Source organism: Colossoma macropomum, unplaced genomic scaffold (genome assembly GCF_904425465.1).
Source record: "Colossoma macropomum unplaced genomic scaffold, Colossoma_macropomum, whole genome shotgun sequence".
NCBI lineage: Eukaryota > Metazoa > Chordata > Actinopteri > Characiformes > Serrasalmidae > Colossoma > Colossoma macropomum.
In genome coordinates, this window is record NW_023494802.1 from 23,129,409 (window position 1) to 23,273,587 (window position 144,179).

At 38.8% G+C, this 144,179-nt stretch overlaps 7 protein-coding genes across 14 annotated transcripts in view; 3 read left to right on the forward strand and 4 right to left on the reverse strand.

Moving 5' to 3' along the window:
- Positions 1–9,083: 9,083 nt before the first annotated feature.
- baz2a (bromodomain adjacent to zinc finger domain, 2A) lies at positions 9,084–33,528 on the reverse strand. Of its 4 annotated transcripts, XM_036591070.1 has the most exons (30): positions 33,354–33,528; positions 31,289–31,415; positions 30,264–31,142; positions 28,251–29,987; positions 27,490–27,714; positions 26,973–27,356; positions 26,814–26,874; positions 26,527–26,635; positions 26,150–26,257; positions 24,915–25,143; positions 24,690–24,751; positions 24,441–24,506; positions 23,900–24,271; positions 21,017–21,271; positions 20,129–20,343; positions 19,507–19,581; positions 19,233–19,404; positions 18,676–18,738; positions 18,256–18,400; positions 16,646–17,331; positions 16,064–16,259; positions 15,568–15,723; positions 15,061–15,215; positions 14,513–14,578; positions 12,251–12,537; positions 11,761–11,896; positions 11,086–11,232; positions 10,698–10,924; positions 9,848–9,991; positions 9,382–9,541 (listed from the first exon to the last, which is right to left on the reverse strand). In XM_036591070.1, exons 2-30 carry the CDS (start codon positions 31,413–31,415, stop codon positions 9,382–9,384), a joined length of 7,644 nt encoding a protein of 2,547 aa, XP_036446963.1. In that variant the 5' UTR covers positions 33,354–33,528. The 4 variants fall into 4 exon arrangements, with proteins under 4 accessions (XP_036446964.1, XP_036446963.1, XP_036446967.1 ...); XM_036591071.1 differs by lacking the exon at positions 33,354–33,528 and having other exon boundaries at positions 9,084–9,541; XM_036591074.1 differs by lacking the exon at positions 31,289–31,415.
- Positions 33,529–34,970: 1,442 nt separating this feature from the next.
- Positions 34,971–48,779, reverse strand: ptges3b (prostaglandin E synthase 3b (cytosolic)). Its single transcript, XM_036591676.1, has 8 exons — positions 48,576–48,779; positions 41,600–41,713; positions 40,732–40,801; positions 40,521–40,619; positions 39,426–39,509; positions 39,204–39,260; positions 35,672–35,696; positions 34,971–35,482 (listed from the first exon to the last, which is right to left on the reverse strand). Coding segments are annotated over exons 1-8 (471 nt in total). The 5' UTR covers positions 48,578–48,779; the 3' UTR covers positions 34,971–35,462.
- A 1,443-nt stretch (positions 48,780–50,222) lies between these two features.
- zgc:158254 (uncharacterized protein LOC791209 homolog) lies at positions 50,223–68,935 on the forward strand. Of its 4 annotated transcripts, none has more exons than XM_036592203.1 (10): positions 50,224–51,186; positions 51,573–51,654; positions 57,017–57,195; positions 58,583–58,673; positions 59,361–59,393; positions 60,313–60,478; positions 60,682–60,867; positions 60,982–61,072; positions 62,469–62,559; positions 66,962–67,066. In XM_036592203.1, exons 1-9 carry the CDS (start codon positions 50,818–50,820, stop codon positions 62,535–62,537), a joined length of 1,266 nt encoding a protein of 421 aa, XP_036448096.1. In that variant the 5' UTR covers positions 50,224–50,817; the 3' UTR covers positions 62,538–62,559; positions 66,962–67,066. The 4 variants fall into 4 exon arrangements, 3 of the variants coding, with proteins under 3 accessions (XP_036448096.1, XP_036448094.1, XP_036448095.1); XM_036592201.1 differs by lacking the exon at positions 60,982–61,072 and adding an exon at positions 68,217–68,935 and having other exon boundaries at positions 50,241–51,186; positions 66,962–67,067; XR_005008484.1 differs by having other exon boundaries at positions 50,223–51,186; positions 60,982–62,559; positions 66,962–66,994.
- Positions 68,936–71,277: 2,342 nt separating this feature from the next.
- Positions 71,278–94,920, forward strand: si:ch211-117c9.5 (sodium- and chloride-dependent creatine transporter 1). The gene is made up of 14 exons (XM_036592200.1): positions 71,278–71,714; positions 72,569–72,847; positions 80,097–80,228; positions 83,589–83,886; positions 84,561–84,693; positions 86,011–86,145; positions 87,480–87,583; positions 88,716–88,840; positions 90,645–90,757; positions 91,025–91,165; positions 91,414–91,516; positions 91,853–91,953; positions 92,324–92,494; positions 94,228–94,920. Exons 1-14 carry the CDS (start codon positions 71,684–71,686, stop codon positions 94,357–94,359), a joined length of 1,998 nt encoding a protein of 665 aa, XP_036448093.1. The 5' UTR covers positions 71,278–71,683; the 3' UTR covers positions 94,360–94,920.
- Positions 94,921–95,012: 92 nt separating this feature from the next.
- Positions 95,013–115,361, reverse strand: si:ch211-117c9.2 (solute carrier family 26 member 6). Its single transcript, XM_036592199.1, has 19 exons — positions 114,228–115,361; positions 111,494–111,633; positions 111,145–111,255; positions 110,503–110,672; positions 109,955–110,119; positions 107,716–107,868; positions 107,228–107,310; positions 106,893–107,040; positions 105,554–105,667; positions 102,612–102,689; positions 102,262–102,357; positions 102,050–102,156; positions 101,590–101,659; positions 101,417–101,509; positions 101,170–101,280; positions 99,488–99,694; positions 97,801–97,855; positions 96,396–96,538; positions 95,013–95,741 (listed from the first exon to the last, which is right to left on the reverse strand). Exons 1-19 carry the CDS (start codon positions 114,365–114,367, stop codon positions 95,715–95,717), a joined length of 2,211 nt encoding a protein of 736 aa, XP_036448092.1. The 5' UTR covers positions 114,368–115,361; the 3' UTR covers positions 95,013–95,714.
- A 12,062-nt stretch (positions 115,362–127,423) lies between these two features.
- Positions 127,424–138,982, forward strand: LOC118822367 (NUAK family SNF1-like kinase 1). Its single transcript, XM_036591382.1, has 7 exons — positions 127,424–127,829; positions 131,584–131,704; positions 133,239–133,390; positions 134,623–134,688; positions 135,237–135,356; positions 136,331–136,463; positions 138,306–138,982. Exons 1-7 carry the CDS (start codon positions 127,581–127,583, stop codon positions 138,980–138,982), a joined length of 1,518 nt encoding a protein of 505 aa, XP_036447275.1. The 5' UTR covers positions 127,424–127,580.
- Positions 138,983–140,749: 1,767 nt separating this feature from the next.
- The window catches only part of edem2 (ER degradation enhancer, mannosidase alpha-like 2), a 7,331-nt gene continuing 3,901 nt past the window's right edge, over positions 140,750–144,179 (reverse strand). For both annotated transcript variants that reach the window (XM_036590818.1, XM_036590817.1), the window contains exons 6-11: positions 144,141–144,179; positions 143,148–143,289; positions 142,832–142,956; positions 142,194–142,338; positions 141,610–141,731; positions 140,750–141,318 (exon numbers count right to left, since the gene is read on the reverse strand). The exon at positions 144,141–144,179 is cut by the window's right edge. In XM_036590818.1, coding sequence (XP_036446711.1) covers positions 140,848–141,318; positions 141,610–141,731; positions 142,194–142,338; positions 142,832–142,956; positions 143,148–143,289; positions 144,141–144,179 — 1,044 coding nt within the window. In that variant the 3' untranslated portion in view covers positions 140,750–140,847. The remainder of the gene's footprint in view (positions 141,319–141,609; positions 141,732–142,193; positions 142,339–142,831; positions 142,957–143,147; positions 143,290–144,140) is intronic.

The following is a 144,179-nucleotide window of genomic DNA, read 5'->3' on the forward strand; positions in this document are numbered from 1 at the left end:
CTCAAATATTTAGGCTTTTATGTCCATAATTGCACTGTTCCCTGCCCAGGGATGGATCATAGTTTTGCAAGGCCCCCAACCTTACACAAATGAACAAATACATAAATAAAGAATAAAAAATAAAATACTGTTGTATTAATGTGCACTATGTGGAACATACATTTGATTATTTCTTGTTTTAAATCACTGTACATTAATAAATTAGCTTTATTAATGTGCAGTATTCTATTGTGGCTACATCACAATAGACTCTGTTTTGGAGACTTGTTGACCCCAGGTAACCTTCTTCTTCAAATGTCCTACTGTTTGCATGTTTAGAGGAAGACTCTTCAAAGTGTGTGTCGCCTTATATTTATATCTCAGTGAAACAGGAAGACGTAAATGAGTCCGTAAAGACTGAAGTTTGTAAAAAGTTACTATATGAATGGGAATGTATGCAAATTTTTCATATGAATGCTAGGTGTGTTTTATATGGATTAAAGAATTTGTTAAGAGTTTTACTTCACTGAAAGGTTCTCTGTCATATTTCAGTGTTCTAGTCCAGTCTAGTTAAGCAGCGTATCATGTCCAAAAATTTTTGCTCCCCCAAAACCAAACCAGAATTTTGCATAAATTCAATTAAGCACTAAGTTTGAATATTGTATTTGAGCGTTATACCTGTCTTACCCCTACTTATATGGATCATTCTACTGAACTGGTTCGAAACCCATTTCGGCCTTTTAACTGACTTCGGGGCATCGGGGCATCCAATCTTATCCACAAAGGGCCGGTGTGGTTTTCACTGCAAACAAGCTGGAGCACATCTGATTCCACTTGTTTAATCAGTCAGTCTAAGTCTTCAAACATTTCATCAGGCGACCTCCTGCTTTGTTGGAGTGAAAACCTGCAGCCACACCGGCCCTTTGCAGATGAGATTGGACACCCCTGATTTAGACTAAAATCGTTTTGTTTTGAATGACACTATGCCTTCATTAAGTTTATTTTATTAAAACAAATGACTGAACATTCTATTTTGTCACTACCAAAACAATCAGAACATTACTAAAACGTTACCAAACATTTTTAGCTAATTTTGAGCATAACCCAAAAATGCTAGTCAGTACATGGGAAGCAAACACGGCTTTTAACAGTTGTACCCAGATAAATTAATATTTTCACTAAGACACAAAAAAGCTGCTTAGTTACAGAAAGTATGTATTTCGTTAGTAACAATTCTTAATGTTACACATTGTGCTGGACTCTGGCCAGTGGCATAACAAGTCATCCTGAAGACCATATGGCAGTGCTGCCCAATCTTTTCTGCAAAGGGCCGGTGTGACTGCAGCTTTTCATTCCAAATGAGCAGGATCACACCTGATTCCACTTGTCTAATGAATTGCTCAGTCTTCAAACAAATGATCATGTGAGCTTCTGCTTTGTTGGAAAAGCCATAGCCACACCGGTCCTTTGCAGATAAGATTGGACAGCACTGCCATATGCAAAGCTTTTGGACTGGGCACCCATAAACCAAGACAAAAACAAGTGCAAGGCAAATCCTGTCAGTGGTGTTATGATGTAATGGTAGAAAACAAAAAAGCTGCATAAACAACTTTTGCATAGGTGTCTTTGTGGAATGGGAACTGGTCATTTAACATAAGTAGAAGCAAATGTAATTTATGGGCCAATATGCAAGTGCATACCTACATTCTACACCACTGACTTGGGCACTTCAGGGTCAAAACTGAAAGACCCTACATTAAATCTTCATGAAAACAGCAACGTCACCTTACTTTGATTCATTTTTCTCACATTGCATATGGCACTAAATGACCAAATCACATTTTACACATTCATAAAAATACCAAAATTATAAACTACAGTTAAAGTGTACAAGTCTGTACACCCCTGAAAGTATATAACAATAGATCAATATGATAACAGTTGTCCCAGACAAAAGCAAAATGATTTACACGTGTTGAATTGTTTTTGCTCATTTGTAATTAGATTTAAACTAAGTGAACATCACCAAGGTTCATTTGAGAGTGAATTTAATGAACTTGTTGAGCTGATTTATGTAACTCCAAGGGAATGATCTCGGAGCCTACTCTCTTTTGAGTAACTGTGTAGAGACTCAGGAGAACGTTTCTCAGAACAAAGCCATAGTGAATGTCAATATTATCTTGTTAAAGTAATAGCTACTTAAACCCAGAATAAATTCCAAAATATGGATGTTATGGCATAAAACAGTATTGTGCAATTATTTGATCTAAAAAAGGTGCTTCTGCCCTTCCTTCCACTGTAAAAAGACAATTCCATTTGCTTCCCAAGACCCCAGACTTCAACATTATTGAATGTGTTTGGGATTTCTTGGATGATGAGAGGTAGTAGACGCAACCACTTATATAACTAAACTTTAAAGGTGTATATCTCTGCAGATTTTCCTGAAAAAAACTGAAAGCAAGCAAGCAAGCCTCCTGAAAATAATGCAAGCTCAGAAAGCTGATATGATATTTAGTTGTGTAGGCTTCTGTGTATTTTTCTGTTTTGATTGGGAATTAAATAAATAAATGATGTGGTCTCTGACTTGTGCGCAGTACTGTATATATTGGTGTGATTTATTACACAGGTATATTTGTAGGCCCTGAGGTGAGCGATTAGGAAGCCGTCTATCAGAAAGGTTGATAGATGTTACCCTTGCATGCTGGTCTGTGTGGAACTTTACCATTTTCCCCCTCCAGGAAAGCTGATTAATTCTTACTGAGTGTAAATGGCACTATTCATCTAGAGTTAAGTGAGCTGTAAGGGAGTAAAGGAGTGGGAGTGTGTCCCAGTGTGGGGTGGATTACTCTGTTTGCTGGCAATTTGTGGAGCAGTGATCCTCTCTTTTGTAGGGTAAAGCCCTGTGTGGATGTACTGAGGGCTGGGGGGCTTGGCAGGCTGAAAACTTGCTGGCGTGGGGAAGTTTTTTTTTTCAGAGGGTCATTTCACAGATAGAATGCTGACACCCACACTACACATGCGCGTACACATACTTACACACACAGCAGCCAGAACCACACAATGAGCATCACAATCACAATCACGCAAACCAAACTGCCAGCTAAGGGATACCAGAGAGAACAGGGAGGGGCGGGTTGAACATGAGAGAGAGAGAGAGAGAGAGAGAGAGAGAGAGAGAGAGAGAGAGAGAGAGAGAGAGAGAGAGAGAGAGAGAGAGAGAGAGAGAGAGAGAGAGAGAGAGAGAGAGAGAGAGAGAGAGAGAGAGAGAGAGAGAGAGAGAGAGAGATTTATATGTTTATGTTTTTCACACTGCTGGCCTGTGCAACCATGAAGTAAAAGGATCTATAAAAATACAACAAACTATAAAGCACTATCTTCAGTGAGATGTAGAGCAGCTCCAGCTGAAACAGACAGCTGTACCTATTTTGCACCATGTGCTGCAGACATGGCACTCCAGGGAGCAGAAAGCTCCACAAAGCACAATAGGCTCTCTGCTGCTCAGAGCCCCCGCCAGGTGCTGAATGATAAATGGGCATCTGTGGCTTGGATGTGGATTCACGTGTCTACATGAGTAATCATAATTTAATATGTATCTACTAAAGGTGACAATTTCAAAACAGTACTGAAAAAATGTCATAAAAAATAAATAAATAAAACAAAAAAAAATACATCTGGATGCATGCTATTAAAGTGCAAGGGGAGAGAGGGGGGCTTATGCTATGCACATTAACATGTTAGATTAACAAATATTTCTCACAATTTGAGAAACTGCACATAAGGGAAGTATACTTTCAAATAGCTGATTTAGATGAAACAAGGTGACAGACTAGCTTTTGATTTGTTTTTATACATAGCTTCAGTCTGACAACACTGACAATCCCAGCATGCCATTCCTTACCGTCCCTTACCATTATTAGTCATATAGCTATAGGGACATTTTAGTTCATTACAATAACCACCAGGAACACATGGCGATGATATTTGCACACACATAGTTCACTACTGGGAGAATGCCAGTATATTTGCTTATAAGACTGGAATTTTACAAGATTGAGGTTTGTTTGTTAAAGGTTGCAGTAAAAACTTTAGCTTTATTCATTACCTTAAGCTAGACTGACATAGCATTTTTGTAACAACCATTAAATAAAAACAAGCCATACCCCATAAATCCTTTACTATACTAGGTTACTAGGGTTTGTTGATGCAGTTTTTTATTTATTTATTTTTTTTTTGGTAAAAATTCTTTCCTGATTAAAGTCAGGTGATACACTTGTAATTCACGCCCTAACATGAGTTTGGTGAGCAATGTTGTGCTAATAGTTTACCATGTTGTTTCCAGTACAAAAACACACTAAATGGCTTAAGTGCTCATTTTTAACCAAACAATATTTTTTTAAACAATAAAAATGCACCCAAGAATATTGTAGAATAATAATTAGAACAAAAAAAAAAAAACACTTTGTCACCATTTCTTAAACATTTAAAATGTAATCAGTTGTACATATGGATACACTATATGGACAAAGGTATTGGGACACACCTCTTAATCAATGAATTCAGGTGTTTCATTCAGTCCTATTGCCACAGGTGTATAAAATCAAGCACCTAGCCATGCAGTCTGCTTTTACAAACATTTGTGAAAGAATGGGTCGCTCTAAAGAGCTTTGAGCATGGTACTGTAATAGGGAGCCACTGTTGTAACAAGTCAGAATTCCTTCCCTTCTAGATATTCCACAATCACCTGTGAATGGTATTATTGAAAAGCGGAAGCTTTTAGGAACCACAGTAACTCAGCCATGAAGTGTCAGATCACGTAAAATTACAGAACGGGTCACTAAGTGCTAAGGAGCATAGTGCATAAAAGTCCCCAACGCTCTGCTGACTCTGCAGATTTCCAAACCTCCTCTGGCATTAACGTTAGCACAAAACTGTGCACTGGGCACTTCATTGCATGGGTTTCCATGGCCAAGCAGCTACATGCAGACCTTATATCACCAAGCACATTGCCAAGCATCGGATGGAGTGGTGTGCCACTACTGGTCTCACCCCTAGACCCCTTAGTTCCAGTAAAGGGAAATCTTAATGCTTCAGCATATCAAGACATTTTGGACAATCATATGCATTCAACTTTGTGGGAACAGTTTGGGGAAGACCCTTTTCTGTCCCAGTATGACTGTGTCTCAGTGCACAAAGTATGGTCCAAAAGAGGCATGGCTCGGTAAGTTTGGTAAGAACTTGACTGGCCCGCACAGAGCCCTGACTTTAACCGCATCAAACACCTTGGGATGCTAGGACAGAGAACAGAACAGAGACTGTGAGACAGACCCTCTTGTCCAACATCAGTGTCTGACTTCACAAATGCTGTTCTGGATGAATGGACAAACGTTCCCACAGACACTCCAAAATCTTGTAGAAAGCTTCTCAGAAGAATGGAAGCTGTTATAGCTGCAAAGAGAAGACCAACTCCATACTAATGCCTATGTATTTAAAATGGAATGTAATAAAAGGTGTAGGTGTAATGTGTATGTGCCTCGATACTTTTGTCCACATAGTGTATGTAGCTGTCTCCCATCTCCATTGAGTAACAGATACATTATGTGTGTATATATAAATATATATATATATACATGCATACATATACATACATACACAGACACACACATATGTACATACATATATACAGTAGTGTTAAAAAAAATTGCATTATCATTATACATCATTATAATAACTGGAAATACTAAACATTCAATTCCAAGTCAAAACATTAACTAAATTTATCCAGTTTGTGTTAATCCTTTACAGAAAGTAAAGAAAAAGGAATATTAGGCTGTTCAAAAAAATAGCAGTGCCAGCATTTTTCTTTAAAAACTCAAAAATGTTTGAGATTTCACTTTACTTTGAATTACTGAACTAATATTTAGTGGCTTAACCATTGTTTCTGTGAACTTGACATCTATGTGGCATGGAGTCTACCAACTTCTGGCACCTCTGAACAGGTATTCCAGTCCAGGACGATTGGACTACATTCCACAGTTCTTCTGTGTTTTTGGGTTTTGTCTCAAAAACGCATTTTTGATGTCAGCCCACAAGTTCTTTATGGGATTGAGGTCAGGGGACTGGGCTGGCCACTCAATTACCTCAATCCTGTTTGTCTGTAACCAAGATGTTGTTCGCTTACTGGTGAGTTTTGGGTCAGTAGTGTTAAAACCGGGGCTTGAATTCAGTGCTTGGGGGTCATCTGCGTACTGTCTGCGGCCACTAGACCCAAAAAGAACAATTTTGCTTTCATCAGTCCACAAAATATTGTGCCATTTCTATTTGGGCCAGTCAATGTGTTCCTTGGCAAATTTGAACCTATTCAGGACATGTCTTCTATTCAACAATGGGACTTTGCAAGGAGTTCTTGCTGGTAACTTGGCCTCACTTAATCGTCTTCTGATTGAGGCAGTACTCACTGGTAACTTCAGATCTTCTTTGATCTTTCTGGAGGTGATCATTGGCTGAGCCTTTGCTATTTTGGCTATTCTTCGATCAATTCGAACAGTAGTTCCCAGCTTCCTTCCGTGTCTTTCAGGTTTTGGTTGCCACTTCAAGGCATTTGAGATCATTTTAGCTGAGCAGCCTATAATTTGCTGCACTTCTCTATTTGTTTTTCCCTCTCCAATCAACTTTTTAATCAAAGTATGTTATTCATCAGGACAATGTCTGGAGCGACCCATTTTCCCCAGTATTTCAGAAGGAAGTGCACTTTAACAAAAATGTGCAACATTTGCCACCTTCCTACCTTCAATAAGGGCCAAAATTGACACCTGTTGTTCCACAGAATAAATGACATCAATTGAACTCCCCACTGCTATTATTTTTAACAAGGCCATTTCAATTAATGATTCAATTACTCAGAATGAGCAGCATGCATGTCCTAATTGTTGAGTCTGTTTTTTTTCTATTACTCAACCACACTTACAAGTAAATTATTTGCTATGTGTAAATATCACTTCTACCAAAAACAGTAATTTGTCAGGCTAATGATGTTGGCCTAGGTTTTTTACCACGACTGTATACAAACACACCCAACGAAACATTTTAAAATGTTCCATATTTTTATTCAAGGTATTCTTTTTCTTTTTAGGATAGAAAAATGTAGATGTCCCAACCTTAAACATTATACTTACTGTGTGAACAAACATAGTATTGTAACAGCCATAATGTTTATAATGTCACCACACATGCATTTCCAGCTACAGGTGGGTAAAACACAGTTTTTCCATTCTTATTTGTTTGTCACACACACCCACCCCCAAAAAATGAAATGAAGCACAGCAATTCTCTCTACTGATGTGGTTTTATTTCTGCTTACAGTACATTCTACAGATGCACGTGTGTTACATCACCTTGAAACAACATGGTACTTTAATGCCGCCTCTTAAAAACGATATTGGTCCTAAAAATATAGAAAGGAACAAATTTAAAGTCACAAAAACTGTACATTATTAAAAATTCACTAAACACCACATTTGCTTGTACATTTTAGTACTTTCTTTTCTTCCCACTCTTAGAAAAAAAAAAAAACATCCCTTTTGTGTTGCCATGAACACTGTGAAATATGCACGTTCTGGTATAGGACAAGTTCAGTGTAAGAAACTACATTAACACAAAGAAGTCTACTCTTGCCATCTCATGTTTTCTTAAGAAGAAACCATGCTGCTATAGCCTCAGTGCTGTATTAACCGCTGTCTAGTTACAGTCAACAGAAAACCTTCATTGAATTGTGAAAAAAGTAATACAACCATTTCCATTAGACTAGCTTTATCTAGAATCTTTTACTGTTAGGTCTTCAGGCATATGGAAAGCAAACAATGGCTAACAATTAAAAACCTAGCCGTCAATACATGTTAGCCATATTAAAAAGCTGAATGCTGAGGTGTGAACACTTGTTTTTTCTCTGCTAGTAACAGTAATAATGAGACCAGAAAGGGGCCAATGTCCTAAGGTACAAGAAATTAATCTTTCAGAGAATGAGTCTTGAAGATCCAGGTTTTAAAACACACCCAGGTCCACACTTCGTAACACAGTCATCAAATATCCTACTCATATCCACGGATGTTGAGGTGATTAAAAATGTCAGAAAATGTTCTGATCCACTTCTTTCAATGAAGAACGAGTGTCTGTAAATACGTTATCTATAGTCTGCGCTCCAAATGCATACACATAACCTTTGCACTTACAACAATAATCAGTCTGTCTAGTACTTTTCCCATACACTATTCATACAGAGGCAAAAAGGTCTTAAAACTGCTACACCAAGCTAGCGGAGGTTCCAAAAACAGAAAAACAATTTATGAAGGGGGGAAAAAAAAAACAAAAAAAAAACAAAAGGCGGCCATTGTCTTTCAGGGCTGTCAAAACATGTTCTGCTGTTGTTGCCAAGACACCTTGTTTTTTTTCCTGACAAAAAGAATGGGATAAACTGATTAAAAGGTAAAAAGGGGAGGGGGGTTGAAAATGGTACAACTCATCCAGGAGGCAAGACCAAAGCTTTACAACAAGCAAGGAGAGAGGTTGGGAAAGTACAGGATATAGAATATCATAGAGAATAAATGTTCCTTGACTTTTACTGGCCTTTTCATGAGTCATCTACACATCTCTAAGATGTGATCTGTACACTTTCACTACAGGCTATTGCTATTAAATAATCCCAGCTATTCAGTTTTTTTTTTTTAGGTGTTTTTAGTATATAGGAGTATATAATAAAATATATTGAGAGAAAAAAAAAAACATTTTTCTAGACCTGATAAAACACTACATTAATATGGTCAACCAAGCGGACATAGCCTGCAAGATGAAAATGAAGCATGACGCTTTGTGGGAAAACTTGCTATGCTCATGTTCCGATAGATGTCCAAGCAGGCCCTGTCAGTAGCATTACATTTACTATGGCTGAACCAACAAATGATAAAAAGTTTGAATCACTTCACATGAGTATATCAAGCAAAAGTCCCACCTCCTTAAGAAAGGGGACCAACAACTGGTATGATGTGAAACTGTTAACTGCTGAAATTAATAACTAAAAAAAAAAAAACACACACACACACACACACACACACACACACACACACACACACACACACACACACACACACACACACAAAACACCTGGATTTAAAAAATAGGAACTTGTGTTTTACGCCCAAGCAACAATATTGGAAAAAAAATATAACAGGAGAGGGCGAAAGAAAAAGGACAGACTGGACTCAAAATGAACAGAACAAATCTATACATGTATCTACACATATGTATACAGAGGACTGGAGAAGTCTTCAGAATCAGTCCTGGTAGTCATGAGCAACAAGGGGTAGGGTGTGGCATTCATATCCTTTCCAATATCAGCCCCACAGCAGGACCCTATTTGTCACTGTTCGAATAAAACTCTGCCCAGCGGCTCTCGAAAAAGCGCCTCATGGAATGCCCGGCCTTGCCCACCTCTGATGAATCCTCATTAAAGAGCTCACAATTGTTGAAGACCAGTTGGGCATCTGCAGCAAACTCCTCACAACTACAATACCTGCAGCACAAGACAAATGTGTTTATTAAGCAGGTGCTCATAGCAAAAATAATACATTCCTAACAGACACTAAGCATCAGGACAGGTAATCAGCACATATATCATGGTATAATATACAACATCAGTAAGATACATATTACAACACAGATCTGATCAGTTTGAGTGCAGCACCAAGAAAGGTTTAAAAAAATAAAAAATAAAAAAATAACAGCATTAGAGCACTCAAAGATACAATTCAAAATCTTTAAAGTTTTTTCAATTCTAATCTAATGGACATTGTTAAGCGCACATACAAAACACTCTTACCCTCCTTGTAAAAGCCTTTCACGCATTGTTAGAAAGTCCATAGGGTTTTTAATAATCCGTCGGTATCCAGGCACAAGTCGGGGGTTGACCGGCTCCAGGAAGGGCCAGGCATCTGCATGGGCCTCCATCTCCATTAGAATGATCCTGAAAAATCACAGAAACCTTTATCACCAAGTGGTTTAAAGAATTCAGATTAAATTGGAGAAATTCAATTGCCAATATTAGTTAATGGATATTCTCTATCCATATGCAAATGTTCTGATATCAGTCTTAAAGACACAGTAAGAAAAACAGCCAGTTTAATTCCAGGGAAAGTAGTGTAGTGTAACAGTGTAATGCATGACACTTTAAATTCTCATAATCACATTACAGTTGCTGACTTAAGAATTGCACTGCTTGCATTATTTATATCTAATAAAGTATCACGTGATATTACAAAGTTACAAAAATTTCTCTACATATTAATTCTCCATGTCTGACCTTATCCATTTTTAATCATAAAGAGCTCTGCAAGCTTTTTGAACTTAATCTACTGGCTAGTTTCTGCGTTTTCAAACAGCATTAGGCATTTATATACTTTATCGAGCATAACTGGCTATGTCTTACTCAGAAAGAAGGCAGAGAAAGGGACATGCCTTTTAAATGTTTCCTGCGGTTGTCTACAGTTTGAGAGAAGTAATTAATTATTTTTTAAATATTACTTTGAGTAACTACCCCAAAACTCAAATTCTAAGAAAAAAAATGTTAGAAAATGCTCATGTGAAAAAGAGGTACAACTGTTCTCACTATAGAAAAATGGACCAGAAAATGTAGAATAGGGGCCTTTTAAAATGTAAGAGCTCAAACACACTCGCAGTATGTGAGGTCAGGCTGGTTCCTTGTAGCCATGCGTCTGCGTTTAGCGAGTGATTGACTTGTCCCACTAGAGGGAGTTTGGACATCTTTCTGTCGGGTACTCATGCTCCGCTTATGCCCATCCTCATCATCAGAACTTTCCGCTCCATAAGCAAAGCGTCGTTTTCGTGCCTTTGACCTCTGCCTCGCTGATCGCTGTGGCCGCGAACCTTCACCAATTCCCTGAAAAGCCACATGTGCAAATACGCAAATTGCATGAATAAAAATACTACAAGTGCACCAAGCCCAAATAAATAAATAAAATAAAAAGAATTGAAGCAAAGACACTGTGAAACATAGCGTTATTTAGAAAAGGGTTTGAGTTTCATGCCAGTCAGCCTGACCTTAGAAATGCAGGTGGGACAGAACCAGTCTCCATCCGGCACCTCAGTAACCTTTGGCCTCAGGCAGAACATGTGCCATCCGCGATCACAGCCGTCACACAGCAGCAGACACTCATCATTATCACCTTTCCGACACATCTGGCATGTCTGTAGACACACACAGCCCTCAGTACACAATACACTCAGAACCTCACAAAAAAACTCAAAAATAATTCAGCACCATATAAAAACAGTTTACTAGTCTGAGACACTGTTTGGGACTCTGAGATAATTGCTTGGTCAAAATAAAGTTCAAGCACTTTTGAAAATTTTAAATGTAATAACCAAAGGGAAAAAAACTTGATTTTATTGTCTACTTCATTTGCATATTCAGGTGTTATAAATCTGAATCACATCAAAATAATAAATAATAATAATAAAAAATAATAAATTTGAGACTTGTTTTGATTAATCATTTCTTCAAGAATCATGTTTCAGTGGAATTACTAGGTCAGAGATTTATACCTCTTGACTATGAACCCAAAAATGCTAAATCTAACCAAAACACAAAAAGGTTTTGACTCAGCTGGACTCCTCCCATGTCCCACATAGTTAAAGAAAGTAGTGCTTGGTTAATGAGTAAACTGCTGCCAACAGATTACTGAAAGTAATCCCCCCAGGACAATGTGTTCTCACCACTTTGACAATGGATTTCTCCCAGGCAATTGCCCTCTCCAGCTGCAGTAGACACAGGGCGAGCTGAGATGCACTACGGCAGCGGTCCAGGGCTTGCCTCCATGTCCTCAGCCGAGGCGTGATCTCACTCTCCAGGCTACAAGCGCACACACACACACATTAATTAATTTATAGAAGAACTTGCAAGCATCACCACTTGACATATACACAGGTCTAAACTCCTCAGTAACAATACATTTGGGAACTCAAGTTGTCTAAAAATTGCAGGTGGTGGTTGGCATTATTGCCAAAGTTGTAGTTTTGTTCAGTTTTGCAGCTTTTGCAAAGAAAAAAGCCCATATCTAAATAGCTTTCTAGCTAACGTTCTTGCAAATCAACTTACTCACTTATAACTATTTTGAAAATCGACGTGTCCTCAAATGTTTAACGAGCAGTGGTTCAAATAAAAACTCCCAAAATACGTGGAGCTTTATGCATGAATTTGACTGACCTGACTGCATCCACTGGCATCTCCTCTCCGCCGGGTGGAGGTGTAAGTGGGGCCAAGCGCACCACCTCAGACAGGTTCCACAGTGGATCCTTGAGGTAGCGGCGCTCAATGTTCCTTTCCAGGTTGGTCAGCCGCAGAACAGCTAAGTCCAGTGGATTGGAGGGCACACGTAGCAGGTCTGACCATTCCTTCTTGATTTTCACTATCCAGTCGTCCCTAGGGTCTACCTCATGCTCATAATACTGCAGATCGTCTCGAGTGGAGTCTGGCTCTGGCGGGGTGTACATCTATCCCAAGGAAGAAGAGAAGGAAAAAGGAAAAAGGAGATAAAGAATAATTTATATGACTCCTAGCTAAAAGCATGGATGCACAATGTTACCAATAAAATGTGCAAATTACTTATAAAAGAAATTAATTACTAATGACCAACCACACTACTTTAAGTAGACTGACCAAACACAGGTGCACTTTGTATGTTTGGAACACTTACTGTAGTGCTTAACTGACTTTTTGGTGTACCACTCTCAGCTTAGTCTAAATATCAACATGGTAGTGGCATGTTCAGGAGTGTATCAGGCACAGGAGTGCTTCTGGGGTTTTTAAACACTGTATACTTATATGGCACTTAAGACTATTGCCCATCGTTTTCCCTTCACAGTTTATGATAGCCATGCTTTAGCTCTTCATCAGTGGTTATTTTCTGACCACAGGAGCACTCTTGACTGGATGTTTTTGGTTGGTGAAATATTCTCAACTCAACAGTGACCATAAGGTGTGTAAAAAAACTCAGTAACACTGCTGTGTCTGATAGACTTGATCTAATGCAACACATACTAACATGCCACTACCGTTTCTGACGTAAGAATGGTCCACCACCTAAATAATATCTGGTGGTCCTGTAGTGCTGCCTTTGTATCAATGTATATGGTAGAGGTTGGCTTACAAATTATGCAGCAACAAATACGTTTCAGTCAGTAACTATATTTACAAAGCACACCAGTGTGGTATCCAAGCACAGTTCTGTGCAAAAGTCAGTGACCACCCTTCCATAATTTCATCTCAAAACAGCCATTAAGTATAAAATACTCATTTTTCCAAGAGACATTTGAGAAAATTAAATCCAACAACTCATCTGCATAGAGAAGGACAAAAACAAAGGAAAATAAGTAAAAAAAAAAAAAACAGCAGTTTCCAAAATCTGGGCCCAAAAAAGGCAAAAAGAACAGGGACTTCAAACAACCACTCAAGACTTGGTAGGTCTGTCCTTTTACTGTGAGAAGACAATTCAACACTATGGGTCTAAAAGGATGTGAAGCTGTCAAGCTGTTGTTACTGAGAAAAGGAAAGAGACAAAAGAAAATTTCCAAACCAAACAAAGAAACTGCTAGCGCTCTCAAAACAATGAACTAGAAACCAGACTTCAACACTACTGAACGCGTTTGGGATTACTCGGTTTATGAGAAGCAGAAAATGCAAAAGCAACTTTTAGGACTGAACTTTGGAGGAGTGGAAAAATATCCTTGCAGAATTCTTTGAAAAACTAAAAGCAAGTCTCCTGAAAAGAAAATAATTCTGTTTCAACTAGTTATTGAGGCTTCTGTGTAATTTTCTGTTAAACATGCTTTCTGCTTTTTTATGGCTCTGGAAAATAAATAACTTGTACTTAGCGGCAGTTTTGACTAGAAATTGAATGGTGGTCTCAATGTAAATATACCTAATATACAAACATGGCAAGCATATTTTTATGTATCGTTACAGGTGCCCCCTTATTGAAGCCGTAATATTTAAGACTGCAAAAGGAACAGAGAGGACCCCTGAATAAAATAAATAATCCTAAAAAGAATGGCGCCAAAGGTGCAACTGGTGGAGTTCTGAGTGGTTTGTTTTTAAGTTAGAAAAAGATGAAGAGGAATGGGTTAGGAGGGGAGCAAGTCTGTACTACAGGAGTTGAACACCGGGTTAAAGAAAGAGGAAATGTGTTTCCTGTATAAGCACCTTATGGGAGGTTAGAACCGAGACTCAACCAGCATGGCAGTTTGAATGTTCTATTTAAAAGAAAGTTTGCCACTACCAGTCAATTTTCCCCAATACAATCCTGATGCATTCATAAAAATTCTATGATGTCCAAGCAATTATCACATAATCTTGGTGATTCTCTGGTAGAATTGCTGAGCAACTTCAAGTTTGGTAAAGGAGCTTATCTGTCATGATGGTTAGAGCCTCGCATGAACCCCTCCTGCCCAGACTGCCATGTTGCCATACCTGAAATCCTGCAGCTGATGATTCGGCGGCACTCTCAGTGTCGCTCAGTCCACTTGGGGTAGCCATCTTTGAATATAAAGTGTGGACATTATGATGCAATGGCTATGCTTAAAGGACCCCCAGCCTGTACATGCAGCCAGACTGCTTGCACAGAGCTCCCCCTGTTGTTCATTCAGCTTAGAATTGGCCATGAATGATTCAATGCATTAAGACCACAACAGGCCCATTTTATATTTATTTTATATAACAGAAATCAATCAAATGGGGAGGGGAAATTATAAATAAAAATAAATAAATCAAAGCATGTACTACAGTGGAAAAAACAAATCACTGACAGAGATGTTTTTATTAAAGGGGTCTGGGGAAAATGTCCTCGCATGTACTAGCAATTTGCAGTAAGGCTTGCACAGTCCAGCTTATTATTCATTGAGTGAAACAAAGTAAGCAACAGCGTGAACAAAAATGGAGCCCATGTTAATATTTAATATAAGTTTGATGAGCAAAGGTCTCATCAAACTCTCTTTAAATTCAATCCTGTTCTATCTCACCTTGAGCTGCAGATCAGCACCCAGCACCCTTTGCTCCAGGTCCTCCACCCACTGTAGAACACTGATGTCAATCTGCATTGCCAGCTCCTGTGCCACCCATGGCTTCTGTGTTGCCTCCAGCAAGCCTCCATCCTCCTTCTGCTGGAATATGGGGTCTGACAGAGGCAGAAACAGGAGGGGAAAAAAATAGTGTGAGAATATGGTAAACAAAAAACAAACTATTAAAAACAGGGTCATTTACTTGTATGTAACTTTAACATCACAAAATTCAAAAGTTTAGTACTTCCACTTTGATATGAAAATTGGGTGACCAATGCAGATTTTGAGGAGCTAAAAATTCTGCTAACCGATTAGATTTGCAACAGAAGATGGATGAATAATTAAACAAAACAAACTGAAATTAAACAGCAACTAATCAATATTTGCCAATACTGTTGGCCAGCTAACATATCAGTCAGGTCCTACTCGATACATAACCTAGTGCTTGGCTTTTTAGGGATGACTCACCAGTCAGTGGCCGTGTACAGAACTCCACCAAGAACTCCATATGCTTGGTGAGGTGTTTGTGGAGAACCTTCTCTCTGATACCGCGGGGATGGAGAGCGCTCAAAATGGCCGTCAGCTCCTCAGGCTCTCTGATCCACCACCAGCCTTTCACCATCGCTAGAGAAGGTAAGAGAATGTGTTAACGCCTAGAATTCATGTTCTGGAAGATCATCAATTGCAGCATGATGGTAGTTTAATTAGCAAGAAAATGGGACAAGACAACACACTTCCTATTAAGCACTATTTATTTAGCCATCTACTCATCTGGATGATACAAGCCAAGCCACATTTGCACATTGTGTAACTGACTTTTCCTGAATCCTGTCTCATGGGTCAAAGGTATGCAGGTTATAGATCTATTATCTATGCATCATCTGATTAGTACAAAACACCAATCTCACACACAATTTTTCCAGTGCAAAGTCTGTCATTGACAAATAAATAAAAACAGACTGACCAAGTGGAATGGGCTTGACCACAAGCTGAGTGAAGTACTTCTGTTCCATCTCCTGGAAGAGAGAGGATGGTGGCCTGCCCCTGCGCTTCGCTGCCCCAGACCGAGAGTGCCCCCGGCCAGCACCACTGCCCCTCCTGCGCCTCCTCCCAGGCCTGGGAGCTGGAGTGGAGCACACCTGAGGAGGCGGAATCACAGCCTGCAACAACACCAAGTTCACAGTAAACAATATGAAATAATTACAACATACAAGACATACAAATAATTGCATTATTTCTGGACATCTGGTTTCTGTCTGGTTACCATTTACAATACGGCTCAAGGTCTTTCGGCGTAACATCAAGAGAAGGAGAACAGAAGGAATCTCTAATCAAAACAAGCTATGTCAAGTTCATAAGACATTCTTTTAGAATAAACTAAGTGTACTTACAATTGACAGAGCCATTAGCTGCATCAGAAACACGTTTTAATAAACTTCAATAAGCATTTGTTTTACCTTAATCAGAATGAAACCTAACTTGCCTGTTTCATGTATTTCAATTATAAATTCCATTATTACTGTTAGGTAGACCTTTTGGAACTGACCTGTAGGAGTGGTCCAAAGAGGGGTGCGGCACTCAGGGGAAGAGGTGCAGTAATCAGGGGAATGGGTGTGTCTTTAGTGGGAGACACAGAGGTAGATAAGGGTGCACATGGCTGGGACAGAGATGCCTCGTCACATGGCTCCTTGGGCAACAGGTTGAACCACTGCCCTCTCTTCTCTGCCAGCTCTTTCATACCATCCTCTGGTTGGCTGCCATCCTCGCCCTGCCCAGCCCCAGATGGTAAGACTGATGTGTCAGCTGTCATGGAGCCCTGGGACTGGCTGAGCCACGTCTGGAAGGCTGACTGGGTCAGATCCTGCACTGTGGCATCAGGCCGTATCCCAATTACTGAATCTTCACCACCTGATCTGCTGCTGCGCCGGCGCCTGCGGTTCTTAGCAGCACGTAGATGGAGCTCTACTTCTGGTTTAATTTTGCGGGGTCGGCCGCGCCCTCGGGGGCTGCTCATTAGGGAAGCCTCACCTGGAAGAGGGTCCACCTCTGGGGAGAGACTAGAAGAAGAGGGAGGTAATGGATGGGAAAGAGGGGAAGATGGGAGGGGGATTTTGGTCACGTTGGGCACAGGAGATACAGGCGGCTCCTCTTTGACCTCCGTCTTCACAGGGGAGACAAATTCTTTCTTTACTGCTGTTACTGGCACATCCTTCACCAGAACATCATCTGATGCTGCAAAGAAAATAGGAGAGAATGAGTCCAAACAAACATGTCACTTACTCATGAAGACATTTATACACTGAAAATGCCAACACTGAGAAATGTATTTTCCTGCATAAGATCTCTTGCAAATATCACTGTTTGCACGTTTAGGGTAGTTGTACAAGCAAAATACACATAGTACATAGCGATTAGTGATTGCCGTTCCCTGGTATAAGCAGTACTAGCACCAAGATGATTTTTAAATTTGAATACAAAAATGAGATGCTGTTCAATTTATCTGTATCAATGAGTATGTCACTATATAAATGGGGTGCATACACCATAAACAAATGTCATAGGTTTTAAAAAGACAAATCCGCTGATAATATGTTTGAGTTATGAGGGGAAAACAAGCAACAAACTACAAAAGTAATAAGCACACAAAAAGAAAAAGCAAACAAACAAACAAACAAACAAACAAGAAACACACTATATATTTGCCAATATAAATACCAAAACTGATTATGCTGTCTCAGGATACAGATTTGAACATATCGCTAAGATTTTGATAAGGCCAAAAGGAGAACACCAAACAGCACTGCCCCAGGACAGCAGAGCCATTTTTTGTAATGGTCAACACATCAACAGTAATTAATGTGTGTCACACGCACACACTTATTTTATTTAACTTTATGAATAGTGGAACATGTTGCATATTGTGATGTAGATTTCTGTTTATACTGCCCAGACTTCTGGTCCACGCAGCCCCACCATGTGGTGTCCCTCTGTTCAAGAACATTTATGGTATCAGCCAAGATCAACAGTCTGTCTGCTTTTAAAGATCATTATCTTCCAAATTTTGCTCTCAATGACTCCTACCTAAGGGCTTGCTTCAGCCACTCATAAAAACACCCAAGTTAAGAGTGACTAGAATATTAGAAACAGGAGACTCACCCAAGATCTCTTCCGGCCCTTCAACCAGCAAACCGCCAATATGAGGCAACAGCCAGTATCTGCGCCGGTAACGATCCTGCCCCAGAGACATTGCCCGCATGCAATGCGATGACTGCAACAGCTTCTTACGGAAAAACACCTGGCGCTGCAAAACAGGATTATTACATGGAATCTCAATCATGCTTCTTTCTTTAATTGAAGTCTTTAATTTAAATAAGCCATTAATTTTATTGAGAATCCAGTACGTATTTTTGTTCTGTTTCAGCTGAACATCTGTAGCCAGACAATCAAGAGCTCCTCCCATTGCTGATGGCTGGGTTATGGTATGTTATTCTCAAAGAATGAGTTGAAGACACACCCTAGTCCAAACCGTTTTATTTCTTGCAAATGGAAATGAAAGTATTTGTGTGGAAGTCTTACCTTGGTTAGCTTATCAATCTGTCGCTCCAGTTCAGGAATACTTGCACTGTTTGGACTTTCAGCCTGTAAGGAATTATAAAATAGTCTTAATCACAAACATTGTACTACTGCACCAGATTCTTTACTGCTTGTGGGAAATTACAAGGAGAGCAATTAGGCTGAAACCTGGCAGTGCACTTATAACACTTATAATCACCACATCCAGTGATGACAGTGACTGCATAAACTCCCATTTAAGTTTGCATCGGTGTAGGTTTTGATAAAATGACACAAACGAGTAATTAAATATTCTGGAACGGGTATCCATATTGTGGTCCACAGTAGACTGTGGAGACACCTGATTAACTTTTTAGTCTACCAGCTGACATTTAATTAGAAAAAAAAAAAATTATCACTTGTATTTTGTTCTATTTCAGCATGCTGGCTCAAAACATCTAAACATACCTGGATAACAAATCCTTCCCTTTGTGTTCACTACAAAAATACCCCTTAACCTTACAATGCATAAGGAGAATCAGAAACTAAGGCTAAAAAGTCTAAGAAACATCATCCTATACCTCGCTGAGTTTTGGCTCTTCTTTGGGCCGGCGTCGGCTGCCCCTTTCCAGCAGGCTATTCTCCTCCAGACTCTCCTCTTCAGCCACTCCAACACGGGCACTGCGCCTCCGCTCCTCAAAACATAGCTCCTCTTCAGAGCGGCCTGTCTTCCGCGCTAAAGCAGCCTTCAGTCTGACACACAGAAACATTCAAGTGTGTATTGGAGCAGACATGTTGAGATTTGACTCTCAGGAGAAAAACTCATCTGACAAGCAGCTTTGATTAATGTCTTACTTGCGCAGCTTGCCCTCAATAATCCACTTGTTCTTCCTGTAGGTAGTCATGTTCTCCAGTGTGTTGTCAATCTCCCTGAACATTCAAAACAAGGCAATTAATTACAAATATCGCCCAATTAATTCTAGTGAAGCAACTGTTCTGCCTTTCTAACTGTATCAGTCATTACTTTTCTACCGTAATTTTTGCTGCAACTATTAATACTAAATGGTTGAAACTAGGGTTACATGATATGGACAAAATACCATATAGTGATTACATAGCTACATATTATTGCAATATACCATACAACATAATGAAAAGCACTGGTGAGCCCTTTACATGACATGGTTAGAGACTGTCCTGCAGCATTTTTAACAAAAATTACTTTGATTTGTTGGATCATGTGAGTGCCTTAATTCATCAAAACACCCATATCCAAAACATCTGAAGTTGGTACTTTACATAACAATTTTAAAACATAATAATACTGATCTCTTAGAGGGTTATTTGCATACTACAGTTTTGTGGAAATATATATAAAATACTGTAAAAAAAAATAACTGTGACAAACTAAATATTACACATCACTAGTGCTAACAAACCTGCCAGCCTAAAGCCTGTGAACAGGAAATATAATTACCTGATGACTATGTTGCTAGCGTTAAGCTCCTCCACAAGAAAGGCCAGGATAGCAGCTTTGACATCAGGGCACAGAGTCTGGAAGCTTTTAGTGCGGAGGATGTTGCACACCTCCAGCTCAAAGCCACGAGATTCCAGAAAGATCCGGAGCACCTCAGAAACCGTGCTGTGGCTCAACTCCAGATCCACCAGCTTTTCACCCAGGATTTTTACCGACTAGAAAACAAGAGAGGAAGGGAGGGGAAAAGAGGGCGGAAGCCAGAATAACATACATTATCAAAATAGCCATTAACCATAGCAACATAAAGCACTATCAAATACCTACTATGAGAGGCAAAAAGTAACTATCAAAATGAAAAAAGTGAAACTTCCAGCTCATTTTAGCAGTGTGTTCCCAAAAGATCACTAAGCCTACAAGATTCACACAGTAAATTTCACCTGGAATGCCCCTTTTTACTGTTGATGTATAAACAAACTCCCTCCATTGCACTCAGTACACAATCATCTCTTACTAAGAGTAATCTACTCAAGTCTATATGTTGACAAAATTGAAAGCTTGTCTCCAAAATCTACTTCAGGTTTCTGTTAGTGTAATCCAACTGATATTTACCAAGACAAATCTAGGATAGATTACTCATAATTCACAAAAAAAAGCTGCATTGCCTTAACAGTTCATGAGTAATATAAGATTAGTACTTTTTGTTTCTGCATACACCAATTACAATAAAGTATGTTGCAGTGATAAAAAGATAAGGACACCTCACACTAACAAGCTCATTCACGTAAGAAAAGTTTTTATATTCCGTGCCTGAATCTAATAGAAGAAACCAAAAATGCATCACCCTTCGATACACTCCACAAACAATGTTATGGAAAACATCAGACTCACCTGGTAGTATGATGGCAGTCCGGGATCAATCAATGCAGCCTCCACCAGTTTTACTAACAGATCCAGGACTTCAGTCTGGCTATTGTCAATGCCCAAAAGACCCTCCTGCAGGGTGGCCAGGCTGGGGATGTCCTTAGGCACTTGGAGACCCAACACCTTGCCATAGCTATGCAGAAACTCCACGACTGTGATACAGTGGGAAAAGGCCACACCTGACAGCACGAGTCCAGGGATACAAGACAACTCTGGTAGAGGCTTTAGAAACAAGAGAACAGAAAATAGTGATCTGAAAGCACAATTCAAATAAATACATGACAAATCTTGTAACAAATTACTCTCATCCCCAATATTTTAAGATATTTTTTCAATGTGCAATAAGCATCACAATGTTTTGAGGTTTCTTAGGCTTGATAACAATGCATTGGTAGGGTGAACTTCATGAATCTTGAATTCATGATCTCCTGGTAACAGGACTAAACCTCAGACAGCCATGCCACGTAGAAGCTTCTCCTTAGAGCTGGGCGATATGGCCAAAAATGTTATCACGATAAACAAAATTCATATCGTTCGATATCGATACATACCGCGATAAATGTTAAATCATTATTCCTTTCAAGTTTGAAGGCTGATTTTTGCTCCTGGGTGGTTAATTGCTGTTTTAAACTATCCTTTATAGTCGGAACACGACAAACACTCGCCAAACAGTGGAACATTTCACAAATCTGTCATGGGAGAGTGGGAGAAAGTGTCTGGTGAGCTGTTTTTACCAGCTGGAAAAGCATGGCTATTTTGTAAGAGTCATAATTTAAGAAAGAAAACTTTTTTTTTTTATTTTTAGCTCGTGACGAGTGCTCGGCTACCCCGTTACAAATGACATTGTAGTAGTTTAAGTGGTGAACCGCAAAATGTCTAACACCAGACAAACAGAGTCCTCTTGTTAGGTACGTTTAAACAGAAAGCAGTGCTTTTGTTTTGTGTTTGATCCACAGTATCATCAATTCTCCGTGTTGTGGAGTGACGGAGCGCTGCTTCAAGTTAGCCAGCTGCTAAAAGCAGCTAGCCCGGAAAGACAGCGCTCTCCCGCTCTCCAATGCTGCACAGTTTCCCCAGTTTAAATCAGGGCTGTAATTTACATGAGCCCACTTCTTTCTTTCACTTTTGTTGCTTGGGAATGCACTAATACTTAAATATGACTGTTCGAGCGCTGTAACAGCGCTTTAGTTGCGAGGATTGTGATTTAACGCTGCTAAAGCTGGTTAGGATGTTAGGAAAGAGGTGAGTTCCCTGTAGGACAGTATAGTTACACCACTGACCTCGTCACTCACACTCGGTCACAGAAGAACAGATCGCCGGTCGCTCCACTCAAACAGAGAGAGAATGTATAACTCCGTGTTTCAGCCGTTGCTTAAGACTCATCTTACTCGTGGCCCCCTCCCTCTCTAATCATGTAGAAAAACTCGGAGGTGCGCCCTCTCCTGGCCACAGCAGAGTAGTGTTGCTTTCCTTGCAGTAGAAAACGCCACCAAGGCTTTCGCTGAACGTGGAAGTGTGAGAATGGTGTATTATATCGAACATTTATCGAAAATGTCTATCGCTCTATCAAGGAAAAGTTATATCGCAATAATCGTCATTGTTTTATCGCCCAGCCCTACTTCTCCTAAACAACTTTTTAATTAAACATGCAGTTGGTCAGGTCTTTAAGTGCTGACAAAACTCAGAAAAGCTTATGGCTGCATATCTTAACCTATACCTATATTAATTTGTCACATTGTCCACCCTACTCTGAAACATGGTGTTGTAGCTCAACTATAGCTCATGGAAATTTGCATACAGAATAACGTTGTAAATGCTCTCTTATGCAACAGTGGTTCTTTTTACAGTCCCATACCCCTTCAGACATTAAAACCCCCAACTGCATAGCCCCGCTCACTCCTTATGCATACACGTGCACATATTACCATGATGCATATTTAAAATGGTCTTACAAAATCAGGTCACCCTGAAAAGACCAAACATGTTTATGATGTGATGACATTTTACACCAGATATACTGGATAAATTCTGTTATTCACAAGTGCACAGTGGTCTATATGAGGGCACATTATGCACACATGAGAAAGTCTGTGGCTGTAAAAAGAGCACCAACAAAAATGTTCACTAATGTGCATCAAATCACATTCAGCATAGTAACAGCATCCGTTTAGTACTGACAGCTCAAAAATCAGCTCTAGGAACACACACACAGCATCTGCAAACTAACACCTCACTAGATCCACGAGGCAAACCATGTCTGTGAAAGTGAAACTGAAACTAAAACTAAATCGAGTACACAATTAACAAGGAGTATATGGGTCTTAACAACAGTTAGTAAATGATTCTTTCTTCACCTCAACAACAGCACAGATAAAAGTTAGCTTCTGCAGAGGCCACTGTATGCATAAGAAACTGAAAACCTAATAACAGCAAAATACCTATTAGAGCACAAGTGTGTCACATGCTGAATGTTATAAATATTGTAAGCACTCATCACTCACGCATATATGCCAGAGCCGCTATCTAAAAAAAGTCGACACTGGCTTTAGATTAAACTTAAATGTTCAAAATTCAGCTTGTAGCAGTCTCAGTGAGATTCTCTTGTTCAGCAGCCGGTGATCGAATTGTTGTGTCTGTATCGAGAAAGGACCTGTGTAATTGCCTGGCTGGCTAAATGAATGAAATGAAGAAGTGTGAAGTGTAAACGTCAACAGTTTACCAGTTTTAGAACAAAACTTCAACCTGGTAAATAGGTTGCACAGTAACCTATTTAAACACAGTGTTCTGACATCTTAGTATACTCACAATACACACTGTGACAAGCTAACATATTTCAGGTCGTCCACTTACTGTGTGGTCAGTGAGGCACATGTCCTCAGCGGGTTTCTTCAGCTCCTCTAGGATCAACTGCTGCCTCTTCCTCTCCTCCAACCGTTTTTGCGCCTGTGCCCGCCTCTCTGCTTGCCTCTTAGCTGCCAGCACAGCCTGTGCTTGGGCCTCCATTTCAGCCTGAGCCTTAGCAAGAGCCTTGGCTTTACAGCGGGCCCTCGCTGCCCTCTTCACAGGGCTGGCCTTCTCCAGGTCCTCCTCTACAGGCGCTGGGGCTGGAGCTTTCCTCCTGCGGCCACGCTTCTTTGGTTCTGAAGCTGGCTGGGGCATCTCTGTGTCTGGAAACTGGCCCTGAGCTTGCTCCTCTGACATGGGCTCTTTGGCATTCTCCAGCTATTCATATATATTAGCGCAGGATTAGATATTGGATATTGGATTTAAATGCCTTATAGAATGAGGCTCAAGAGATGATTTTAACTGTCTACAATTTTAAAATCTACGCATCACATCAGAGTGTAATTTTATTTTTGCTACTTTTTAAATAATTTCTGGACCGCATTACCTTAGCTTTTAGTTTTTCCTGTTTCATCTTTTTGATCTTGGCTTCTTCCCTCCTCTTCAGTCTTGCCTAAGTAAAAAAATTGCAATTTCAGTTACACAGGGACACATCTGTTGGATAAAATATGGGGTCAACTTGAAATCTCTCTTAAACACACCAAGCAAAATCAGAAACAGAAATATTCCACAAATAGGACTTTAGGGCAGACATTGAACATGTGAGACTACCATTTATAGAGCAGTAGAACCTAACCTTTTTCTTCATTTTCTTCTTTATCTTAATTAGTTTCTCTTTCTCCTCTTCTGTCAGCTCCTCTGTCAAATGAAGAGAAAATATAGACATCTGCTCTTGGACTGTAATACATTTCCATCTTAGAATATATACATTTTCAGTTTTAACCTAAGTGTTCTCCTGTGTTCTCTATTTACACACACCTTCAGATGTCTTTACATCCACCCTAAAAGCATTTATACTTACCCTTTGCCTCCAGTCTCTTCAACAGCCTGGCATCTATTTTGCTTAGGAGGTCTATCATTTTGGCCTTTGGAGGTCTGCCCGGTCGCCTAGCAGGTGTCCCTTTGGGCCGACGGCCTCGAGATCGAGGCCTGCCTTCTTTGTCGGGATTTGGGGGGCGACCTCGTCTGCCAGTTATTGACATAATCATTGAGGGAACCTCCTCGTTGGCCAGAAGGAACCATTTCTTTCCCTGCAATTGTGAACATAATATTGTGGCATATCAATTTCACAAATAAAAAACGTCAGAGAAATGAATAAAAAGGTATTTTAAAACTTTGTAACAAGTCATAAGATCTCAAGTAGTCATTTAGACAAAACGTTTTCAATAATTATATTATTTGCATATTCCTTTTAAATGCTCAACAATGACATGGTAAAGTAATTTTTGTTGTCTAGGTTAGAATGCTTGCCTGCACTGGTTCACCAAAGCAAAAAGTAGCCAGTTAATCACATATCATCATCCAGTATCTACACATGTAAGCCATTTACATACTTATGAGAGTTATAAGCAAGGATCACTGTGTCAAACTATGCTTACATTTACCTTAAAGAAACTGAAAACTCTGTATGTAGCCCTAGTAAGGGCGTTTTCACATGTTTAAATGGCATAAATGGCCCTAAAAACAAACTGAACCCAAACTACCTCAAGAGGTCATTTTTCCAATTGTGCACAATGCACTTTGGCCAATTTGGCCAATAGGAGAGCAGCAGGTGTGTCTGGTAGTTCCTCTCACTACCCAAAAGGTTAGTTTTATCAGAGAACACTGCCCCCTTCATAAGCACTGCACACACTGTGAATGGAGTGAAAGGGGTCCAAGTTCCAACAGAGTTGTGGTCTGAACAAGAAGGGGTCTTAGACCTCAACAATGCAAAAAAAAGACCAGAAAGAAAACTGAAAACACCCTGACACTGAAGTAGCTATGTTCACTAAACAGAATGCAAATTCTCAAACCAGAAAAACCACATCAAGAAACGCAATGAATCACACACAGGAACATGTCCCTTAGCAAACCTCTCACATTTCTTCCACACCTAATAAAATGTACTGTGAGGCCGGTTACAGTGACCTGCCAGCCTAACCTTGTATTACACAACAACAATAATAATAACAATAATAATAATAAACAATAACGATAATAAAAATAATAATAATAATAATTAATAACAACAATAATAGATGTTTTCAGTGCACAGACCTCAGGTGTGTCTCGTTCCTCATAGAAGTCCCCCACTGGGATGCGGGGGCTAAAACTGAAGTGCTCCCTTGTCACTCCATTCAAATTATTCTGGTGTTTCTTCAGATACTAAAATGCAAAAAAAGGTGTCAAAATCTAGATTTAAAAAAATGATAAGCAAAGGCAATAAAACAAAATAACAACCATAATATCAGACAGATAGGAAGGTAAGGCAACAATATCTCAGCACTGATTATTCTGAAGAGTCTAGAGTCTTTTGGTTGATTATCAGTTTGGACAAAATGAAAACAAAAAATTAATTGGAATTTCCACAGTGGAGCTATGACTGTATGACTGGTTCATATCTATGAAAAGGGAATATAGGAGCGATGGCTCACCTTAATGACCTCAGGGAACTGTTTCATTCTCCTCCCACAGGGGCTGTAGTACCACGTCTCCCCTTTCATTCGGTCTTCAAGTGTACGCACACGAATCTCTCGCCTCCAGCTTAAGTGTTCAAAAAGAATTGGCATAAATTATAACTTTGCCTAAACAAATAAAAGAGCAGCAAGTTGAAGAAATTGAAAAGGAAAACAACTTTTTGGATAAGAGCAATTTCTGAAAGGGGTATGGATTTTTTAAGTGATTAGAGAACTGACCAACAGTTTGCTTTTACACTACTTACCCATGAAGAAGAGGGAAGTTCACTTGCTCTTCAGTAGCTATTCTTCGTCTTGGGGTTTCTCCTGGGGCAAGAAAAACAGGAGAATTTAGCAGGTGAAACTCAACCATCAGGACCATGTCTGCACAATAATAAGGTAGACAGTACATGTGTGACACACACCTGCTGTGGAGCTGTTGTCTTCATCACCTTCATTAGTCTTTGCTTCCACAGCAGCTTCATTTTTGGGTGGTTTGAGAGACTGCCCTGTCATTTCTTTTATTTTGAGTTTCCTGAACTTCTTAGGTTTAAGAACAGAGACTTCATTATTATTGGGCAAGTTGGGGTCATCGATGATGCTTCCTGACACTGCAAGCAGAAGAGGAGGTGCTCCATCAGAAAGTGGACCATCAGAGACAAGTGCCAGTTCTGTTGCCTCTTTGGAGGTTTTCCTCTTCTTTGTTTCAGATGGTGACTTCTCTTCATTTGTTTTCTTCCATTCCACATTTTCCTCTTTTGGAACTTTAGGTGTTGACCTTCGTCTCTTTTTCTTAGCATCTGGTGAACCTGACAAACATGAAATGTGCTTAAAATGATTAGAACAACAACAAAGTAAAAGCCAACAATTAGTAATAGTATTTTGTCCTACTAGTTTCTTCACCTTCTATTTCAACAATAGAGCACAAAAATGATGCCTTACTTTGATCAGGAGGAGCCGAAGCCTTTGGTGTCTTTGGTTTGCGAGGCTTCTTCACTGCCATGGCACATGGGGCTGCTGACAGCGGAAGATTAGTGCCTCCACCCAAGTCTATTACATCACTACCTCCTTGTACTCTAGTGTCTGACAGTGCAGGAATGATGTGGTTAACACTGCCAACTAATTCTGGAGCATCATGTCCTTTCTCTTTAGCTTCTGCCTCATTGGCTATTGGGAAAAAAAAGGAAAAAAAGGAGAATGAGAAGACTTTGGAATTCTGATTTTTTTTTCTTCCAAGCATTTTTTTTCAAAGATTAAAAGATTTCTGTCTTTTGATGCAATAAAATTTGTCCTTTGGCGGCATTTTCCTAAAGAAGCAGTTAGGGCATTCAAAAGCTGGAAAGTTTTAACTAGTGTCAGCAAACTATGTTTGTGAATGGGCTCATGCACTAACAGTCAATGAAATACTGAAACTGTGATACATATTAAAAACACTGGTTTAGCACTAGCAGTGGTATCTGTTCAACATTGTTAAAGAACAACAAATGTATTGGAAAACATTTCAAACAAGCATGTTAACGACCAGTAATACATGCATTCAAGAATCATGTAAAGGACATCAGGTCTTTTGACAGCAAGTCCTAAACCACAATGTAAAATCTTCTGAAAAATAATTTACAATTACAAAAGAATTTACAATTACTAATAGAATGAATGGGTGTAGCCCTACATTTATTTCCCGAATAAAGCTTTAAAAACCTCACCTTTAGAAGAGTGAATGGAAAATTCATATACAGACAGCTGAGAGGTATCATTCTGTGAAGTGTCATTTAAGGAGTAATCTATCTGCAAATTACGCTGGAGTGAGGTATCATCACTGGAGCTCCCGGTGGCCATTGTCTCATCTTCACAAGAGGTGTCTTCTCTATGGCTTCCTTCAGGCAACCAGTCCTTGGACTCTTCAGTGGTCGCTCCATCTGTAAACATGGAGGAACCTTCAGCCTGGGAAGCGTTGTTGAGGGAAACGTCATAACTATCCTCCATGGATCCAATGTCCTCTGTTCTAGATGCATCGGTGTAGGTTGACTCATCCAAAGATGGGTAATTCATAGATGTCTCGGTGTCTAAGGTATCATTCAGAGTGTTAACTCCTGCTTGATCTCCTGGAGTGGCTTGGTCTTTGCTGGTGCCAGGATCCTTTTCAACTAAAGGTACATTGCCCCTCTCCAGCTCTTTCGAACCTGGGGTGTTCAAGGATGTTTCATAGCTTTTATCAAGAGATACAGATTGGTGATCTGTGTGACATTCCTGTTTGGATACTGAACCTGTCAGAATAGCTTTATCACATGGATGACTAACATTGGGTTCACTGCTGGTTTTTTGAGCAATATATTGTTTGCCAAAGGCCTGCTGTTCTGCTTTAAGAGAAATCATATGTCCTAGGCTCTGAGGAGATGAGGAGACGACCTTTGTGTTGGCATCCCCAAGAGGTGTTACGCTTCCTGCAGAAGAAACTGATGCCTTAGGAGCAGTGGATCCAGGAGGAGGTGATGGGGAAGCCTGAGGTGTAGCACTTACAGCAGGGGGAGGTGCCGAAAACTTCTGAGGAGATGAACCCATCTGAGAAATGACAGAAGCAGATGGAGGAGTAGAGATAACAGAAAGAGTTGTAGTATCTACAGGGAGAGAATAATTCTCAACAGTTGAATGAGCCAAGGAAGCAGCAGTAGGTGTAGAGCTTGGGGTTATCAGAGGAGACATCAGGGCCCTTTGGGGAGGGGCTAGCACAGAGGAAGGAGTGGATATTACTGGATGAGGTGTATCTTGACATGTAAGTGGCTGAGGAACCTGTGGACCCATAGACCCTGTGCACTTTACTGGAGGTGTAACAGCCACAGGCTGACTGCAAGATATAACTGGAGGTGGTGTAGACACAGCAGGAGAAGGTACTTTGGAGCTTTGGCCCATCTGAGGTGTAGAAGATTTTGAAGCAGAAGTTGAAAGTGCTGCTGGCACAGCAACAGACGCTAAAGGTACAGAGACGGCACCATGTCTTAGGCCTTGAACCATTAATGGAGGAGTGGTGAGCAATTGAGGAGGTACAGCCATACATGATGAGGTGTTCACTCCAGGTTTCGGTACAACTGAAGCATGTGTAGAAACTCCTTGAGGAGATTCTAAAACTGCTGTGGAATATGAGGACTGTGTAGTAGTGGGCCCCGAGACTGTTTGAGGAAGTGCAGTTGACATCTGACATGATGGAGAAGCCACTGGAGGACTCAACTCCTTGAGCATGGTTCCCATGTCACGGTGCTGTTTTGCAGGCTCAGCATCCACGACTGCCTGCTGCATTTGTGATATGTAGTCATTAGCGGGCACTAAGGGAGTTACTGGAGGCTTCACAGGGAAACCCTCACTGACAGACAGCCGCTGGGGGACAGACGCCATTTGAATGCCATTGTAACCTTGATCAACTTCTTTGTAGGACTCATTCATATGCACTGGAGACCACAAGAAAACAAAGAGATCAGTTGAAAAAAATTTAAATCAGTTTTCAACACTATTATACCTGTTCTCACAAAAACTGTTAAATGTTTGTTTTATATAAACACTCACATGTATAAATTACTTAAAAAGGCAGTCGAAAGTGTGACTGCCTGCTGAGATTTTTGAGAAAGAAAAACAACATACTGGGAAAAAAAAAACAAAAACTATAATAAACTCAACATATCCACTGCATATAATTTGCCCGTGTTCAGTAAATGACAAATACTCACCTTGAATTCCAGTGGAATGAGCCACACTGCCTCTACCAGGACTCTCCTTTCTTTGAGGTGAACCACTGTCAGACTTGGAAGAGGGGGACATTCTTGGTACTTGCATTGGCAGGGGGCTACTGGTACCCCCATGGCTGATGTGAGGGTGCTGTGGACTTCCCCGTGGTGGGGTAAAGTTCTGTGTGGTAGGCATCATTGGAGTTGGGGGTTGTGACTGGGCTTGGGTTTGAGGCTGCTGAGAAGACAGAGGCGCATGCTGAGCTTGGTGTTGATAAAAGGGCATCCCATTAGGCACCATGCTATAATGCTGCTGCTGCTGCTGCTGTTGTTGTTGTTGTTGTGGATGCTGAGGTTGGTGGTGCTGTGGGTGGTGATGAAGCGCTGTTGCAGATTGATGCTGAATGGGTGGAGGCTGCTGGTGATGTGATGTTTGTGGGATGCCAGTGTGCACCTGGTTTGGGTAACCACCATACATGCCATGAGAACTGTATCCCATTGACAGTGACGATCCCTCTTGCTGTTGGCCAGGATTTCCTCGGCCCCAGTATTGCGCCCCTGCTACTGGGGGTTGCCGAGAACCCCCCATGCTCCCGTTGACTTGGTACTGTCCATGTCCCTGAAAGTGGTGCTGAGGCTGCTGCTGTTGCATCACTCCTTGTGAGCCTGGTTTCTGGTGCATTCCGTGACCAGAGCCAGAACTGGTGCCAGAACTCAGAGCAGGATTATACGGAGACTGGCCCCACAAGTAGTCATAGCCCATGCTGCCCTGCCGGTGGTGATTGCTCATATGAGGGTAAGAGGAAGAAGGAGGGTGAGGTCCAGATTGGCTGGCCCCGTCTGCAGTAGTGATGCCATTCACATTCATGTCGCCGTTCAGATCTGCACGAGTCAAATAAAAAAAAACATCTTTCACATACCCCATAAATCTCAAATGACACATTGGTTAGACATCTGATTTAAAGTTACAGAGTGTACGGACTGTGTATTAGAACTAATATAAAATAACAGTGCAAATAGATGCTCACTTTTCCCTTGCTGGGGGAAGCTCATGGAGGACCCGTTAGTAAAAAGAGACTCCCCTGAGGAATGCTTCAGTCCTGAGTTAGTCGGCACAGGGTGAGGCCCATAATTAAAATGGTTATTTGTTTCCATCTACAAAGAAGAAATTATAAACATCACAGAAATCTGGAATTAAAATTCATATAAAAAATTTAATGCCTACAATAACCAGGCTGGATAAAATTACCAGTAACTTAAAAAAAAAGTTCCAGATGACATCTCATGTCTTAAACATAAACAAAATCCCTTTTCCTTTCAAAACTGTCTCCCAGTTGCCTGCAAACTGAAACTATGGTGAAAGCTCTTCAGATTAGAAAGACTGCCTATTTCTCCTCATATCGATACTTAATTCCTTATTATTCTATTACGTTTTCCGTAGTCTGAATAACAACAATAAATCACCTTTCCTGTTAGCCATAACGTGATTGTACAGTTTGTTGTAAAAACAGCAGTTACATTCAATTACTGCATGCAAATGAATACTGAGTGTGATGACATGCTGTGGCCGACATCACAAACATTGCACTGCTCAACTCTCCCTAAAATGTCGCAGATAAGCGGACGAGATGCTCGAGCTTTCGTGTTGATACTCACTGAGATGCTGTTTCACGCTGCCGACCATTTAAACAGGCACTGATGTGCGTGCAAAATAGTTACACCAGGTACAAATTAACCGATTTAAGCAGAATCGGGTCTATCGACTCAAATAATGTGACTGGCCAGCTAAAATGCAACACAAATAACGTGAAATGGTATAGCTAATGTTACACATCTTTAGCCATTATGCTAGCGTAAACATTTCATTCGGTGCTAAAATCCAGAACAGGAGATAATCACAATGAAAACACTCCACAATTGAAACAAATCTAAACGGTTATCACGGCTATTCTAAAGAGGATGGTTTATCAACTGCATCATAATTAGTCCGAAAGACACGAAAATAGCTAATACAGAAGCTAGTCGCGACACGTGACCATGCGCTCTGAATGAACCAACTCGCTAATGTTAGCTCCGTAACAACCTTGCTAGATGGTTAGCAAGCTAGCTAACTTCTCACATCCTTATGTTGCTACCAGCCTTGTTCAGCCGTGCTCTTCAAAACAATGGTTTGCTACCTAATAAAGTCTCTGGCAATACTGTACACAGACGATCAACAGAACAGCTTACTGCATATTTGTTTTAGCAATTTATTAGATTTACCTACCACTATCCATTCATTGCGAAGTTATCCCCATAAAAGAAATGGAAAGCGTTGGGCTGCTACTTACATAGCCACATTTAATCGCAAACAAACACCCCAAACACAAAACAAAAAGGAGTTTGCCGCTAGCTAACGTTAGGTTTCCAGCTCTAGCTAGTGTTTATAAACGTTCCGTTCAAAACGAACAGATAAGTAGAGTAACTTTAGGTTGTCAGTGCCGGTGCTTTCCTCATACACTGCGAACAGACTTAAAATATTTTTTTGTAACTTTCATTTAGCTCGGAAGATCTCGAGGGTAGATTAGCGGGTTAATGCCGTTTTAATAACGTCATTCGAATTGGGCCTGTACACCACTGCCTGGTATGATAATGTTTCAGACACTCGGAAATTTCTTCAGCTGCTCGAAAAAAACGGAGTTGAAATATGTGCACGGGTAATTCTGTTCATGAATACACGTATGAATATATATCTAAAAGGATAACGACCGGGCTTCTTCGCGAACGACGTCAACTCCAAGGTTATTTAAATAATTAAAGAAGTTAAAACCTAGCTAGCTACAGATACACAGCTAACGTTTGTGTACAGCCGACGGTCAAATATGTAGGCACACCGAAAATTCAGAGTTCACCGACTGAATCACAACATGTAAAATAAAATCTTAAGGAGTCAGCCATTACATCCGTTTGCCACGCTGATTATTTTAGACGCTTGTCTTTTGTTGATTAACTCACATTCTTTGTCGTGGCAGCTACGGTGAAGAAAATTGTTAAGACCGCATCACCCACACACACTCAAAAGTTTTCAATAAAGGATAGTAAAAAAGCTCTAACCTTACTGTCTTCGGATGAAAAAAACAACTTTGCCTTTGGGCCCCAGGATGACGACTTAAATGAATGAAAACGGTGTAGACGATGTAAATAATAAACAGGTATTCGCTAACCTTTAGGTTTCAAATTAGCAAACATGGCTGGTATGTTTGAGCGCAGCCATGATCACAGACGAGAGAAAGAGATCGAGCCGAAGGAGGAAGTGAATGGTGCATTACACACTACGGGGTGTCCACACAACCCAAGGTCTTAGTGCCCACCGTCCCTAGGCGAGTCTGTAAAATGTTACTAGCCTGTGAAAACTTTTGTTTTCAATGTAAATACTTTACGATTTATTCACGTACTCCGTTTACATGGATTAATAATGTAAATATGGCAGTCAATTTAGCGAGGTATTTTAATCATATGACAATGTCCTATTAATTAGGTGTATCATATCATAATGAGCAGACACGGACAATCAAATGCGCTGTCTTTGTAAAATAAATGCAGCCTAACTTGTGTGGTAAACGCAAATTCCCTGGTTCTAACACAATCAAGCCTACTTATCAGGGACTGACGAGTTTTACATTTGACTTGTTGCCATTAAAACTGATATAAATTAAAATCATTTATCTACACGAACTGCTTAAACATGATGTTAATAAAAGCGGTAAAGCGAAGAGCGGGCTCTAGGACCTCACGCTACGGCCACAGGGCGCTAATACTGATTAGCAAGAACGCGGGTTTAGAAGATGCTCCAATGTTAAGCGGCTGTACAAATACAAATAAAAATCTACAGAGACCGGGGTACTTAATATATTATTCGTCAAAACACAAGATGCATTCTAAGGGTCATCGGAGACCTTGGAATATCAAATGCATGAGTGGCAGGAAAAATCCTTTCATTGTATGGAATTTGTCTTCTTTAGGCATCACTGCACACTATATCGATTGACTGATCGATAGATAGAGAAAACCTGCTAGAGTAGTTTTATATAACTGCCCTACGTTTAGTTAAAAAATTTGCACAGCAGGTAAATTCTAAATAATCACCATTAGGGTCCTTATGCAATTACATAGTAAAGGGGAATTATGCCATTATTATTTACATATCGAACCCCAGTTACTCATCACAAAGTGCAAAACTGAACTGTCTTTGCTACTTAACTGAAGAAAATGAAAAGTGAACATTAAGCAGTTTATTAAAAAGACTGAACAATTTTAAAAGTCTCCTTAAAAAAATATATAACAAGGACCAGCAACCAGCAATACCCAGATATATAGTATTTGGTCCATGTTTGTAGGAAAATGATGGCTAAACTTAAACTGGTCAAAATTTGTGTGTTTAAATCTGACAGCAGCCATTCAACATCTTTTAACATCAATATATAATGGTCATCAAATTATTCTATTGCCAGAGTTGCCCATAGTGATAAGGGCAACATAGTTGGAAATGTACTAAAAGACAAACTCCACAAAAATCAGATACTAACCACCATTTTCCGCAATTTGTTCTAAATTATTTTCATCTATAAATATTACAGAAAGTGGGAGACAAGTGTTCAACACAGCAATCTAAACTACCATGACAAAGTCCTTGTGGACAAATACCTGGGAATAATATGAGAGGTTCTGAAATTCTTTATCATTCTCAATTTTAATCACAGGGTTGCCATCTATGCTGATTCCACTAAACACACAAATCTTGGGAAGGGTGTGAATGTGTGTGGAGAAGTATTTAAAACATGGTCTTCCTTTGCCTTTTAATTACAATGTATTTTGCTCACCATTTTATCAATTATATTGCTTTTCTGTTGAAAAATACATGTACAGTGCAGTTCCTGAAAGCAAATTATGGATATATTGAGGTTCAGATCAAAACACAAATCAAGGCTGCTCACTGGCGCTGACAGTATGCATATTAACCTTCAATGGAGGCTGTGTCTACAATGGTGGAAGAACAGCCCCTGCATGGACAACAAGATGTTAAATATAACTGTCCGTTCATTTGGCTTTCATTCAGCTCCTCTTCTCCTTTTGAGTTGTTATGTACAGTTGATGTGATATTTCTCCTTTTTGGTTGCCTTTCGTTTCATTCTTCCACCTTGCGTCTGCAATCGACAAGCAGCTCTATTCTAGATCAGGCATTTCTACAGGGGTAGAAACAATAAACTGAGTGCTGCTTTTGTGTATTTGAAGACTTTCAGAAATATTACACAATGCATAATGAAATTCAGTAGTTTCAGGTGAAAGCACTTCAGAATAAATGAAACAACATGCTCATTAATTTTCTTTTAATATAAAGAAAATTTTAAATATTTAACTTTTATTGAACTTACTTTCATCATCACTGTCTGCAGACTCCTGAAAACATTAACAAAGCATTAAAAAGAAGAAATTAGAAATCATCAAAGCTGAATAGATCGGTGGCAGCTCTGGAGATGAATTCTCCAGAATATTTTAAAAAACTTCAGTTAAGGTTATTGAGAGAATATCAAAATACAGCTGCAAGCAGCAATCACAGTGGTCCAAGCACCATCAGTCTGTCATACTGTTTCCAAGTTTCCATTGCCATCATTTTTTGATTATGATTAATATTTAGTGTCTTACAAGGCTCTCAAGATACAAACTTCACATTGCATCAAGTTGTCCTTTGCTTTGGCAAGGACAGCTCAGGCAGGACTTAAACCGAGCAACTTCTAACTGGAAGGGAGATGTTTTCAAGGTGAGCCACAAGCGGCACATGGCAACAATGCATTTTTTGAGACAATTTATTGGTAGGTAGCATTAAGGAAACAAGCACCATTTTAGGAACAAGTTCCCAACTTTCAATTTTTGATTATTTAGTAATATTAAAACATTGTTCTAAAACCAATTTTGGGGTGATTTGATAAAACCTCAAGAAGAAGACAGAAGAAAGAAAAAAGAAAAAAAGAGTTGTATTTGCAAAATTGTCAGGCTCGGTGGAATACATAAAATCTAGAAGCTTTCTGTGCCACGAGATAAATTTTGTAAAGCCTACAACTGTATATATGTTTGAAGTAGGAATTTGCATTTAATGCTGACACTCCCTCTGGTGGCCGAAGAATATGTTGCCATTCCTGATTCTGTGGCCAAGATGTGTTTGTCAAATTTCCATATTTCCTCTGCTATTTTGGGACACACATATAATTGCAAAGTTTTAGACATTAATTGGATGTGCAGTTTGAAACCTTCATTTCAATCATAGAAAGATATAATAACATTTAAGTAAATTTGCATTTGGTTAAGCACTGTAGAGGCCCATGGGGACCAATTTAAACAACACTTCGCATGCCTCCTCAGGTGACTGTTTTGTACAATACTGCCAAATCTGGCTGTAATCAGAGAAAGCCTGATGTATTCTTAGCCCATTAAGAAAAAGCAAAGCTGAACAGAGTAGCTGATGTCTCAAGGCCATTCTTTGCAATAAAGTCATTTTTTTTTTAATGATTTACCTACAGACTCCACAGATTGTGTAGAGAAAATCTGATTAAAATTCAGAGACTAGTTCAAAAAGTCAATTTTTCAAATTTTGAACAACTGCAGAAAAACTTGAAAGCATTTTAAAAGACAATGCCTGTTGAAAGCTTATTGGCCAATGGTGGCCATATTTATCCAATGACAGAGTTGTTCTTAACAACTTACTTCTAAAGTGGACCACTGATGCAACACGCAGAGTTTCAGCTCAATTGGCCAAGCGATTGCTGAGAAACAGATGTTTTGTTGTTAGGGGTGGGAATCTCTAGGCACCTCACGATTCGATTCAATTACGATTCAGAGGGCTGCGATGCGTTTATTAAATGATTATCGATGCATCTCAATCTTTTTTTTTCTATATAGCAATTATATTTTCTCACGGCGTGAGCTCAAGTTTCGAGTTCAAGTTTATTTGTCACTTGCACAACATGTCAGGACATTTATGCATTGAAATGAAATGCTTGTGGTGAGGCTCAGCTAAATCACTCTACAGAAAGTAAATAAGTGAAAATAATACAACAAAAACCCACTGAAATATATTAAACATACACAAAATATACACAGAATATAGAGACAATATACATTTTAAAGTGACTAAGTGACTCGGTGTTATTGTTATTTAAAGTGACTTGGTACTTTTAAAGCAAAGTATTTGTAATGATCCATAATGAATTTACTTCCAATATCTTTTATTAATAAAACAAATGGAAGTGATGTGGCAAGTGAACTAGAAGGCTCTCATTCAGTGCTCTTGTTTGGAGCACGAGAAGCTGCTGCTACTCATCAGCGATAAAATGCACAGTTACGGTGAAATAAGATCCAGTGGTTATGGATGTCTTCGGATAACTTCGGTTTCGGTCTCGTTGTAGAGACGAGGGGGAATCGCTGTGTAAGTAAAGTATTCATGAGACAGGACGTGTGCAACATTGCGTGAAAGCCCTGTTTCGCAATGACTGAGAACCGGCATGCAGACTGCAGGTCACATAGCAGCGATGCGTTATTCGCATTTATAAGCACTGCAGTTGGTTTCCTGGTACGTTAAATCTGCAACAAGAGACTGTCACACACTAAAAAGTGGCGAAGATGAAGTCGCTTCTCTTTCGAATTTTCCCGTTCCACCTTAAATGGTGCCGCATTTACGTTCGGCACCTCAGTCAGAATTTAAGGTGGAACGGGTAAATTTGAACAAGAAGCTGGAGAATAAGAAGCAACTTCAGCCTCGTAAAACAGTCGTTGAGAGACATTTAACTGATCTACTTCTGAGGAAAAGTTTTCTGGCGGAGATGGGAGGAAAGTGGCTATAGCTGAGCTAAAGCTTAAAGCAGAGCGAAGTAAATCTGCGTTTTCGTTTAAATTGTTTAGCCTATACTAGGACATTATCACATACTGAGGCATACTGGACATTAAATGTTGCGGCTCCCAAGGTGGTTTGATTTTTGTTGAAAGGACAAAATGTTAATATTTGTGTTGTGACTCCTGACCTAACCTGGCTTTAATGCAGAGGGAGCCGGTCGGTTTTTGCTATGTGCCGCCACAGACTGTCTGGGCGCTACACTTACGCACTTCCAAGTTCCGCCTTTTGCATTCCGTCAACATTACGGTATAAATTAAATATTTAGAAAATCGATTTTTGACATTTGTGAATCGATTCAGAATCGTTCACGTCCGCACTGCGATGCATCTAAGAATCGATTTTTTCCCGCACCCCTATTTGTTGTTATAGCTCCCCCTATTGAACTTTTGATATCAAACTTAAGCATCCACAGAATCATGTGGGGTATGGGCCTCTTAAGTTTCATGACAATTGGCCAAGGCAATCCAAATCTGTAGCCACTTACGTGAAATAAGCTGAACCCAAGTGGGCTTAATTGGCATGCGGCGGCCATACTGTTTAAAAATATCCCAATTTTCCTGACCAGCAGACTCCTCTGAACATTTTGAGACCAATATTGTGTGGATATCTTAAAAAATCTTAGACTAGTAGAAAAATGTAGAGGTCACATATATTGCCAAGCCAGTGGGATGTTTATGTGTAATAAACCAAGGATTACACAGAAGCAAGAATTTGGAGTGTAGGCCTCATTGCTTAGAAGACATAGACCAACACATAAAATGTTGCTCTATAGCATCACAATCAGGCCAACAAGGGTCATTCCACCTGCCTGAGTAGTGGGAGAGATACTACACCTACCCTCCAAGTTTGGTGTTAGGATGACTTAGTGTCGTCTCCCCAATCAGTTTTGGGGAAGAAAAAGAATAAGAAAAAAAACCCTAGCAAAAGCAATAGGATGCCATGCACCTACGGTGCTTGGATTCCTAATTAGATAAAACAGAGCAACTGCTGGATTAATATGAATAAATGCTGGTTCTTACATCATCTGCTCCATCCAAATCTGGTAATTCATCCTCTCCTCCCATGCTGTTCATCATCTACAAACAACAAAAGCAGCACAGCCATGTAAAGACACCCATCAGTTTCAGTCATATACATCCTAACCTCATCCTTCTGCAACATTTGTGCCTTGTTGCATTCTTTCATTTAACACAATCAGAAATTCCCTGAAGTCTTTGTTAACTGGTTGGAAAAAAACTAACCTCTGAAAAACGGTCAAAGTTCTCCTCGTCAGAATCATCTTCCCAGTCCTTCCAGTTGTTGAAGTCAACGCTTAACCAGTTGAGCTGCATTAGAAATGTACATCATTACGACATGCTTCAACCATTTCTTTAGTGCACTATTTGAAGTAATACAGAAAAATGAAATGACAAAATAAAAAATATTGATCAGAGAGCATTTTATTAGCCCACCAATCCTCTACTCATTCATTTAACAATTATTTCATTATTATTGAGTTGTGTCACCACTAAGGTCTTTATGCAGTATGGGCACACTGTGTTGATTCAACATTTGCCAATCCAGGAGGTACAGACTGTACTGTGAACCAGGGATAGACAAAAAATCTTTTTTGTTGATCAAATTTTGTGATAATATATACTGCTTTCAAAATGAGTTTACTACATTTAAAAGTCCTTTCTTTATGCAGTCAAATCTATATCTATTCACCATTCTTTGATTTCTCTATAGGCTTAGAAAACAATACATTACTTTCGTAAAATCCTACAAAGTAATGTTACGTTTTTCAATATGTGCAAGTCCTAAATAAATGAATTAATAGTTTATGTAGGTAAGAAGAGTGTCTGCTCAACTGCTTTTCAAAGTTGTAGTAATTTGTAAGAGTGTCTATCACACCCATCTGATACCATCTGAGACCTTTTACAACAGCAAAGGGGCAATCTTTGCCCTCACTGACTGAAATTCAGGGGCATTTCACATATAAATGAGCCACTTTGCATGACATGCAAAACACAGCTAACAAACATCAAATTAATACGTCAAGGTAAATGACTTAAAATGCAGTTTTTTTTTTTTTTTTACACTTACATCATTTTAGGGACATTTTTTATCTATGTATTTATGTTTCATTATGACAAAAAAGTTGAATATTGGGGCATGTCTCCCTTTATTTACCCCAGTTAATTCTAACACTGTGCAACACTGACAACTCTCAGCAACCCTTCAAAAAGTGTCAAATTTATGGGAAGAAAACGATTTAAGTAATGTTTGTAATGCAACATGGCAGGCAAGACTTTTCTACTGAAATTAAACAATTTGCCAAAAACGGCATTACTGACCTTTGCTTTTTCTTTTGTTAACCTTGGCCATGCTTTCCCCGATTCTGCTTTCCGTAAACAACACAACACTGACCGATCTGTGCGTCTGTGTTTTGACTCCTATTAGAAGGACAAAGAAGTATTACTTATGTGCGGAATTAGAGAAAAGCTATATTATTCAAATACACTAACTGATTTAATGTATAATTTAATTAGAATCTGGAGAACTCACATTTTGATCAATGGCTTCAAAGAGGTCAATTTCATTTGAGTGCTTGACATTGTCAGTTCCACCAAGACAACTTTCAAAAACAAAAAAAAAAAGAAGGAAAGAAAGAAAGGAGTTACGCTCAGATTCACTGTATATATTCTGGAAGCACATACAAAGCCCAAAAAGAAAAGAAGAATTACTTTCAACTATATGAAGTGCTACTAGCTTTGCAAACCAAAGGCACATTTGTGCCTTCCAAACATTTAATTTATATAACTGAATATCTAGTCTTAACTACCATTTTCAACTAACATCTAAACAGCCAAAGCTTTGTGTTGATTCTCTGTAAAAAGACTCAAATATTGTAAACTGATGTTGCAAAAGTCACAATGTGCCAAACTAAATACTAACAGAACACAAAACAGTACTTTATTAAAGACTGCCTACACTTTGGTTTTGACTGATGTAACATTTGTTTTGTTCATAAAGCACAATGAAGATGAATAAAACACTTTTTGTCTTCTGTCTCATTTCATTTGTACTAGATTACATTACGTTATGGTAAAGCTCTTGTCTTTTGGCTGTGAATTCCTGGAGATTCTCCAAGCAGTTTTTCAGACTTCACTTAACTTGCATTTTTTCACAGTAATATTGTTACCTGTTGCTTTTTTCCGCTGTGCTCAGGGTTTTTGATGGCAACTTTATTTGTTATGCCCCATTTTTAGTCTTTTATGTTTTGCATCTACGCCTGTAGATATTAAAGCTGTAGTTAGCTAATAGCCAATTTTAGCATTTCCTCACATTAAAGATGTATTAAACTGACGACTGAACAAATAAGACGCAAAGGGAGTATTTGGTGTGCTTCCACCGCATTAACTGTACCACAAACCTGAAACCAAATTTGGACTTCTCAAAGTTTACTTCCACATCTTTGCTGTCCTCCACACAGAACTCAATGAAAACGTAGTCCCTCCTGTCGTACCACTTTGCAGTTGCTGGATGCCTGATAATGAGACATATGCATATGCAGGTGAGCAAACTCAGATCTACATATACATGCACAGTACTCGTTTTCTTCACATTTCTTCATTTTCTATAACTCAGAAGTGTTTAAAAAGCACACTCAAAGTGAATAACATTAATATGCATCATGCCTATTCAGTACACATACTGAGGTAAAGACTGGCACCTTGGCCAAATGCACTACTCAGAATCAGTCTTCTATATAATTACTGTTAAGAATATGGGAAGCCACTAATTTCAGATGTCACGTGTACTTGTTTATCAAAACAATGGCTGGGTAAACTAATGTTAGCTAGCTAGCTAGCTAAGAGAATGTAATATTAGCGTAATTTTACACAGTGCTCAGTCACCTATGATTCTGCAAAGGCGAAGCAGCCGCAATATTTTTACATTTCTTTATATTTTTTGACCAAAAAATAAACAAATAAAATAACATTAGTATACCACAATGTTATGATATATCAAGGTTTTTCACCCCCAAGAACACTCTGGTAGAGTTTAAACCACAGCTATACATGCACATATATTTTCACAACCCATTCAATGGGGCACCCCGGTCAAATTTTATATTTTGTTGATTTTATGAAAATAAAATTTATGAGAAGTGAAAATAAGGTAACACATCCTCTACAGCAGGGGTGCATAACTCCAGTCCTGGAGGGCTTGGTGTCCAGCATAGTTTAGTGATTTACCTGCTCAAACACACCCGAGTTAACTCATCTGTTAACTGGCAGGTTTAGTGGGTGTGTTTGGGGAGGTAAACTACCAAACTCCAGGACCTGTGCACCACTGCTTTACAGAGAACATACTCTGCACAATTACTGTTCATTTTGCTATTGCACAATTAGTGTTCATTTAATGTGCCCACCCTTCGCAGCTGTGTGTGTATATACATATACATACACACACACACACATATATATATATATATATATAAATAAAATTAGGGGTGGGAATCTCTAGGCACCTCACGATTCGATTACGATTACGATTCACAGGGCTGCGATGCGATTCTAAAACGATGCATCTTGATGCATCTTTTTTTCTATACAGGATTTCTATTTTCTTGCGGTGGCAAGACTTGGTACGTTTAAAGCAAAGTATTTGTAATAATCTATAATGAATTTACTTTACAACATCTTTTATTAATAAATCAAATGGAAGGGATGTGATAAGTGAACTAGAAGGCTCGCATTCACTGCTCTTGTTTGGAGCACATGAGACGCTGCTGCCACTCATCAGCGATAAAATGCGCAGTTAGGGTGACATAAGATCATGTGGCAATAGATGTCCACGCAGCACGTTACAGCCGTCCTACACGTTTAATTCAGTGATTTTATAACTTCAGTTCTGGTCTCATTCGTGTGCAGCATAGCACGAAAGCCCTGTTTCGCAACAACTGAGAACTGGCAGACTGCAGGTCACCTAGCAATGATGCGTTATTCGCATTTATAAGCAGCGCAGTTGATTCCTGGCAAGTTAAATCTGCAACGAGAGACTGTAAAACACAAAAGTTGTGAAGATGACGTCATTGTCCCGTTCCACCTTAAATGGTGCCGCATTTACATTCGGCACCTCAGTCAGAATTTAAGGTGGAACGGGAAAATTTGAACAAGAAGCTGGAGAATGAAAAGCGACTTCAGCCTCGGAAAACAGTTGAACGTTGAAGGACATTTTACGAGAAACTGATCTACTTCTGAAGAAAAGATTTCTGCCGGAGATGGGAGGAAAGCAGCTATAGCTAAAGCTTAAAGCAGAGCAAAGTAAATCCGCGTTTTCGTTTATATTTTTTAACCTAGGACATTCGCACATACTGAAACATACTGGACATTAAATGTTGCGGCTCCCAAGGTGATTTGATTTTTCGTTAAAAGGACAAAATGGCTCTTCTTATCATTTGGGTTGTGACTCCTGACCTAACCTGGCTTTTAATGCAGAGGGTGCCGGTCGGATTTCTCACTCATCCAGTCGTGTTTTTGCTATGTGCCGCCACAGACTGTCTGGGCGCTGCACTTACGCACTTCCAAGTTCCGCCTTTTGCGTTCCGCCAACATTACTTTATAAATTAAATTTTTAGAAAATTGATTTTTGACATTTGTAAATCGATTCAGAATCGTTCACGTCCGCATCGCGATGCATCTAAGAATCTATTTTTTCCCGCATCCCTGATACACACACACACACACACACACACACACACACACACACACACACACACCCTATATTGCCAAAAGTATTTGCTCATCTGCCTTCACACACATATGAACTTGGGTGACACCCCATTCCTAATCCATAGGGTTTAATGTGCCCACCCTTTGCAGCTGTAACAGTTGTTTATGGAGTGTGTTTATGGGAGTTTCTGACCATTCCTCCAGAAGCGCATTTGTGAGGTCAGGCACTGATGTTGAACAAGAAGGCCTGGCTCGCAGTCTCCGCTCTAATTCATCCCAAACGTGTTCTGTCAGGTTGAGGTCAGGACTCTGTGCAGGCCAGTCAAGTTCTTCCACACCTCATCCATGTCTTTATGGACCTTGCTTTGTGCACTGGTGCGCAGTCATGTTGGAACAGGAAGGGGCCATCCCCAAACTGTTCCCACAAAGTTGGGAGCATGAAATTGTCCAAAATCTCTTGGTATGCTGAAGCATTAAGAGTTCCTTTCGCTGGAACTAAGGGGCCGAGCTCAACTCCTGAAAAACAACCCCACACCGTAACCCCCCCCCCTCCACCAAACTTTACACTGGGCAAAATACAGTCAGACAAGTACTGTTCTCCTGGCAACCACCAAACCCAGACTCATCCATCAGATTGCCAAATGGAGAAGCATGATTCGTCACGCCAGAGAACACGGCTCCACTGCTCTAGAGTCTAGAGTGTGCTTTACACCACTGCATTTGACACTTTGCATTGCACTTAGTGATGTAAGGCTTGGATGCAGCTGCTTAGCCATGGAAACCCATTCCATGAAGCTCTCTACGAACTGTTCTTGAGCTAATCTGAAGGCCACATGAAGTTTGGAGGTCTGTAGCAATTGACTCTGCAGAAAGTTGGCAACCTCGGCACACAATGCGCCTCAGCATCCACTGACCCTGCTCTGTCATTTTACGTGGCCTACCACTTCGTGGCTGAGTTGCTGTCGTTCCCATTCGCTTCCACTTTGTTATAATACCACTGACAGTTGACTGTGGAATATTTAGTAGCGAGGAAATTTCAGTACTGGACTTGTTGCACAGGTGGCATCCTATCACGGTACCACACTGGAATTCACTGAGCTCCTGAGAGTGACCCATTCTTTCACAAATGTTTGTAGAAGCAGTCTGCATGGCTAGGGGCTTGGTTTTATACACCTGTGGTCATGGAAGTGATTGGAACACCTGAATTCAATGATTTGGATGGGTGAGTGAATACTTTTGGCAATATAGTGTGTGTATGTATATGTATATATATATATATATATATATATATATATATATATATATATATATATATACACACACACACACACACACACACACACACACGTACATCTGTACGTTTCTCGCACTTCATCTGCCTTGCCATTGTTTTAACACAATCATAGCACTTATGAGACTACAATGCTGATTACTTATAAGCCTACATCATAAAAAATCCTAAAAGAATCTCCACTGTGGCTGGATTAATGGCTTGTTGCTGTTATTTAACACTATCAACTCAGTTGAGGCTACTAAACTAGTGTAATGCTGTGACAGCAATGAATCCTGGACACTATACGTATGTGCACGTATATTACCTTACCAAGGCAAATCAAATTAAATTTTGGGTTCCATGTCTTTTTAATTTAAAAATAAGCGAAATATTTGCTCATTTTTACAAAAATGAAAATCAATGAAATAAACTTTAAGCATGTACGTCATGGTTCATTTGATTTTTTTTTTTAATAAACAGCATTCTTTGTAAAGTGAAGAAAAACAAAATGAAATTGTGATCTTAAAATCAAAAGTCATTACATAAAATTAAAGAATGCACAGAAGATAAATTAGACGTTGCACTGGAAATAGCACTAAACCCCTTCCATTCTGTTTAAAAAAAAAAATTATATATATACATACATACATACATACATACACACACACACACACACACATATTATACATAACCTGTAGCCAAATTAAATTAGTCCCAAAAAAAAAAAAAAGGTAGTCCAAAACTCTTCCACAGCGATGTAAAAAAAGACACTTCACAAGTTATCGCAAATGGTTGATTGCAGCTGTTACGGCCAAGGGTGGCACATCCAGTTATTAGGTTTGGGGGTAATTACTTTTTCACACCGGTTTTGAATAAATCTTTATCTTCAATAAATGGAATGATCATTCAAAAGATGCATTTTGTGTTTACTCGTGTTGTCTATCTTATATTAAAAATTTTTGAATATCAAACATTTAAATGTGACAAATTAGTAAAAAATAAAAGAAATTAGGTTAAGGGCAAATACTCTTTCACAGCTTTGTAAATAAATAAAAATAAATAAATAAAGATAAAAAGCAGTACAGCGTATTGCCTTGACAAAAGATAGAGATAATGACAGGTTGGAAAATGGTCATGTACAAATGAACTGCAATCATTTTTGGTAGGTTACTTAATACTACACAAACGTGGTTTATAAAACAAAAGTGGACTATAGTAAGCGTTCTATTCTAGGCATTGTGCATGTGTTGTGCGGGAAAGACTTAAAAGGAGGGGCTGTATGGTTGTTTAGTTTCAACACCAATAGCTTCACCAACATCAGCCAACCTGTCAAATTCACCCACACATTTAAAAGACTGACATCCTGGTGTAAAGCTGTTTCCATACAGTTAACGTAGAGATGTGTGTTTGCATCCTACCTTTTCATATAGCCATCGCACTGACTACTGAAATCTGTAATTTCCTTTCAAGCTGCTGTTACAGGTAGTCAAGCAGTTTTTTTTTTCTTTTAGATATTCCTATATTGAAACAATGGTGTCTACTGGGAGATAAACAACGTATAATAAAGACTGTCATTTACGTTCATTAAGTATTTGAAAGCTATATGCCATTGTTCTGTTTGTTCTGATAATGTGGTGGAGTGTAGCCTACTATGTGGAAATGTTTGCATCCCAAGACTACCCAATCAACAATTACTGCTTTTCAACTGACCTCTTAAGTCAACCTGATCTCTCTTCTTAACTGACCAGCTTAAGACACAAATACTACAGGCTAATACAGCTTTAATAGAAGTTTATTGAATTGTTGGCCTGTATATTTTCTCCCTTACTTTCTGTGACAAAACAAATGATACCTCAATAGCAGTTCCAGTTTTCCAAACCTGCCACCCGGAACAGTTAACTGAGTACTCGAGTACCTGTACACATCCCTACTGATTACAAACTATCACATATGGTTTTTTTAAAGGGGAAGTGATACCTAATTTTTTCATTTTTCAAACCTATTCTTAAAGTGACAGTGTTTGCAATTATTGTTTTCATTACACTTTTAATGTGTGCCTTTTGAGTAATCAGTGGAGTGAATGAAGGGATAAGAAACGAACAGATGAAAGCAATAGGCACATAAACATTATGAAAAGGTGAAAAACAATTAACTGCTGAAAACATAAAAGATATTAGACGTTAGCATTGGTGTAGTACAAATTTTTGGCATTAACCTCCGTGAAGTAGGTCGCATTTCTGCAGTATCGACCTCACTCAAATTTTGATCCTTGCTTATTAACTCTGGTTGCTTTATAAAAAAATATTAATATTAAATTAATTATTATAAATAACATCAATAATATTAATTTAACACATCTGCAATTTTAGCACTCTAGTTATTTCCCAAAATGGCACGCATTTAATTACAATTCAATACGGGTATTAAATCAGTCATATCGCTAGACAACTAACATTATTTCACACAGCCAATAAGCTGTAGCAAGAATAAAAAGCAATATAATAAGCTAATTCACTTCCTATTGCTTATTAATGTGTCAAAAACCAACATAAGAAACGCAGGATTTTTTAAAGAAGTAATGGTGAAATTTTCCAAAACATAGACCAGTCTACAAGAAATTTCTTCAGTTACAGCATGCTCGGCCATGGCTCCTTGCAAACCGGCCAGAGTTCACGTGTAGCTAACATGCTATCTGGTATGTAGCTACGATGTACGATGATAAGCGACCGCTACGCATATGTTATTGATGTGAGATAAAACTACAGGAGATGTCGTTCACATGTTGTAGTCGTGTGCTTGCACTGACATGTTTGCCTCACAATCAGAGTCTTCCGTTGTCAACAGAAATGACAATGCACAACCATGCGGTTGTCAGAACCGCCAAGAACCTAGGTTAACATATGAAACCAGCAGGCTAGCTAAGCAGGTTAGCAAAATGATCCACAGTGGTTTAGAGTCACTTGGCAAGCTAACTTCACACAGCTATCAAAATCGATGCAAAATCCCACATCACAAACCAGTTAGCTAGCTAAGTTAATCAGCTAATGTCAGCCTACAGCTTTAAGGGATAGCTAGCTAGTTAGCCATGCTAGCCAAGTTATCGATTTATACAAGTCACTTTTCCACCAATAAATATTTTCTAACTTAATTAAAGCGGTATGTCTAAAGTTGAACGGAAGAAAAATAAGTGTTCATTTGCGAAACACAATAGCCAGCTGAATAGTTTCTTATTCATAACTCATTGCCTTGCTACAAGTAACAGTTGCTAAGCTAGCAAGATAAAATTAGCCTAGCTTTTCATTCCCACTTAGGGTAAGCAACGTTAGTTACTGTTCTGTTCAAACATGAAATCGAGACACGTGGATTTATTAACTAATTTTAGTTAATAGTAAACTTACATTGCTTTGGCGTATACCACTTTCGCGGTTATTCTGAATGCAAACTCCTCTTTACTGTGTCGTCCTCCTGGGGATCTCGTCTCAATGAACCCGAGATAGGAAGGAACTTCACTGGGGAGCTCCTAGCCCAGCCTGTAGACGTTTCCAGAGCTTTTCGCAAAGACCGCCGCTTTCTGCTGTCAACTTCCACCACCCTCCTCGCGAAATTTCTTCTCGTAGGAAGGGGGAGCTTATTAATATTCATTAAGCTCCGCACAGAACGCCGTCTGATTGGCTGAGCAAAACGCTGTTTTTTTCCTTTTGTTTTTTTTTCCCCCCACTGTGAATCCTGTAGTAAATATCTTCTATGAAATGTATTCCTCCGTCTAAAAATGGGAAAAATGTAAATAATCTACAAGAATTATCAGGAATAGTAGCTGATAAAGAGGCTAGTCCATTTAAAGGATAATATTTATTATCTGCTTTCTAGGCTAACGGCATTTTTTACAGAAGGTATAGCACGTCTGATTCAACTAATTAACTACAAGCTTCATATGTGCTGGGTCAAGTGTGTTAAAGTAGGGAAAACACAAAAATGTGCAGAGCATGGCATCCCCATGGCTCTGGAAACTCCTGGTTTGCAGTCTCCAAAGCTGATGCATATGTGGGTACCCTTAAATGCCAGATGAACATTTATCCAGCCTTTGAGGGCTCGTTATTTAAACTTTTGACTACTGGATATAGAATTATTACTCCACTATTATTAGCTTATCTGCAGTTTAGGGTTTAACATGGTCTTAAACCTGAATGAGTCATGTGGGTTCTCCATTAATGTTTATTACTTGCATTCCATTGCTGACAGTTTAAACTAAACACAATTGCTGTATCATTTCGAAATCACATCAGTTATAATAATCAGATATTGATTCACTCATATCTCTTGATGAAACTTCAACAGATACAACAGCATTGTAGAGAAACCTACTGACTCACATTTCTTTACAATAGTGGTGATAGGAACCAGGAGTCACAATGTCTACAACACAAATATAGCCATTCAACTCACTATCTAAAACCACCAGTGAGCCTACTTATAAAATTATTATATTAAAGTCATGGTAAATCAGAAAAAAATATGTATTTTAGGGGTAATGTTTTGCATGTACCTCTCCATCATAACTGTATGTTTCTTTACAAGGGAACATCAAACCACTCAGAATAATGTTTACATTTTCACAATTGAATTTTACAGGAATTCTCCTTTAACTAGTAACCTTTAGCACAGACACCTATTAACAGTTACATACTTTAGCTAACATTTATCGTAAATGTTATCGTTTCAACTGATCAGTCTGTCGATGCCCAATGTAAAAGTTACGGTTGGCTTTTGAAATGTATATTAAATTGTTTATACAAAGATCCAGAGATGCAAACTAGCATGCACGGGAAAGTATTTAAACCTGTTTTTTACGTTACCCTTTTCGAATGAACATTTCTGAACCAAATTAGGGGAAGATACTGTGAATTCAGTTTAATCTTGCTTTTGAAATATCAGAAAAGAAGAAGAATTGGTCTACGTGTTCAATTTCCATACAATATGATACACATATATCATACAAAAGCAGAAAAGAAGAAAATGTTAAATTATTTTAGAATTCGAAATAATAATAATATGTGAGGAATCAGTGCTTGACAAATTTAGTCATGGAACACGACTTGGAGCTTTTATTTTGAAGACCTATCCGAGAAGCCAATGACATGTTACTGTAGTCGTTGACTTCACAATTCCAAGGACGTTTGACAGCGGTATCTCCGAATCTGTGACTGTTGTGCTTATTTATTGAATAACTATGGTCACTAGATACTAGAAGTAATTAACATTTGAGGAAAACTGAATGAGTCATTCGATATAGGTTACGTTAAGTCTTTGAAATACGTTGAGACCTGGATTAGCGCGTCAGGTAAATTAGCTAGCCAGCTGGTTAACGGTAGCTGTGTTTCTGAGAGAAACCGAAGCACAGAAAAGGTGGGTTACCAGCAGAGCGGTAAACCACCACGCCAGTAAGTAATACCTAAAAGGCAGTGTGCGTGAATGAGTTTTTTCCCGATATCCCTTAAGGAGCCGAGTGGCAGCGTTAACGTTTCTGGCGATGCCATTTATCAACATAATCGTTTGTGCTACAGAATGAGACGATAAGCTAGATTACTACATGAAAGAAAGAACGAACGAACGTAAAGGGGTTTGCAGAGCCGTACTGTCGAAATGGTAGAATACCAGGAGAATTTCCAGAGTACCGAAAGTTGCTCAGATGGACCACCGACACCTTTCCAGTCACCTTCGCCTCCTCCGTCTGCCCGGGACTGTCTTCGTCTCCAGAGAAGCAGCGTCTGCTCCCGTGCATACTTCGTGGTAGTGATGGTCTTCTTTCACCTCTACATAATAAATATAATAGCTTTGCTATTGTATGTGCACTATAACACTGGATCCGGGGACGATTCAAAGAACGAACACAACCTCGCTGACAGAAGCTCGAGTGTAACGTTAGCTCCTCCGGCATCCAGCGAGCTCCACACTGCATCTTCAGGCTCGTCAGGACCCATATTTCATCTCCCACGCTTGGAGGGTATACGGGTACGGAGATTGTCATACGCCAGTAACTGTCCTACTGTAACTTAAAGGAATGGTCTGGCAATAAATAAAATGTAGAGGATTTTCCCCTTCCCGTAAATGTAGTTGAACAGCCAAGACATGTTTTGTGTCCAAAGTTTGCTTTAGTAATGGAAGTAGTAATGCAAGTAATACACATACTAGGGTACATTACATTTGAGGTACATTAGCCTCGCAGTTTTAGTATAAAACCAAGGAAGCAAACTTTAGACACCAAACATGTCTCGACCGAAAAGGACTGCATTTTGAGTAAAGGGAAAAATATGACTTTTTTCCAAACCACACTTTTAGCTGTCTACTAAATAGGCATTCTGTTCAGTGGCTAAATTTGTTGTCTGTTTTCTGTTCAGGTTGGCCACATGCAAACAGTGTCCCTAACTCCTGACCGTACTCATAAGTTGCGGACCCTCAGCCTGAAGCCACTGTTGTTTGGTGAGCTATTTAATGTTAACTTTGTTAACTCAAACAGTAATGATATGCATTGTGTTTTGTCTTGTGTTAAAACGTCTATTTACTATATATATATATATATATATATATATATATATATATATATATATATATACACACACACACACATATATATGTATATATATGTATATGTATATATAGGCACTATCTGGTCCAGTTTCCAGTTTTTAAATGCCTTCCATTTTGCAGTGGCATGGGGAGTTTTTTTTAGTTCCCCCTTCTGTTCAGTTTTTTCACTTTCTCCCTCTCTTCGTTGACCCTCTACCCTCTACACCGATGACGTTTCCATTTCCGTGCAGCCTGGCTGAGTTGTCGTTGGTGTTTGTTCCAGCTGAAAGCCTTGTTGACCAGTAGCCTCTCGCCTGTCACAGTGCCCGTCAGAAGGAAGGTGGCGCCCTGAGGATGATGGCGGCTCAGGTTGCCCACACAGGTGGCGTCCCGCTCCAGCCACAAGGCCAGCCTGCCCCTCATTTCCCCTCCCAGCAGTGGCCCGTGCTTAAAAACCTCCAGCCGAGAACCCAGGGAGAACTTAGCCAGAGCTGAGCTGCTGGAGTTGGATGGTTCTAAGCGTACTTTAACCACTGAAAGAGAGGCAGAGAGGAGAGTAAGAAGAATGTGTTAGGCTGTGAGGAGAATAGATGGAGACTATTGAAAGGCCAAGAGTAGGGTTTGGCAATATTAACTTTTCAAAATTGATGATATACCTTTTTTTTTTTTTAAACACCCCATTTAGATAGGGCACAATACCAGTTTTTCATTCGTGATACCGAAGTTGAAACCTTGATTATTGGTTGAGTCTGATATTTTTATTTTATTTTTCTGAATTTTTTTGACACTGTGTCAATAATATTGTCCCTCACCCAAGCCTAGTCAAGAGAAAACGGGGATAGTTGGGCTTAAATGAATGAGAATGTCAGTAACCTTTGCAAAGACTGTGTTCATTAAAATGACTGAGTGAGCACTCACCAAAATCACTCTTGCAGAACAATTCTAGCAGCTCTTTGGCTGATGTGGTCTCCTCTAACTCACAGTCTGTGCAGCTGGCTTGTGGCACCGCTGAAACGAACAAAAGGATCACATCAGTTAGGAACTAATAGAAAACTATTTGTCAAACAGACTAACGCTGTCCTTCATCATTATTATTGTCAAGTCCACACAGAGAGAGTAGAGTTTGTGAGCTTACCTCTGCGGCCATTGCTGGTGCTGTTTGGCATGTGTGTGACTGAGGAGATACACATGAGGTGGTCTTTGGGGAACTGGTCACAATGCAGGATTCTGGGCCAGGGGTAGCCGTAGCAGTTCATGATGGGAGCACAGCTGTCCTGTACAGACTCACACAAACTCCGACACGGAGAAATGATCCTGAGGAAAAGGTAGTAAAAGAGAATGCAAAGATGAAAGAATTGATAGGAATGAGAAAGTAAGGGGGGGTCAGTAGGGGTGAAAAAAGAGCGAGGAAATGACCACAGGGACAAGGAGTGATGCTTGATGTCAGTGACACTCTATGCCCTTGTTTATCCTCAATAATATAAACTATTTTCTTTTTGGAATTTGTTAAAATGGGAGGCAATGGAAACTGCATAATGTTACAGTCAGGCAAATATACTTTGGTGGCAATATACTGGGGAGGGGACGCTATGGTTAAGTCTTTTTGTGGAAAAAACTGCCAGACAACATACATTTCAAAGTTTTTTTTAAGGAGTGTTGTGTGTGCACTAGGTCTTCACTACTATAATGATCTGTTGAGATTTATTGAGGTTGCAGGCTCTTGTAGCTGTGTAGTTTCAGATTAGTTACCCAAAGCAATTGAATTTGCAGCAAAGAATAGTTCAAAGTTATTCATGGGCACAATACAAGTGAAAATTACTTGCATGCAATGGGGAGAGAGTGTGTAGATGGCCTGTATGTGCAAGGACATTGGTTTCTGAAAGGAACCAAACAGTCCACAACCTAAGCAACTCTTTTGTTTCAAAGCAGGCACAAACAAACTGATTTCCATAATCTTCTCTCACCATTTAGGGCAACTGTGGGCAGCATTCCTGACTTGACTGTCTGTCCATACATCTTAAAGCAATAGCTCTGTGAAAAATCCAATTTACACAATTTCTCCTAACCCCAAATGTAGTCAGCCAAGACACATTTGCCTCTTAAGTTTTTCTATTTAATTTTGCTTTCATTACTTATTAGCTGCATTAGCCTTGTAACTCCACTGCAGACTTTGGACACTTTTTTTGCAGAACTGTTCCATTAATTCTTCACTGGTTGGCCTGAAACATGCAAACCTCCCAAATTACAAATATATTCTTGTACCTGCCCCAAATATCTCAACCAAGTGGATGGCTTCTCTTACCTTTCGAGACACACAGGGGCGAAGAGTGAGCAGAGGAAGATCCGGGCATGCGGGTGGCATTCGCGGGCAAGCAGAGGCAGCCAGCTGGTGCTCTGCTGGACAGCCTCGGCAGGCGACTCGTGGCCCAGCAGGTTGGGGATACGCATAGTGTTGTAGCCCAGCCCCTGGCACAAAGCCATGCTGAAAGGGATGGGGATGCAACGTGATGAGCCCTGTGGCTCCCAGTGCCCATCAGGCATGGCCCATGAGCTCCAGCCTACCAGGAATAGCAGCAAAGCGGACACAAGCAGAGTCATAGTCCTGATGGAAGCGTTAGCAAAGCAGGTTTCTTTCAGCCAGTAGTTCAGGGAAGTGTCAGAACAGGGCAGTGATAGGTGTATTTATACATCACCGTTGGAGGCCCTTTGGGTGAAGGCGGGTCTTGTGATGCTTGAGATTTGGAGGGTGTGTGTGTGTGTGCGCACTGATTCTTCCGTTTCCCTGCTGGAGATGATGAATGGTAGGATTTCCATCACGCACTTCTATTTTTTTTCCATTTTTTAATTTTTTTAATTTTGCATTTGTTACCTGTATTTTTAGTAAATTAAACAGACGGGAATGGTGGCAGATAAGTCTCAGACTCAAAATGGTTGAGGAAGTATAGGCACACTCCAAAGATGTGCGTATCTTGTGTCGCTACACTACAACAAAATAAAAAAAAAAGTAAATTGAGTAGGTGAAAGGAAACATAGAGAGCAAAACAAGAAGAATTGATAGTGTTCTGAACTGTAGTATTTACCCTTACACTACTGCTAATCACTGCAATAGTTTCAAAGTTGTGGCTTCTTTGCAGTTTATGTAGCAATTGTCTGCATTTGATAACTCTATTGTTCAGTATAACTTCTAAAATGCAAGTGTGAAAGCCAGTATAGTAGTGGCTGCTTATCTGCTTCTGGGGGTTGTGGAGTTGCTCTTCACCTGCTGGGTGCACAATGCTGTTTCTACCCCAAATGTGGCCCACACTTCCTCTGCTTGCACTTCCCAGGAAGCCCTCCCTCCTCTAACCTTCATGCCATCAAATAAGGAAGCAGAGAGGAAGCATGTCACCCCCTGTATGTTTAGGCCAGCCATGCGGAAAACATCTTGTAAAATTTTGTGTGTGTGTACACGCTGCTGCAGAAATTGTCTGCACTGAAACATAACAATGGCTGTGGAAAATGAAACTCAATCCTTTATAAGCAATTTGACACTAGCTGCTCTCTATTCTAGAGGGACAATGGCCCCCACCGGAAACCATTAATGCCCCAGTCTCATTAACACTGTCAATGGCAGCACCACAAGCAGTCCCAGAAGACGGGTGGGGGTAGGGAGGGGGAATTCATTATCCCCATATCCAAAATCACTTAATGGCCTCTGTTCACACTTATATGCTGTTGATGTGTAGAGTGAGGATCAATCATGTAAAACATATAGTGTGAAATACGGTCCAGTTTATACAGCTTTTCTTTATTACAGTTCTCAAAATATGTACAATTCAGTTAAAATGCCAGCATCAACTAATATCAACATTGATATAATTTTAAATTAATCCAGGACCTCTGTGTCAGTGCTCAGTATTTTCATTCATAGGCACAATCTCATTTGAGAATTGATTACGTTAACACTCATTTGCATGGGGGGCTAGTTGTGAGAGACCCTATAGGTTAATGCTACAGAGTGTGAATGTGATCCTTTAATCTCAGATTAAAATCTCTCAGTGCCCTCTTTCACACCAATGTTCAGTAACTATTCCAAACAAACTGTGCTTAGAAAGAACTCCTCTGAAAAAATAAATCACCACCACTTTGTTAGGCAGACACAGCTAATTCAAGAACTGAAGCCAAATTTCCATATTAACAGTCATTCAGAGTGCTTTGATGCAAAATGATTTATTGCAGAGAAACTCACTCATTGTTTCAATGGGTGGTGACAGGAATATAGGATATCACTAAATAGCATTTTCTTTACTATCCAAAATGACTAGTGAACGTACACAAGTTTTTTTATTTATACATAATGTTGCTAATGGTAAAACAGTGAAAAAATTTAGCTAAAACATATTAAAATAAGTTTACTTTGGGGACGGTTTTGCTTTCCAATGTCCTGCTTGGCTTTAAAAAATATGTTTAAATCAAAAGCAGCATATTCATGCAAGGTAGTTTTTAAAGGCCAGACACCTGGTTCCTATCATTACCACTGTGAATAGTTCTGACTTTGTAAGTTTCTCTAGAAAATAGCATTTCACATCAAACCAATGGCTTTGTGCATGACTTTGTTCACATTTTAACAATTTAATTACAGATATTTTGAAAAATCACTGGAATTCCCCTTTAGCTGAACTTTAGATTGAGGTAAACTCAAAAGTATTATTTTCAGTGAGCTGTTGTTAAATTGTTGATAAATTGCGCAGCAACAGATGAGGTACAGTCGCAGTGCACTTGTATGGAAGGTGTTCCTGCTAAAATGTCCAGTGAGTGTAGCTACAAAGACTGAATGGGATTTTAGTTGATTCTTAGTTAATTTTTGTTTAATTTCATTTTATGTTCAGATTTGATGGTTTTGTTTGTTTTAGTTGCTTGTTATTTTGGTCTGTTTTGGTCTGTTTATTTTTGTATTGTTTTTTTATTTTTTTACTTTTATTTCTTTTTTGTTCTTATTTTATACTTAGTAATTTTCATTTTAACATGATTTTGATAGTATTACTGGCTTTAATTGATTACATTTCATTTTACACATATTCATCACAATGTTTTTTTTAATAACTGCATAACCTGTATTGTCATGCTCTGTTTATTGCAAATGACAGTCACCTTGAATGTACTATCAATCTATCAAGCTTTATTTAGGCTTATTGCAAATGTCACTTCCAATGTACTCTAAATAAAAGCCTAAATAAAGCTTGATAGATTGATAGTTTGATAACTTCTCTTTTTTGTGTGCCATTCTGCAACTTAGAGATTCCAGGGTTTCTGAGCCCAGAGGAGTGTGCGGTTGTAATGCAGCTGGCGCAGTTAAAGGGCCTCACTGCCAGCCCAAGGCCAGCTCCCGTGGACAGTCTAGAGGAGCAGCTGACCCAGGATGAGCTCTTCAGTCTGCTGGATCTCAACCAGGACGGTTTGCTGCAGAGAGAGGAGGTCAGTCTCACACAGCCACTATCAGCCTCTATGGCAGTTGTGTGCATTGCAGAAATGAAGACTCAGGGATCAAATTGGAATTTGACAGGTGAGGGAGCACTGCTTCTTTCATGAGTGTCAGCAGTGTAGGGGCAATGTCATCCAGTTTGTTCAAAATATCCTACTCAGTCTTCAGCGTTGAAATAATAGAAATGAGACTAAAATAGTTTATATGCATACAGCCTCTATATCTAGGCTAGCTACCTATGTGGTAGAATGCTTAATTATTTGAATGTAACACTACAGTAGGAGAAAACAGCAATACTTTAATGTAATGATTTATTGAGGCACTATGAACTAATTTATGTGAGGTGTTGATGCTGTGTTGATGCTTGAGGCTTCTTTACAAACACTGCAGTTCCAGCTAAGGTCTGTGATTAGGCTGATAAATCAATGTGATGGGCTAGTTATTAATTTTATCGCTACTGAGCTCTGCAAAAGCCTGAGTAGACTGATAAACGAAGGTGATCAGCCAGTTATTAATCTCAGCATTACTAAACTCGGCATTATTAGGGATGATGGAACTGAGCAGTCTCCTTGGTGGTGGACAGTTGTAAGCTAGCATTGGTGTTATTCTGGATTTATGTTGCATTTTGTGGCATGTTACATACAATTCATTAACTGAAAATCACATAGCTACCCACTTTATTGCAAAATGTGTAAGAATTTGTTACTGGGATACATTAATACATTTATGACCGCATTTTCAGTATTCAGCCATCCCTCCTTTTCAAGTATTCTGGTCAACCAGGCTTGTTAGATTTTCTTTTTGGATGGACAGAGGTTATGAACACTTTCTGTATCTTTCCATGATTTCAGTACATTTTTTATACTTAATTTTGGATTTTTCCTGCATTTCTTAAGGGTATTTTATGAAGAGATAGTATTTTTGACAGATTAATTCAGCCCAGTATTGAAGTTTACTAAAGCAATATCTTTCAGAAAATTAATGGCATTTTGAGTCAAGCATGTTGGATGAGGATTTTCAGAAGAGCACTGGAGATCTCTGGTTTAATCATGATGTGTGCATTTGGATTAGTGTCTCAACGTGTTCTGTTTTTTGTTTTTGAAGGGGTAAATTGAAAGTTTTTTAGCTTATTATTGTTCAGCTGGACCCATAGCTGAAATTATGTACTTTTGTTCATAGTGAAGCACAATTTGAACTGCAATCATGTAATACATTTAAATAATAATAAAAACAAACAATTCTAAAACCCAAATGATGATATCCAAGACTACTTTTAAGCACTGTAGGATGAATTTGTGAGAGGGATGATAGGGGGATGGAAGAGCAGAGGAAACAGCAGACCCTGTGATAAAAGATATTTTTTGTTTTGTTTTGTCACAGATTTTGAGTCTGTCACTCTCAAATGATGGATCCTGGCTGAGCTCATACAGCTTGCGGGAAATTCACATGGGTCTTGAAAGAAGCCCTGCTGGTAAATAGAGTGAGTGTGTGTATGTGTATGAGTGTGTGTGTGTGTGTGTGTGTCAGTAAGTGTTTGGTCCAAAGCGACAACATAACACCCACCATTTTTTTCAAAAGCTTCCGGATAGATCCTATCATCACTCATTAAAATCTCATTATTATGAGGGGTTACACTGGATCCCCCAACCCACCCACACATCCGCTCCACCCCCACCCCCAAACATACACACGCACAAAGGTACTGCCCCTCTTCTGTTGTCTGGCCAGTGTCCTGCTGTGGTTCGGTTCCGGAGGGGAAAGAGTGAACACATTCACTGACCCAGAACTAACACAAATAAAAGGGAGAGATTGTATTGCTACTCTCTGTTCATTTAATGCCATCATTGCTGCTATCACTCTGTTGTTACTTTAAATCAATTACAATACTCCAACAACTATGTTTAAAACAGTCATGCCAATGAAGGTATATAATGAAAGTTTTTATTTATTTTAATTTGAACTGAGCAGTGAAAAAAGGAAAGTTATCACTGAAAGTGCAGATGATTTTAGAGTTAGGAACTGATGTACTTAGTCACAAGGTATTCAGTTTCAGTCAAGGCAAGGGCAAACATTAGGCCCCATTCACACCTGGTCACTTCATGTGACTAGTATCTGGATTGTGTACTATCAGGATCATCTTCTTTTATCTTCTTTGCAGACATGGATCGTGTGCCCAGTGAAGTACTGCATGGTGAGCAGGTTTAGTTGTACTTGGAGGGGTTTTGGTTGTAAAATGTGTCTTGGAGAGATGGATGCCTTTGCACTGCTATAACGTGGCTCAAATGCATCTCAGCCACCTCCTAAAGTGATTTAAGCAATTGGATTTGTATCTGTTTTCAATGTGTGTTGGGTGCATTGACACTTGCATTTTTATGTGGCTTGACCTTATCCAGATATAATCCTGATACTCAAGACGCATGAAATGACCAGGTGTAAATGGGGTCTTAGTGATTTCCATGTTCAAACACAATGTAGCAGGTGTTTAATAGGCTTGCAAACATGTGAATTTTCAAGTTTACCACAAGGAAGTAGAATACAAACAGCTGACATAGTCAAAAATGCAGGTGATAAACTCAGGCAAGGTCCATGTTACCCAAGTTTACAAGTTGTGATGTATGACCAGCCAATATGCGAACACAGTAGACCAACCTGGCAAACAATGTGGTCTACCAAGTATGTCAATTACACTTTAATTTCTGTTTCATGATGTCTGTAAATGATTGCAACATTAAACAAGTTGTAGTTAGGCCTGTGCTGCTAATGGAGTCATGCTATTAGGGTAACTGTGTGGAAAATAATCAAGGTAAGAAGTTAATATTTGTGTGTAATATTGTGACGCTTCCTAACACCGAAGCAGATGCGAAAGCAAACACAGTGATAGCATGTTGAATTTGATTTTTTTTTTTGTGCCATTTTGTCAAATAAAACAGTCATAGTACAGTTCAGTTAATTTGTAGTTGCGGTATACTGTTATTCTTAATCTGACTACAAAAACTGCATTTAATTCAGTAAGATAGAATGGAATTGTGATTGTCACACAAACTGTTGAACCTCGACGTTTCTGGACAGGAGTTTAATATCCTTGGTCCTGTGTGTTTGTGTGGATGTAGGAGTGCTGTCACTAAAGGAGTTCAGGCAGGTGAGTGGTAATGTGTTTCGGCATGGCGGTGCTGGGCAGGGCTTGTATGGACAGAACCAAATTAGACAGAAGAGCATCCAAACGCGACTGTTCCTGGGAGAAGGCACCCACCACCTTCTGAAGAGCATCAGGAACAGGTAATACATGTTCATATTTTCATATTTATGCATGTGTAAAAACACTTTAACTTTCACTGTGTGGGGCTTATGAGGCACCACACACCAATTCATTACCTATGAATTCATTAGCAATTCATTAGCTTTTGAATTTACTTGGTGCTTTCTAAATGTCAGGTGACTCACTCTCTCTCTCTGTCTGTCTCTCTCTGTCTTCCTCCTAGGGTGACTCGTTTAACCCGACTCCCATCTTCATTGATTGATCTCAGTGAGCCGTTGGAAGTGGTTCACTACGAGCAAGGTGGATACAGTCATGCCCACCATGACAGTGGCCCCTCCAATCCAGATAGCTGCTGTGTGCATACATATCTGGCTGCAAACAGCTCTGCCCCCAACCATATATCATGCAGGTGTGTATAAATTCACCAGATGTGTTTTTGTCTATATTGTACATCCTAATTTTGGGACACCAGAAAGACAAACTGTTAACTGTTTTCTTAAATTTTACCCAATTTTCTGGGTAGATTTGCCATTTTTCAGTTGCTCTGCGTCTGCAGTATCACACAATGCTCCCAACCAGGAAGGGCAAAGGCAAGCCTGTGTTGCCTCCGCGATGCAAGTAGCCTGTTGCCGCCTCTTTTGAACTGCCTTTCATGCATCATTGTAGGACAGCTGAACTTGCTTGGAGAAATGCTTTAACTGTGCAATTCTGTGTACATATCCTAACAGACCTAACAAAATCAACGGGAAGAGAGGAACTAAGCTAAACATCTCATCCATTGGGTTTAACTGATCAAAGCTGCTTAGAAAGATGATTCTAGGAATGACATCTGAACTACTCTGCTTTTAATATCATACAACTTTCAAACAAGCAAAGATCTGAACGCAAACAAGCACTCACCCACTTACTTGCAATTAACTGTAAATGACTGTCCTTGATTGCGTGCCTAATCCTTAAGCGTTTTTCTGTTTGTACTAGGCCTGTTACAATTACTACATAATGATCCTGATCACAATTTCTTGACTTGATTGTAATTATTTTCCACAGTTGTTAACTTTCATAATCATATGTTTACATTGCAAATATATATAAATAAAAAAGTAGAAAACACATTTATTTGGATACGTCTAGGGTCTTATGAAAACAAGAAACTCTCCAACTTCAGGTGCTACAACATTTTTAGAAGGTAGTGGTGAGGAACATTTATTTACCTGAGCTGGAGCTGTGTCAGTTGTCTGTACCTACAGGGTATCGACGGTTTGGAAACAATATAGCTAATCAGGCTATTTAGCTTCTTTAGGCTTTAAACATTTAACAATAATTGCAATTATTGATATGACAATTATTCATCAGCTAAAATTTCATAATCGCAACAGGCCAAAGTAGAAAGTATAAGTTAGATCTATTATGATCATGACATTTTAGCTGACCATATAAAAATATTGCATTTATTAAATTAATTGTCTGTTTTTGTTCATTTATTTGCAGTGGATCATTACAAGTATAGGCAGCCAAATTGGCTGATTGTGCTTTCTAGCTGTAAGTACTTAGTACTTAGAGTACTTAGAGCCCAACTGACGACAGACCGAGCTTGAGCTCAATTAGACATACCAAGTTAGAAGTTTTTTGTTGTTTTTGTAAGATCGATGCCATGTCTCAATAAATGCATTTTCTTATTTCTTTTATTTATATTTACATATATTTGCCTCAGCCCAACTGATGAAAATGCACCCGGTTTACATTCTGTTTGTTGCGACAAAAATAATTGAAACAGGCCTATTACTACTCATTTTATCATATTTGTATAACTGAACAACTCTATTTGGCTCCAAAGCCTCTCAACCTGTGTGTTCAGACTTAAAATAGGGGGTGCTATTTCTTTCAGTTATTGTATTTTCTATGTGAAGGTTCATTGTTTATCAGTTCTAACACACTAACATCTTACACACAGATTTGTATTTGTGAGTTAAAGGCTGTACGATTAAACGTGTTGGTGTTTGTTGTTGATAGATACGTGACTTTGTTGCTATTTCTGAATATGGTGGATGGAGGCGGGGAGAGCAGCTTCCCCGTGGCTGACAACAGGACTTATGAGGAGGAGGTGAGCCACGTCCGCACTCTGTTTCCATAGCGATAAAGGGAAGTGAGCTCTGTTGTCAGGGCAACTAAAGAAAGGACCAGGAAAACTAGGCCTTAGTTGTTTCTGTGACATTGGCTCTTGACTTTAACATGTCCTGCATAAAGGTTCATAACTGTGATGGCACAATAATTTTGCCATGCAGAGTGTCTGATTTTTGTGTTTTAGGCTGTTGCTAGTGCAGAATTCCAAAGCTAAAATGTCCAGATGAGCCTGTCACACTACACATAATGCACTAACATGTTCATAAATGCAGTGACTTTGAACTGGATTTATCAAAATACTCTGCAGGCTAGGGCTGCACAGTAAAATCGTATTTTTAGTATTGTCACAATAGAAGTTTCTGCAAACACATTGTTTGGCAGAATGGATAAATTAGTTCACATATGCAGTGCCAGAGTGATGTAATTAATGATGCAATGTAATTAGCAGGCCTTAGAACCCCAAGTGCTTCTGTTTGCCAGGCTTGCACTGTGCTCTCCCATGTGAAGAACAAGTAACTTATACAATATATAGCCAAAAGTATGTGGATACCTCTCCTAATTATTGAGTTCAGGTATTTTTGCCACACCCATCACTAACAAGTGTATAAAATCACATGCATATGCAGTCTTCATAGACCAGCACTGGCAGTAGAATGGGTTGCACCGAAGAGCTCAGTGACTTTAAATGTGACACTGTCATAGGATGCCAGTTTGTGAAATTTCTGCCCTGATAGATCTGCCCCGGTCAGCTTTATGTGCTATTATTGTGAAATGGAACTGGTAGACAGCACAAGCTCACAGAGCAGCAACACAAAGTGCTGAAGTGCATAGGGTGTAAACATCGCCTGTCCTTTGTTGCATTACTCATTAGAGTTCCAAACTGCCTCTTGAAGTAACGGCAGCACAAAAACGGGAGATGGGAGCTTCATAAAATAGGTTTACTCGCCAAGCAGCTTCACACAAGGCTAAGATCTCCATGCGCAATGCCAAGCAGCAACTGAAGTGGTATAAAGCATGGCATCACTGATCTCTGGAGCACTGGAAACATGTTCTCTGCAGTGAACCACACTTCACTATCTGGCAGTCTGATAAAGGATAATGTGTAGAAAGACATTTTAGGGGGCTCCCAAGTGGCGCAACCGGCTAAGAGTTGGCCCTATCATCAGATCGTGAGTTCGATCCCTGGTGATGCTACAGCCTTCTGTAGCTGGGAGTCCAAGAGAGCACAATTGGCCCCGCTCTCTGGGTGGGTAGGATGCCCCCCCCCCGTCTCCCCCCATCACTCAACGCAATGCTAGTCAGCGTGGGCGTCTGTTAGCTGATGCAACAGATCTGGCAGTTGGTGCTTTTCTCCGAGCGCGTTCAGCTGTCCAATGACGTTGCATAAGCGGCAGTTCGAAAAGATGCGGTTGCTGGCTTCACAGGTCTTGGAGGAAGCCTGTGTTAGCCTTCATCCTCCTAGCATTGATAGTATCGTGTGATTGGGGGAGTCCTAACAAGCGGGTGGAATTGGAGAGTACTAAATTGGGGAGAAATTTGAGTAAAAAAAAAAAGAAAGACATTTTAGACATTTTAGAAAGACATTTTAGACAGTTATAAGCTTCTAACTTTGTGGCAACAGTTTGGAGAAGGCCCTTTCCTGTTCCTGTTCCCTGTCCTGTTGTGCCTCTGTGCACAGAGAGAGGTCCATAAAGACATGGTTTTGTGAGTTTGGTGTGGAGGAACTCAGAGCCCTGACGTTAACCCATTTAACATATTTGATGCTCCAATTCATCCCAAACGTGAGCCAGGACTTTCACATCCAACATTGGTGCGTGACCTCTCAAATGCTCTTTTGACTGAATAGGCACAAATTCCCCCAGGCACACTGTAAAATCTTGTGGAAAACCTTTCCAGAAGAGTGGAGGCTTTTATAGGCGCAAAGGGGGGCTAAGTCCATATTAATGCCCAGCAAGCTTATGTAGGAATGATGGTCAGTGTCTACATACTTTTGGCCAGTACATTCTTACACGTAATTTTACATAAATGGCTATTTACAAGACACATGTACATGCACAGCTTAAAACTACTGTTTCCTAGGCTACTAACCTGGAAAGAGGCTTCAAACGTGATGACTGTTCTCAGTCTTAGTGCTGTGTGAAGAATGTATGAAGCAGTAATGGCTACTAGGGTACACAAAATTCACCATACAATATGTATTTCTGTATTTGTATTACAATACGATACATTTTGCTACAAAATTTGAAAAAGAAATGCTAACATAGCTAGTTGAAGGGATAACTGGCACAAGTCATTTTCTTAGAAGACATAAAATAACTAAGCATAGTAAGTCATACAAAAGTACAAGATATTACATGTTGCACGTGTGTTTGGCAAACACATGTTGTTATGGCTCTGACCATGACATGTTTGTTTACAGTCAGATGTTGAGTTTGTAGATAAGCTGTGGCCAGGGATGCGGGAAGGTGTCATATAGGGCTACAATGAGGCCAGAGATAACAATATATAAATGTAGCCTAACTGACACATCAGATCGCTGACTCGCATCATCTCTTTGCTCTCTCGTTCTAGACAGACTTTATGCAAATGAACTGAGCGGCGACCAATCACACTGTTGATATGTGGAGCGGTAATCAGTTGTGTCATACCCACAATCATGCGGTGAGATTTAACGCTGAAACGCACACAGAGTGGGAGATATAACAGTTGATAAAACATTATTATAATGATAGATGATTATTTTTAAGTTTAAAGAACAATGTAAGGATGCTACTGGCTGCTGTGGGGGCATGTCGCTGAAAAAAATCAGAGGTTGAGGTTCAAAGAGAGGAAGTCTATGTCGAGTTACAGGCCACTTCACAGAACTTTTGAAAATATAAAAATACATACTCCACTCTAAAATAAGCACACATGGGTCTCTACTACGCTACAATTATTATAAAGAACAGAATATTTTATTATTACTATTATTTTTAACAGTGGCAGTCCTGAAATCAGGGGATGCTTCAGCACCCTTAGCACCTCCACTTCCCACATCCCTAACTGTGGCTGTTACCTTCTGGCTAAAATGAGTGTGAGAGAGAATTTTCTAATGTGGCTCAGTCACCCCCAGCAAACTGTTCTGTGGAGTTATTTGTTTTGACCATTCGAAATTGTTTGCTCCTCGCTCCAGCAAATTAGACATTTGGATGATGTCTTGATTCTTGCGCAGTGTTGGCATGTGGTCACCGTTCAGTCTACCACTCATTGCTCGTCATTATTGTGCTCAACTGGGAAACAAAAGTGCTTCCGAAAAGAGGATAAGGATAATGCTTTATCCAGCTATTTCAAAGAGCTTGGCTAGTCAACCATCGAAGGCAGACAAAGCTGAAGTTAGCTTCTTACTCTGATTTTTTTCAGGCACCAGAGTGTAACTGCAGTTATCACAGACTTTACAGCATGAAATAAAACTGTATTCAAGTCATAGCCCCGCCTCGTGACCCTCGTATCGGGGGAAAAAAATATTGTGCATATTGTGACACCCCTAGTCACAACAACCCTGCATAACCATAACAATTATGTCAAGGAATTTAATGGATGGATGGATAGTAGCCATTTTTGCAAAGGCTCAGGGATTGCTGACCATTTTTTAAGCAGCCTTATAGTGCTTGTAGTTCTGATGCAAGTAGCTATTTCATGATTTTGTATTTCATGATTTTTTTAATTTTGCACAATAGTGAATGGTGCTTTTGTAATTATACGTTCTTTGCTTAATGTAGATGTTAACGATTTCTGTTTATACAAATAAACAATCAACAACATATCATTGTGATATCCAACAGCTTTATCGAACATTACATTTTATCTACTTTGACTAAGTGTGTTTAATGAGAGAGAGCTGGTGTGAATCATTATTATTTCTATGTTTACTAAGCATTGGCACATATTATACAAGAGCTACCTTCCTGCAGATTTCAGTTTCAACCCTAATCCAATGTATCTTGCTCCGATTCCAGGCGTAACATATTCCAGATGACCCTAAATAGCTGAATCGTGTATAAGATTAGGGTCAGAAATAAAGTCTGCAGAATGGTCTTGTTATGGTCTTGAACAAGGTTAGAACAGGGTTAGAGATTCCTAGCCTAGATCAACAGAAATGGTATAAAAAAATAAAAACCTAGTTTTAAACCAGCAATAAGTTATATGTTATATGGATGTGTAGTGTCAAATATATGTCAAAATGTGGAGTAATATGTACATATCAACACAACATATCAACACATTTATCAGCCTCTCATTGTCTTTTATACACACACAGTAACTTAACAATGACTTACAATGCTTCCATCGGTGTGTGTGTGTGTGTGTGTGTGTGTGTGTGTGTGTGTGTTTGTGTGTATCAGGCCTTGGGTGACCTTTCTCAGCAGTACTGTGCCAAAGGGAATCTGAAGATTAAGCCTGTTGCCGGAACGGCCCTGCTGTGGTATAACCACCTCTCAGACGGCAATGGTTACTACCACTTTATTAACATATTCCTTTTCTTTCTCACTCTTTTTGCATTTTTTCAGTTTTTGCTATTAATGTGCATGTGGGAGGTGTGGGAGGCTCCCTTGTCAGGCTTAGTCTTGTTAAAAAAAAAGTCTCATGAGGATTCACTCATTCACTTCAGGAGTCACACATGCTGTCATTAACCTAGATTTTTAGTTGAACAAACCAGTGTTCAGATAAGCTACAGAAGTATTAAGCTGCTAGTATTTAATTTGAATATTTGTCTGTGTTCAGTCCAGTTGCATTGTGATGCCATGCTTGGCACTGAAGTAAAACTCTGGTATTGTGACAACCACAGAGAAGTGTTTTACTCTTTGCTAAGAGCCTGATTCACCAACTCTCAGTAACATACATAAATATTTGAGGCCTGGTGAAAGCTCACAAGATTTAGGAGAATTTTATTAGGCCATATCTGATATGCTAGGGTAATATGTAGTAATTTTAGGGTGTTTTCACAACTGGCAGAGTTTACTGGCACATTTATAGGGCCTATAGAATACTCAAATGTGTATGCAATATATACAAAAACAATTAATTTTATGGTAAGATGAATGTGAACTTTTTTTTAACTTTCTTTATGTCACGTGTGTGCACAAAGAGCTATGTACGACAGTAGACCCTGAAATACTCCTCGTCCTGATCTTACTTTTTTAACAATTTAAAATTTTTTAACAAATTAAAATAATAGCTGTCAATCAACAACTCTGGGAGGAGCCTAAAAAGGCATGGGTATGAGCCTAAAAAGGCATGTACATGCCTAACTTTTTGTGAACTTAAATATATTTGTAAACAAATGCTATACATAGCTAGCACACAACTGAATTAATCAGTAACAAATTTTACAATTAACTGTAATGGCTTTCATGCTAATGAAAATGTGCTTACTCTAGCCGAGGGTCCTTGGGAAGTAAAATCAAGACAGGGATGTGAGATTGGGCTTGCAAAATGTCTGAATGTAGGCTGTATTTCTTGACTATTTAAAGCTGAAGGATTGCTCTGATTAGAGCAGATCACGCAGCAGTCTATAAATGCGACTTGATTCTCTTTTTCTATTTTACACAGTTCGTGGAGGTATTAGATGATCACTACTCATTCACTGTATCTGTTTAGGTTGGGTAGGAGAACTGGACGAGTTCTCCCTGCATGGCGATTGCATGGTCACTCGAGGTTCTAAGTGGATAGGCAGCATCTGGATCAACGTCGACCCTGACCAACAGCGTCAGGAGCGTTACCAGCGCCTGGTCTCTGGGCAACCCCTCAGGTCAGAGGAACATGGGACTGAGCACAATGACCTCCACCAGGATTTATGAGCTTTACAGCTTCCAGCCAACGCTGCTCCTTCTGTCTGTGCGGATCAAAGGCTGTCCTTTTACCACCAAAATACTCATCTTTATCACTGCAATGCTGGTCTCAGGTCATCAGCAATGGCCACCTCAGCCAATAGCACCTTTTGTAGTCGCACTGCCGCCTGGTAGTGCTAATATGTTGCATATCAGTTAAATTTAAAGTTTGACAGAGAAACTCAATCTTAGTACAAAATAAACCTCAAAATAAATATTTAAATGCTATTGAAAGCAATTCCTTGATTTAAATTTTATATATTGAAGATATTTATTGAATGTTGCATATTTATTGTTAATTATTTATAAGTTATTGTAGTCTATTTATTTGCACATATTGTATTTATCTGTTTATGTCTTGGTTTGTTTATGTACATGCACTTTCTCAGTTTGATTCATTACAACAGACAAGGTATGTCTGTACTTACATTCCAGTTAAAGTTATGTTGCAATTAAGGTTTTAAATGGTAAATAAATGCAAAAACTCAACCTGGCTCAAGTGTCTTAGGTTTATAAGGTTACTTACAGCACAAGTGTACGACTTGAAGGCAGAATTACACTTGACAAATCTCTCACATTTCACAACTCTCACTATTCCACACATCTAAATGTCTAAACAAGTCTCCACAAGATGGCACCAAAGCAGAGAATATAGTTTGCCATTTGAATTGGGACACAGAATGATCATTTTACAACTCCAGGTTACCTTATGCTGATATGTAGTTTCTAGAGGTACATTGCACAATGTAGCTTGTTGCACAATAACCAAATTACTCTTCTACTGTACTTAGAGACTTCACAGGCCTTGATCTGTCAGGTTAAACCCATGAGCAGGCTAGGGCAGCTAAAGCAAAAATACAGCCTATAAGAAAGTTTAGTATCAGAAGACAATGGTTCTGTTTTAAACAGTTTGTATTGATGATGAATTTGTACTAATTTGTAATTCTAAAAGAATGTAGACCTACCAGGATCGTCCTTATGTGGAATGACCATGTGCCAAACAAGAACAAATATTCCATTAACATTCTATCCGTAGGCAAACAGTGAGGTCACAATCCTGCTTTGTTATGTCACCCCACAGGGCACTCAGCTTTGTTTTTTTTTCTATGCAGACTAACTGAAATGGTGACTAACTGTGTGAAGGATTATATTAACCCAAGCTTCAACATGCTTCTCAGATCTGATTCTCTTCAATTTTGATTGAACTTTGACACTGCATGTCACTATTTCAAGCCTACACTAATAAAGCAATCCTACAATTATATGAGAAATATATGAGCATTGTTGGTTACAGATTTGAACTGGGTTCATGTACCAAAACATAATAATACATCGTATAATTCATTTTTGCATGACCATTTTCCAGCATCTCTTTGTCCTTTGTCCAGAATTATAGAGGCTGTTTCTGATTGGCTAGCCAGTATTTCGCACCATTTAAAAAAGCAGTCCAGGCTGAAACACTTCTTTTGCCTTCAATAATGGGCGGGGCAAGGCTGCTGTAGGCTGAACAGGTGAACGTAAATACATTGATTTTCGTCCTAAAAACAATTCAGAACTGGCTTTTTCAGTTTAATTTCCTTATATGAGCCTTGTGGACAGAGTGCTAAATTGCACAATTTAAATGGTTCGTCAAACTCTTTTATTTTAAAAAATGAGGATAATTAGTTCCTTGATAAGGACCCTTTAACATAGTGTCTGTATGTCTATCCCAAGCTAGGCTAATTCGTTTATCACAAGTTTCCTCATGATGATTTGAGGATTTGCAGTTGAAATAACTCTGTTAAGTCTACAACCTTAATTATTTCACACATCAGTATTAGCCTGTTTCAAAGAGCATTACCCTCACCTCATGATGGAAAACTGAAAAAGCAGAATCACAGCTGGTCACCTGTTTCAGTCAGCTATAGGCATAAAGGGGAATTCCACCATTTTTTTCTAGACTTCTTCATAAACAAATTCATTCAGTGTGGCTTAAAGTAAAACGATGCATTCTAAGGAAACGTACCGACTACCGATTTCTTTACAGTGACGGTGATAGGAACCATGGGTTGCGATATCTACAGCGCAAAGCTATTTTTTACTATCCAAAACCAATAGTTAAACTACACGTGTTTTCTGGGTTTTCTATGTAAAGTTTAGTAATATAGTGTTAGTAGGGTTGAAACCAAATTCTTTGGGGACTATTTTCCCCTACACCACCCCTGCATGTGTTTTAAAAATATAGTTTTAGGCCAAGACCTTAAGACGATGTCTCAGGCATCAGGCAGCATATTCAACGATTTCATGTAGGCCCTTTCTGTGATGTGGGTTTTAGAGGCATTAAACTTTCTCAGACGTCTGGTTCCTCTCACCACTGTGTACAATTCTGGCTTGGCAAGTTTGTCTAGAACTGAGCATTTCACATCAAACCACTCTTAATGACTTTCTTTACATCTTGACCGTTTAATTTTGCAGGATTTTGGAAAAATCAGAGGAATTTCTTAATAACACTCAGTGAATGTTCCAAACCGGAATGAAAGGCAGGGCCGTTTGGGGACCCTCGCAGTAGTTCCTATGAAAACTGATGAATACTTAATTCTGTAAATTATAATATGTGTTCAAGAGGCGGGCTTATCGTTTCTTTTCGATTATTTAAGTAAACTTGTTAGCGATATGTGCATGTCAATATCGTGATTAGCATAGAAGAATCAAAAAACGAAGGCGCCACAAACGACTGAAACGGTCCTGATGAATGGAACGAGCGGCGCGCGCGTCTGATGGAAGTCAGGTAGCTAGCATGTCGCCCAGCCAATCACAGCGCGAGCTCCGTCGCTGGTGGGCGGGGCGCATTGGACAGAGACGGCTCACATTCCCTCCGACTGAGCGAACGGTCCCCGGCAGCAGTCCGACTGAACCTCACACCTCCGACCAAAGCAGCCAAAACCCGCGGATTCCTTAAGATCAACCTTTATTTTCATCTAACCTTCATCCATGCGATTCTTCAGGCTTACCTTCAAGTGCTTTGTCGACTGCTTCTGAGAGACCCTCACAGGCTACTGCTTGCGACGCACCGAAAATATTCCATCTTGAACTTTACCCTGACGGAGAACCATTTTTTGAAATATCAGTGAACACTATCGATACAGGATCATCCCAAAGAAAGAACTGAAAAAGACGGCATTTTTTAAAACGTGCGCTGTCCACCGAGCCGTTATTTGTAAATTACAGGGCTAGCCCTGCTGCTAGCCACTGACCAGCATGACGCCAGAGCTAGGAGACCATGACCAAAGTAAGGATTAATTTAAGGGTTAGCTAATTATCTAACTTTTTGTTTTGTCAATCAGCTTGTCTGTCTACGGATTTGTCTGTCCATCAGTCAGTGTATCCTTCTAAATATCTGAATTTGTCTGTTACATAGGCCACCGTCGAGGTTTTACACCTACATTCTGTCTAATCATTTTAGTTATTTGCTTGTAGGCTAATGTCTTGTACGCCAGTGAATCTTGCGGCGTAGCTGAGCTGGTTTGCTTTTGACCATGCACATGACTGACAGTGATGACAGAGAGATATGAGGCTGCGAATTCATCTTTTCTACCAAAACCAAAATCTTTCTCCAGAGTAGTTTGTCTTAGAATACTAGAAAAGGAATCAAATTAACTTTAGCCCCCATTCTTTTATGATTTGTACGAAAGTGAAAATGCTATTCATTCACCCCGAGGCAGCAAGGCGTCACTGTCGGCAGTGACGTCTATATTCATCATCATCTACATATTAAAAACTGCTAAGAAAAAACAGGTTGTCAGTGTTCAGAGTTTTTTTTGTACTTAGCAGTATTCGTAAACTAATCAACACTGAAGTCCAGCAGGAAAGGCTGTGCTCAGTTGTGTGCTCGTGTGTTCTCTCAGCCTCTCTCTCTCTAACTCCCTTCCATATCTCTTCAAACCGCTCCAAGCTGGATTCAGCTGCTTTATAGACCTCCTCAATGCAGAATGACCAATATCATTACAGGAACTCAGCAGATCAATAAGAACAACCTAAAGTAGAAATAGTAAGGCTGCGTTTGTTGTGACTAGCTAGTGCATGACATACAGTGATCTCATGACTCTACAATCTCATAACTCTCTTGTTATTTCTCTCCTTCAGAGGATGAAGAGATGTGTCAGGAGGACAGACAGAATAAGGAGGGGGAGGCCGAATGCCCCCTGGTGGGGACAGCTGGGGGTTGTCATGCTGAGGTGTGTGAGCCGAGTCCAGGCTCGGGGTCAGCAGACGGCTGTGTGTGCGACCCCAGGGCAATTCTGGGTCACTCCGACAGACAGACATGGAGCAGTCAGATGGACTTTATCATGTCTTGTGTGGGTTTCGCTGTTGGCCTTGGCAATGTCTGGAGATTCCCCTATCTCTGTTACAAGAATGGAGGAGGTGAGACTGTGAGATCCTCACACATATACACACTTACACACATATCATGTTCGAGCTGTTCCAGCCCAGTCCAGGTGCAGTAGCACACAGATCAAGCTAATAATGTAAGAAAGCATGTCTGCTTAAGCTGAGCAGTGGGCAAAACGTGAGCGGGGAGAGAAGAGCAGACATGGACCATTTTGACTGTATGGTCTGGATTTAACAAGGCCTGAAGATGACAGTGGGTTCTTTCTTTTTCTTTATTTCAGCTTCTGTAACCCTCCATAATTACTGTAACTACAACTGCACAATATATCGCTTGTTAATTATTATTGCAGTATTGGCCTGTGTAATATAAGTAAAGCTGAAATATGCTGGTGAGCTGTCTTATGAGTGGCCGTGGTGTGACTGGGCCCAGTGGGCTTAGGCTCACACACTTTTGTTATTGGCCCATCCAAAATGACTGCTCAACTGTACATGAAGTCTCACTAATAAACAAACCAACAACAAAGCTGCAAAATATTTGATATATTCAAAAATTTTTTCAAATTCAAACATTTTTGACATCCATCAATCAAAATTGTAGTTCAGCCAGATCTATGAAGCGATTTGCTAAGCTTTGATGGCAGAGTAAGACAAAAGCTCATATTGAAGCTTTATCTTTAAATATAAATTGGAAGCATGTGGAAACAGCTTGCTTAAAGCACCAAAGCAGCCAAGCATAAAAGTGAAATGAATACTGTAACTTCTGTTATTCAGTTCTGAACATAGCAAAATCATTTACAAGCTCATTAAATCTGAAGGTGCAAATGGCTGAATAATACAGACAAATTGCGAGCATGTTCGGTATTAGTTATGTAGGATATTAATCATTTCGATTTTTTTCCTGTTACAAGCTCAGAGTTTTATATGTCTGAGATTTTCCTCTTCTGAAGTCGACACTTGCGGTTGAAATTTGGTTCATGTCATGTTGCCATAATTACCATTATTCTCTGTTTCTCTTTCTGCCTGTCTCTCTCACTCTACCCCTTCAAATTATCTTTTGACCCTGGGATAAAGTGTCATCTTGCTTTGACGCACGTACATACTGATATACTGAACTACTTAACACAATAGTCGCTTTGTTCACACTAAGGTCGCCATCTCTAGTGACCTTCTGTGATGAGTCAACAGTGCATATCTTTGATGATATGGCCATTAGGGGTGCGGGAAAAACTCGATTCTTAGATGCATTGCGATGCGGACGTGAACGATTCTGAATCGATTTACAAATGTCAAAAATCGATTTAATCGATTGAATCAATTTAATTTATAACGTAATGTTGACGGAACGCAAAAGGCGGAACTGGAAGTGGGTAAGTGCAGCGCCCGGACAGTCTGTGACGGCACATAACAAAAACACAACTAGATGAGCGAGAAATCCGACCGGCTCCCTCTGCAATAAAACCAGGTTAGGTCAGGAGTCACAATACGAATGATAAGAAGAGACATTTTGCCTTTCAACAAAGTCAAATCACCTTGGGAGCCACAACATTTAATGTCCAGTATGTTTCAGTATGTGTTAATGTCCTAGTATGGGCTAAAAATATAAACCAGAGCGCAGATTTACTTTGCTCTGCTTTAAGCTTTAGCTATAGCCGCTTTCCTTCCATCTCCGCCAGAAAACTTCTTCAAAACTAGAAGAGTTTCTTGTAAAATGTCTCAGCATCCGGCTGTTTTACGAGGCTGAAGTCGCTTCTCATTCGCCAGCTTCTCGTTCTAATTTTCCCGTTCCACCTTAAATTCTGCCTTAGGCGCCGAATGTAACTGCTGCACCATTTAAGGTGGAACGGGAAAATTCGAAAGAGAAGCAACTTCATTTTCGCAACTTTTTAGAGAAAGACAGTCTCTCATTGCAGATTTAACCAATCGCGCTGCTTATAAATGCGAATAAGTCCTCCAAATGTTCGTCTTAATCTCTGTTTTTTCGTTCGCTACTGGCGAGGCCAGACTTCGGTGCTATGTGACTTGCTGTCTGCTGTCTGTTCTCAGTCGGTGGGAACCAGGGCTTTCGCGCTATGCTGCACGCTTTGGAGCCGAAATTCAGCGTCCAGTCTCGAAAATACTAAGCTAAGCTGGCTATTTATCATGATAAAATCAAACACTAAATCCTTATTTAGTGTAGAGGTAAAATCTTAGGGATTGTAATAGATGCTAAAAGTAGTGAGATGCTTTAAAGTGGAGTTTAGGGGTTCAGCGTGAAGGCAAGCAGTTCTCTTTTTAACAGCAAGATTTTGAAGTAATACAGAACAACCCAATTCTAAATCTGTTTGTAGCCACATGTTTTTTTTCTGGGGGGAATAAAACTGCAGTTTTGTAGAAGTCATATTGTTGATTTGTGGACTAGTACAGTGTTTGAGCAGTTTGAGCAAGATACTTTAGATGACCATCTCAAATAAAGTTCTGCCATTTAAAATAGCTTATAAGAAAACAATGTTAGGTTGGCCTCAGCCAGTACTCAAGGTTTTAGTATTGGTATGGGAAAAAAAAAAGTGGTATGGTGCCATCTATAGTTTTTCTGGTCATACATGAGATACATATTGTTTGGTTTCTAAAAGTTCTTTCAGCTTTCAACCCAATTCCACTTTCAGGGACCCAACAATTTTTGCATAAGCATGAGATGTGTTTTAGGATGGTCAGAACATTTCTTTTTTAGGTCAAAGCATTCCTACTGCAGCTGTTTCAATAGCTTGGCAGGTTTTGTTGCAAGTTATAAAGGCCAAATGACCCAGAGCCCAGTTTATGGAATTGCGTGTAAGGATTTCGCTAGTGGTCGGATTCAAATGGCATGGTTATTGCAGGACTTTGACCAGGCCACAGTTTTGCTGTTGCCACAGAGGTTTGTGATTTAGTGAATTTCATAACCAGCTTCCAGTCATTTCTAAGCCAGCTGAAGAGAGCCTTCAGTGCACCGAGGTCATCCACTTCTCCCTGATTACCTCTTCTACACTTCCTTTCTCTTTCTCTCCATTTATTTCTAGCTCAGTCTGATATTATCTTCCTTTCATCTCCTTTTACTCTTTATCTAACAGATTGTTTTCTTTCTGACATTGTTTCCATCTATCTACTTCTGTCCTCTGCGGATGCATTCCTTATAAGGTGATGGGTTAAGCTGTGCTTAGACAGAGAGAGAGAGAGTGAGAGAGAGAAAGAGAGGAAGGATGCGTAACTAGTATCCATAATACTAGAAGTTTTGTATATGTAACTGTAATTAACAACAGTCACCTTAGATTTTTACTTTCACTCTTGACCACTTTTAATTTCATGGATGCTTTTGGGCATTAAACCCTTTAAAATCCCAGGCTTATTACAAACTAAGGTTTATTATTCGGTAACTACAGGGACTTTGGTGCAAACGGGTTCAGCTACTCTTAGAGAATATAAACGTGTAATAAAACTTTGGACCTGCTGGTGGCCCCTGGCCATGTAAGGGGTTAAATGAGTGAGCCTATGGTTTTCAGATAAGTTTTTAGTAATGGAAGGGTTGTGGGAATGTGAACTGAAGAATAGATGAATAGAACAGAGAAGTGAGAAGGAGAAGAGAGATGGAGACTCATCACTCTCTGCTATGTCAGTAAAGTAGCTATTCAGCTGCCATGAAGCCAAGAATTAAAAAAAGACCACAAACCCTGTAAAGACACTGTTTTATAAGAGAGCCAGCACAAATGCATCTGAAAAGAGATAGACAGATAGGATTATTGTGGGATTAATGTGCATATAGCATGTAAACATTTACTATACTGGCTTAAAGAAAGGGCTGGGCAACATGACTATGATATGTTATTATTATTGTTGTTATAAATTACATCACAGTATGCTTTTCTGAGTATCGCCAGTACTTCTAGAACACTAAACAACTACATTGTGAAAAAAGACATATTTAGAGTAGAGATTGCACTGCTGGTGCATTTTGTTTGTTCCAACTTGTTAGCAGTCCTCAGGTAAACTGAATGTCGGTAAAGTGTCTTCACTGTATATATCTTTGCCATATCATCCAGCCTTAAAGGGAGGTACATGTAGGGATAGTAGGGATAGCACGGGGTAGTGCGATTACCAATCTAAACCCAGAACTAACCATACCTTTGTCAAATACCTGTGTCTGTTTTCCATTGCACAACAGAATCATGAAAGTAAGTGGTCTTCTCTTTAGCTTGCGGGGTCACATGATTTGTTACAGAAATCTATTGTTAACATTGTACACAAACAGTAGTAGCCCTAATGGTGCTTCATGTTCAGATTTAGCTTTTACTGCATTTGGTTTTTTGTGAGAGTCACAGACAGACAGGTTGTCACTAATTTCTGGCTAGCTAGTAGTAGTGGGCGGTATGTCAGTTGAAATTCTTGTTACCGTTATGTCAGTATGCCACATGCATTGTATAAACATTGTGCAAACCATGCTAATGTTAATGAACTCAGTGTATGGAAGCATATTCTGCACTTTAGTCAAATTTAAGTTCTATCTGTCTACAACTATCTATTATTCTACAGCTATCTATCTGTTTATCTAGGAAATGCATATTTAGTTCAAATTCAAAGTTAAAGTTAATATAGAAAAAGAAAGTGCTTTTACCATTCATTTTGGTGTGACTCTGACATATTAAAAATGGAACAACAATCACTCATTTGCAAATGCATTTCCTTATCTTGGTGCTTCAGCTCTGCCAAAATGCAACTGCAATCCTGTTTGCAATCGCATTTTCACTGTCAACGAGGCTCCCTGTCAGCCAAATACTGTGGATGGGATGTCGGGAGGAATTTTGTGAGTGTGGGGCATGTTTTAAGCAGAAGTTGCCTAAAAGTCTAAACTTTGGCAGTAATGGAGCATTAGCTACTGCTGCTAATGACATTTTAACACTCGCCGAACAGTCAGAGGATAAGTCTGTTCAAAGCGATGTCATGTTGTTCCGAGTGGAGGTGATCCTTGAGCTACTAGGAGGGCTTTTGGCTGGTCAAAGTGTCACTGACATTGGTGCTTGTGCAGCCACAAGCTTTCTTAGTCCGTCATTACTTCCACTCAAAACAACAGCTCGGTAACAGCCGTTATTTGTAACAGGTGTGTTAAAGCAGAGAAAGCACAAAAATGTCAGGGCAGTGTTAACCCAAGACCAGTGTTCCTCCCGACAGTCCTGCGAGCCTCTGTTTAAAGCCAGTCATGATTTAACTAATATTGGTGCTTGTGCAGCCAAATCTCTCCTAGTCGGGCAAGAATCACTTCCACTCGAAAATCACTTTGGACAGAATTATCCTCGGCCTTGTTTGCGAGTGTTAAAGTGCCACCCACAGTGTTTGATCGACAGGAGGCCTTGTTGGCAGTGAAAAGGCTATTGCAAACAGGATTTTGGCAGAGCTGAAGCTCCATGATGAGGAAATGTAATTGCAAATGGGTGATTGTTATTCCGTTTTTAATATGTAAGGGTCAAGACTGTTAAGACAATGAAAATTAAATGTCAAAAGCACTTTGTTTTTCCATATTGACTTTAACAGCCATTATGCAATCACAATGTAAACACACATTTTGCATTTAAATTATGTCCTTAATAAAGCACACCCATCTGGGAAATGCAGTTGTAACTATACAATTGAATTACATACATACATACATACATACATCATCTAAACCACTTATCCTTCTGGGTCGCGGTAGGGTGCTGGAGCCTATCCCAGCTGTCACTGGGCGGAAGGCAGGATACACCCTGGACAGGTCACAATTGAATTAGAAGTTTCAAATTTGCCTTTCAATTTGAATAAAGTCTGGAATATGCTGCCATGTGAATGGTTAAATCATGGGTATTTTAGTCACATTTCCAGTTGAAATGAAATCCTGTGATCACCTCTTGGTGTCTAGTCCATTGCATCTGAAGTAGTCCACTTTGCTTTTGACATGAAGGAATGGTCGGTCTTTTGGGGTTAGCCTTAGCCTAACATGAACACCAGAATGATTTCACTGCTTCCTGAGAAGCCGCCTGATTCAGTCAGCTGCATCAGAATCTCAAGACTTGTCCATGCAACAAGCTGTGAACCAGCTGGTACTTAAGCAGGAATGATTGTAATATTGTCCAAATTCCAGCAGTGTCTGACAGTCGGTGGCATGAGTGTACGGGATGCACATATGACACAAATGACTTGAGAAATTCAGTGACACAAAAGTTGGCTTCTTATTTGATTGTGCCATTCCACCTTAAATGATGCACCCGTTATATTCAGGTGCCTGTAAAAGTGTCAGAATGTAACTGCTGCTCCATTTATGGTGGAACAGAAAATTCGAACAAAAAGCTGGCGAATAAGAAGCACCTCAGCCTTGTAGAAGTTCAGATGTAGCACCATTTTCCCAGGCCTGTGGGGGTATTGTTAAATGGCAATATTGACTTAGGTTTATCTATGTGTTGTTTAGTTTTGTATTTACTGTTTTGCACAATAAAATATTTGATATTATGATTGATTATGATGATTGTCTAAAAATCCACTGTTAACCTACAAAAAAGGTTTACTTTAGCGTCTTTAATTGATTTTAACAGAAATTAAATATATACCATGCTATAAACTGATATTGATAACTTGCAACCTACACAGAGTAGATCGATGTCCCTTCAGATGTCCATTTGATTTTTTGCACCTTTACAGCCTCCCTTCTCAAAATTCTCATCTGTATTTGTGTGTGTTTGTGTTTGTGCATCTCCGTATGTCTTAAAAAAATCTCATTTCCCTCTTCCTACCCTCGTCTTTAATACTATCTGTTCATGTGTGTGTTTGGGAGATTTGGCTTGGTGCCAGTGTGTGTTTAGCCGTCATGAGCTGATGTTTCCACAACAGTGGCACGACAGAGTTGCTTGCACATGAATATTAATTGACAGTGAGGTCAAACGTCATACTAATGACTCATGTCAAGGACACCACCAGCTATACATACCTACACAGTGCAGTTATTAAACTTCCTTTACCCTTCCTGTCTCTCTTTCTTTATCTGTCTGCCACCCTTTCTGTCCTACCATCATTCTTCACTCTGTCTCTGCATCTCTCATGAGTATGAATGATTAATGGAGTATCTCTTTGGGCATGTAAATAGTGTTGGTATGCTCTTGGTATGTGAGTATTAACAGCAGGAAATCAGCTGGTCTTTACAGTGTGCACAAGGATATTTGAAGTAAAAGAGAAGTTGGTCTTTTATGTTTCATGCCTCATGTTTGATGATATGAAACAATATATGGTGTGTTTGTATGTGTGTGCACTATAGGTGTGTTTCTGATCCCGTATGTTCTGATGGTGTTTATCGGGGGCATTCCAGTGTTCTTCCTGGAGATTGCTTTGGGACAGTTCATGAAACAGGGAGGAGTCTCTGCCTGGAACATTGCCCCCCTTTTTAAAGGTACAGTGCTTATATCACAGCTTGATCTCTCTATCCTGAGCTAATTCACCTATCCATGCTCAGCCTCTAAATGTGTTTTTGTTGGGTTGTCAGAATTAATCAGTTACAGTTCATTACTTAAATAATGTCAAACACGGGAAAGCTATTAGCACTCATGTCACTTTTGTGTGCATTACTAAAAAAAAGAAAACCCACACCAGCTTGATGTCACTAATGCATGTATATTTGTAATTAACACGAATTCCATGTATATGAAGTAAAATTTGTGTTTTTCTGTTACAAATTGCATGTATAGAAAATAGAGATAGAAGGATCGATTGTCTATGTATTTGTTCTGGCCGATATCTCTCTAACTTAGCTGATCATGGGAGCTGATCAGTGACATAAAACATGTGAGCCATATTTCACCCAGAGGTGCCGGAATGTAACTGCTGCATCATTTAAATGAAAAGTGAAATAGTTGAACAAGATAGAAAGCTAACTTCAGCCTCGTCATATCTATTTCACTAATAACATTTCCTCTGAAGTATGTTATATTACATAATTAGCTCCTATTTTACTGTGACCTACCTGTGCAAATGTGCAGAGCTGTAATTAACGCAGTTTGTTGTCAAAGTTTGAGGATTCGTTTTTTGTTAGCACATTGGCATCTGAGCGCTAATCTTAGCTTTGCTTATAGTGCACTACTATTAGGTTCCTGACCTACGGCTTTGGCAGGGGCCAAAAATAAAAATAAAATAGAAAACTGCAAAAGCGATTGTATGTCAGCCTTTTTTTATGGCATAGTTAACAGTCCATCCGTGAGCCGGGAGTTCTGTCCTGTTACCTGCACCAGTTATTTCAATAGCTATGCTAGCCTAAGGCAGCAGAATGTAACTGCTGCACCATTTGAGGTGAAATGGGAAAATTCGAAGAAGAGGCTGGTGAAAAAGAAGCTGCTTTCAGCTTCATTGAGAGTTGAAAGGCCTGACTTACTTAACATTAACTTACTTTTGTTATTTTGCAGAACCGGTAGGTCAGTATTGTTTTGTCCCATTGCTAACGTCTGTGATAGCTAATTCTAACTGGTTAGCTTCGGAGTAGCAATTGTAGCGACAGTTTGCAAACTCTTTTCTGTCCGTACAACGTTTGCGAAAGGTTTTATGGCCATGAAGATCTACAGAAGTATTGTTCGCTTTGGCAATGTGCGTCCATGAACTTGGGGCGTGGAGCTTCTGAAGGAGCACTGAAGAGAGGGGTGTATTTGTTTTGCTGTTGAGTTCAAATCTCAACAGTCTTTCTCCCGAATCGCTTACTGTCTTTGAATGTGGCATCCAGCACCCCCCTTGATCTGTGTCTCCTCGGCCAAAGTTGTATCGCCCCCAAAAACACTGATCGGTCCATCTCTAATGTGAAGTAAAATGTTTTGTTGAACTAGGCTGAGCACCTCAGCAGACAGTTAACAGATTAACCGGCCCCTCCGATAATGTTCAGAGGCTTTACTGAAGGATTCGTTGTAAACATACATAAGTAAAGAATATGCCACTTAAATGTCTGTCCCAAGCTTCAAGCCGTTTGCCGTTAAGTAGAGCTGGTCTAAGGAGCATTAAACCCAGTGTGAAAAGTAAATGTACAGCGCCATTAGCTTGGCAACAACACTGAAATTCCTATAGAAGCAAAAACGTAAATTAGCTTTATTGTAGCCATTGCACTCAGACAATTTATAAAGTAAAGGTTTCTGCATTAAGCAATACTATATAATGAAATTACAGTGCAAGTTTACAAAATGAGTCAAAGCAGCATTTCAGGTTCCTCAAAATTTCTCAAGTGGTATTAAAAATGGCATAAAATGTATTACATTGAAGTGGTTTCAAAGGCTTTGTTTAGGCTTCCAAAGGCTTTGTTTGTCGTTTTTAGTAAACCTTTGGGAATCTTTGAAGGCTCTGTATATTATATTATTGTTCAGCTAAACAATTTTTTTATTGTTCGGCCTTAAAAACAGATTGAACATACTTCATTAATCATCACAATAATTGGTAGATTACTCAATTTTACATATAATGAATAATGACAGCCCTAGTTCTGTCATAGCAACTCTTGGACAAACTTTACAATATGGTGACAAAACTGCATTCGACCCAGCGTGAAACTGTAGCACACTCAGGTAGGCATCAATTACAATGAATAAACCTACTTATGTCAACATATTCAAGGGAACAATATGTAATACTGACAGCAAGCGTTTAAAATAAGTACTGCAGTCTAAATTCAAAATACTGGAGAGAATTGTCTGCCCCTGCCCCCTCCTCCCCAGACCTAAGCTCACGTGGGTTGCCAGGTTAAGGAGACACAACCTGCATATGAACAAGCTCAAGATGAGCACAACATTAAACTTTGACAATGGCAAGTGATGACGCATCATGCACTGTAAGTTGATCAGCTAATGTATACCTTTGCAATGTTTTTATTCTTTGCAAATTATAAACCAGCTCATGTGAATTTTTTAACTCTTTTTTTATAACTCTTTATAGCTCAGTGCTTACCTGTTCAGGTGAAATGCATCACCAATATTTACTTGCGTTTTACTGCGTCTCTGGTCATGGAGCTTTTTAGAAGGATGCCAAGGCTTTTGAGGTCAAATACAGTTTGTTTGCTTGCTTTCATGGCTGCAGCACGCTGTTTGCCTGCCAATTTGTTTCATATCTGGCAACCTGAGGTGTAGAAATGGTACTAGGAAAGGAGCAGTGGGTGGGATCACAAGCCAAAACACAAACAGACGGAACAGAAATGTAAAAGAAGAACATGCCGGTTGTAGCACTGTTGTCGGAGAGGCCAGTATTTCAACTTAAAACTTTTCAACCAATCTCTGATGGTCATTTTGTGTTTTAGTGCAGTAAATACATTACATATTGTTCCTTTAATTACATAACAAAAATCTACATCATATCTATGCTAGCAGTATGACCTTTCAGTTTCATACAAAATAAACACATTTTGAAGTGAATGCACTAGCAACGGTTGCTATGCAAGAATAATTTTTTAAGTGGGGCATGGATAGGTCAGCTGATCTGTCTGTATCTTATTTTATACAATTTCCCTCCATACAATCTGAATATGAAAAGTATATATTTGAAACAATGGAGCAAAGAAACAGGGTTTCTTTGCTCTATGTTTTTCTTTATTTTGCAAAACTAGGTAGAACACTTGAGGTCTCCTCTTCGGCTAGTGCCAGTAGCCCAATAACAGTCATGATGTTATTCTAGCTAGTGTTCCACATCTGAAGTATCTTCAAATTTAATAGAACAAGATAAATGGTGTTTGGCATTTATTATTTGCCATACCTTTCACTTTCTCTCTGTATCTCCATCTTTCTCTCTCTAGGGCTAGGCTTGGCATCAATGGTGATCGTGTTCTTCTGTAACACTTATTACATCATGATCCTGGCATGGGGCTTGTACTTCCTGGTTCACTCCTTCACTTTCCATCTACCCTGGGCCTCCTGCAGCCATGAATGGAACACCCCCAACTGCACACTCGACTTCAGTCGGGCCTGCTCTAATTACACGTTCCTCACATCCTCTGCTTCCCTGTCCTCACTGCTTAACATCTCCTCCCTCAACACCAGTGGCAGCTGCTTGGAGCCGGAAGGCATGCGTTCACCTGTCATGGAATTCTGGGAGTAAGAGTTCTTTGAGGATCTCAAAATGATGGGCAGTTCAGTAACAAAAATATTCAACAATCTCTTTCAGTGTGTAGAATAAGCTGTAAGGCTAAATAGGATTTTGAATTTGTGAAACACTATTCGAATTGCAATTTAGTAGTGTAGGCAATTTAGTAGTGTAGGCCTAGAGGTGATGATATTTTTCATTACCATGATAAATTGTTATTGTAATAAACATACTTTTCTAAACATAGTGTTTATATTGCCCATTCTGACCAACTGCATGTACAATCAAAAAAATATATATATATATTTTTTTAATTGGATTAAGTGCTATGTATATGAAATCTTAAATAAAAATATTTTTTGATGGTAGTTTTTAAATGTGCCGCTACTAGTAAATTGTATCGGTGTGTGGAATAATCATAAACATGTCTTTAAATATCATATAAATATCATTATATGATGCTATATGCAGGCCTAAATCATATCAGAGAAACTGTCCCTGTATGACTGTTCAAAAACTCTAGCATCATAAACACGTTATTTGCCAAGTACACCTGCATGTTACCAGGAATTCAAACAAATAGTAAATAAATGAATACAAAGACAGTCACAAAAGGATATCACAAACAACATACACTACGTTATAGAAAAAGAGCCACGTAAAACTCCCTCTTTCTCTCTTTCAGACGGAAGGTCCTGCGTCTCTCTGGTGGGTTGGATGAAGTGGGTGATATCAACAGCCACATGGTGCTCTGTCTGCTGGCCACGTGGGTCATAGTGTATTTCTGCATCTGGAAGGGTGTTAAGTTTACTGGCAAGGTAAGGGTGTACAACTTAAAACTGTTTGTTTTGTCAGTGGTTTCCTTTGTCCACCCTCTAGGGGTCAGTTGACCAGTTGGGCATATTTTAAATAATTAAAATTAGAATTTAGAACTATTGACCAACTGTGCTTGCACACAGAGGAATTAGACCTCCGCATTTAACCCATCCATGCAGTGAAACACACATACATGCACCCTAGCAAACACACACACTAGGGGACATTGAGCACACATGCCCGGAGCAGTGGGCAGCCCTATCCACGGCACCCGGGGAGCAGTTAGGGGTTAGGTGCCTTGCTCAAGGGCACTTCAGTCATGTCCTGTCGGCTCAGGGGATTGAACCAGCGACCTTCCAGTCACAAGGCTGGTTCCCTAACCTCCAGCCCACGACTGTCTGTTTATTCATAAATGAATGAATAAACAAACAAATAAATAAATATTTTTTAATCTATTTGACAAGTACAATACAGCCAATGTAATGTATATAGGGCTTCTAACAATATCTAATTTGCAGACCCTGTTCCTAGGCTTTTAGAAGGAAATAAAACAGAACATACATACGCTAAACACATTAAACAGTTTCAAAGCATAGAGTGATTTGTGAGTATGTAGCCATTAGGTGGATTTATGTACATGACTGATCAGTTATTTTCATGTGAATTTATGTTTTATGAACCCACTCATAAAACTTGTTTACACTTGGTCATATACAAGGTTACTAGCAGAATTCAATTGGAATGCTTTGGTGTCTGGCAATGCTGAGCACTCTTAGTTAGAAAAAATGCCTCTGAAGTCTTTGGACTTTGTTTTACGTTTTGAAGTAACTCTCATACACTTTGTTTATATGCCAGGACTCTTGAACTTAAAGGGACCAGGTGTGTGTGTGCACAAATTTTGATTTGACCCTGGTGATACAGTCAAAGAAATCAAAGGTCTCAAACTCCGAACAAAGGCCCCAAGGGTGGTTCTAGTTAAGCTGATTAATGTGTTTGTGTGTGTGTGTAGGCGTGTGTGTGTGTGTGTGAGTGTGTCTTTTGTCTCTAAGTCAGGAGACATATTTCTTACTTTCCATTCTAAGAAATGCAGTTTAAGAAAATTTTCACCGTATTTAGCCTCAGGGCACAGCTATGATTAGTGCACATGTGATATGCTGTTAAGGCTGCTACCAGCCAGATTGAATCCTGGTTAAACTTTGTTGAACCATAAGGAATGTTATGCCTGGAATTCAGTCAGAAAAAACAGGTGCTTATGTACATGTTCTGATCGTTTATGTGTGCATGTCTCTGTGTGTTTATGTGTGTGTGTGTGATTTTAGGTTGTGTACTTCACAGCTCTCTTCCCATATTTGGTGCTGGTGGTCCTGTTTTTTCATGGAGTCTCACTGCCAGGAGCTGTCAGTGGAATCGTTTACTATCTGAAACCAGACTGGAGCAAACTCAGAGACGCACAGGTCAGTGTGTGTGTGTGTGTCTGTACGTGCATGTCTGTTTGTGTGCCAGAGGTTTGCACGAATATGAAATTGAAACCCAACATTGTATCCACGACTTTGAGATCCAGTCTCCCCAGGCCTGACAGGCATGTGCAATTTTAAAGGGGTGGCCACGGTGGCCGGTGTCTTCCCTGAAATCTTATTGGCCACCCACAATGCCACACCAAACTTTCTGCCATGTCATTGACTTCCACCTGACTGTTGGACGGGTATTTGCGTCTTTAAGAGAAGAGTTGTCTAACTGTCTAATCTTTCTCCACCCCCACCACCCCATCACCCCCCACTTGCACATTCACATTACAAGCATGTCTTGTTTGTCCCACTTTGCCTTTAAGGGGAAAGTAGATTAACGATCATTGACCTGCACAACTGTCCAACCTCTCTTCACCACCACGCCCCCGCCCCGGCTCGCACGTTCACATTGCCACCCTGCTGAAAATGTGGCTCCCTGCCACCCCTGTTTAAATTTTTTAGATTAACCACTGCCAACAGGTAATGCTAAATTTGAAAACGAACCCACGCATACGTGCAAACATTAACAGAGATAAAATATCACAGACATGGTTATATAGCGCTTCGCTTTAGTGCTAACCACTTGAGTAACGGCAGAAAATGTCATGCAGAGATAAACTAGTGTTTTAAACACTTGTAATACGCTAAATGGAATAACTGAAGTTTGGGGGGAGTGCCATACCTGAAACCCCTCCTCTTTCCAATCTAAAGACCTATAAATTACTGTCTCTATATTCCATTTCCTGTAACAAAGTTTTGACAGTCTCCACCACCACCCCATCTCCTCCCTGTTCCTCAGTTCTATCTGTTAGTCCTAACATTACGCCATAAAAAGGAGGAAAGGGGAAGCTGCTCAGAACTCCAGCCTAAGTTCCATCCTTTTCCTCAGTCAAATAGTTTCTCTACATACATGGTGTGATTGTGACTGATGTTCTGTTTAACTTTCATTTAGGAACGCATTCACCCACTTCTCTATTTGCTATTCTGAATGCAGCCGTAAACTGTAATGCTACGAGACAGTATGCGAGAGAGAGAGAGCATGACAGAGAGAAAGTGTGTGAGAGTGTGCAACATTTATGACGTTGTATGTGAAAAGTCAGCCCGAAACCTAATATTTTGTTGAGCCCTGTCAGGCTCAGGTCAGGTAGCATCTCTAGCACAGTTTATTATTGTGAAAATAACTGTGGTACACATTTTTTATTATACTAATGATGAAAATGACAGCTAGTTTTCATTGTAATTATTCACCAGTTCACTAATGATGTTGATACTGTTGTTATTAGGTGTGGATTGATGCAGCCACGCAGATTTTCTACTCATATGCAATTGGTCTGGGAGCATTAACAGCCTTGGGGAGCTACAACCGTTTCAACAACAACTGCTACCAGTGAATAATAATTTTTCATGATTATGGCTACTGTCTTAGGTAATGCCTTTAGACATGCACACATGCACACAGGTCTCTTGAATGGGCATGCTGAGGAAAGAAAGTGCAACAGTAAGGTGCTTCATCTAAGTTACAGCATGTTACTGTAGAGAAAATATATACATTGGCAACAGGAAGTTGGCCCTTTGGAAGGTTTGAGCATATAGACTAAGAGAACACTGTTTAGGATTTTGGATTGAATACATTCAGTCTAAAGTTCAAGTCTGCATGAACTAGGCCTACTCTTTTGAGACTACAGTCATTGTCCACATGTTAAATTCTTAACCCTTTAATGCAGAGGCAAGAAGTGTCTATTTCTGCCCTTTAATCTCCTGTTCTGCCATAACATTGTAATTTCTCAAAGCTTTTGTTACATTTTTGTTTGAGATCAATTCTGGAAATTCTGAGATTTTTATAGTTGGCTTTTATCATTACTTTGATGAAACAAATCAATGATAAGCTCTTAGCCATCTGAATTCCCTTCTGAATGTCCATGCATGTTCACTGAGAAACTAATGCAGTGCTAAGACTTTAATGAGTTAAACAGGACAGTGCCAAAACAATACATTGGTAAGATAGGGTTAAATGGCAAACCACACATGTATCATTTAGGGGGTCATGTTACAAGTCAAAATATGGACTGGAAAGCTTTAGATGAAATGTTGATGTCCATCTGCAGCTCATTAAAGTCTGATCACTGTAGACACATTCAGAGACAACATAATGCACGCACATATTCCACTATGTGGTTTATACACAGTACAGTTTTACAGTTTGTTTGATATCTGTATAAACACGATAGAGAAATGTGAAGGTTTCTGCCAAAGACAGCTTTTTATTGAGTCCATGGCAATGCAGGGGTTTAGGGAAGCCTAATCTGCTCTGTGCAGGCTTACAGAAAATATGTGAAATGTGTGGTACGTGTGTGTGTGTGGGTGTGGGTGTGTGTGTGCACGCATTACGGGTTAACCAGTTCTGTTTTTACTTTGAACCCACCATAATCCCATCTTGCTTTCCTCTCTCTCTCTCTCCCCCTCTCTCTCTCTCTCTCGTTTCTCTCTCCCCCTCTCTCTTTCTCTTTCTCTCTCTTTAGGGATGCATTTGTGCTGGCTCTTATAAACAGTGGAACCAGTGTTTTTGCGGGGTTTGTGGTCTTTTCTGTTCTTGGCTTCATGGCAGCTGAGCAGGGTGTTGATATCAGTAAAGTAGCTGAGAGTGGTGAGTTGTCATCTCTCTTCTCGCTCTCCTCGTCACCTTCCACAGTTTATGTGGGAGCTACTGGTGTCTCCTACCAATGCCCAAACCACTGATGAAACCGAAACTCATAGAGAGAGAATAAGATGGTCATTGCGGGTTTGAATCTCGACAGTGTCTATAGCTTTAATTAGACCAGAAATTTTGGTCTAAACCCGAATGCACCCAGAGAACGTTCTGTCCAAGTGTGACCCAATCTAAACCATGTTATTATGTTTAACGTCTGAACCTGACCCCAACCCGGAAAAAAAATCTGTCCAGTGCTGACCCCAACTAGACCGTCATCGCTGAAAGTGCAGAATTAAACTTGATATTTGTTGATAGCACTGTGTTGTGACAATAACTTGAAATGGAAAAAATACATTTCTAACAAAACAGTGATTTTATTTAATTGTATTTAGCTGTCCAACAATATGTTTAAATTACACTTTAACAAATGTATTCATCAAGCAATGTTTTCAAACAGCATCCCAAATGAGCAGCAGGTCAGAGTAAAACATGTAATGAAAGTAAGGTGAAAAACTAATGCAGGGAAAATCTGTTAAAAGTGGCTATAAGGACCCAAACGTGAAATTTGAACCCGACATAAGCCCGAAATTTGGGAAATGACATTTGACCAGACATGAGCAGTCAGGTCCTGTCGGGTTCAGATAAATGTTTGAAGCTCTGCCACAGCTGTCTATGGCCAGGAGTCCATAGGTCTCCCAAATTGGTAACATTGTGTGAAACCCAGGGAAGATGTAGCTAACGAGTGGCAGTTGGCCATGACTAAATTGGGAGAACTGTACACCCTTTACTTTTGTGCACCCAAAGGTATTTCGGAAGGTGTCACTGACATTGTTACCCTTCAAAGAGACACTAATGTTCACACATTCAGTTGCCTAAACACACCTTTGTTGCCTTCTTGTGCATCTAAAATGGCTAAAGGAGATATTCATAGGGGATCACATATACAGTTATCCAATTGGATTTAAAGAGGAAAGTGAAAGGAAAATAAGTAAAAAAAACAGGTGTTTCCAAAAGTAGAGATAGATATAGAGAAAATGGGATACATAATAATCATACAAACCTGGTAGACGGCCAACACAGTCACCACCAGGTAAACAGTACTTAAAGCTTTCGTCTTTGAGAGATTGCTTCAGATCTGAACAAATTCACAGGTGTTTCTATCTGTCCTTCTACAGTGAGAAGACAAGCTCAATGCTATTGGTCTGAAAAGAAGCTGTCACTAAGTCAAGGAAACAGACAAAACATTTGAAAATTTATACCTGAAAAACAGGACATCTGAGATGTGGAGTACGATTTCATGGACTGATGAGTCTAAATTTGTATTTGAAATAATATTAATTGAGAATTGGGACCAACTTTAAGGACTGAACTTTAGAGGTGTGGATAAATATACCTCCAGATTTCTTTCAAAGACTGAAAGCAAATCTCATGAGAAAAATAGAAGCTGTAATAAAGGCAAAGGGTCATACTAACATACTAAATGCTGAACATTTCAATATTATATTTAGTTGTTGAGGCTTCTGTTTCTGCTTCTGAAGTTTTCTGCTTTTTTCCTGACGCTGAAAAATGAACAACTTGTACATAATGGCAATTTTGACTGGAAATTAAATGTCTGAAAGGATGATCTTTGCCTTGCACAGTACAGTTTATATATTGCATATGTATGTATACAAAACAGTATTGGGTACACTGTCTGTTGGTATAATTTTAGGTATGTGTACTCTCTTGGTATTAGTTATGTATTCACTCTCTCTTTTAGGTCCAGGGTTGGCGTTTATTGCCTACCCTAAAGCAGTCACTCTCATGCCTGTGGCTCCACTGTGGGCCGTGCTCTTCTTCGTCATGCTGCTCGTGCTGGGACTGGACAGTCAGGTGAGGTTGAATGCAGCTGTTCCTGAAGAATGCTACATAATGCAGGCTGACATACAGGCACTCATAAATGCATTTGAAGAACTCAGCTTAGCTCACTACGCTGATACTGATACTGAGTAATAGTTCTGTGCTGTCCAGGGTCCTGAAGTCTCATTGCTGTGTGAATGTCAGTTATTCATTAAGCTTGATTAGACAGCGGAGGTGTTTATGGGGTCAGAGAGCTATAATTTCAGTAATAAATTTGAAAAGATGTTCTGTCTTTCTCAGTTTGTGGGTGTGGAAGGTTTCATCACAGGGCTTCTAGACATGCTTCCCCCAAAGTCCTACTTTAGTTCTGTACGCCGTGAGGTTGTCGTGGCAGTATGCTGCATCACCTGCTTCTTCATCGACCTCTCCATGGTAACAGAGGTAGGCCAGAGGAAGAGCATCAAAGTCTGTCAAGAACAGACAAGATGTTGACTCATTCTAATAATGTGATGTCATTTTATTTTCTTCCCTTCTTCTAGTGGCCCTTCCTCTCATTCTTACTGGAGACTCTTTGTTTATGCTTGTGTTATTATGGTCTGTTTATCACTGTATTATTTGTAATGTGTGTAATGCGCATCTCTCTCTCTCTCTCTCTCTCTTTCTTTCTTTTTTTCCTTCTCTCTGTATAGGGAGGGATGTATGTGTTTCAGCTCTTTGACTATTACTCAGCTAGTGGGATCACGCTCCTATGGCAGGCTTTCTGGGAGTGTGTTGTAGTGGCCTGGGTGTATGGTAAGAGTAAAAGTGCAGTAAAAGTGATGAAAATATTATTTACTGCACAGTGCAAAAAACATTCTAGGAAACTGTTCTTTCTATTGGCTTCAGCAGTAGAACACGAGAGAGTGTATCGCTTGTATATTTACTAGATTATCCTGAATGTTGTTTTGTTGCACACTAATTTTCACATCATATGAAAAAAAAACACTATGGCCCTTTGAAGTTTTAAGAAGCAGACTTAAAAAACAGAATTCATCTTAAAGTCTGAGACGGCAAGGTTTGCACACACACTTTTACATACGTTTTACTTTGGAAACTTCTGTAGAAAAGAATACTCTCTCTCCCTCGCAGGGGCTGATCGTTTCATGGATGATGTGGCACGCATGATTGGTTATCGCCCTCGGCCATATATGAAGTGGTGCTGGTCCTACATCACACCGTTAGTGTGTATGGTGAGTCTCATCTGACTTGTTTACATTCAGATTTACGGCACTAAGCAGACGCTCTTACCCAAGCAGCTTATAAAAGTGTTTTGTTGTCCAATCAGATTCAAATAGGTTCACATTAGGTTAGAGCCTAGTTTAGAGCGCTTGGGCACTAGGACACTGCCAGAATCAAACAGGAGTCAGTGCTGATACTTAGAAAGATAAATACACAATGCTGATATAAGACATAGCAGAAGTGCAATACAAGATAATTGCTAGATTAGCATTTGAAGACTAGTCCCTCATCTCTGTCTGTTGTATTATTTGTGCATGTAAGGTATAATAGATAAAGCATTGTAGATAAAGTGTTAAAAATATATTTGCACTTGCTTTGCAGGGAGTGTTCCTGTTTCACGTAGTTAACTACAAGCGGTTGGTGTATAACGGGGTCTACGTGTATCCATGGTGGGGTGAGATGCTGGGCTGGGCTCTTGCTCTGTCCTCCATGCTCTGTATCCCCTTAACCATCCTCTACAAACTCTTACACTGCAAAGGTTCCCTTATAGAAGTGAGTGTGCATGTGTTTGTTTAGGTCCTGACTTTGTAGAAAAAGGATGTGGACCAGAAAAATAAGTTCTTTCTACAAAAGCTGCATGTTTCATTTTTTAAAATGGAGGACTGAAAGGACAAAAACATTTTTTTACTGAGGTTAAGGAATGGTTTGCTGAAAAAACAAATTTGAACAATTTCCCCCTTTACCCCAAACATAGTCGATCAGCCAAGACATGCTTGATCTATGAAGTTTGTTTCTTTAGTTTTGCAGAGGAGCTATAAGGATAATATAATATCAAAAAAAAAATTTTTAGTTGACTTTTTAGCCACATTGGCTATAATGCTCCAGGGAAAAATTTAAGAAGCAAACTTCATATATCAGTAATGTTTTGGCTGATCAACTATCTATAGGTTAAGGGGAAAAAATTGTAAATTAGATTTTTTTGGTGAACCATCTTTTAAGGTTAGGGTTCAGTGGTTCCTAACCTTAAGGTTCAGTAAATATGCATCATATATACATAGTAACATACCAGAGTTTTCTTTAGCCAGTACAATACCAGTATTTGACCTGTAAAGACTCTGCAAGACCAGTAAGTTAACATCCTACTTGACACAATATCTGGTAAATATAAATATTTATTAAATAAAATCCTTTGGAGTTTAGTAATTTCAACTTCAGTAGCCCAGTGCTTTTAGCATAAATCTTTGGTTTATTTGAGCTTCATCTCATCATTTACCACCAAAGCCTCCCCAGTTATTTTGTCTGTCAAAAGTTCATGTAATTTGTCATAAACATAGAAATATGATGAACAAAAATATGTTGTTTCTAAGTGTCTAAATGTAGCCAGCAGCTAGGCTTAGCTAATAAAAGTATTCCTTCTGTTGGTTTTTAATAGCTCTGCTTAAATGTTTTCTACATGGCCTTTATTTGATCATGTATGAGTGGCAACACACCATATTGAACTAATGGTTAATTTACCAGGTATCCACTGTGACAAAGCACAGAAATGTGGTCTTATAAATAGTCTTCGTTTTACTGTTGGCGCCACAGAGCTTAAATCAGTCCATAAGTAGGTTTTAAGGATAAAACATGAGCACATCTCAGCATGCTGAGAAACTTCAGCCAGGAATACAGGGAAAAAAACACTGTTTGCACCCATGCCAACAAATGTGTTTTCTTTAGAATAATTTTATTTAAGGCTGTTGGACAATATACACTAGGTAACACTGGACTAGCTTACAATGTTAGTCATTAAAACAATGTTGATTCTGCGCAACGTTAATATAAATAATGTTATATGACCAGGTTTCTACTAATTTGTCCAGAAAACTGAATCAATCGCTGGCACCGTGACCAGGCATAAATATTTATAGTGGAAACTGTGTTACATATATAATATGTGTGGGATGTATAGTTGTATGCAAAAGTTTGGGTGCCCTGGTCAAATTGTATTTTTCTATTTTAAAAAGAGAAATATCATTTTCATGATATACATTGTTGGAAGTGGGTCTAACAAATACAAGAAATACTTATACAATGATACCACCTATATTGGAGAAATAAAAAATTTCCTTCATATATCAGTTACCTTCAGAAACCTTGCTCTGTCCAAATTTGTTACAAATGGATGAACAGGATTATTTTGTCGGAGTCAAGAAAACATGTAATTTGACCAAGGATGTTCAAACTGCATAAGAAATGCAGGCAAGCATACATTTAGGTCTCACCATCTTTTTGTATCTCTTTAGCGCTGGCAGCACCTGACCACACCCATTTGGGGGCGGCACCACCTTGAATTCCTTTCACCTGAGACTGAAGTCAAACTGCTGCCCAATAATGAAGCAAGCAAAAACACGCTCTTGTTTGAAAGCGTCATCTGAATAATGAGTGTGGCATACATACACACACACACACACACACACACTACTAGCTTTGTTGTATGACACTGTAAGCTAATGCATGCACACACACTGCAACAGACCAAGCAGTCACATCACAGTGACTAATACAGAAATACACAGGAGTCACAGACAGTGCTCCCATTGAATCAGTAGTAAACTCCAGTCCTGGATTCTTGTGCTATACTGCAACAACAGTGCACAGTTTACCTGCTCTAACACAATATAATTCAACTCACCAACACCTTGATAATTAGCTTTTGCAATGTTTCAAGAGACTGAAAACACTACAATGATGATTTTTGTTCCCTCACCAACTCTTTCTTTCTATCCTTCAGTCTTTCTCTCGCTTTCTGTCCTATACAGGAAATATGTCATTCTGTCAGTGATAGTGTGAAGCACTTAATCATATGTTTTCATCAGGAGGTGTGTATATTCTGTTCTGTGTTGTCTTGTTGTCTAGTAGAGTCATTGGCATATCGAAGCAGTCTTGTGTAAAATAAAGGCAAAAAATTAAAATATAATTCACATCAGTGTTTTGTCTCATGATTTGTTAATTTTAATTTGATATAATACATACAATATAAAGTAAATCTTATAAAATCAGTCTTATGTGAAACAAATGAACCTTTAATACCAAACTTTGATATTACAAAAAAAAACAATGTCAACACAGTTGTGCAACACAAATATATACAAAATTACACTGCTTTAAGGCTGTGCTATTGATGCAACATTAACATCACTAAAATTGCATTCTTTGGGCAATTACTTTAGATGAAATTAAATTGGCCTTTTTTTTAACTCATTCATGTTCTTGTCCCAGGTCATATTAGGCACAATTCATCATATTATACCATTTAGACAAAATTATTGTTCTTTGCATAATCATCAATCTAAATGTAATAACTTTTGCCTGCCTTAAAAGCATATTTCTGATTACATCACTGTGCACCAGCGGGTGGGAAAAATATACAAATAATGTTTCCTTCCTCCCCCAATACTCGTCTACTGTTGAGCAAAAATGCCAAGCCAGCTCAAGGACCCTCCCTGACATTGCGTTTTACTCACAAAAATGACAAAATACGCAAAGAATATGCCTTATTATTTCCAATTCACACTGACTTCAATGCAGAAACATTTTAAAATTGCTGAGCACACAAAATGAACACACAGTAATTTATCAGACATTTGACTCCTCATTCATGGATTTTTGCCACCACTGGGCTGGCATTACTGTGTTATTTTTTGTCATGGAAACAAAGCTCTCCAGAAGTAAAGCTCATTCAGTGACTGGGTGGGTCAGGGATGGAGTCCTGGAGGGTGACATCTGCTGGTCACATCCTGGTATCACAGAGGATTTCCTGTTTCCATAGCAACAAGAAAGAATAGAGAAAAAGTGTTTGAGTTACTTTGTCTCTTGTCATGTAAGTTTTGGTAAGATGTATGTGTGCTTGGGAAGATCCAAAAATCATAAGCAGCTTCTAAATACCTTCCTTTTTCTATCAGTGGTACAAGTTAATCTATACCTCATCTGTCCCCAGAGTTTTACAGGCTTTTTAATGTATTTCTTAGCAAATGTCACCAGGCTTACCAGTCAAATTGCATTTTGTGGTAAACTCTGAGATTATGCTGGTGTGTTCTTCTCTTAATGCTAATATTTGTTTTCTTGATGTGATAAACAGTACAATATTCTTCAGTCATACACCATCAATACTGTGGCCTTCCATGCCCACATCATGGAGTGCAGTCATGCTTCCTAACAATGTACTAGTGTTGTGATAATGTAACAGTGTAACTGGGTTTTGATCCAACTAATAATTTTTTTTTCACTCTTATAATGGCCGGTTTAATTGGCTGTGACATTTTGGGAGATGAGGCCATCATGTATCCACTCATACAATCAGTTCTAGCCCATGCAAACCATTTCTGTCTATGAAACAACAGAGTAGCCAAATGCGCACACACTTATGGTTCTCTAAAAATGAACAACTGTGTATGCGAGAGATAAAGCTCACCAGTGAACACTGGTAGTAGGGCAAGGTCCTCCCAGCATGTTTCAAGCAGTACAAAACAGCATCATGGATGGTGGGGAAAAGGTGGGTTTTGGGGACAGAAGCAGAGAAGAACCCTCCTTGCTCCAACTGCTGCACCACTAGCACTATGCAAACACGTTTGGTTATATACAAAGTCAGAATGTGGGGGTCACACACATGTATTCCCATATGAATTACGCACACTCAGTGGCCACTTGATTAGATACACCAACCTTGTTTCTATACTTATTGTCCATTGTGTCAGGTCCACTTACCACATAGAAGCCTCTGTATCTCTACAGATCTAGTCTCTGTAATACTGCACTGACACTGACATGGTGGTGGCATAGTAGTGGATGTGTGTGTACGCTGCACAGAATGGATCAGACACAGCAGTGTTGCTGGAGTTTTTCAGCACCTCAGTGTCACTGCTGGACTGAGGACAGTCCACCAACAAAACATCTAGCCAATAGCATCCTGTGGCCAGAAACTGACTACTGATGAAGGACTAGAGGATAACTAAAACACACTGTGCAGCAACAGATGAGCTATTGTCTTTAACTTTACATTTACAAGGTGGACCAACAGGGTAGATGTGTCTAATAGAGTGGACATAGAGTGGATACAGTGTTTAAAAACGTGTACCATCATCACTACCATGTCAGTGTCACTGCAGTGCTGAGAATGATCCAGCAATCAAATAATACCTGCTCTGCAGTGGTCCTGTGGGGGGTCCTGACCATTGAGGAACAGGGTAAAAGGAGGCTAATAAAGTATCTAGAGAAACAGATGGACTTCAGTCTGTAATTATAGAACTACAAAGTGCACCTATATAGTAAGTGGACCTGATACAAAGACACCTGTAAATACAAGGTAGATGTACCTAACAAAGTGGCCAAAGTGTTTGTGTATATATACATACAGTTTTGAATTTAACATATTCGGCAAAAATAAAAGACAAAATGTGGCCTGGGCAAAAGCTATGGCATGTTTTACTTTTTATTTTTGTTAATCTCAGCAAATAAATATGCCATATTTAATTTTGTTCTCTGTGTGTTGACTTATTTTCACCCAGAAAATAATAAAGCATGCAATTTGACCAGGGGTGATTAATTGTGTGTCTGTAGGTTTAACAAGAATTCTTTAAGCCTGGCCCTAATTTTCACCTGAGTAAGCAAAAAGGAAATATTTTTGCCATTTCCCATTTATAAAATGAAAACGTAACTTTTCACCAAAAAAGCATTTCACAAAGTCAGAGTCATAATTATAGGACACGTTTGACATGAAATTGTAGATATACAAACACACAGAAAGTGTCTGGTGTGTGACTGCTTGGCTGTGTGAATTTAAATCAGGTACTGCTCCATGAAACACAATTTACACCCACCTTGACATCCAGAGATGCAGACTGTCACATCCACCTCTGCAAAGTCTTGAAATATCTAGCAAAGCCCAGGAGGGAATGATGAAAAATGACAAAACTCAGTTTATGAATCTATATTGTATGCTCTTTCATGTCTCAATTTGCCATATCCCACTTTTATCACACAACAACAGAGCTAATATAGGTTTAGCTCCAACTGTTCATATAGTCACATTTATAAAAAAAAAAAACACACAAAACTGATTCTACATCAGTTCTCTTAAAAGATCTAATTTACAGTATGACTTTTTATATGAGTAGATTATCTTGCACGTTTATGTTGGGCTGTTCATGTTTGGCACCTGCTGTTATCTAAAAATGTTCTTAACTTCCTTAATTCTTTTTATCTGGATATGATTTTGTGACCAATCTGGCCAAACTGGCAGACCAGCTTAACCACCCAACTCAAATGAAAACATACCATATGTTGGTCAAAGGGCTAAGTTGATCTACCAGCTTAACCAACTGGTTCACCAGCATAAGGTATATTTTTTGTCTAGTCTAGCTAGATGTCCAGCTTGTTAAACATCTTGACCATCAAAGACCAGCTTAGACAATTTGAAACAGCCTCCTTTATAGCTGTTTTTAGCTGATCTTTCAGCAAAGTTTCTTAAAATCAAGTTATGTCTTTGTTAAGTAGTTAGATCAACAATTTAAACCAAAATAGTGTTGTAGTCATCTTTATCTAGTAAAAGAAGAATTTTAAAATTCCTGGTTTTGTCGGACCCAGAACTGGCCTTCGCATTTTATTTATTGTTGTTTGTTGTTTCTTAATCTAACAGATTATTTATTTACTTTTTAGGTGCCATGTAATTTATACTTTGAATACTGAATAGTGAATATACTTTAAAAGTATATTTTAGCAAAACATCAAAATTGCACAAATTTTCCACTTACCCCAGATGTAGTCCATCAGCTATGACATGATTGGTGTCCATTTTGCTTAGTTTAGTTTAGTTTAACAATGGAGCAGCAAGGCTATTGGTAAAAAACAATAGAAGTCAATAGTAACCCCAAATGTTTTTTTTTCATAAATACATGCCCAAAAGATCCTCATTAAGGTCATGCAGACTTGTTGATGTGTTTTAGGATACATGTACAAGTACCAAACCTTGCTGCATTGCTGAATTGTAGGGTTAGCCACTGTAGACAACACCTACAGAAAAGACTTGAGTGACTAATGACTTCTAGCGTTCATTAACAATGTTAGTCTTGTAGCTCCAGTTTAAAACTAAAGAAGGAACATTTTGACACCAAACATGGCCTGGCTGATTGAATATATTATGGGATAATTTTTTTAAGATAATCTGGACTGAATAAATTATTTGAGTCATTTATTATAAAATGGAAAATCATATAAATGTGAACTGAAGTGACTTTACACATTTTTCCTAAATAATCTTATAATTATCTAATTGCACATACACATGCAGCTCATGTAAGAGCAGATAAAAACAGAGGCTTATTGAAATAGATCTTTTGCTACATCAAAGACATCTGGTTCTTCTTTCTCTCTACAGTATTTTCTATTATGTTTGCTTTTCTCTAGTCCCACGTGTGGCATAAGTGGTCTTCATTTAGCCCCAATCATTTACTATCATGTTATTATCTGTCGTCTATTGCCCTTGTCTTCGTTATCACTGGCACTTACATTTTTCAGGGTTTTCAAGGTGACTGTGTCTATGAAACTGACTGTAGAGAAGTCTAGAATAATGGAGTGTGTCCTGGTCCTTAAGCTCTCACTGCCAAAAGAGTGTGCATCATCACAGTACACATGTTCATCTGCTGAAAGGTGTGTATTGGCCACATGTGATTGTATGATGAAGTCACTGTTTGCTGGCACACTGACACCTCCATTCTGTAAGTAAAACAAAACATATGCAGTAACTTTAGAAGCATTTAGTGACAAAATACACAGAGTTGCTCCTACACCTACACTGGACCTCACTGGCCATTTTATCCTAAACACCTACCATATATAGGTGCACAATGTAGGTTTACAATTACTGACTGTAGCCTATCTGTTGCTGCACAATTCAGCCAATTTACACTCCATCCATCAATGGAAAATAACTACAGGACCACCACTGACCACATATTATTTGGAGGTGGACCATTTGTGACAGCAGTTACACTGACAGCATATTTTCACTTGAATTGTACACTCTTTTATAATTTTTAATTAAGTAATTCATTAATTTGAAACTTCTCTTATTTCATTTATGTTGTCACTTGCATTTTGCTATGAAGTTTGCTTATAATTTCTCTGAAAGTTTACAAAACGTCTGCATTTTCCCCCTTGTGGCCTAGAAAAATGCCAGAATTAAACAGGCTTATGGGCAGTGTCCGCATGTCTGCAAGCCCAAGTACACTCACCCAAATAACATCTGATCAGGGGTCCAATGATGGTCCCTTTCCACTGACAATGGGGTTGATAAATCGGGAAGCAACAGATTGGCTAGTCAGTAATTTCGTGCAAACAAAATACACCTACACTATACTATAAAACAGTATGTGAACACCTGCATATTCATATGTGCTTGTTGTAAATTACGTTCCAAAACCGAGGGCTTTAATATGGAATTGGTCCCCGTCTTTTGCTGCTACAGCAACCTCTGTTCTGCTTCCAGAAGAGCACTAGTGAGATTAATCTCTGATGTTGGGCGATAAGACCTGTTTTGTAGTCAGTCTTCCAGTTCATCCAAAAGGTGTTTGATGGAGTTGAGGTAAAGGCTCTGTGCAAGTCAAGTTTACCAGACTAAACTCTTTATGGAGCTTGCTTCATGCAAAGAGGTGCTGTTACACAGAAAAATTAAGGAGCCTTCCCCAAACTGTTGCTACAAAGTTGGAGGGACGCAGTTCTGTAGAATATCACTGTACGCTGAAGAATTAAGATTGCCCTTAACTGGAACTAAAGGGCCCATGAAAAACAGCCTCAGACCACTATTCCACCTCCACCCAACTTTACAGTTTAGACTATGCATTCAGGCAGATAGCATTTTCCTGTGCAGAACCTAGATTCATTTGTCAGGCTACCAGAGGGTGAAGCCTGATTCATTACTCTAGAGAATGCATTTCACTGCTCCATTAGTCCATTAGTGGTGTGCTTTACATCACTCCAGCCAATGCTTGGTACTGCACTCCATGATCATAGGGTTGTATATGGCTGCTGGGCCTTGGAAAGCCAATCCAAATGAACAGTTAATGTGCTGACATTTCTGCCAAAGGCAGTTTGGAACTTGATAGTGAGTGCTGTATTTAAAAGAATTGAAATACTTGAAAGACTTGGTCCAAAGCATGTAGTCTGTAAAATATTCAAACATTACTCTTTACCTGTTTCTTTCTCTCCTTCTCCTCTCTCTTCTTCTCATTTTTCTCCATGTGTTTCTCCTTTGTTGCCTGCTTCCTCCTCAGCATGATCAACTTGGAAATATTGATGCCACTCTGGTAGAGAGAAAGAAAAAAGATGATGAAGAGTAAGCAAAAGGGGCTAGACGACTTGGAGAGTCAGTGGGTGAACATGATAGTCTTGGTGTGGTATTAAATTTGTTTTATTGAATGTTTTTGGCATATGAGGTACCTTTTCTTGTAAGGCTTCCTTGTATAGCTCTGCATTGGCATAGTAGAGCGTGGATGAAGAGCGGAATATGGTGATACCTGGGATTTCTTTAGCCTAGAGATCCATACACACATGACACTAGACTCTTTCCCAAACTCCAGACTTTTACATACACATGAGCTAAGAAATTCTACCTTCTCATATGAATCTGTTTCCACGTATAGTTCAGTACCAGGCACCCAACCAAGAACAGAATACTTTGTACTGTAACAGGGAGAGACAGTCAATTACGCCACCATTCAAATCATTTTGGAATCACAGTTCAAAAGTTTGTTTTCAACATTATAATATAATTCTGGTTGCAGATCAAATGCTTCTGATTTCCTGGTCCTGTGAAACTAAAAATAAGAAGGAAACTGAAAAAAATGAAATTTTACAGTACAATAAAATGAATTAAGTAGTTACAAAGCTGTAGTGTATAAGATTCTAAAATATCAGAGAAAGGAGTGTAGCATCAAGAATGTTATTATTGTGTTTTAATAACAAACACATTCTTAAACAGCTGTTTAGATTTGTGAATAATATAAATCATTATTTTTATGTGTATTTTTTCCGCATTAAATTACAGAGGCACTCATGCCCCCATACGCTTACAGCTGGGTCCTGAAGATGACGGTTAACAGTGCGAAGGCAATGGAAGCTGCCAGACCCAGATCCAGATTTAGCAGAAGAGTGCAGAGGAATGTCACCACCCACACCAGCTAGAGACAGGAGTAGATGTTGATTAGAAAAGAATATTAGCTGAGATGTTGATGTTAATCAGCCCTGAACTGAAGGCCTAGCATTGATAATATGGCTGAACTCACCAAGTCAACTTTGTTGTTCTTCCACAGAGCAGGGATGTCTCCATATTGCTTAAACATTCCCTTTAGGTTTGCAAACACGATAGCAGACAACACAGCCTTGAGGCAAAAGCACACAAACAGACAGTACCATATAATTATTACCTTGAGCATTCAGGATAAGCAAATGTTTTGGCCTTTTTTGTGATTTAACAGCTTTTATTCTTTCTCTAATTTCTACTATTATTGTTCTCTCAATGTTCTTGTGTATGCTGTATTTTGCCTTCTGTAAACTGACTCTTGTTGATCTGTGTAGTGTTATTAGTTTTTCTACATTGTGATAAGAAAAAAGTGCTTAAAAGTTTTTATTTTACCTTAGGCAGATCACCGAACAGTGAGCCTACTTTTAGCACTGTGATGAGCACAATGACAGCAGAGACTGCCCCAGCAACCTAGTAAAAGTAAGAATGATAAAGTGATCAGTGTTGGGGTAACATGTTACAGTAATGTGATTAATTTTTCCCGTAACAAAGCAACGTAACCCATTACAGTTCTTGTAGTCACACTATAGTTGCTGATAAAAAAAAATTTCCTTGCATTTAAATGACAAATTATCTATAGTTTTCTGGTTTATCAATCTGGTTGATAAAAACCAGGCTGAACTTGGCTTCCTTCAAGAATTTTCTGTTCCACTTTAACCAGTGCAGGACTTACATTCTGGTGCCTCACTGCACCTGAATGTTACAGCAGCACTGTTTAAGGTGAAACATGAAAACTGAAGAATAAGCTAATTTCAGCCTCATTTCATAAACTGAGAACAGTGGCTGAAAGTAAGGCCAGACCTAGAGATTCCAGTTGTTGCCATGCAGGTATATCTTCTACAAAATGAGCATCAGAGGTGGATATATTGCTTTGCTATCACCTCACCTGCTGCTACACTACATGAATTGTGGAGGGCTGCAGAATTAAGGTAGTTAAAAGCCATGGTTAATGCTACCTAATGCTACATTCCCAAGCAAGGACCCCATCTGCTAATTTTTCCAGCTGGCTAATATGATCCAGCTCACTGTCAAACACATATACCAGCGATTTTTTGTAATATTAATTTTTAAAAGGAAAGCAGAACATTAGAGACCCCCTAGCTGAATTCAGTTTAAATATTTCACAGTATCAACACAGTACAGCGGCTGTTGCCAATTCAGCCAATGTGACAAGGTGGTTGTGTAATTTACACATGTCTATGAGTACCAGAACAATTACAATTAAATAATTTTATGAGTAAATTTTGGTAACAGATAAAGTGGAGCACAGTAATATATCCACATCTGATCCTCACTATGTAAGTTAGAAAACAGCCCTCAATGCTGGATTAATTTCTGTCTGCCGCATCTGAAGCCTATGTTCGGCTGACACGGACAATAATTTCAACTAACTGATTAAAACAGAAAAACCTGCCACAAGTTCAATTAAAGATTCTTCATGGGTCATGCATAAAGATAAAGTAATCATCGCAAAATTATATATTGCTTTGTTTCACTCCATCTTCTAAAGACAGATCGGCCTCAGATAAAGTCTTTTCTGCTGAGTGCGCTGTTGGCCCTGCCCTGATGGGATGATTGATAGGTTGGGAAGTCCATGAAAACTGGGTCAAATGCATTTCCAAAGGAATTTTGACACATTAATTATCATTAACATTAATGAGCGCAGTAGGCGAGAATATGTAATTGCAAAGAGGAGAAACACTATTTCCCATTTACATTTGAATTTTGCCCTCTTTCTAACTTGGTGTCCTCTTTGAAAATGCAATTTAAATGCAAGATTAGTAAAAAAGTATATAAGATAAATTACATTTTAATTATCATTTTGACACAATTATGGCATAATTAAGCATAAATATGCAGTTTTGGAAATACATTTTTATTTAAATAAAGCTACTTATAAAGTATCAAATATTTTGCAAATGAAATGTCATTATTAGCAAAGGAAAATGGCAAATTAAAATCACAGTATTAAATTAGAATTTTCACTTTGAGCTTAACATTGCATAGATGAGTGGGAAATTTAAATGCAAACATACAAATACATTGCCATTTTACATATTCCATTTTCCTCTGATGATGAATCAACTTTTGGTGGTTGACATTTTATATTTGGCTTTGGAAATAGGCATCTTCTATCCTGTCCAAGTTTCAGGTCTTGCTTTTACAGATCCCTCAATACCTGGAGCTTCACATTCATGGAAACACTAGCTCGATGTGAAAAACCTGAAAGCTTGAGCGAGATAATGAAGGATAATGTAACGGTTACTTAGCAGTGAATGGAGGAGAAAAATAAATGTTTAGGAAAGACTTGGAGAATATAAGGATTATGAACGGCCGTAACACAAAACTACACTGTGTCCTAACAGCAAACTGGCGTTCAAATGCAGTATGGCGTGGTGTCCTAAGGCCTTCATGATGTCAACATACTTGTGTGAGGAGGCCCCCTAGTGGCTTGGGCCCCTGGGCAAGTGCCCTTAAAAACCCATTGGATTATTAGGGCTTGGATGGTGGAGATCGTGTTCGCAGTGTCTGAGATTTTTTAAAATGAGTTATAAAATGAAAATATCTCAAACAAAACTACTGTCTTTCTGTATAGATAAATGTAGCATTGTTATGCCAGCAGTGAATTATGCTGTCTGTCACAGTTACCTAAAAACGATAGAAAAGGATGGTTAAACAGACGTTAGAACACCACTGGGGTTGTCCTAAAGTTATGACACTATTTAGGAAATCTTGTCTAGTTAGGATGTTTCTGCAATACTGTTTTCTATTTGGAGTTTGAATAAGGCTATGAACAGAATCGCCAACCAATCAGCACTTAGTAGCAGTAATGCTAGCATCCTATTGTATTTGCTACAGAAAAAACGATAAAAAAAACAGGCAAGTTTTCTTTGATTCTTTAGTGAAATATATCCTTCTGCTTCCAAAATTTGTTTTTAACCATTTAGCTCCATTCACCCCCATTCATTGAGAGTAAAACACACTAACACTCAACCACTATGTCAGTTTCACTGTAGTGCTGAGAAAGATCCACCACCCAAATAATCCCTGCTCTATGGTGGTCCTGAGGGGGTCCTGACCATTAAAGAAAAGGGGGCTAACAAAGTATTCAGAAAAACAGATGGGCTGCAGTCTGTAATTGTAGAACTACCTATATATAAGTGGAGCTGATATAATAACAATGAGTTTAGATTTAAGGAGGTTTTCCCAATAAAGAGCTTTGTGAGTGTACATGCAAATATCTGTCTGGTTTTTGTTGTGAATGTCTCTCATACCTGTGTCTTTCCTCCTGTGCTCTCCTGGACAAGGCTCCGGGACAGTGAGGAGGTGACAGGATAGCACTGAAAAAACCCCCCTACTGCATTACTGATACCTACCGCCACCAACTCCTATTGACAGATAATGGTTCAATTAATATGTTGCACTCAAAACATTTGCTGGTTTTGATGTTTTTCTCTTGCAGGGAAATCAGTTTAGAGGAAAATCAAATGTACTCAATTTTGTCCTTACTCCAAATGCAGTCAATCAGCCAAAACCTGTTCAGCAATAAGATTGCTTCTTCAATTTTGAAGTTTGAGGCCATATATTATCCAGCAGTGGTGTTCAACTCTAGTGCTGGAGGGCCAGTGTCCAGCACAGCTCAGAACATTCTTACTTAACCTGACAATTAACAGATGAGTTGAATCAGGCGTGTTTGGGCAGGGAAATCACTAAACCATGCTGGACAATGGCCCTCCAGGACTCGAGTTGAACACCTCTGCTGTATAGCATGCAGTACAGCGCAAGTCAGAGACCACCCTTCATTTGTTTAGTTTTCAGTCAAAACAGCCATTATGTACAAGTTATTCATTTTCAAGAAATATTTTTGAGGAAATAACAACTGTTCTAGACCTAGTACGCCACCAGACTGGTAATGATCACATAAACAGTACTAAATATTTCATTTGTGAGAGATAATTGAGCTCCACTCTTGCTTCATCTGAAAAAAAACCCACAGTATTTTCTGTCCATCCTTCCACTGTGAGAAAACAACTCAGCTCTATGGGTGTGAAAGGATGTGTAGCTGTGAAGAGGTTGCTACTGAGAAAAGAAATTGAACAAAAAATAAGAAAATCTGCAAATCAAAGAAAGAAGCTAGTGTCCTCAATGGACAATGGACTGAAGATGGGATCCAGCATAAGGGTTTGCGATTAACTGGGTGGTGCAAAGCAGAAACCTGAAACTAATGGCCATTTTGACTGGAAATTAAATCAATGAAGGACGGAATCTGACTTTTGCACAGTACTGTATGGCCTCATAGCTCCAGTGCAAACATGTCTCTCCAGGACCAGAGTTGAACACATCTGTCATACACTGTCAGACACCATGTGAGCAGTCTAGAGATTTGTTACTTAACAAGTTTGAGGCAAGTATGTTGATTTAGGCATGCAATTTGCATAATGCTAACTATGTGCTCAGCTATTTTCTGATAGCTACACTGCCTTATCCAGTAAAGAACTATAGACACCAAGTATGCATTGGCTGATGGGAAGGGGAAAAACATCTACATTAGATTTTTCATTGAACTACTGCTAAGTGAGAAACTAAGAGGGAAGAAAGAGATTGTTTATACACCTGGTTGTTGTCCACTTTGTACCCGTGTTTGAGAGCGAATGTCTTGCCCAGAGAAATGTTAATGGCATACCCCACCACAGCTATAGTGAATGCCTCCCCAATTATCCTTGAGAAAAAGCTCACATCGGGGACACGAGGTGGCACCAACCTAAAAGTCAAAAATTAAGAGTTCAGGAAGGCCACTATAGTGTTCTGATGAGGGCTTTTCAGTAAGCCTGTCTCTCTCACGCAAGTAGAAGAGTGAAAATAAAAACAGACATTAATAATATTCCCAAGGACGCTGATAATACATGTGAATGGCGATAAAATACACACTCCCAGTCATGTTTGCTTACCCACAAGGAATCTCTCCAACCACCTCAACAGCATGAACTGGATTTAGTTGGGCATAATGTGAGACCAATGTTCCTACAATAATCTGCAAATACACAGAAACACGAATACATGTGTTTATTTATTTATTATCAGTCAAGGTTATTTCATAGCCTAGTCACGAGACCAACATCAAGCTATGGTACGGTTCTCTCTTAGGTTACAGATTATTTCTCCAAGTCTCTCCACTGCTTGCACATTTTGTAAATCACTCTTGATGAAAACTTCTGATCAATGATTAAACATAAAATTATGTTTACACAGATACACAATCTAGTTTTCTCTAGGCTGAAATCCTTTCTCTGGATGCTTGTTTTGACTGCCCTCTGCTGCTTCTTCTGGCTTTTTATGTCAGTCAAGCTACAAGCTAAGCATAAGAGTATGACACATAGTTCAATGATACAACAAACTCATAAACATTTACACTCACACACAAACTGAATGAACTCACCACAAGAAGTTCTATGGGTATAGGGAGAGGTAGTTTTTGTCTGTAAATGGAGTTGACCTCCTTCACCACAATCAGAACAGCCAAGGCAACCACACTGACCACCAGAGTAGGGATATGTGTTCCAGGCAATAAAGCACAGAGGTCTATCAGGGTCTGTACACAGGTACAGAATTTGAGTCTGACTTACTGCTGCTTTCAGTAAAGTGTGCCATTATAATGGTTATTCAGTTACACTAAAATCAGTTACTATATTGTATAAAACAGCAAAAACAGTTGTAGTCAAACTGATCATTAAGGGCTATTTTTTTTAGAAACTGTATTCCGTGTCAGATGTCCTCACTTTGGGCAGCCTTGTTCTAGATCATATTAACAACTACAATTACATTATCACTTATAAATCACTTAACTTAATATCATAAGATAGTTACAGAATTCATAATTGGGAAAGTTCTTGCACAATATCATTTGTTACAGTCTTACAAGCATGAAAGACAACATATTGGAGTATAAAATGAAAAACTTTCACCACTGGACAAATTACAGGTTTTATTTATTTTCTAAGTGAAAATAACTACACATCATCTACAGAGAACACACTTCTGCACTTTTTAAATGCACCATTGCTGTTTATTTCTGAATTTAACATATTGCAAAAAATAAAACATTAAATGAGGCCTGTTTAAAAGCTATGGCACATGTTTTAGTTTTTTAATATGTTAAACTCAAAATAAATAGAAATTGTGCGCTAAAACTTAAAGAAAAATGCCATATTTAAACATATCCCCCATAGAAGACATGTTTATTTTTACTTAGAAACATGTCACTTGACCAAGGGTATTCAAATATTTGCATGTGACTGTATATATTTTTCAGAAATATAATTAAGCTCTTATATGCTTCATTTCTTTCTGTGTATGTGTGCATGTGTGTGTTTATATGCGTGTGTGCATGTGCGTGCGTGCAAAGGCCTTTGATTAGCAATGTTTTTTAATTTACTAATAATTTAATGCTACAATGTTGATTAAATTTTATAAAATTCATCATTAATGATTCCTGCATATTTAACTGCCTCTGTCTTTGGCAGACTACTCGCAAGCACTGCCTAATTTTCTTAGCTCTCCAATCACTTCTTAGCAACTGCTTCTATTTGCCATATGTGTACCTGTATCCTATTATTTTCTACCCATCTCCAAAGATAAAGAAGAAATTAAAAAAACATCCTTGGATTAATCTGTGTGGTAAACCTGACCATCAAGCAGAACTATGCAGACCAATGACACTGTTCAAAGGTGAGTCACTTCATTTGCTGGTTAGTTGATCAAATGAACTAGTGTGACTGAATAAAAAAAATTCTAAATTAAAAAATTCAAATTTAAACAGAGCCTCTCCTCTTTGCGATTACACATTCTCACCTACTACACTCATTCTGTGGCAAAATGGCTTTGAAAATGCATTCAACCTGAATGTGTTCTCATTTTCATGGTGTTCTCAATTTGCCAATTATCCTGTCAGAGCGGAGTCAACCACAGAGCCAACTGTAGGCTACAGATGCAGCAGACAGACATTAATCCAGCATCGAGGTATATATTTTTTTAAAATGATGATTCTTACAGCACAAGGCAGCAGAAACGCATCACAAACAAAAAAAGTAGTATTTTTATTCCATTTCTGACCACATGGAGGGCCAGCTTTACAAGGGTATTTTACCTGCTGTAGAGCTTCAAACGTGTAGGGCTGAAGCACACCGATTGGTGGTGCTGCTTTCTGACCCGCCCACGCAGTTTTGATTAGGTACCAACTTGGAATTTTTATAGCATTTATCTACTATTAAATCTTATTAATTTGTATGGATATATTGAATATAACACTGTTAAATGCTTATTCCATGGCATATCTTTACCATTAAAACAAAAAAAAATGAACATTTGAAACAACATCTTTACAGCTTTAACTCCAAGTGTTCAATGAGTTCAGTAGCTTGTTTAATCACATTTTATTGGCTGTCAGCTGCTATGAGAATCAAGATTAACCAGTCAGAATTGTAGGCTACACTCTCCCAGTGAAACTAGCTCAGTTTGAACAGCTTCAATCACTGTTAACGATCAAGATGTCTCAGTATAGTCTAGTTAATTGATTGTAATGTTTCGACCGCTTTTTCATTTTGAGCAGCTTCCCTTCTTATTGTCTTGGTCCTGTGTTTGTGTGCTTATGTGTATGTGTGTCTCTGTGTGTTACTCACATAAATCTGTGCGAGTGGTCCACAGAAGCGTTTGGGGGCCAGCCCGAAAGTGTACTTTAGCTGGGAGATGACCACATGCATGGCCGCTGCAGTAGTGTAGGCCCTCACCAACGGCTCTGACAGGTATGTCACCACAAACCCAAACCGCACCAGACCTAACACAACCTACAGAGAAAGAGAGAGGCAGATATATGATGTGTTTGGCATATGTGTTTGTACAGTATATTATCAGAATATGTATATGATAAAGGTCAGTTTTAGTTACAGCAAAATGAACATATCGTCACTATCATAGCAAAACATATCATGGAAGTGGTATGAGATTTTATTCCAAGTCATTTTGGACCTTTTATGTTGATCCATTTGTCATAAAATGTTCACATAATGTGAGGGCATTTTCATAGTGTTCAAAAATAAAAGTCAAAGGCCTTGATATGATGAAGTTTTGAAATGACAGCCAATTTTAATCTTAACTTGATTAAATTTCTTTGATTGAAGCAGAAAAAATGTAGAACATGGTACTTTATTTAAAGATGTGTGTTTTTCACCTGAAAGAGGCCACAGAGTAACGTTACAGCTGCTACCACTCGAATACGATACTGGTCCCTGGCATCTGTGTCCGCAGCAGACCCATTTACTCCATTGGTCAGGAAGAGATCATCAGGAGCAAGTTTCTCTGTGACCCCTCCAGTCATGATCCCAATCACAGCAAAGGACCCTGCAGATGTACACAAATAGAGATTTGTATTACTGTTTACAGCTATAAAAAAAAAGGTCGGTATGTGCAGAATAAGACACAACACATGCAATACAATGCAACTGATGATAAAATACAGTTGTACAATAAAATTATAATACAGGACTTTGATTTTAAAAACCTTTCCTTTCATATGATTATTGTAACAGAACCGTGTTTCTTTAAAATGGTAGTTATATAGGAAGAAAGAAAAAAACAAATTTATCAAACATTAATTTAATGAGATTTTATCATTTTGGACCATTTCTGTTGGTCCATTCGGAAAGTTCACGCAATATAAAAAGTTTGGACAGAGTTTTGAAACAGTATTAAAAAAAGTAAAAGACAAACAAAAAAGGCTATGATATAAATGTGCTATATGATATGCAACAATATACAAAAAACATTGTTTAATTTAGTTCTCTTTCTCTCTCTGTCTCTCTCTTTCTCTCACCTACAGAGATGTGCCTTGAGGTACCAAAGATGAAGTAAACAAGTACGGGATAGAAGGACGTGTACAGACCAAACACGGGTGGAACAGTGGCCAGGAGAGCATAGGCCATACCTGAGCATACATCACATACAAACATAAAATGTGAACAATTCTGACTCTGCAAGTTTCTCTAGAACAGTGTTTTACATCAAACCACCTCTGAATGACTTTCTTTACATCTTAAGCATTGATTTTCATCTTGTAACAAGCTATTCAACAGTCAGGGTATCATCTATGTGTTACTGATTTGATGCACTATGCTATGTTGTGATGTCTGTTGTGTGAGAGAGTGTGTGTATTTTAGACTGACCTTGCGGCAGGTGCAAGATTCCAACGCTGACCCCAGAGAAGAGGTCACCCAGAGCGTTCTGCCGGACTGGATAGTAGGGAAGCCAGGAGAGAACTGGAAGCCAAGCTAGAATACATTTTTTCAGTCTGCTAACAGAACACCTGCACAAGAGAGAGTTAATATATGTGGAGGGGTGCACTGACCATGATTTTACATAGCCAATGCGGATTTCAATTTCTTTACAGAAGAATTGGTCAATTTTAGGCTCATTTTTGTTAGTCTTTTTATTAACCAGAAGCGCACACTGTGTGGTTTAAATGAACACATGGCTCAGTGATTAGCCGGCACCACGCAAGCTATAGCTGATTTGTTGCTATTCACTGGGGTTGGCTTATTGAGTAGGTATAAAATAAGCTTACAGAGGGCAACACGATTACTTTTATTTAGCTAGCTAGGTAAATTTTCTAGCATGGATAGGTGGCTCATTAAAAACAGCGACCCAGTGCATGCTGTCTCCACTGTCCAGTCCAACAGTCCCCAGCCGAGCTCAGCACATCTACACCGAGCAAAGGCAGCAAACACCATCCTCAAGCTACTCACTTAAATATAGCCCATCGTAGCTAAATACAAGTTAGGTGTCCCAAGCGCCCATTTGGACAAAGTGCGAGAAGCTCTAGTGCAGGCTGGTACCATTCTCGACATATGGCTATATACTGTGTCTCGCGTGATGCTCGCTTTTGCTTTGCTTGTTACAAATCTGGTGCTTCCAATTCTGATCGAGAGGACATATTCATGAAACGTAGATACACTAGTTGGAAGAGAGCGCTTGAATGAGACAGTGGTTTCCTTACACGTGCCTCCTGTATTCCTCGAGTTAGAGAGTCTGCATGGCAGCCATATCAGCCGCGCGCGGAGACAGGTGAAAGTATCATGCAACTACCGGGTGAAACCTGGATAGAAGAGAACAGGTACTATGCAGAAAGCTTAGGCGAAGTCGTTCTGTTTCTCACTGTAAATGAGGGAGCTCTCCGGGGCACCTTCAGGATAATGGGGATTAGGCTATTTGCTCAAAAAGTTCCCAAACTTGCAGAAATTGCAAAATGCATCACTGAAAATACAAATATAATATGAAATAATTAATTCATGTCTATCCTAGCTTCCAATATAGAAATGACTGCATTGAGCTATATTTTTGTCCATTTTGTCCTCAATTGTCATCATAGCCTATGTTATTTGTGACGATTTATTAAACACCTTACAGCTAAACGCGGCATTCAGCAAGCAGCCTGTGTGATTTAATTGCACTCAGTTGGCAAACAGAACATTTGTCTTCTTTTGCGTGTACTGATGTTTAGCTTAGCTGGCTATCACTTGCAATCTAGAAGTTTTAGATCACACACAGAAGCAAACAAAAAATATAAAAATAAAAAAAAAAAGCTTAATTGCATCTGATGATCATAGAGGGCCTAGACATCTATCCTAGGCAGAACTATCGTAGTTCATCATATGCTGTTCATCATACAAGCACTGCTGCCTGACCCTGTGCATTCTATTCTATTTTAGCTACTGAAGATCCAAACTAAAGATTGTTTGCAAGTTTTCCTCTGTAGTTCATACAAATGCTCATTGCTCATCGTAAAATCTAAGTCAAAAATTTGCAGAGTTTAATTACTTGTTTTTCCTTTTTCACATGTTAATGGCCTTGGAACCCAACCCCTACAAAAATCGGATACTGTAATTTTATTCCTTTAGCCCTTCCCCCATTAAACTATGTCATTGTTTACATACCCTATTTAGAAAAAGCAACATTGTTGTTGTTGCCCACCCAAATAATTCAAATGCCCTCTCAAGGATGGCATCCTAGTAACACCTCTGCAGCAGGTTAATTTTGAGACCAGTTATTACAGATAGGTTGCTTCTCTTCTTCCAGTTTAAGTGAAAACTAGGCCTGTTCAAAATTTTATTTTTTATGACCTAGTTCAGGTCAAAATCTATGTCTGGTTAACCAGAATTCAACCAAATAACCTGAAAATGCCTTAGCGGTTTTACAAATTTGTAATGAAAAATACATTATTATATCTATTAATAAACGTGAAAGCCAAAGTATCTTCTGCCTTCTGCCAAACGCAGGTAAAAGTTGGTGATTGATTTGCCTCATCTACCTGACGTGTAAAGTTATTAAGTGTAAAGAGAGACTGCTGCATGTGGGATTACAGGACATTAACGCATTCAGCAAACTTCATGTTAGTAACTATGTACCATGAGTGACTTTTGTTTTCAAATCCAGTCCAAGAAAAGCATGGGGTTTGCCAGAAAAAAGAGGTGTGTTGTCTTCTACAAATTAGCATATGTTGAATAGGAGTTCTGACTAGTAAGAAGTCAGTTTTAAATATCTGAATTTATAACTTGTCTGAACACCAATTTGATTAGTCATAATAATCTATCAGCGAGTGACATCTTCATAATAGAGATCTGTAATGTTTATTGTTACTAGTAAAAAAGTATATGTTGATAAATGTAATTACATTAAAGAGATATGTAATTCAATTTTAACTAGTAAAAATATAATTTTCACTAGTTAAAATTCAATTACAGGTTTCAATATTTCTTATTCTTTCTAGTCAGAATGATATTTTATGATTTTACTTTTTTTTTTCATTTTAGTTTCATTTTAGTTTCAGTTTTTGACTGATTGTAGGCATATCAGTAATATTTTGTTTTGTGGAAGTGTATATGTGCCTTGCATGTATCCTACCTCAGAGAGTCCTGCAGCTTCTCCTTCAGGGAGGGACCTCTGGAGTCACTCTGCCGACTGGCCACCTCATCCAATCCAAGCTCATCCAAGATGTCCCTCTTCACACAGAACTGTAGCTCAGAAGTCTCATGGATGCTCATGACTGAACACTTGTTGACCTGACAGTCTTTAAATCTAAATCTTTACCTTAACAACTCAGCTTCAACCTCGTAACTAACCTTTTAACCTCTTGTCAAGGCCACTAATGAGTCACCTTATTTTCTGCCCCTTAATTTCTGTTTACTGACCAACTATGATTGTCATACCATCTCTAGCATGCTCTGCACAACATTTAAAAACAATCTGACTTTGGAAGACAGTTGAAACAGGCCCACTCTCACAAAAGAGGTCAAAATGTCCCAAGTAATTAATGTTTTGGCACTGTTCAGTAGATCCCTTCAAATCTATTGTGTTTAATGATGAAGCTTCTTTCCCTAAAACAAGAGCCTTGCAAGAAGAGGACAGAAAGAGCATCCACCACGCTGCTGCAGTGTTTTGGTCCAGAGCAGAGATGAATAAGAGACTCTGCATCACTCAAGGCTTTATCAAAGGAACACCTCTCCCTCCTCCCACCAAACACAAACACACACAGGACATACAGTATGGGATCATTAACCATGCAGAAGGTACAGTTGTGAAGGAAAAAAACCCTCCCTGATCCCTCACCCCCTCTTGCATCACTCCCTCTTTCAGTCACACATGACTAACATAGCTGTTCATGCCACTCTGTGCCTTTTTATGTCTTTACAACCTCATCTTGAAAATCATCTAAGAGACTCTGGACCATTTTCTGCAGTACCATAACAAGCTGAAAATCATGTTATGAGCCATAAGCCAAACTTTACGACCACTCACAGATAAAGCGACCAGTGTTGATCATGTCATAACAATGATGCATATGGGATATATAAGATGGCAAGCGAAAAATGGGCAAGTGTGAAGATTTTTACAAGGGCTAAATTGTGGCCAGGTGACTGGGTCAGAGCATCTCTGAAATGGCAAGGCTTGCGGGGTGCTCCCAAGGGGAGTGCAGTCAAGGTTAGAGAAAAATTTGTAGAGAGTAATTCATGCTATATTTATATAAATGTATTACTTCAACAGGTAAAACTACATACCTATAGTACTGTGCAAAAGTTAGAGACCACCTTGACATTTATTTCATTTCCAGAAAAAACAGCCATTAAGTACAGATTAATTTTTCAGCATCAGGAAATAAGCAGAAAACATTTATTTAACAGAAAATTAAACAGCAGCCTCAACAGCTAAATATAATAATATTTTTTCAGTATTTAATGTGTCCACCCTTTCTCTTCATTACAGCTTCCATTCTTTTCAGGAGACATGTTTTCAGATTTTTTTGAAAGAAATCTGCCAGGATGTTTTCCACATTTCCAAAGTTCAGTCTTAGAAGTTGGTTCCACTTTCTGTTTCTCATAGAGTTGAAGTTTGAGCTCCGGGGTGGATAGTACATTGTTTTGAGAACACCAGCAACCTCTTTATTTGGTAAGTACATCTTGATCTTCTCAGAAGTGTGCATGGGGTCGTTATCTTGCTGTTTAATTTGCTTTGACTTTCTTCTTCCTGTCCTTCCTGTCCTCAGACATATCTACTTTAGTTACTTTAGACGCACATAAAAGATATAATGATATTTTAAAGTTATTTAAGATGTGTAAGCTGTGTGTGTAAATGTTTTTTTTTTGAAGTGTTTTTTACTGTAATTACATTAAAGAGATATGTAATTCAATTTTAACTAGTAAAAATATAATTTTCACTAGTTAAAATTCAATTACAGGTTTCAATATTTCTTATTCTTTCTAGTCAGAATGATATTTTATGATTTTACTTTTTTTTCATTTTAGTTTCATTTTAGTTTCAGTTTTTTCAGTTTTCAGTTTTTTTTCAGTTTTTAAGTGATCATTATCTGATGATGTCAGTGACAATAACGTGGCGAAAGGGAGGGATCAACTTGCTTTTTTTGGTGTAGCTCCATACCACTGCTTCGAAGAAAGTGAAAGAGCATTATTCTTTCAGCATTTGATAGGCCTTCAATATGTGCATCTTGAATGATTGTGGAACATCCTCAGCCCAGATCAGAATGCAGAAGACCTTGGATACCAATTCTTCCATCTTCTCAGGTAAAAGCACCAGCAGACTATGTAAAACCAGTGCGCTTAGGGTAGAAGTATGTAGAGTATATGAGTATGAGGTCTTCATAGGTTCAAATTCTGTTTAGATTGCAATCTTGTAGTGATGGTAGCATATTCATCTTCCACACTGTGATGTTTTTTTCCGAGTGAAGCACACTTTGAGGAAGCTAGTTGAACTTTTTTGGTCAGTGATAAGTGGCGCTGGGGTGGTTGGAGTAGGACGTGAACAGTAATGTTATTATTGATATTATTTTACCCTACCAGCAGGTGCCCAATGTCGTAGCCAAAAATCAAAAGATGTTTTAGAGGCACACAAAACTCTTGTGATAGGAGATTACAGGAAAACAAGAACTGAGTCTTTGAACTGATATGATATAATAAATTATGTTTAATATGACCAGGCATAAGAGTGGAAGTGGACTCTTAGTGTAGCAAATAAAATAGGCAGCGCTGGCTGAAGGGATGAGCTGCGGTTCAAAACAGTTGGTCTAAAGTGCTTGGCTAAACTAAATGGTTATCAGTGCTGTTTGCATACTAATGCACACAAATTAGCTCAAATGTTTCTAGTTTTTTCTCCAGGTTTTAGCCTCCTGCCCACATAAACACAGAGCTTTAGGTCACTAAATTATGTATTAATATATATTTGCCGTTTTACGTGTGATGAGCTGCTTTAGGTCTCCATATCTGACATAGTTGATGATCTGTAATATCATTATTGCATTACATAATTATGGACTATCTTGGACTTGGATATGTTGTTTGTTTATTGTTTTTGCATCTTTCAGAATAGACATAATGGACCAAGTAATCGATTATGAAAATAGTCGTTAGCTGCTGCCCTACAAAGTATGTAAAAATATTTTATTCAGTCAAATGCAGAATGTTGACTCCTTTGACTGTTTTTGCAGTGTCATTTGTGCATGACTGTGTGTCACGTTGAACTCAAATCTCTTCCGCTTCATAAAAGAGGGGCATGCTCTTTTGCTAGTTTGCAAGTTTATTTTCCTTTGAGAGCTGCATAATGAAAAACCAGCATTATAACTGAAAGGACTGAGTCGGACACTTTTCACACTTTGTCCTGGCCTTGAAGTTAACAGAGTGCAACTGCTCAGATATGTCACAGACCCTGAGACAACACCCCCTCACGCTTGACGTGCCATCATACACATTCAGCCACACACTGGAACATATTGTGACACCACAGCATAATTCTGTTTCCCCGAGTCAAGTTTGAATAAAGCTGCATTATGGGCACAAACCTCTTGTGAGAACAATATTAACACAGCAGTCTCATGGTCATAACATGGGGTCATCAAAACAGGAAACAGTTATGTTTGTGTATGTCTGTGGGAGAGAGACAGTGCAAACATGTTCGTGAACAAAATGAACAGCATGAAAAGCATGGAAACTACAGTAGTGTTTCTTTTGAAATTTGCAATTTCTTCATGATACAGCCTTATATCTGGTTCTGTTACTATGATAAATGCACTTATATTACTCTCCAAAGTAACCCAACACTGACACCAGATTAACTCTCTAGCACTTCTCCTGGTACTCCACTTGATTATAGAAATATAAAAGAAATATGCCAGTATTTGCACCTGTAACTGTATTATTTGTACTATATGTACTACATCATAAGTGACCACAGAAAATTATTTTCCTGTATCTACAAAAGAACAGAAAACTCTCTGACTCATAATAAACTTCTGAGTGACCAGTGGCGTTTCTGTTTTTGTTTGTTATAAAGAGAACACTTTATTAGGCATCAACCACAGTACTGATATAGCTCATTGCATATATTATTCAATGTGTTTTATATTCAGTGGCAGAAATGCTAAAATATCTAAAAACAAGGCTAATAATTTAAGACCTACTTATTCCAGACATGCAGACTTGTGCACAGTGAAAAGGTGACAGATACAGAAGCCAGCCTTGCATTGGGGGTTCGGAGGCTTGGTCCATCAGGTGAAAATTTTAGTGATATTTAGTGTGAGAATTAAACATTCTGGTGTATTCTGAAATCAAAGTAAAGGTGCACAGTAGGTGATGAGGAATCATTTAGTTGATTGAGTTCAGCAGCAGTGAAGATACATATCAAAGATGCCTTAACTTTTGCCTTAACCTCAACAATTATCATAGAGTAAAAATTTGAAGACAGTCTGGACAGTCTACATAAAGCAATGTGTTCTACATCGATTTCAAACAAAAACGAAGTAGTAGCTGCTTGTCTTGGTTGAAAACAATGATAATGTAGTCTACAAATATTAACATTTTGGCACCACCATTTTAAAGCGATCACATAAAAATGAAACCAACTCATGTGTCTCTTGTGTCTAAATTACTATAACATCACTGACACCCTACAACGCAGATCTTCAGTCAGTCACTAAACATATATCCACCATATATCCATTACTATTGTGAGATTGTCACAGCAGATTATTTTTGGTAAGCTGTTTAAATAAGGATCTCTTATTCCATCCAAAAGACAACGAAAAAGGTCAGAACTAAGCAGCAAAGATAACTCCCTCTTCAGTGTATTCATCAGTTACAGCACTGCTTCAGAACATGAGAGTTTATCATAATAGCTTCGTCATCTTTGTAGCTTCAAGGACCGCTGCAACACTGCAATGGTTAGTCACAGGCCCACCCAATCAAACAGGGACCGAATGCATTTCTTACCAATAGCCATAAAATTCCATGCCACAGTAAACACAACCCACTCTGATTAAACCCACTCCCCAACGCAGAGTAACACAAACACATACCACGTAACTTTAACTGATGGACAACAACATAAACAATATTATTGTCCCTTTCTACATTGAGTGTGTACCTCCCATGAGCCTCTTCGCCTTCACATGGCCCTCTGCATGGCCACGTCTCCCAAGCTTCTCACAGCCACATGCAGCCAGTAGCGGAATGCTACAGTGTTCTATTGATTTAGTACAAATTCTCCTTGGAGCAACATGGATGATATTTAGTGTATTTTTTCTGTATATTTGTTAATAGGACCAAAGTAAAGTCTTTTAGGTCTTTTTAAGGTCTTTTAGTTTATCCAGCACATAAGGTCAAAAGTCCTCTGTGACATGAGAAAGGCAAAACAGTACACACATACCCTGTCACTCCTCCAGTGTTCTGGGTCCCTGGCCTGCTGATCGCCAGCTCCTCCCTGCACGTCAGCCTCATTGCTCACACATATGCCTCTTCATGGACTCATGACCCGCCACACATTTATAGCCTTGCTTCTCTCGGTGCCCTTTGTGAAATATCTCTAGTAGAATGTCTAAGCCTTATTAACTGTTTATCTGCCTTTTGTGTATTGACTTACAGCTTCTTTGTTTAGTTGAGTTTGGCCAAATTTTACCTTTTTGCCCATTCACTTAGCTCTGAGAATGGATCTGCATTATCCCATTTGTCTGAATTTTTTATTTCATGTCATGCTCCAGTGGTCTCATCTAGATAATCTTCAGTAGAGAAGCTCTTTGTAAGTAGCAAATTATTAACAACAATGCATTTAAAGATTTGCAGACTCCAGACTTGCTTGATTAACCCCTTAAATCTGAGGTTTAATCTTATGATTTATTGTTCAATATTTGTAAAATACTATGAAACTGATGTGTAGTTTCTTTGTAAATTAAGTAGGTATGAGCATGAGGAACTGGGTGTGGGCCCCTGTATTCCATTGAATTGGTTCAAAGTCAGAGTTGAAAACACATTTCAGCATTTGAACTAACCTGGACAGCGTGACCAGTCCATCCACACCTACATAGAAAGGAATATTACAGTAGGGTTTCACTGCATAAACCCCTCAGCAGAAAGACAAATGCACATATAGACTAAAATCATTTTGCTTTGAAAAACCTTATGCATAACTTACATTTTTTTTTTTTAAATAAATGATAGAACATTCCATTTTGTCACTACCAATACACTAATAGCACCTCCAAAACTTTACTAAATGTTTCTCGGGAGTTAAAATTTTAGCTATTTTGGAGCATGACTTAAAACGCTAGCCAGTACAAGACTAGCAAACACAACACTGAACAGTTGTACAGAAAAACTCATAACATATTTTATTAAGACACAAAAAAGTACACCTAACTGCAGAAAATGAGTTTCACCTATGGACTAAAACTCTTTGTGTTTCAGTAGTGACATGAAACCTAGGACAGCATTTTTATGCAATTTTTTTATTTAATAATTAAATTCATGATAAATTTAAAAGAAATCTAAGGTCTTTATTATAATTATTTCAAGTTGAAATTTAGCGTTTGAGATCATATGTTATGATACATTTACATTTACATTTACATCATTTAGCAGACGCTCTTATCCAGAGCGACTTACAAAAAGTGCTTTGTCTATCCAGAGAAAGAATCTTTGCTAGCTACCAATAGGTTAGAGAGAAAGACAGTCCTAAACTTAGATACTGCTAGAATCAGAAGGTCATTGACACCTAGTGAAAAGGGACAGAGTTAAACACAGAACAGTGCAATACAATACAATACATAAGTGCTGTACAATACCACATGATAAATATGACCACATGATTTTCTCAGCCACTCAGCAGTTCTTCCTCATCTTGATCTCCCTCCTTGATAAAATGTATATTCATGATAAACATTTTGACAGGCCTATGAATCTACGCAACTGGCATAGTGTTAGTTATCGACTGCCACTGTAACCCATGTAACCAGACTGACTGCCAGTGTAACTAGTTACAGCATATTTCAGAGTGATGATATGCTTAAAAATTTCATATATAAGTCCATATATATGAATTTTCTTCTTGGCAAATGTGGCTGTGTAATTTGACCAGCCAACAGACAAACTCTGTCCTAAAAAGAGCAGAAAGTAAAGTTTTTGCATGCCAAAGAAAAAAATTTTCAAACAAAAATATAGAAACGCAGTCAAGAATTTACGCACTGCCACATTAAGGACATAAAACAAATATTACCACTTCATACACCTTGTAACTTCTCCTTGTAATATGCATACCGTCCATTCCACTGTGATATTTTACAGCACATGGAGTTTAGCACAGGGAATATGGCAAGCTGTGATTTTGATAGCTTGTAGTAATGCTTTATTTGAAGGGCTACAAACAAAGACGGTATATCTTAAACGATATTAATCTTGCTGCAGCTAAAGGAAATGGCTTAAGCTGCTGCTCCTTAAGGGGTAGTTTAGTGTCAAGTCAAATTTGCACATTTTCCCCTACCCTAAATGTAGTTCATTAGACAAGATATGTTTGGTGTCCAAAGTTTGCTTCTTTAGTTTTGCTACTAGGCCAATGAAAGCTTATAGACAGGGGTGCTAAGAGTACTTACAGCCCAAAACAAACAAACAAAACTAAAGCCTGAGTCCTGAGACTGATTTTAGTATGCTGTGCTACTGCACATTTACACATCTTTTGAGTATAGAGTGAGAGGGCCCTGCTTTACAAAAGTACTGTTACAGGAAAAAATGTACTCAAGTACTGTAATGAAAATAAATATACTATATATATGTTATTTTTCACTATTGCTTATAGCCATTTATAAACCTGTTACAATCTCCACTTTTCACAACTCAACCTCCACGCTGAGGAACCAGCCAATAACTTACCAGCTAATTTGTGAAAAATGTTCCAAAACCATGCATTTGCCTCAAACTGTGATGAGTATGAGTTGTCAAATAATCTCGAATAGACTTGTTTATGTGGTTTCCATTGTATAACATACTACTATTCCCATCCTTAAACTAAAGTAGAGCAGGTTCTTTTTGAAGATTGTTCTATATAGCACCAAAAAGGGTTCTTCTATTGTTACAAGCTTGACATTGAAACAATAGAAGATCCCTTTTTGGTGCTATATTTTCAAAAAGCTTCTATATAGAACTATATATAGCATATTCTCCATCAATCTGAAGAATGCTTTCACAATGCAAAGAAACCCTTTAATCATGCAAAGTGTTCTTTGAGATTTCATGGTTCTATATAGAACCATTTTCTTTACTGGGAAAAACCCTTGAACAATCATTTGTAAGTGTGTAGGATTAAAATCTGATGGTTTTGCTTTTTTAATGGCAATTGGCTTAATAGTTACCATTAGAAACAACTAGTCCTGTAGGACACCTTTATATCCCATTAGGAAACCATCAGATGCATCTGATCAGTCCCAGAACACCTGTTAAACCACTAGAATCCTTTACACTGTGATATCAACCCATCAAGAAAACACAGAATACCATTAGTGACTATTGGAACCAACAGAAACTTTTAATGTTTTCTATGACTTTTTCAGCAGGGAAGCATCCTGTGTGCATTGAGCACCAAGTTAAATTTGACAATTTGACAGCCATGCACTGCAATTGCGCCATTTTTGGCACGTGCAGCCTTGCGCCACTTACAGTGCTTCAAGTATAAACCTAGGGTCTGGCTATTGGGCTGTGGGTCTTTTTTCTGTAGCCTCAGGTCTCTTTTTATTGCCAAAATATTTAATATGAATTATGGGCTCATACAAACATGGAATATTTTGTGGTGAGCGTATCCCTGCCGGAGCTGCTATACTTAGTGACTTCTGAGACCTTTTTACTTAGTGACAAACCTGTTGAGGGGAAAGCAAGAAATATAAATCCTTTATAGGACTATTGTAATTTATTCCCATGCATGCTACTCAGAGTAACGTTAACTCCAATTTCAGTCAGCAGCTCCTCTGGCAGCAGTATCTTACTCATTCTCCTAGCACCATGTGCACACACTCATGAGTGAGCTAATATGGATACAGGGAACAGCAGCAATGATTATGTGTGGGCTGGTGCTGAAATCTATTGAACCACTATAGTTTGACCATTTTCTTTCCTGAGTGTTCCACAGTTTATCATAGCTTCACTCACCATGGTAGGCTACTGTTCGATTTTCTGACACTATTTACTAAGTACTTTTAATTTTTGGACAAAGATAATCCAAGTAAACAGAAAATCTTGTTTTTAAACGATGATTTCATTGATTGAAGGAAAAATGCTGTTCAGCCCTACCTGGCCCCATGTGAAAAAGTAATTGCTGTTTAGCCACTAAATCAACCATTTAACCAAATGCGGTTGACTATTGGGTTCAATTTTATGAGTCATACCCAGGCATGATTACTGCCAGACCTGCTGAATCTAAACATCACTTAAATAGAACTTGTCTGGCAAAGTGAGGCAGGCTAGAAGGCTTCAAAAAGCAAACACATGATGCCATGTTCTAAAGAGATTCAAATACAGATGTGAAACAAAGTCATTGAAATGCACCAGTCTGAAAAGGGTTATAAAGCCATTGCCGAGTCTCTGGGACTCCAGTGAACCACAGTGAGAGCCATTATCAACAAATAGAGAAAACTTAGAACAGTTGTGAACCTTCGCAGGAGTGGCTAGCCTACCAACATTTCACCAAAAGTGCATCAACGACTCATCCAGGAGGACAGAAAAAGAGACCAGACAAACATCTAAAAAATTGCAGGTCTCACTTGTCTCAGTTAAGATCTGTGTACATAATTCCACAATAAGAAAGACAATGGGCAAAAATGGCATTCATGGGAGAGCTGCAAGGTGCAACCCACTGTTGACCAAAAAGAACACAAGGGCTTGTCTCGCATTTGCCAAAAACATCTAGATGACCCCTAAGACTTTTGGGATAATCATGCTACAGTTGCTTTCAGTGGGACAGCTTTCATTTTCTCAAACAAAAACTGTCAGCATCTGTGTTCGATCACTGGAGCTGGTGGTTGTGTAAAACGTGGTGCTACAGACCCTGACGACCCAGCACGCCCCCTGCTGGTATGTGTGCGTGTTTAGCTTTTTGCCTAGTTTAATCAGAAACCAGTTTATTGTTAGCAAGCTGTTTCAACATTTCCAGCTAACATGGCATATCTAGCGTTTTGTTTATAGTTTTTTAACCTATCCATTGATTTATCACTCTGAGGACATTAGCTTACGTTATTGTACTCTGATAGCTATGAACACATTGTTCCAGCATTTATAGCCTTTATGTAGTTTGGACTCCTACATTGTTGTGTGTTTGGTGTTCTCAAACCATGCTGGACACATCCTCAAATTTCAGACTTGCCAACTATGACAAAGATGAAGTGACACACCTTTCTGTGGTGAGCTGAAGTGAAACAAAAGCCAGTATTTCTGAGGTTAATAACTGTCCATAAGGCAATAGTGGAACTTGTTTTACCCAACGTTTACACACTTCCATTTCTAGTGAAAGGGCCTATTGCAGTGTTTTTGGTGCCCCACCTTTGTACCAATGAGACGGGCTGCGTTAAAACAGCAGGCCATGTTCCACCAAAAATCTGTGTCTGAACTGCAAGGAATCCACCCACGGCTGGGTCTCCATTCAAACGTTTCACAAATGTTATGCGCATTTATGAAATTTCAGCAGAATGTGTATTAAGATGTGTGTAAAGAAACTTTAGATGTAGGCTACCATGATAGGCCCTTTTCATAAGAAACGGAAGTGTGTAAATGCTGGGTAAAAGTAGTTCCGCTATTGCCTTACAGACAGTTATTAACCTCAGAAATATAGGCGTCCTTATCACTTCAGCTCACCACAGAAAGGTGTTTCATTTCATATTTGTCATAGTTGGCAAAATTTAAGGATGTGTCCAGCATGGTTTGAGAACACCAAACACACAACAACCTAGGAGTCCAAACTACACGTCAGCACGTCTTCAGCGTGATAAGTTGGTGAAACAACCATCTACTCCTTGCCGAGCACCATATGAAAAAAAGTCAATCACTTCTCACTCACGACTTAATATGTCATCTTTTTCATCAATCTTCTTCGCATTTTGGCTTTAGTGATATTCTCGATATTCTTTTCCACCTCCTAGCGAAAAACTCTGTTTGCGATATTTGGGTGTTTTTGAATTTCTGGCTTTTTCCATTCTTTGCTTTTTTTTTTGCACATTTTCTAAATTTGCAAAACAATTTGTGGAAAATGTTCAACTTGAAGTTGTGCAGAAAAGCTCCACTCATGTCACTTTTCACAAGGTACCAATAAAGAGGGGGGACAGTTTTACTAACATTTAGGATGAAAAAAAAAACAACTAAATATTAATTCTCTGGCATATGTACCATTCTCTACTTTACTGTCACTTTGGTTTACAAAAAAAAACTGAAAAATCCCATCAGCACTGCAGCCTAGTGAATATTTTACTTTAATGTAGAAATATTATCTTGTCTCTTTGCTATTTTTGCTGTTCAAAGTACTTGCTAATGTTGCTAATGGGTTGAGTTGGAAGAATTAAACCTGCTTGACCTTTTCTTCTCTAAAAAGTGCTAGATTCTTGAGTCTGTCCATTTAGTGTAAAGTGGTGTGTTGGATATGATGCTGTTTTGGGCAGACTACGCATGTGCTGTTGCCCAAGGGCGACCTCTAGTGAAAATGGCGCTAATTTGCCAGCATGTCTGTGAGAATTTCCATTCAGATTAGCATCAAGCTAAACACTGTTAATGTAACAGCGATTCTTCTACATTCTCTCATCTTAGATTCTTTGTACAAAGTATAGTGTTACTTGATAATATATATTGCAAAGTGAACTTAACAAATAAGTATATTTAATTTGTTTGCTTTACAGTGCTTCTTCTGAATAAACTTTCCTATCATTAAAATCATTTGGCCTCTTGTAATTCGGTGGACGAATCTGTTATCTATTTGCCAGGCTAACAGCCTTGAGCACTAACGTTACAGCACTTTAGCATGTTAATTCAACAGAGGCACATTTCCCCATTGAAGACAACAAAACTAAATTAAAATAAGACAGCTGAAATATACATAGACAAAGAAAAACAACAGAGCAAACTTAAAAAAACGAAACCTAATCATTATAAGCAAAAGAATATTATGGCAAGCATGAAAAAATGTTTGTGGTCCATACCAGTCTTACCTTTGATCACTCGATGCATTAAAGTAGCTTTAGACATTTACTTTGACATTTTACTTTTGATGCAGCCCATTTCAGCTTTTGTAGTAAAAGAGCATTATAAATATCTAATTAGAAGAAAAATAATGATGACGTTTTTTAGTTTTTTTGGCTTTGGATTGGTAGAAAATGACACAGCCTACTCTATGGGATAGAATCTCACTCTCAAAAATCCCCAATTACATCTTTTAACCCCAACTGGAGCTTCACTGATAAACTGAAGGCTTCAAGCAATGGCACTGTACGGTAGCTAAGCAGTGATAGGAGGGCTGAGAAAACAAGGTGGATCGTGAGTGTAATGATTTACGTAGCTTAGAGCATAATCATTTGACAAAATACAATGATAGCACTCACAGGAAACAAATTAAATGTCGTTATCTTAAAGAAATCAATTTAATAAATATTTTCTTAATTGGGTAGGCCTGTGATCAATCTAGGTTTGTGGCTATGCCCCTGAGCTGAGCGGTGTGGTCAGCCACAGGATGAGAGAGGATTTGAGCAGGTCAAGTGAATTTTTGGAAATGTGTTTATGGAAAGATTTTGGTAACTATTGAGGCCTAGTGTTGTTAGCAACGTTAGCCTTGTAGCTCTAGCACTAAGCTAAAAAGGCAAAATTTGGACACCAAAAGTGTTTTGGAGGGAATAGGAAACTGTAAATTTCATTTTTCAACTAAAAAGTACATGAAATCTAGCTGAGTATGTACCAAGTCACCCTCATCCGGAACCATACGTAAAGAGCAAAGGCCCCGTTCCAAAGGAAAATGACAAGTAAGCCAGTATACACCTACTAAAATTACAATAGAAATCTATATCTGAAGGTTTGCTGTCTCTGGCCTTTAAATTCATCACGCCAGTTGGATTTGGGCTGAATTCATAAAGGATGATTTGGTGTTGTGCTGCGAGAGGACGGATTGGGGTCGAGCTGATCCTCCTTTCTGCCAGCAAAACAGCGCACTATGCCCCAGACGGATTTGACAGCTGCTCACCATTGCAACGACGTGTCACGACTCCTCCCACTCACGTGACTACGTGACCGTGTGTTTTTGGCGTGGATTTGGTGAGGGAGAACGGTGAGGTACGCGCAATGGCAGTAGTTGAACACGGGGTGGGTGCGGAGAGAGTGATGCTCATAAGCGCTGATCTTCAACGGAGCGGAGAACAACGTCAAGAAAGAGAGAAAGAGACTATAAGAGTAAAAGTTCTGCGTGACGATGGGAAGGCAAGAGCGCGCTGAACGCGGGAAGAGCGTGAGCGATGCGTCTGCGCGCCACGAACCGCTCAGCCTCGCCTCAGGTGAGAGCGCGCATGCGACCGCTCTGGTGAAAATGAGCTCTGCTGCTGCTGTGAAGACACACCAACATAAACACAGCCTGAAGCGCCGATTTGAAGTGCTGGAGACTCTGGGCAAAGGCACATATGGGAAGGTGAAAAAAGCAGTGGAGAAACAAAGCGGAAAAACGGTGAGTGAAAAATCACCACACATAGCCCAGTCCTCAGCATGAGTTCATTATTGTCATCCTTCGACCCAGAGCTCCTTTTTTTTCTGTTTAAGTAGGGCTACCATTGTTGATTATATTAGCAATTATTTTGACCATTAATCGAGCAATTGCATGTGCTTTTCCAAAAGGCCAAAAATATTTCTTTTTAACAACAAAACATTAACAAACCTTTCGTAGCCATAGCAAACACGCCAAAATACTTAAGTATTAAATAAGTCTAAACAGGTAGGTAAACAAAAAGAAAATTAAAATATGTAAACTTCACTGTTTGGTAGAAATGCATGGAAATAAGTGTATCGGCTTTTCTTTCTTGCTGTAAGAGAGGCTAATGTGAGGGTCTAAAATATGCACAATTATCTTGCCAAGTGCCCAAGTGATCTTTACGAATTTGTAGAGAAGATACGATTTTTAAAACGAACTTAAATCAATCAATAGTGACAGCCCGGAATACAGAATAGGATGCTGCTGCCATTTATGAAATATATTTGTGCTGTTAATGCCAACCTGTTTCAGTTGCTACGAGTTTGTTTGGCCCATTCCTCTAGAAAGGTGTTTCTGTTATTCTCGGTTTCTGTAATTTGGTGTGAGAATGACAATAATGCAGACACATACTTCTGATGTTCTGAAGTGCAGTCTTAAGTCATAACATCCCATTCAAAGGCTGTCATGTGTTTCCTCTCAGGTTACACAGGAGCCACAGTTTGGGAAAACATTCATTTAAGATCATTAAATGGATAAGCTGCATGTTTTTGAGGTTTAATCGTTTCCTTTGCTGAGTCATGAAGGGTATGTTTTTGACTGTTGCAGAATGTATACAACTTATGAAGTCTTACAGTTTCTTCAAATTGTCACTGAGCAAACACTGAATTCATGCAGAGCTCAGTCATTTAGTGTGTGAGAAAGGATTGATTGTGTCCTTTTGTGTGTCTTTAATGTACCATCTGTTGTTTATCAGGATTCATCACTTTGATCACTCAATCTGTCGATTACTCAAAACAAAACAGACCCCCCTCCTGATGTCTCTCCTTTTACTGTCTAGAAAACAAATATGCTATTAATGGAGATAATCTTAGCAGGTAATCAGATTAGGGGGAACAGGTCAGTGCTCCCGCTGTCTGTCATCTTGAATGGGAGCAAGAGGTATTCCAGAAACCTGCATAGTGAGAATTCCTGCAGAGAAACACCGATATTACTGAGGGAGAGCTGGTGGGGGGAGGTGAAGGGGTGTCTGACTACAGATTAGGGCCAGAGTGGATTGGCAGTGTCATAGATGGAAATAACAGCATGGCTGTATAGAAAATGTGCCTGACAAGCTAGCTTGTTATTGACATGAATTCTGACATAGACATAGAGGACCACCAACCAATGAAAACATCTGTCTGACAAGTCTGATTTGCCTGCTTCATTTCGACACACCACGCTGACACGGTGGTGACGTGTTAGTGTGTGTTGTGCTGGTACGAGTGGATCAGACACAGTTCTGGACTGAGAATAGTCCACCAACCAAAAATATCGAGCCAATAGTCTCCTGTGACCATGGATGAAGGACTAGAGGATGACCAACACGAACTGTGCAGCAACAGATGAGCTATCGTCTCTGACTTTACATCTACAAGGTGGACCAGCAAGTTAGGAGTAGCACTGCTATGTCTGATCCACTCACACCAGCGCAACACACACTAACATGCCAACACATGTCAGAATCACTGGTTTGCTGAGAATAATCCACCATCCAAATCATGCCTGCTCTGTGGTGGCCCTGAGGGGGTCCTGACCATTGACTAACACGGTGAAAGGGAGCTAACAAAGCATGCAGAGAAATAGACGAACTGTGATTGTAGGAGAGCAAAGTGCTCACACAAGTAATTGGAGCTGATAAAATGGACAATGAGTGTAGATACAAGGAGGTGTTCCTAATGAAATGCTTGGTGAGTGTGTGTGTGTGTGTGTATATATATATATATATATATATATATATATATATATATATATATATATATATATATGTATGTATGTATGTATATCGTTAATGTCAGAAAAAAACAAGTTTGAATGGAAGTTAATGGAACTAGGTTTTTTAAGTAATTTTACAACTTTTGGTCCATTCATTGTGAAATTTTAGAAAGTTGTAAAGTGCAGCTTTTTTTCAAGTTCTGTGAAAAAAGTACAAAAATATATATAATACCATCCCAACAGTGAAGAATGGGGATGGAAGTATCATCTTGTAGGGATGCTTTTCCTCATCTTGTTGAATAATAGTATTTGTAGTTTCACCGTATTAATTTGCAACAACACATGTTGTCTGTCCATTGAAATAAATTCACTTTAAATAAAACAATGCTTAAATAGACTTCAAATATTTGGCCAAGGAAAAGTCAGCTTTGAATAGGAGCTCCTGTTAGATTATGTAGCCAACGCAAGACCCTCACAGTGAAGCAGTCAGATAGTCCTTCACGTGCCAGCTAGTTGAACAATACCCCTCAGATCAACTAACAGAGGGCTTAGTGCGCTGAGGCAAAGGACGAATGCCAGTCTTTTTTATCCCACCTACCATGCACACATATTCGCACAGCGGGGAGAGGATACTGTATGTAGGTCACAAAAACAACAAAGTATGTGGCTTGCGATCTGAGAAGTGACTAATTGGCTTCTTCAGCAGACTTGTTTGTCTGTGACTGTTTAAAATCCCGATCAGGAATTTATACAACTGGCAGGCAAGTTTTTCCAACTGGAACAACAGAGGCTTCCAAGCACCATTACTAGTAGATATCAAAATACACTTTTGTGTGCTGCCAGTAAACTAGAATAGTGCACTTAGCCAACTGTTTAGTGTCTTTGATTCATACCCAAATATAAAATACTGTGTTTATTTATATTGTTGTTCCTCCAGTCTGTGTGTGATTTTTAATGTGAACTGAGAACCCTTACTGAACTGAATGAAGTGAAATGATTGTTGCCTTGTTGGAATGTTAAGGATCATGTAGTGTGATTGTACCATGGTGTGGTGCAGACATTCATACACGTGTTGACAATAAGGGATGCACCAATATGCGAACTGTGAGATAATATCTGATGTTTTTCATGTATGTATCTGTCGATGCCAATGTACATACATAAACATTTATAAAATGTAGAAATTGGGACTACATCTACCTGGATTAGGGTTATGGAGATATAGCACCTAAATATTATGCTCCTCCAAAGTACAATAAATAATATTGGTTTGAAGTATTAGTAAAATGAAACACCTGTTTGACAGTCATATTTGTCAGTATTTTTAAAGCAGTTAACTGCTTAAATGGAAATGATTAGTGTTGGCATAGCCAACACAAGAGGCTTATAGGTGGCATTAAATACCACCTATAAGCCTCTTGTTCACAGCATGTTTTATATTGACCCATTCATTACTCATGTTACATTTATTTTATTGGTATCAGCCACTTTGCTGGATTGCTTTAGTTCTTTCAGTTGGAAAACTTAAGTGTCCCTTACACAGGTTAATTTTAGCTGTTTATAATGTTGACCTCATTTGGCTTGCCCTTGAAAGTGTTATTGGTCTTATTCTGTTTGGAAACACTTATGTTAAAATGTAGGGCAAGTTTGTTGTCAAACCTAACTTAGTTTCTGTTTTTATTTCGTTTTTGAGTATGGACCCTAACTGTGTGTGTGCTTGTAAGGCTTCCAGATGTAACAGCTGCATATGTGTGTGTTTCAGGTGGCCATTAAATCTATAAGGAAGGAGAGGCTCAGTGATGATCTGGACAGAGCTCACATCAAAAGAGAGATAGAAATCATATCCTCTCTGTCACACTCAAACATAATTCAGATCTATGAGGGTGAGACGCGCACACACAATTCATTAAACACTGTGCATTCTTACAGTTCTTCTTAAAGTTTGACCACCTCTGGTCAAAAATGCTTTGTTGATTTTCTAAGTAAAAATAAGTTAATATCCCTCAAGGAATAAACTTAAATATGATATGTGTAATTATATAAATATACAATTAGAATTCATTATTTAACAACATAACTTTTGCAGAGGCCTCGTTTGTTTTTCAGAAAATGTTCAGCTAATAAAAAGTAAAATTGTGCATTAAAATGTGCAGAAGTGTGTTCTCTGTAGAGGATGTGTACTTACTTTCACTTCAACAAAACATGTAATTTGACCAGGGATTTGCAATGTCTGACTCTGCCATATGCTATGCATTCATATACGCATGCATGGTATAGACACAATACTAGTATTGTGATTATATTACTATCAGAATTGAGCAGAACACTGTCTTAAATGTATTGAGTAACATATCCCAGTACAATACATACATTCAAAATACATTTAGAATACATATTGATAAGGCACATGGAAAAAATCAGCCATTGTTTATTTAATTCACACTGTTCCTTGCTTTTACTCGTTGGCAGCTTTCTTCATGTAATTCTTGTGTTAACGTGTTTCATAAAAAATTCACTTATTTAAATGAAGTTACAAAAATTCTCAATATTATGTTTGCTGTCATCGCCTGCTTCAGTCCACTGCAACTTCTATAATCCCACTGTCATCTCATAAACTAAGCAAACAATTTGCTATATTCCAATAACAAAGTCTTGCAAATTTGACTATAAACAAAGTGACTATGTTATTTTTTAGTGAAGGACATTTATGTAACTTGCCACGAAACTTATTCACAAGTCTGGTACAACACTAATGCTAAGCTTATCACTCATGAACATGTACACAATTGAGGCGACTGTTCAGTTCCATCGTGTCTTAAAAGAGTTTAGTAACGCTAAGTTAAATAACTGATCATCATGCTGATTTATCAACTCTACTCAGGCTTTAGCAGCAAGTTTAGTGATTGCAAAGAAGATGTTTATTGAGTACTTTTTTAGATTCTTTACATGCCATGCGCTAAATACAGGTGATCAATGTATGTGTTTTGAATATGTTGTCCAGTGTGTTAAAACAGCTCTAATTATTCAATAATGCGACATTGGCCTGCATTATTTTGGCCAAAACTATTTTTTTTATTACTTAGAAACCTTAATTCCTGAAAACAAGCACAGAAACACTTATTTAGAAATGTGATTGGTCAATGTGTTCCAAAAAAAACGGAATTGGTTAGAAAGCTCATTTGCATATTCCAGCCTCCTGTCACTGTTTTTTTTTTCATTTCATTCCTCCTATCTAAATTATTGGCTAAACTCTTAAAAGGACTTTTCACACTTCTGTTCCTTATTCTCAGGACTACATTACTTTCATATTAGTTTTATAGTACTTACTGAACAATTCATAGTACCAAATAGTGAGAGAGCCCGAATGGTGAAGCTGCAGTTTAAGGTGTTGAAGTTGAATCCATTTGCACTGTTCAGTGTTTGAGAGCAGAGAGAAGATAGTGATGGTGATGGAGTATGCAAGTGGAGGAGAGCTGTATGAATACATTCAGAAGAGGGGAAGGCTAACAGAGGAAGAGGCCAGACACTTCTTCAGCCAAATTACCTCCGCAGTGCTCTACTGCCACAAAGTAAGCATTTACATACACGTTAAGTCAAATGGTCTTTAATGTCATTCCTCAGAATGTACACATTGAAACAAAATGTTCTTCAGGCCCCACGATGCAACACACAACAGCAGCACATTACACAGCACTACACAGAGTGTAGATACATAACAGTGTGAAACAAGTGCAGAATATACAATAAATACACCAGACAATAAATATGCAGAACAATAAATACACATTACAATAAATACTAGATACTCCAACAAAACAATATATACAAATGGACATCATATATACACCGACCAGCCACTTCATTAAGTGTACCTGCTCGTTTCTACACTCACTGACCGTTTTATCAGTTCAACTTACAATATAAGATCTCTTTAATTTAGCTTTTAATTAAATTAAAAAAAAAAGTTAGGTGCTTTGCATGTTATAATATTGTACTAGAAAGTGTACAAGTAAATGTAAATTCAGAAAAAAAATTATATCTTTGTTAAAAAATACCATTAAAAGACTTCTGGGTGAACACCGGCCATTGCGTAGATTTGTTCAATTCCATCAGCAGCACATCAGATTTAATTTAATGAAGGACTGATTAGATAAACTAGTTATTGGGTGGTAAGTGTAAAATACTGGGCTGCCTTAAGGAGAGAAATAGTTAAGCTAACACACTCATGCATATAAAATCTGTTTAAAATTTAATACAATTTATTGTTTATTTGTTTATTATTGTTTAGTGTTTAAAAAACAAATAAACACTCTGCACAGATAAACAGCTTTACATATTATTTTGCCTAAGATGTTTAAGACTTTTGTACAGTACTGTATATATGGACTTCTAAGCACATAGCACATTTAAGTCGTGCTTAAAACAAACTGCGATATAAACATGAGAATTCTTACTGTAATTCACAAAAGCCAGTCATTACTCAGGTATTTGAACATTCCAATTACTTTCTTAAAACATGTTTTCAAATGTACAGTATTGAAATGTGGCAAATCCTCTAATCTTCATAATCTTGTTTTCAAACCTTTTGTGGATCAAAAGATTTCAGACTTCACATACTAACACAGTTCACATTTGGACTACTTGCAGCGTACAACAAAAAAAGACAAACTAACTTCTTAGAGAAAAAAAATAAAGGTTATTAAAAAACGTCTAATTTATGTGGAAAATAATCAATAGGGGAGAGTTGGTAAAGGCTCAGCTAGCCTGCTTTGCTATACTGATCTTTCTGTCTCTTCTTCAGAATGGTGTGGTTCATCGAGATCTTAAACTTGAGAACATTTTATTGGACCAGGACTTAAATGTCAAGGTAAATTGAAAACTACAGTAGACAGAACTATCTATTCAGTTGATGAACTATTCTTTATACTCAACTGTTGAAATTGAAATTGCATCAAAAGCCACAATTCAGTAATTCAGTAATATGCAACAAACAAACAAAACAATGGTAAAATAGTACTCAAGTACAGAAAGCTGTAATGATTAATTTTAAGTAATCAATTTCAATCCTTAACAAGTTTGTTTCGACCGTGAAACATGCAACTTGAGGCTGTTAAGCTTTAAGCTTGATGTCATGTATAAAGCAGTATACCTGTTTAATCCTTGTTAAACAAATAATTGAGTAATAAAACCTTAGATATTTAATTAATAGAAATCGAACAACAGCAAACCTTGTTTTTTTTTATTTTTGTAACATTTTTGCAATATTCAAGTAATTTAAATTTTTTCAGTGAAAAGACTTTTATTGGACATGGATTAGTGCAACCTTTGGTACATATTTTAAGAAGTGAGGACTTTTCTGTTTTGTTTTTCAATGGTAAAACACTAAATGCCTCTCAACCATTGCCTTTCTCTTAGCTTGCTGATTTTGGTTTGTCCAACCAATATCAGAGAGGCCATTTTCTGGAGACATTTTGTGGAAGCCCTCTCTATGCATCACCAGAGATCATCAATGGACTGCCATACCAAGGCCCAGAGGTGTGCTTATGTGCCTCTAATACCTCAGATTTTGGTACTGCTTAAAATTCTTTTGTTTGATTTAGCTTTTTTTTATTTGATTTTTGCCATTTGTTCATAAAGTTTCTAGATTCAAGCCTCAATTTTGAGCTTGGCCTTGTGATGGGGCATCACTGGGCACCTGTGCATACAGATGTGTATGTATGTGTAGGTATGCTGAGAATTGATACTCAGTTACTGAAGTTGACTAGGGATATAATTGAGTTTTTCGTGCAAAGGACATTTCAAGGCACCTTCTTTAAAACTGTTTATCTCTTCAATAAGTGTGTTGGTGCTTGTAAAAATCACAGTATGACATTAGTACAAATGCAAATTAACAGAAATCAGGAAAAGTAACACAAAGTTCTCATTTGCATAAAAGTAGTTGATATTTTGGGAGCCAGTTAAGAAAAAGTTTGGCTTCAGATGTCTCATGGAAGCCCCCAGCTATTGGTTGGATTTAATGAATTCCATCGCCAGCACGCTGGAAATAACATAATGAAGGGTTGATTAGCCAAGTAAAACTGGGCTGCCCTGAGGAGACTTTTGGAAATAGTTAAACAACACACTGAAAAAAATACAATTGCATGAACATTCTGTGTATTTATTCTAATATTTGTGTTTTTCTGAGCAAATTAAAATTATTGCTCAGATAAATAGCTTTTAATTGTACGTTTGCACAGTACTGCGTATAAAATCTTTCTGTATTTTTGTCTTTTTTTTCTCTTGGGACATGGAAATGACTCAGTCACTCTACACGGCCTTGTGAAAATTGCATCAATTTCAGCATTTTAGCCACTTGCTCCACAGGCCCCCCGTGCAAGCAGCACATGCACCGTCACTGAAAATCATACAAGACTAGTTAGGCATTCACACAACTGTGGCATACATGTTTTTGTTGTTCATGTTGTTCTGAACGTGTATATTGTAAGTTTATGTGCTTGTGTGTTATGCAGGTGGATTGCTGGGCTCTAGGTGTACTGCTCTATGCTCTAGTTTATGGTTTTATGCCTTTTGATGGATGCAATTACAGCAGCCTTAGAGAGCAGATCAGCCAAGGAAGATACAGGATGCCCAACACCCATTCAGGTACTGTACCATCACACCCAATCTCAGCAGTAAGTAGCCCTTATTCACCACAATTCCATATGAAAAATCAGTGTATGCAAATTTCACTTACAGTTTCATTATTAATAAGTGTCATCCTAGCCATATCTGCAGTCAAATTCATATCTGGTCAGGATGTCTATCTTATAACCTAAAAAAGTGTTGTGTTGTAATATCATCAAAATGATCAATATGACGGGGGATCCAAGGGGTGACATCCTTTCAGCCCAAAACAAAACAAAAAAAAAAAGTATTAACTCATTAAAAGACAAGAACCACTCTCCTCTTTGCATCCAGATTGGACAGATATGATCACTTAAGATGTCTATTATCACTTTTTTTTTATTTCCAACTGTATGTGAGACTTTCATATTACGGGATTTTAGGGCAGAGCATGTTTGCACCTACAGACGAGGCTATTATGTAGAACTGCGCTCTTTCACTTTTCAATGGTTATGCTGTGGGGCGTTTGGTACAGCATGCGGATGTTTGTGTTTTTCCTGTTTGAACTTTTTATGGCCAGCTTTAAAGCATAGTTTGGGCTGGAGATGATTGCAGGACATGGTAATCTTGCCTGCTGTGGGGAAGGCTAAAAATACAGTAGGATCTGTGGATTGTATTTAAAAAGAAAAAAGGCATGATAACCAGCTTTAACCAGTGAGAGATATTTTAAGTTAATGATGCTGAAAATCGGAGCTTACTCTTTGGGCATCATCTTACTACTTAAATGAATTGAAAGGTAAAACTAAAATAAAAAGGCAGCGCTGCCAAGTGCATTTCCAGAGTGAGAATTGCTAAGTTAACTACGTAATTTTTTTACAGCTCAACTACTGATTAGTATAAATATTGATACTAATAAAGTATTACTATAAATCAGTAGTAATCAGTAACACTAATAAAAATAGAAAATATCAATAATAATTTTGTAAATGAAAATCCTGGTACTCCAAACTTCATGTGGCCTTAGCTCAACAGTGCGTAGAGAGCTTCATGGAATGGGTTTCCATGGCCGAGCAGCTGCATCCAACCCTTACGTCTCCAAGCGCAATGCAAAGTGTCGAATGCAGTGGTGTAAAGCACACCGCCACTGGACTCTAGAGCAGTGGAGACATGTTCTCTGGAGTGATAAATCATTCTTCTCCATCTGGCAATCCGATGGACGAGTCTGGGTTTGGCGGTTGCCAGGAGAACAGCACTTATCTGACTGTATTGTGCCAAGTGTAAAGTTTGGTGGAGGGGGGGATTATGGTGTGGGGTTGTTTTTCAGGAGTTGAGCTCGGCCCCTTAGTTCCAGCGAAAGGAACTCTTAATGCTTCAGCATACCAATAGATTTTGGCTGGTATAGCTGCAAAGGGTGGGCCGACATCATATTAAACCCTATGGATTAAAAATGGGATGTCACTCAAGTTCATATGTGTGTGAAGGCAGACGAGCAAATACTTTTGGCAATATAGTGTACTTTGAAAATAACTGTTACCCTTTACATCGTATAAATGTTTCATGATGAATGGACTCAAAGAAATGGCCCAAAGTGATTTGGAAAAGTCTGGTTCCATTGACTTACTTTAAAAGTAAAGTATGTTTTTTCCTTCTCCTGTAATGTTATTATTTTGGAGGTTTTTATCCGACAACAGCGATATGTATTTACATGAACAATAGGTAAATAAACTTTTTTTCCCCATGCAGCAAAAGCAGATGCAGAGTCTTGTCCATGTTATTTGTCATTTGAATCTGTGCTCATTTTAATGCCCCTTTTATGATTAAGGGTCAGTATCTTCCAGATACTTGAGGATTTAGTAAAGATACTGTACTGTTTTCCTACAGATGCTTATACTTTGATTGGCTGGATGCTGACTGTCAATGTAGAGGAGAGAGCCACTGTGGAGGATGTTGCCAATCACAGGTGGCTTAACCGAATCTGCACAGTCACTGTGAACGACTGTGGCCACAATGGTTTTACTACATCTGACCTTTCAACTTTGCATACCAATATCTGTCACAGCTTTCCCCCAGTAGTGGTGGAAGATCGAACACGAGGCAGTACAGTGCCCAGAAAGAGCCGTAAGCAGAGGCAATCAATTCAGCACCTTGACTCCACCAACTATCATCAATCTACACTTCTGTCTTTGCATCTAACATCTTCCTCACACAGCCAACTGGCCAAACTACCAAAGAAGGGCATTTTAAAGAAACTATATAAGTGGGCTGAATACAAGTCCTCACTAGAACATTCAGACATAGGACAGAAAGACACTGGAGGTAGTCAAGTCATCTGCCAAGATAAGGAGAGTAGCAGTAAAGAGACAGACAATGACAAGAAGAGGAAGGGTATTCTTAAACGAAATAGCATCTCCTCAAGTCTAGACCTGCCTTCAAATACAATGCCAAACCATGAACCAGCTCCAACACGGTCAAACGACAATATCCATGACAACAGCTGCTTAAGTAATTATTATAAGGGGAGAGATTTGGAGATAGAGATTACACTATGGAAGACATGACTGGTTACATACTTTAAAAGAACTATATATACCTCCAGTAATGGGCAAATTCATTTGTCTACCCAAAGTCTTTAATTTTAGAAACTGTTAAATAGTTAAGCTGCCACACAATATGGTAACACAGCATATGGAACCTCAAACAGCAGACCTTTTTCAGTCTGCATATATGATAGTGCTACTACTTGTAAATTAACACTCCATGAAGTCTTGATGTGCGTAATATGGATCCCCATTTCCAAACAACCCCTTTGCTTAGCGTGCCACCAGCCAACGCTTTCAAAAAGGAAAAAAAGAAATGTTTCAAATCCCGTAAGGTTTGAATAGGGCTGGAATAAAATCACTGCTCTATTTGTAGTCCTTTTTTGCCACAATACCTTTCATAAGTATGGAATTACTTGCCATATTAATAATTTCTGTTATTTAATATGCAATAATAACTCTACACTGAGGACTTAAATGTTATTTGGCAGAAGGTATTTTTAGGTGTTTTATTCAGTGTATTAGGAATTCAGTAAACAGACAAGTTAGACAATATACTCATTATCTAATTCTGTTAATTTTTGGTAAGGTTTTCTGCCTTGATGTTTGATCTCCTCTGTTGAAATACGATAAATTCTAGAATAATTTTATTATAACTTAATTCTTGACATTGCACAGCTTTCTAAGTAATTTTAGAATTTTCTATGGCTATGCTGCACTAAAATTTCATAATTTTTATTTATAGCTTCCTAAAGTCCTACTGATTATTTTAAACATCTGAACGGTAGTATATGTGTGTGACCATATAAATTACCATCAGTGTGTAGCTCTTAATTAAATAATAAATTTAAATCAGTTAACAAAACAGCTAATGAATATTAATTTTAGAATATGAATTAGTATTTTTGAAAGACTTTGTTTTAAATTTTATATTAAAATATTATGTCTCAAGAAACTTTAAAAGACTAAGGTTTCTGTCCATTCAGTCACCTTGACTAAGGAATAGTGCCAAGCTAATAGATGTAAACCTTGCTGCCTTGAACATGTGATAGAGAGAATGTGTGAAACACTGGTTTTACCACCACCATATGACATACATCACTGAGCTTGTAAATAATGTACAGGCCTGTTGAACCAGAATCTTACTGAGAAACCAACACACCTGGAGAATTAACCTTCCTAAGCTAATGTGTGTGTATACTAATCGGCTCTCCTCTGAGATCAAGATAAACTTATTGGCATTAGAGGAAGAAGTTAAAGCAACCATGGGCCTTTTAATCCTGAGTGTACTGGAAAATAACAGGGACTTTGTTCAGTGCTGCAGTTATATACATTTTATTTTCATGTTAGAGCTATTAGCATGACGTGGAAATTTGTGTTGGGGAGGTTAATGTAGGGGGTCCACGATAAACCCTTCCTTTGTTCCTAAGCTTTGTTGCTACCTCACGTGAGGTGTAAAGTCTCTTTTTAGACAAGAGGCCAGACTCTCTCCTCTCTGAGGCTGATTAGTGAGAAACAGTAGCGTTAGCATTAGCGAAATCCCAGCTAAGCTGAGATGTTTGGTCTTGTGTGGCCCATTAATCTGCTCAGAATTGTTTCTTTTTGAGTACATGAATGAGTATTTGTGTTTCCAAGTCATTAATTAAAAATTTAAGAACTGCACCAGCAGTTTCCAACAGGATTTTTGCCTTTTTATTTCAAGCAGGAAAAAGACTGAGAATTTTCAACCTAAACCGTAAAGCCCTTTTCACATTTTTAGAATATGAGGTGGAAAAAATCAACCATTCTTCAATAAATATAAAAATACTTAATATCAATTATGTTACATCTTCATTCTACAACCAGAATGTTGCTCACACAAATAAAACAGTAGGAACAATGACTGCTCATGTGCTGTCAGTGAAGACTTGGCCCATGACTGCTAATCTGGCACTGAACGGTTGTGTGGGGCAGGAGAGCACTGGCGCTTTCCTTCTTTCTCCAGGCTGTAATGCTATGCTTTCTGAGGAAACAACACTGGAGGGATCCTTCTCCCCTGATGCCTCGTCTGATTGATCAACGGGAGATTTAAGAGGCTCTGATAGACTGAGAAGGATGTCCTGTAGCTCCTTGCGTTCATCTTGGTTCTTGCTGCAGCAGTGAAGGGCAGCTGGGTCAAGTGGATGTGCCTCTGTATTAAAGATATAGCCCCCAGCCCCAAGAATGCAGTCTCCACGTGGACCCCCCAGCTCAAACTGTGTGCCACTGTTGTGAAGAAAATTGTCAGGGTCAAAGAGCAAGTAGAGATACTTGATTGTTTCAGCCAAGAAGAAGGACTCCATGCGGTTATCCAGCTTGTGATCTCTCACATCCTTTACCTGTGTAAGAAAAAGGACATCAGAAGAAATATTCAACAAAAAGGTCAAGACTTTTTGTTCACTGGGGAGAACCACTTGAGAGCCACTTTTTGCTTTTTTTATGTTGTCTGTACATCAACATACAAATTTAAAAATTAACTCACTGTTTAATGGCTGTTGTGTAGAGACAGATGAAACCAAGCGATAAACTAAACTGTGCTGTTAATACAGATTTTACATTATAAGACCTTGTCTAGACTGAACCTGTGGTGAGCAAACAGACCTTAAAAGGATCAGCACTCCAGTACTTACGCTGGCAAAACCACATTTAACACGGCTGATTTTCTCTATGGACTCCACTGCATCCCGGCCCATCTGAAGAAATGTCGTGTCACCTGTTGCCTTATACAGGTACATGGCACTCTCGATCAGCTCTGAAACAGTGCATGACAAACCAATTACTTTTGTTTTATATATTTTTTTGCTAGCCAAGTATGACAGGCAATAGCTATACATTTTTTTAGGTAAAGGAAAGCTCTATGCACTTAGAAGAGAATGCTAACTACTTGGCTTAACTATACAACTATGTGAATGCCCAGGGAGAACAAAATCATGCTGCAAAATAGAGACAAGTCATAGTCTGGAGTCGTTTCTAAGAATGCAAGTAATTCCCTTGGTTTCCCAACCATAGAAAGTGTCATGGCACACTCAAACGCAGGAGATGCCATACTGCCATATTGTAAACCACAGAAGACTTACATTCATCATATTACAGAGATTTGTAATGGAATCTGTTGTTTGCATGCCCAAAATCCTCAAGTACATAGAAATATAAAACCTTTGACCCATTTTTTGCCGTCGCCATGAGCCATCAGTGTTTTGTGACGTGCAGGTACCTGGACGTAAAGGGTATCCCTCTCGCTTGTCCACTGTGTAGCCCTGAGGAATACTGTAGAACTCTGGAAGCCCACCAAACTGACGCCACACTGTGTAATAGTTATGGAACGTCCTTGTGGCACTATCAATATCCCCTATTAGGCTCTGAAATTGTTAGACACAAGCATTAGTATAACAAGAATGCCACTGGATTGTTCAGTAAAACAAATGAGAAGTCATGTCAAAAGAGTTACCAGAACCAGAACTGATGTATTGATCTAAAGGTGGCAGCAACTTAACTGCATAGATTTTGGAATGTTAGAATTGATTACAACAGATTAGAATAATAGTAAAGTATGAACTTTTTCAAATTTGGTGTATTGTTTTCTTATTGCCTTTCTTTCACTGTTGTGCAAATAGTTCCGACAATCATATTTGCATATTCAGTGTATTTAAAAAAAATAATTTGAAACCAAAATAATGCAATTGAACGGAATTAGGATGCACTGAATCATTTTCTGAAGAAATCAAGTCCTCTTGAGGTCAATTAGAGATTTGCAGCTCTACTAGACACATACGTATACTTATCCTCTTAAGTTTATGGTGGCAGGTTTTAGGTCTTAGGTTTTAGAGCAGACAAAAATGTCTATCCTCTTACCTGCAGCCCTGGCCAGAATGCTTCCAGAGATTGAAAGACAGGCATGGAAACAGTCCCCTTATGCATCTGCACCCACAGGTACCAGTCGTCAAACTTTGTGTAGTTCTTTATGGATTTATCAAACTCTGCAGCACAATTAAGAACATTTCAGGTGTGCAGACTAACATCAGCACAAAACAAGTGCTTTACATTTTTTCCTTATACTTGAGAGAATTATCTACAGGCAAAATAATATAAAAATAATAGTAGTAAACAATGTTTAATAACCTAATAATAAAAATAATTTTTGTATGTCATCACCACTGTGCTGGCATACCATGAAACATAGTCAGAAATTCCTCGTCTTGCAGCATGATGGCACCCTTCACCAGGTACTCAAAGTACGAGTCAACCCCTGCTCCAATACCTGCATCCTGCGCAACCCATTTCGAAGTGATAACATCAATATGGTTTCCAACCTGAAAGGCAGTTATGTGTTTTTTATGTAAGGACCCTTATGACTAAAGAATTAGTACCTTTTAAATAAATTACAAAAAATACAAACAGTACAGAAAAATACTAATAATTACTTTAAAGTTACTATTTTGGAGACTCTAATCAGATCTAATCTGCCACATATATGGGCAATTTACTTAGCTTAATGAACAAATACTTTAGATCAGAGGTTCTCAATCCTGGTCCTTGAGTATGCACTGCCCTGCAGAGTTGTCTTACACCCAACATACCTGATGCTACTAATGAGGCATATATATATGAGTTATAATAATGATAACTTAGAAGTGTTAGTGCAAAGAAAGCACAAAAAATGTGCAGGGTAATGGTACTTCAGGACCAGGACTGCAAACTTGACCAGACTATAGAATTCATTAAATTAAAATGTTCTACATATGTGTGTTTTGCATAAACATTTACTGATGGAATTTAGCAACTGCCCAATGGCTTCTATAGTCAAGGTGTTTTTTGAGTTAACATGCTTTTACTTTCTTACTAAATACAGGGAATTGTGTCTAAATTACTGTCTATGGTAATCAACTGTCTGCTAAAGATGCATCAGATACAGGTTAGGTTAAAAAAAGACATGCTGTGATGTCTTTAGTATATCAACCTGAAAAGTAGGTTTTTACTTAAAAATTACAAACACACACACCCACATGTAAAAAACCTTCTGTTTAGGATGGCACAGTTTGCCTGATGATGGTTACATTAAAAACATGGTATCTGTCGGTAGGAGATTATGGCTCCCTAAAGCTGCACAACTAGTTTGGGCAAAGGTGGGTTTTGTGCAGCACTCTAAGCGAGCAGATCTTACCAGGCCGATATCAGAGCGGGTCTTCCACAGGGAGCTGAG

Bases quoted from the DNA above. Each gene is read 5' to 3' on its own strand.
- baz2a (XM_036591071.1), bottom strand. From the start codon at position 31,415: ATGGAAACAAATAACCATTTTAATTATGGGCCTCACCCTGTGCCGACT. The intron at 26,875-26,972 runs GTGTGTGTCACA...TTCTTGCCCCAG, and splicing joins AGACAACAGCTCCACAGCAG to GAGAAACCCCAAGACGAAGA. The intron at 24,507-24,689 runs GTTAGGTTCTAC...TTTTTTACTTAG, and splicing joins AGAAGAAAATGAAGAAAAAG to GCAAGACTGAAGAGGAGGGA.
- ptges3b (XM_036591676.1), bottom strand. The intron at 39,261-39,425 runs GTTAGTTTTTTT...TGTTGTTTGTAG, and splicing joins ACTTTGACCGTTTTTCAGAG to ATGATGAACAGCATGGGAGG. The intron at 35,697-39,203 runs GTAAGAACCAGC...TAATGTTTTCAG, and splicing joins ATTTGGATGGAGCAGATGAT to GAGTCTGCAGACAGTGATGA.
- zgc:158254 (XM_036592201.1), top strand. From the start codon at position 50,818: ATGGTAGAATACCAGGAGAATTTCCAGAGTACCGAAAGTTGCTCAGAT. The intron at 51,655-57,016 runs GTGAGCTATTTA...TCTGCAACTTAG, and splicing joins CCTGAAGCCACTGTTGTTTG to AGATTCCAGGGTTTCTGAGC. The intron at 67,068-68,216 runs GTTACTACCACT...GTATCTGTTTAG, and splicing joins CCACCTCTCAGACGGCAATG to GTTGGGTAGGAGAACTGGAC.
- si:ch211-117c9.5 (XM_036592200.1), top strand. From the start codon at position 71,684: ATGACGCCAGAGCTAGGAGACCATGACCAAA. The intron at 71,715-72,568 runs GTAAGGATTAAT...TCTCTCCTTCAG, and splicing joins GCTAGGAGACCATGACCAAA to AGGATGAAGAGATGTGTCAG. The intron at 92,495-94,227 runs GTGAGTGTGCAT...GTATCTCTTTAG, and splicing joins GCAAAGGTTCCCTTATAGAA to CGCTGGCAGCACCTGACCAC.
- si:ch211-117c9.2 (XM_036592199.1), bottom strand. From the start codon at position 114,367: ATGAGCATCCATGAGACTTCTGAGCTACAGTTCTGTGTGAAGAGGGAC. The intron at 101,660-102,049 runs GTAAGCGTATGG...TCCCTGTTACAG, and splicing joins GTCATCTTCAGGACCCAGCT to TACAAAGTATTCTGTTCTTG. The intron at 97,856-99,487 runs GTAAGTGCCAGT...GGGCTTTGCTAG, and splicing joins CCTTGAAAACCCTGAAAAAT to ATATTTCAAGACTTTGCAGA.
- LOC118822367 (XM_036591382.1), top strand. From the start codon at position 127,581: ATGGGAAGGCAAGAGCGCGCTGAACGCGGGAAGAGCGTGAGCGATGCG. The intron at 131,705-133,238 runs GTGAGACGCGCA...TGCACTGTTCAG, and splicing joins CATAATTCAGATCTATGAGG to TGTTTGAGAGCAGAGAGAAG. The intron at 134,689-135,236 runs GTAAATTGAAAA...CCTTTCTCTTAG, and splicing joins ACCAGGACTTAAATGTCAAG to CTTGCTGATTTTGGTTTGTC.